Raw genomic sequence first — 144,179 nt, 5'->3', positions numbered from 1 at the left:
AGAAAGCGTCCACCTCACAACCTCATCTCCATACAAGAAAACCACAAACAAAGTAGCACAAATGTCCAGTATGTCAACAGTGGGTTCCCAAGGCCCAGCTTTAGAGCCCAAGGGTACTATGATATACAGATAAGATCTCATGGGGATCCAACTAAAAAAGCCATGCTATAGGCAAGAGACCAGGAAAGCAACCCAAGGACAAGAAGCAATATTCCAAACAAGCCCGCACTTAACTCAACATTCAAAAGCGGTGGGTCCGAAACAACTTACTAGTAACACAGAGCTACTCTCAAGGTAATACAATCATATGGGTACCCAAGAGCAACCCAGAAACCAATCCTGCAAAGCACCTTCAGGAGAACAAAAGAGGGTCATAAGCACAAAGAGGACCAATTCCTAGTTAAATCAAGTGATAAAGCAACACCCAAATTGGTATGGAGAAAGAAATTTATTCAACCAAGTAAACGGGGAAGTGCGACACCACGAGTATCATCCACCAAGGAGAAAGAGCTGAACCTAATTATGGACCAGGGTAAAGAAGCCGTGTACTCACATGCACAAGAGACAAAATAGGTTCACCAGGATTCGATGGATGTACTACTCAACTAGATGGAGGGAAAGATCAGAAGCTCTCACTCTGAACTTAAGCGGTTGTAACAACAAATACCCATAGGTTCCAAAGTACCCCAGTGGTTTACGTGCAATAAACGGAGAAGGATCATAAGAGGTACCCATCCCCAAGTAAGTGGGTACAAGGTAAAGTGGGTACAAGGTAAAGGAGTATGCCTTTCATGCCATGAAACATGTTCATTTGTTTCATGTGTGCTCTCCTCCTCCTTTGAATGCATAATGTGTGGCCTTCAGTGTTTGAGCATAGAGGAAGCCATAGGGTATCAAAATTTACGTGCATAAGGGATCAAACAGTTTCATGCTGTGAACTAGTCTGGGCCACTTCACGCCGTGAAACGGTCAGAACTGTCTCATGCCGCAAAACACTTCAAAATGGTTCACATCATGAAACGGTCACAAGCCCTCCACCAATCACAAGTGGACATGTTGCACATGCCCATTTAAAGGGGCCGTCGAGACCGATGGCTAAATCATAAATATTCCTCCTTTCCCTTTTTCATGCATTTTTTCTCGTCATGTTTTCGGAGCTTGTGCATTCATCATCTTCATCGCAGGTTGGGTTGCGTTCGCATCAGTGTTCATCCTCTTCTTATTGCTTTCGACCATCGATTCATAGGTAGGAGCTCCACTTAAACCTTCGAGTGCTTCATTTGTTTGCATATCATATTGTAGACCTCTTTAAAGATACATTGCACACATTCTGCAGATCGTAATCGACTATGTCTTTTCCCTTCATTTCATTGATTTCCTCTTGTCATCACTACACATCCATGAGAGGAGTGACCTCTTTCCCCAAATTGCCTCAAACGGGAAAAAAAAGCTATTAATTCATGAAATAGCAATCTTTTATTTCATGGAGTCCACACCAACCTCTCGTTGGCCTAACACTGCCCTAATCGCTTTACAAATCCTTGATTCATGCCATAGCTAACCACTAACACTCATTCAAACTAAAATACGTCACACACACAACTCTGCTATCTCACAAAATAAGAAACTGCTACTTCACGGGCTAAGCCTCTCACACGTTAAGCCTCTCACCGCTTAACACTTCATTGGCCAACTTAAGCCTCTCACGGCTTAAGCCTCTCACGTTAAGCCTCTCACGGCTTAACACTTCATGGGCTAAGCCTCTCATGGCTTAAGCCTTTCACGCGTTAAGTCTCTCATGGCTTAAAACTTCACGAGCTAAGCCTCTCATGTGTTAAGCCTTTCACACGGCTTAGCACCTCACGGGCTAAGCCTCTCATGTGTTAAGCCTCTCACGGCTTAACACTTCATGGGCTAAGCCTCTCACGCCTTAAGCCTTTCACGCATCAAGCCTCTCACAGCTTAACACCTCACGAGCTAAGCCTCTCACACGTTAAGCCTTTCATGGCTTGACACCTCATGACTTAACACTTCACGGGCTAACCCCCAAAAGGATGTAGGAGCCACTTTCTTCTCATTTCCCTTGAGCATGAGAGCTGGAGTCACTTGGACTGACGTGGGGGTGGAGACAAATCTCTACAAGCATGCGATATACCACTCTCAGATGGAGCGAGACGCTCGTCTTATCGATGCCATTGGAGGCGGCCTGGCCTATGGCTAGGATGGAGCTTTTGCATCTTCTTTTGAAAGGGACTTTATCTATTCATCTACTTTCACCTTACCTTTCTCACTAAGAAGGGCACATACAAGCACCTTCATTGCCCCGAGATCACCTGAGAAAGTGGGAGAAGAGGCTCTTGTGTAGTGGAGCCACCTAGAGTGGCTTCAACCACATGGGAGGACATTCACTACACCCCCTCTCCAAGCCATCCCCGAAGGTGCATGAATCCCTGAAGGTATGTAACTCTAGCCATTGCATGCCACCTCAGCTTCCCAACATGAAGATTTCCTCATGGAACATTCAAAGCCTAGGCGATGCATGTGCAGAGGATCTGATAGGTTCAGCAAGAGCCACATAGTCTGTTGGTCCCTAGCTTTTGGGCCTTTGGGGAACCATGGAGAAGTATCCATCTTTGTGAGCAAGACTCTAGTCCCCTTGGTGGAAGAGTCAAGCATGATCATCCTTTGGCCATTCCCAATGGTTAATCCACGTATTTTGAGGGACCCAACTCGGGCTCCTCAACATCTATGTCCCTTATGGGGCCGTTGAGTGCATGACCTTCTAGCTCTAGGTGTGGCAAAGAGTCCACATGGAAGACCCCTAGTGCATGGGTGGGAGAGCATGGGTGAAGACTTCAACATGCTTGAGGATTTTGAAGATCGCAGTGTGGTGGGTTTCTCATCCCAACAGTCTCTAGTGAGAATTTTAGGAACCTAGAGAGGCTTATAGTAGGTAATTAAACCATTCTTAAGAAAACTAATTTAAAATTAGGAGTAAAAACAAGACTTGTACAAAAAGAAGAAACTAATCACAAAATAGATACTACCATTGCATTGCTCTCTAATGAAAGAATCTAATTACATGATTTTATAGCTCTCAAGGAGACCTCATCCACAAGATACATGCATCCTAGTGCCATCCATATGTTAATAAATGCCCACACTCCATGTCCCTCCTTGTGCTACCCTTTACCATTTTGACCATTGACTTCATATCTTACAAGTAACCATACAAATCAACCTTTTGATCATTGACTTCACCTTTTCCAAGTAACCATACAAATCAACCTTTGAGTTAGGACCCTTAGTCTTTCTTCCTTTCTAGTGTGCATGCTCTTCCCCTTGCTCTACTCATGTTGTACCCTCACACATTTCTATTTCAACACTCCCCCTTAATGTGATGAGGGTCTATCACCTAACATACTACAATGGACCTACACTCCTGCCATATGCTGGACTAATCAGTCTCATCTTGCCATGTGGGCTATAATGTTATCTTTGACTTGACACTTTACACACAAGAGGATCGGGTTACATTTAGGAGAGTGAGAAGTCGGCTTTGATCTTGGTCTTCTTGTTTGTGAGAATGACTCAATGACTATGCTCCTAGACTTTCTCAAGAGCTCTTTCTTTCCTCTCACATACACACACTTGTTTTCATGTGTGCTTGTTTGGCCATGGAATTACAACACTCTGACTCATGGTCAATTCTATGCTTGCTCATATTGTTGACATTTACAAAGGTTACAAATTTTTGGTGAAAATGTTGTCAATGATGGTCCATTCCATAGTTATGTTATGCATGAAAAGTCCAAACTTGATATAAAGCGGGTCAAGCCCAAAAGCTAATTTACACAAAATGCATAAAGAGATAGCTGTATTGTTTACAATGGGACATGGGATTTAGTGCCTTTGCTTAAGAAGAAGGCAGAAATTGGCTTTAGATGCAAGTGAGTCTACAAAGTAAAGAATAATTCAGATGGGTCTATGAGTAGTGATATGGATTTGGTGTATTTCAGCACATAGGATTCGGTAGCTAAGACATTTATAAAGGCATTGGGTATAGATAAGCTCCGCAAGTTCAAGAACGTACTTGGAGTCCAGGGTATGGAGTTAAGCTTGAGGAGAAGTGTTGAGATATCAAGCTCAACTAGTGTGAATATGGATGACATGTTGGATGATAGCTCCGCCCTTATGCCACTGGCTTTGGACATGATGTCCAAGTATGGGATGATAGGTTGTAATATAATCTTAGTGCCATTGCAGCATAATATAAAATTGGCTGTGGATAGAGGTGATCTTTTGGAGGACCCTATTATGTACACATGTGCATTGTAGGGAGTTTGATTTATATGACTATCAAGAGGCTATATTTGAACTATGTTATTGGATCGATGAGTCAGTTTATGCAGGCCCCAAGGAAGCCACACACTTGGCTGCAACTAGGAGGATACTAAGGTACATAAAGTCCATAGTACACTATGCACTTTTCTATGAGAATAGAGTACATGTACAGATACATGGGTATATAGATGCAGATTGTGATAGGAGCCTCATAGTAATGGGGCATTGTTATGGTAGCACATGTGAGGTAGCGTGGTTGGCAGACACTACTTGTTGTACGTATGGGCGAGCCCATGGGTAGGTGTGTGTCATTTATTATTTGACAACATGAGTAGCATACAATTGGTTAGTAAACCTGTGTATCATGGTAGGACGAAGCACATTAAGGTGCATTATCATTTTTGTGAGCGAGAAGGTTCTAGCAAGTGATGTGGATTTGGTTTTACGTCAACACACAACAAGATCAGGTAGCGATATCTTCACAAATACAATGGGTATAGAGAAGCTCCACAAGTTTAGGAGCTTACTTGGAGTCTAGGGTATGAAATTGAGCTCGAGGGGGAGTGTTGAGATATCAAGCTCAACCAGTGTAAATATAGATGACATGTCAAGATAACAGCTTTGCACTTATGCCATTAACATGGTTTGTAAGATTATGGGTGATATGTTGCCATTGGTCACTAGAGTTATGGCATAGTTATAGTTCCATGTTCATACTGTGGGTCGACCTTCTATGCTTTAGTAGTAGAGTACTTTCCCTTATAGTATATACTCTCATATTTATGTTATGGTTATAGAGAGAAGAGAATAGAAGAAAAATTCAGCCATTCATCTCTCTTGTGTGCTTGTTTGTGTCGTGCTCAAGCTCGCCCTCTCCCCTCCATTCTTCTCGTTGAGGTATTGAGCTCAACTAGTGCAGATATGGATGACGGATATGGAAGACACACAAGGATGACATGTTTGCCTTATGCCACTAGCATGGTTGGTGAGATTATGGGTGATATGGAAGACAATGGTTTACACACTATGAGATAGCCACTCAAATTCACTTGAGCTATGACATAGCTAAAGCGCCAGCTTATGTAGGTGGTTCACACTATGAACCGACCTTGTATGTTTTAGTAGTAGAGTACTTTCTCTTATAGTATGTACTCTTATCTTTATGTTATGGCTATAGAGAAGAAAAGAGAATAAAATAGAAATTTAGCCATCCATCTCTCTTGTGTGCTTGTCTACTCTTGTGTATGTGTGTCTGCTTGTTGCAAGGAGCTCAGGCTCACCCTCTCTCCCACATTCTTCTCACAACTCATACTCTAGGCCACCTAGTAGAGTTACCATCAACTCCTAGAGCTAACACAACAGACCACCTGAACACCTTGAGAGGAGCCTCCATTATGATCCATGACATTGACTTTGCCATTCCACTAGATTGGCTTCCTCCTCATGAGGACCCCCCGCCCCCTATCCCCCGGATGGTTGCTTTCACTTGTAATAAGCACTCAAGGGTCGGACTCATAACCTCCTGATAGTATCCCAATGGTGGAAATCAACGATGAATTTCCCTCCCCCCCTCAAACCATGGGTCCTTGTGGTGGGCAACAATGGGAGGAAGTGGGATCCCCCTACTCTTGAGGTTTGAGGCATCACATCTTGGTGCTTATGAATTTTAAAGAATTGTACTGGTAGTGGGACACTGGAGAGTGGCAAGTGAAGACACTAATTGGTCCCAAGGAGGCAATCCCATTCTTTGATTAGTCTTCTTGGCTTGTCCCACCCGATCCTCCTCGAAACCACATATGGAACCCCAACACCGCAACATAGTTAGTAACATGTACATGGAGTCCTGACAACTTTCTTGACAAATTTCCTTGAGGATTTCTGATAGGGACTCTAGTGTGCAGCTTCCATCCCTAGATGATCTTTGTTTCTTGCTGATTTCCCTCTCAGTGGAATGGCAAGACAGTAGTCTGGGGTGATATACAAGTCAGGCAATGCCGTGGGAGACGTGCAATCACCCACCAGAGTTTTCGTGTATGAAGACCAACTCTCAAATGGTCACACGAGAACACACTGAATACCACACCACTGAGCAAACCTTCACTATTACTCTCTCAGTTCTCACTCCGCATCTCGCCACTAACTATCTCACTCACTCTCTCATGCATACACAAGATGTTTAGTAAAATAGAGATACTGCGAGTGTAACATGGAAATATAATGAAATGGCACGATTGCTCTTAGTTACAATCTGTAAGTAGTATTGCAGACTAATACAGAGAAATTTCCCAACACAGACTACCATTTCTCAAGTGCTATCACTATAACAAGCTTCATGACATAGACTGTCAACTATTAGTTCAAAGCATACAATGTCTGCACTCTTTATACATTCCTTCTATCATCTGAGTGTTTATCTCTCTTTTTTCTAACACCGTATCTCCCTTGTCCATATGTGACCAGTTTCCCTTTTACATTGAGTCTTCTTGTTCTTGGCACAACGGCTCTCTGGTGGTTACAGTTCGCCACCTCCACACGTGCGATACAGAGGTGGTGCTCACGACATGTGGAGTGGGTTGCATGTGCCTTCTGCCACCATTGAACTGCTGGGCGCAACACCTTGAGCTTCTTCTCCTGAACTAGTTTCCTTGATAAATTTTTCTCCGTGTCTTTGTTAGCACATCCCAGTGCACGGATCATGCATATCTTATCTGTCACCATGGAACACTCACATCCATTCTCATTAATGTTACAAGCGAGAATGTTGTGTTTTAGTAATGAAGTTACATACATCTTAGTCTATCAACGATATAGCTTAGAAAACTCACTTGTTAAGTCAGGCGTTCACCGACAACACCTCTCCTTCATTGTGTGTGGAAACATCCAATAGGGTAGCCTTGACAAAAAGATGTCTTGAACTGTCGTGTGTGAATGCTCCATTGAAACTGTTTCAATATGCAAAGCTATACTCATCGTCGCACGATGCCAAGCAATTATAACAACATATACCTCTTTTGATTTCTTCCATCCAAGCATGTAATTGGTGGTTTACCATCCCAAACGTAAAACACTTTTTGTGATAAAACTCCCACTCCATCGCTTTGACTTGATCCTTAAACTCTTGGTTCTTTCTCTCCCATATCTCATCACACAGACCTTTGTCGCTTTCCATTATTTCACGTGTTGAAAGCAAAGGAGTTGCGATAGAAAATATGAATGTTCCTTTTGTGCGCACGTAACCATGGTTGAAAAACTTAACACATAGCTTTGTAAAATATACCTTGACCCAACAAATGGATGGATTCGCTACCAAATGGCAAAGTGGAATCAATGGAGTAGGCGTGCTTTTTCAAATCTGAAAAAGACAATAAGATTAAATAGTCTCTTTGACTAGAGGCCTTCTGATTCATATATTCATGGGAAGAGAGCATGTGATACCGTCAGTCTATCCAAGCCCTCTTGTAGCATGTTGACATGCAATTTGCTACCATGGTTGATAACGAAAGCATCTCAATTCTCATCTTCATCTTGATCATCCTCACTCACCATTGTTTGAGTGGCACCCTTGGTGGCTTTTAGTTTGACTTCCATCTCCACTTATTCTGATTTCCCTTTTCCTCTGCCTTTTGGCTTCTGCGAATCGGCTCTATGTAATCACTGTCACTATCATCTTCATTCTTTTGCCTGTCTTGCTTTCTTAGATGATGCTGGCACTTTCACTGTGTAATCCTCATCACTCTCTTGCTTTTTCTTTCTTCTCTCTCTTGTTGGTTGTCTTGATTGCAGGGGCCTTTTGTGATTGTTGTGTGAGGACTTTCAGATGTGTTGTGTGAGTGTCAACATGAGATTTATGTACTATACTCGCATCTCCTTTAATCTGTTTACTTCCACTTAGTAGTCAAAACAAACTACACAAATCATGAAAGTGACACTAACAAAGTATACTTACCAAGTTAGCCTTTCTCCATATCACAAAGTTCACGGCGTTATGCAACATATACATGTCACCCTTCCAATTGGATATGGCAAAGGAATGTCTTGCTCCAGACAATTCTCGATCATAACTCCCACATTGCCTTCTAGAATAGGTCAAGAATGCACAATTCAACTTGTGGATGTGTGCATTATGCATCTAGAGCCAACCTTCCTTCCCACAAACATAATGGATACTTTGTCATTACGCACAAATTCCTGACGGGGGCAAGTAAAACAATTCACTACCTCATTATGCACAAACACAAGTTCTTGAAATGTACCATTGTAAGATCAAATAATACTATTGTTACCTCTACTTTGTCCGTATCATCTCGCAACCCCCATCAACGATGCCAGCCATCTAGTAAACACAGTTTGTCCAAATAAACACAAATATATCAAATTAATTATGTACATTAAATTATAACAAATAAAACACTTCAAAGTATATAAATATAAAAAAATTAAAAAACACAAAAACATTTTTATATGTTTAATTAAATAATTAATATTTTTAATATATTAAGATATTTATATTATAATATTTTTAAACACAAATATAACAAATTGCTTATGCACATCAAATTTAAACAAATAAAACATTTTAAAAATATAAATATAAATATTTATTATGTAGAAATTATTAAACAAAAATATAACAAATTAAATGTGTATATTAAATTTAAACAAATAAAACATTAAAAAAATGAATAAAAAAACGAAAGTACCTGAGAGAGGGAAGGAAGAGGAGTGCAACGTGGGAGGAGAGATGAGAAGAGGGAGAGGGGAAGTGCGAGGAGAGGAGGGGGGAGGGGGGTGCAGCGAGAGGATAAGGGGGAGAGGGATCCCCCTTTATAAGGGGGGGGAAGGGAGGCGTAGATAAAGGGGGGAGAGACGCGAGGAGAGGATAGGGGAGGGGGGAAGACATGTGAGGAGAGGATAAGGGGAGAGAGGCGTGAGCATGAGTAGAGGATAAGGGGGGGAGAGGTATGAGGAGAGGGGGGGGGAGGGAGGAGGCATGAGGAGAGGATAAGGGGGAGAGGGACCTCCCTTTATAAGGGGGGAGGGAGGCAGGAGGAGAGGATAAGGAGGGGAGAGACATGAGCGTGAGTAGAGAATAAGGGGAGGAGAGGCGCAAGGAGAGAATAAGGGGAGGGAGGAGTAGGCGCGAGGAGAGCGAGGAGATGCTAAGGGGGAGAGGGACCCCCCTTTATCAGGGGGGTCGTTAATTTTAGAGGCCCCCCCCAACGGTCCCCAAAAACGACCACGTGTTGCGGAGCGAGCTCACCACAACACATGGTTGTTAGGGACCGTTGGGGGGTTTCCCAAAAATAGGTGACCCCTTATAAAGGGGGTTCCCTCTTCCCCTTAGCCTCTCCTCGCTCTCCTCGCGCTTGCACCCACCCCCTCTGAGTGTGGCCATTGGGGACCGTTAAGAGGGGTCCCCTAAAAATAGGTGACCCCCCTTATAAAGGGGGACCCCTCCCCCCCTTAGCCTCTCCTTGTGCCTCTCTCCCCCCTTATCCTCCCCTCATGCATGTGCCTACTCCCCTATCCTCACCTCGCACCCAAAGGGGGTGGGTTGTGGTCACCTCCTTGCGCCTCCCACCTCCCACAAAGAGCTCCCTCAACCAAAGCACTATATTCTTTTTGTGCTTTATTCTTTTTCTAAAGAGCTTTATTTTTTTCAAAAAAAAAATAAACTCCGTGTTTTGGATCTTTATGCAAAATGAGAGCATTAAATGTCATTAAATGAAATTAAATATATTTTTTATTAATAATCATTATTTTTAACAAAAAAATTAGCAGAATAAAAACTAATGAGGAATAACTATTTAATACATTCCAAATACTGCTACTCATTGTTCTTACTTGCAGATTTTTTAATTTTTGTTTGATTTAAGAACTCCTACTCTTTCTCTCCCACATTTTCTAACTCTGTCTCTCCCACATTTTCTAACTCTGTCTCTCTCACATTTTCATCTCTAATATTGTGCTTTGAGTTGTCTAAGCCTTTATGTTTGCAATGGATTGCTCTGCTATATCAGTTTTCTTTGGTGCTGTCAACAATGAGGAAATGGTATGTTTTCCCTGTGCAGGTAAATATTTGGTATTAAAAGACTGGGAGTTACAATCTCCTCTCTTTAGAAATCCAAATGCTTCTCTTATTGTCTTGCCATCTGTGAGTTATAAGACAACCCAAATCACCCCCAATGTAATTGTATCTAAGTAAGACCATCTCCCTCTCTACCATGTATGTTTTTGACAAGGATTCCCAACAACAACACTGATGGATTTCTGTAGAGGCTTCCAGGAACTATACCAGCCCTTCTTATTACTGATCATGTATCAAGATGCTACACTATCCAAAATCCATGAATCATCAACAATTGGAGCCTAAGCAGATGAGCATACCACTTCAATGGAGACCCAAAGTTCAAGCTCAGTCTCAACATTGTTGATGGACTCCTTTTCCTTCCATGGAGACTTTAGGGTGTCCCATCATCAGCCTGCTTCTTTCTGCAGTCTTTGACAGCGTGAAGCTTCTTGTCTCACAGTAATAGCAAATCCCTTGAAACTTCTTCTTCTCATCACAGAAGATGTCGTGCCTTTTCCTGTAGCATTGGCTGAAAATGTAGAATCACCACCATCGTGGGTGGGTTTTCAGCCGCATCTCCTCCTCAAGTAACATAGCACTAAAATCATCAAATGATAAAGGTGGTACTCTAACCTGAGTGTTTAGTGATGTAGCCAAACCATCAAACTTCTGTGGAATATTTTGGATGCACCTCTAGGCCAACTCCTCGTCGCTAGTGTGTAATCCCTATAGTAGTCATTTGATCTAGCAGATTTTTGATCCGCAAGATAAATGCTTCAGTAGATTCTCCTTCAGTAAACTTTTCAGGCAGCAAGCTAATTCTCCAGGTTCTAACTCCTGGTTTGATTCCGAGTCTCATATTGATTTCTCAATATGATCCAAGCCTTTGCAGCCTTGGAAGTATGTTGAAGCAAAGTGAGAACAAAATCACTTACGCGCCGGTGATGATGGCATAAAGTGCGTTAGCTGGTGAAAGCATGTTTGGAGGGTTGTTGGGGTGGTCATGACTTCCCATTAGTTCTATATCCATTCCTAGAACAGCTTCCACGAGCTCATAAGAGTCTAGAATGGCATTAATTTTGAATTTCCAAATAGTGTAGTTTGTCCCATCAAGCTTGCCTTTCGTGAAGGCAGGTGGAAGAATGTGCAAGAATGGTACTCCAGCAATAGCAAAGATAGAATCCATCACTCCTAAGAAAGACTAAACTTTATGCTTTATTCTTGCTAAGAGAACCTAAGCTCTGATACCATATAAGAATATGGCACAATGGAGAGAGATAGCAAGACAAAGCACAATAGACAATGCAATAGATACATAATGGAGATAATTTAAAAATTTTGATTATTCTAAAGAGGTACAAGTGATGGTGTTGTCCACCCCCATGCACTCTCAAGTAGAGCTTAGATGGCAATCCAGACAGACTCTAGATGGAGGATGTACTAAGTGTATAAGGGGGTGGATACTCACAGGCATTGGATGCCTTAGCTCATGGTAACCATGTCCATATATAGTACTGTAGGTGGTGTGGTAGACACGTATACAACGAGGGCAGTTACACTGCATAGACACGGTCATCGCCCGTGTATCAAGAACGCAGCTCATTGACCACCAACCACTGCTGCCCAACTAATGATGGACCTAGTATCTAAGGGAATATTCCTCATACTGTCTCCCCCCAAGCCCCAGCTAACGCTCGTGCCCCTGACCATCTTCTAACCATCATCAATGGTCACAAAATAATGACCCCATCGGCGTCTAAGCCGAGGTTCCCTCTAAAGACATATGCAATGGCTACTCCTCATAATGGGGGCTTAACAAATGTGTATTATAAATCAAAGTGAGATACATGCTGAGAGGTGGGCATTGAGTGTATACTAACAGATAGCAGCCCCAAGAGGATAGACAATGCTCTCACTTTGTCAACTACAATCATTAAAGAAAATGGAGCATGAGGTGTTTGTACCAGCAGAGATTGATTCTTTGAGGATGTAAGGTGAGAGGTATGATGTCACAATTTCAAAGCTACTATGCTATACATGTCCAGATTTTTAGATGAGAGCAGCAAGTGGGGGGATGTCTATTTATTGTATGTAAGCACATGTATTTTGTCTATCTGCGTGTATTTGGTCTCAATGCAAACAATAACATGTTCATACACCAGCCACATCTCAAAAAGGAGAGATCCCTATTGAAAGTGACATGGGGAGAGGCTATAACTATATGAGGGTATGTCTTGGAGCTCATTAGATCTACCATAGATCCTATTCCCTCAACAAGCTATCCCTCTCTGTCTCTCTCTCACATCAATCCCATACCCTCTATCTCTCACCCTCTCATCCTTGCAACATGTCTAGCTGAAGCAGCACTGAGCCAAACATCAAAGATGTCATTGCTATAGTCTTGTCTAAGCAAAGAGTCAGATGAAAGACAAGAGCCAGAATGAATGTCAAGTGTTGCAATGCATGCAACAGAGTGTAGATGCACAATATCTATGGAGAAAACTAAATGAAGATGGTTTGTTTGAAGATGGAGATATATATCAATGGAATTTGAAATTGATTACTTTAATAGGGAGTTGGTGTGCATATGGCTACATAAGTGACTGTAGTGTTGCCATGAAATGAATAAAAGAGAATAATCATGGTAACTAGAAGATGTAAATAGCCTTGCTTGTGTTGGTTGCTTGTGTTGGTTGGAGATCTCTCGTTTTGGTATGGACTTTTCCATTCCTAATAAATGTGTGTTTTTGAATTATAATTTTGTGTACATGAAGTTATTTCAGAAAGTACGCTATTGTTTGGTTTTTTCCTTCATTCGTTCTCCTCTCCTTAAAGTTAAGATTTTGATTATTTGCGTGCAAAAAAAAATCTGTTTGAGAGAGAGAGAGAGAGAGAGAGAGAGAGAGAGAGAGAGAGAGCAGGGAGAAGAGAGGGAGGAGAAGTTAGAAAATGCATGGTTAGAGAGTGAGAGAAGGTGAGAGGGATAGATATAGATAGGAGGGAGAAGAGGGGGGAGAAGTTAAAAAATGCATGGTTAGAGAGTGAGAGAAGGTGAGAGGGAGAGATATAGACAGAATGATAGTGAGATAAAGAGAATGATAAAGAGGGGAGACAAGTCAGAAAATGCATGGTTAGAGAGTGAGAGATGGTGAGAGGGAGAGATGAGAGATATAGAGAGAATGATAGAGAGAGAGATATATATATAAATAAATAAATAAAGAGATGGAAATATATATGAGAGAGAGAGAGAGGGAGGGAGGGAGAGGGAGGGAGAGTAGGGAGAGGGAGAGGGAGAGCATAAGAGAGAGGGAGAGAGAGGGAGAGGGAGGGAGAGGGAGAGTGGAGGCGGCAAGAGAGAGAGAGAGAGAGAGAGAGAGAGAGAGAGAGCAGTGGAGGGGGCATGAGAGAGAGAGAGAGAGAGAGAGAGAGAGAGCATGAGAGAGAGAGAGAGAGAGGAGTGGAGGGGCCAGGCTGGGCTGGGCTGGGAGTAGGGAGAAGAGAGAGAGGACATGAGAGAGATTGTTTGTCAAAAAAATCCCTCTCCAAAGCCCACTCAGAGAAGCCCCCATCCCCCACAAGGCATCTTACATGCCGATCAAAAGAAGATGGAAAAAAACAGTTCACTACACTAAGGGAGGAGACTCCCATGTCTTTTATAATTTCCCATACTTCAAGCCCCCTAACAAATTTTAGTCCACTTAGTTGCTAAAGGAGAATTTAGACTATAAGCAAATGGAAAACCATATCAAATGGGATGATTATTTCCACTTGTAGGCTCTTTAAGCTGATAATATTACTCAAAATTTAACCAAGAGAGTACTATGAGCATGCCAGGCTCCCAAACCTTATCTTTAACCTCAATACAAGACTAGTTGAAGTTGCTATTCTCTCCTACTTTGAGCTTGTTAGACACCTCAGCACATTACTTAACAACTTTTGAAGATATTTTGTGACACTATTGTTTACACTCCATGCACTATTACTTCTATCAAGTCACAAGGAACAAGGGAGAACAAATTGAAGCATATCTAGCTTCCAAAAGAAGGAATCTACAATAAGAGGGGGGTCATGTCAATTCCATTTTGAGCCTCCAAAAGAAGGAATCCACAGTAAGAAGGGGGTTATGTCAATTCCATTTTGAGTCACCAAGGAACATCTAAAAGGGAGAATAAATTGAAGCATATCTAGCTTCGAAAGCAATAAGAAGGGGGTCATGTTAATTCCATTTTGAGTCTATATTTTGTAATTGTCTCATAAGATATTTATAATGTATTAAGTCCAAGTTTGTTGCCATGATCTATCTTATTAGTTCATGGATTCCATGAAAAGGCTAATGTTATAAAGCCACAATAGTTTGAAGTCTTTTTCATGGATGTCCAACCTAATGTGAAGATATGAAAAAAGCATATAAGTGACTTTTTACCACTTAATATATATATTTGTATAGATACTAGAGAAATCTCTTGGAAAAATCATGTTGGGGAGAGAGTGAGCTTGGAAAAATCATGTTGGAGAGAGAGAGAGAGAGAGAGAGAGAGAGAGAGAGAGAGAGAGAGCTTAAGAGATCATTCCATTGTGTGTTGTGCCTTTTATTTTTCTTTGCATTTGTGTGTCAGAGAGTGAGAATGAGAGACTAAGCCATCTTGTGTGATGTAGCAACTATGATAGTGAGTTACACACTAGTGTGCAACGCAACGAGAAGAGTGAGCAAGCATATAAAAGTAGCACTTATAGTACAACTCGATGTGGATAACATGTAAGTTCCCATGATTGTTATGCATTGTTATTCTAGCTTAGGGCGGGGGAGTATAGCTTGGTGTAGATAATCGATTAGTTCCCTTGGCTGTTATGCACTTCTTCTAGCTTAGGTTGCTGTATGCTCTTCTTCTAGCTTAGGTTGGGTGGGGAGTATAAAAGAGCACCTTGGAGTACAACCTAGTGTGGATAATCATTGGTAAGTATGCCCATTATGCACCTATTACAGCTTGGAGTATAGCTTAGTGTAGATAATTGGTAAGTTTCCACAATTGTTGTGCATTGTTATGCACCTATTCCTTGGAATACATCTTGTTGTGGATACTCAGTAAGTTCCCACAACTATTATGCACCTATTTTAGCTTGGATTATAGCTTGAAATGGAGTGTGAGTGACCAAATAAAAGCATCACCTTGGAGTACAACTTGATGTGGATAATTGGTAAGTTCCCAAGAATGTTATATGCACTATTATGTAGCTATTCTTCTATCTTAGAGAAGTATAGCTTGGTGTGGATATAATTGCTAAGTTCCCATAACCGTTGTTATGCATTGTTACTTGCATTATAGCTTTGTGTGTGAAGAGTGAGCGACCAAATGAAAGCAACACCTTGGAGTATAGCTTAGTGTGGATAATCAATAATTTTCCACGACACTGTGCACTATTCTAGCTTGAAGTATAGCTTGGTGTGGATAATCAGAAAGTTTCCACAACTATTATATGTACCTATTCTAGCTTGGAGTAGAGCTTAGTGTGGACAATCAATAATTTCCCATGACTGTTATGCACCTATTCTAGCTTGGTGTGGATATGCACTTATACTAGCTTAGGCTGGGGTGGGGAGTATAGCTTGGTGTGGATAATCAGTAAGTTTCCATGACTGTTATGCACCTATTCTAGCTTGGTGTGGATATGCACTTATACTAGCTTAGGCTGGGGTGGGGAGTATAGCTTGGTGTGGATAATCAGTAAGTTTCCATGTCTGTTATGCATCTATTCTAGCTTAGACCAGGGTGGGGAGTACATAATGTGACCATCTTTGTGCAAAATACAAAGATTTGGATTACTATACTATTATGCATCTATTCTAGCTTAGGCAAAGGTGGGGAGTACATAATGGGACCATCTTTGTGCAAAATATAAAGAATTGGATTACACTTACCTCTTATGAACCCATTCTTAAGGACATATTCATTGTTCATTAACCAAGATTTTGGAGTTTACCTTAAACCATATTAATCTTTTGCCAATTTGCATACAATATGTCCTTTCCCTTTGATCAAAAACCCACTAGTTGCTGAATATAAACTTCTTCTTCCAAACTTATTCAATTTTTTTTAAATTTAACAGTTTGAGCAAATGTTCTTTTACAACAATCAATACCTTCTTTTTAAACATATCACTTTACCTTTTACCTTGCCTTGTGTTTTTCAATGCTACCATTTGCTACCTTGCCTTGTGTTTTTCAATGCTACCATTTGATTTGTAGTTGAGCTTATAGACCCACTTGGTTCTTACTATCTTCTTTCCTAGGGAGCATCAAATGAAGGTTCAAAAATCTAGGACTTTAAACCTTTTTTTTTAATTTCTACATGTGGCGGCATTGAAATTTCTTGTAATTTTGGGGATACATGGTATTGCTGGTGGGTACATTTCATATGTTGGCCTTGCAACATGTTGTGCTAGTGTCTATGCAAAGGTAGCAAGTGGCATGGCACCACTTTGAGAAGACAAAGCTTGGGTGAGTATGTTATGGGAGGTTTAGCTATGCAAGCAAAGACTGTTACCCTCCTTTATTCAAAAATAGTTTTTGGGTTTTGTCAGTAGGAAAGAATCCCAAATGACCCTTTTATTGGCCAAAGGTTCATGTGAGTGTTGTTGTGTGGAAGGCCCAATTTTATGGAAGGATGTGTGGTCATTTATGCACAGCTATGTGACTTAATAACGTGGAGTGTTGTCCAATAATGCATAAAGCCCAAGGGTGTATGGGGGTCTTCAAATTTTAAATCATCACAACATGATGTACAAAGTGTTGGAAATTACCAACAATGGCATGGTAAAGCTATGGGAAATGCCAACCAATGGCATGGCCAGGCAAGGTTGTGTGGCCCAAGGGTGCTTGGGGATGATCAAAAGCACATGACCATCTGCACAAGTATGTAGAAAACCATGCTTCACTTATATAAACATATGTTTGGCTTCTCCTTTCTATAACCTTGGTCTTTCAATAGGATAGCCTACTCAAAGACCACATGCACGCATTCACATAAGCCATATATGCAAGACATATATGCATTGGTTTGTACTAGAGACTCCTCACAGCTACAAAGCCACATATGTATTACTCACACTTGGACTACAAAGCCACATATGCGTTAGTTGTGTGGCCGAGCATCCTTTCATTAGTTTGTACTATAGACTCCTCATAGCTACAAAGCCACATATGTATTACTCACACTTGGACTACAAAGTCACATATGCATTGGGGTTGTGTGGCTGAACATCCTTTCATTGGTAAAACGATGTAGGCCCCCCCAACATGCATGGCATGGATACAACAAGACCGCTCGCCTATATATAAGACATCTGATTGAAAGGTTTTTTCATCACTTAAACCCCTGAAGGCTTCTACTTAGGTTCCTGGTAGACCTTGCACATGCACACAAGGCCATGATATGGCAAGAGCCAAATGTATTTCAAGCTTGCCTCTAAAAACATAATCAAATGTATTCAAAAGTTTACCAGCAGGCCCAAGATGACACAACCGAATTGGGTTTTATAAGAATATCACATTAGGAAGTTTTACCATCCAGATGTATTTTTTCTTACCCACAATTTTGATCTCGCATGTTAGTGGTCCTACTCTTGTCCATGACCATAAAACCCACATCGCATACCAAGTGTAGTTATATTTCAGTTTATACCTTAGTTTCCTTAGTTGTATTAGATATCAATAGTCATAACTAAATGGGCATTACCTTTTTGTATCTTAACTGATGTAACTATGTAAGTGCAAAGCGCAATCTAATAGACATAGAGATTTACTCTCATAGATAATGCAATGTAGTGTAGTGTTCGATGATCTTTGTCTTTACCTTATTGTAAGCGTGATTGTTACTATCATAATTTTGTATATTAATAGTCATTTAATATGTTATTCTTATCGTGTTAGTCATCTGCCAAAAATTTAACCAAGCTAGAATATGCCTACATGTAGCATATCTAGATGGTTAAATTATTTTATCATTTGGGGATGAAAGATAGGACGATGAGGAAGAGAACCCAAAAAATGTTTGTAAGGGCAAGGCAAATAAAACTAAAGCACGTGACTAAGGCAAAGTAAGAGGTGCCTCAAGGTCATCTTGACAACCACTAGTAGGATTGATGATTAAAGTAAGCACAAAGACAAGGGTAAGGAGAAGGTGCAAGATGATACAACCGAGGACTAATTGGGGTGGTAATACTAGAGATGGGTATGGCATTGGTGGTAGTTTGTACATACTTGTCGGTAAAGTGTTTTGATAAATGTGCACTAGATTATGTGCCGATCGAGAAGCATTTAGTATGGGTAGTAGGGCCAGTGGTTTCTTTGGCATTGGGAGCATAGGTTTTAGTGTCAGGTTTCTGTGGTACCAACAATGGGTTGTATCGTGGTTCCCATGGCACTAGTAATGAGAACAATATTGTTGTTGTCCAAGGGCCTGAGCGATGGGCACTCTGTGCTTATATGTTTCTAGAAGCGGTAAATTGCACACCAAACCATATCTCTTTATGGAAATCAATGTGGGTTTCCTTCTTAAGGATCCCGCTTGAGGAACTGCTGTGGCTGGCATTGGCCTTGGGTTTTCCCCTTGGGGATGTCCTTGCCACCACTATTGTTGCCCTAACACATTGAGAAAAAATTTTGCCAAATCTTCCAATCTCATGTCCTTGATTGGGACTCTAGCTAGGCATTGTCCCCTATCTCTTGGTTCAGGTGCTCACCTTCTACATCCTTGTCTTGGAGATTTTCTCCTAGGTCTATTTCCTCGGTTGAACAACACTTAAAGATGTAGTGTCTAGACCTATAGAGATGTTCATGAAGCCTCTTGCTCTTGAGACTAATCTTAAATCGATCAATGAGCGATAAGCCATCTAGTCTCTCATGGGGGTTGCATCTCATGTGGAATTAATTGATTCTAGCAATATAGTTCTGCATTGTTTCATCGTCCGCTTACTTGAGGTTATAGATGTATGCAATGGGGCTCCATTTGGTTTTGTTGCCCGCAATGAATGTGTGTCTTAATACCTTATAGATCTATTCTTTAATATGGGTTTAGAGACCTAGACCAGTGGAATGCTTTACCTTCAAGTCAAAGTCTGAATGAGCAGATCTTGGTGGGATCGTCAATCCTTCCCATGGCCTCACAAATATAATCTAACTTCTCTAGATATTGAATGGAATCTCCAGCTTCACAAATTTAGTCAACATCCTTGAGATGCGGATTGGCTTGAACTCTAAGCCTTCTGATATTATGTTTATGGGCAACCCCACTTTCCAACATTTTAAACACCATCCTAAGTATGTCATGCATATTCACATGGCGATGGAATGTAAGGGATGGAACGTAAGGGAGTCGTTGCACAAAACCCTCTATTTGAGGGTTTGAGAAATTTTTTCCCCAACCATGGGGTTGGGTTGTGTGGTTTCCAATGGAAGTCATGATACATCAGCCTAGCTCGATGTGCTGAAGACACATTATGGGATTTTTTGCCCAATGTAGTTGGGTTGTGTGGTTTCTAATGGAAGCCATCCTACATCAATCTAACTTTGAGGTTAGTGGATCGATGTGCTAAAGACGCATTATGTAAATTCCCTTGTGGATCCCTTTGGTTTTAAGGTAGTCCCAGACATTAGCTCTTTACCATTTCCTATGTTCCATGTTCCTCATCCAAATGGAGAAGCACTAGAACTTGGTTCCGTGGTGAATATGCTTCTATAATGAGCTCATATGGAAAGTGGGACTCCTGCTTATACTGTGTGTGTGCTTATGTTTTGAGGAACACTCATTCCTAATGGTACAACAAAGGAGACATGTCCTGATTTCCACAATTGTTGGGTTGCTTGTTGGTCATGGTCATCAGCTTGGGATAATCCCAACTCATGATCGACACCAAATTTTTGAAACATTACAGCATCCCGACATGGTTTGACCACTTCTTGAGGGAACAAATATTGAGGTTCTTGGTCCTCCTCACACTCCTTCACTGGAGCATTGTCCAATGATAGGGAGGTCTAGTGCCCTTTTCATGAAGTTTATCATGAAGTTTATCATGTTGTTTGGTGAATTTGGGGCTTGGAGGATTGTGGTGAGTGATGACTCTTGTTTCCAGGTGCTGTATTGTTCCTTAGCTCATGTCTGCATTTTTTTGGCTCATTTTTTCCTCTAATTACAGAGCCAATTTGTTGAATTTGGGGCTTGGAGGGTTTTGGTGTGACGACTCTCGTTTTTCAAGGTGTTCTATTGCTCCTCAATTCATGTCTGCATTTTGTTGGCTCATTTTTACCTCTAATTTTCTCGCTCTAGAGGTCGATCCAAAGGAGTTTTGTCTTCTTAATAGCAAGGAAGAGCTTTGTTGTGAGTGTTGGTCATTTGTTAGGAATGAAGGCTGGGTGGGTTTCAGGAAGTGTGGTTTGATGCACTATAGTCGACTATATTGTCATTTTAAATAATTAGTCCAGATCGACATCAAGGGTTTCACTTTGCTCTGGTGAAACTATTTCTAGTGCTTCCTCAAGTAGGTTTGAAACTCATTTCAAACACGTCTATTCTACTCAAGCTATAAAAATACATTTTTTTCACATAAATATTTTTTTACGAGTTTAAATATTTTTTGGTTTTTGGTTTTTTCTAAGGTTCATGTGTCATCTCCACATGTGTTGACTCACACCTCCAAACTCTTGTATCTAGGCTCATGTGTGTTGACTCACACCTATTGACTCATGTAGATAGGCTCATGCCTTTTTTGTATGAATTACATACTCTATTTTTATTAAATAGTCCTACCTAGGTTAGGTACTTTTATGTAACATGCTTATGAAAGGGTTGGTGTGTAATTATTAGGAAACTTTAATGTAATAGGCCTATGATAGGGTTAGTGGTGTGTAATCAGGCCTATGACAGGGTTGGTGTGTAATCAGGCCTATGACAGGGTTGGTGTGTAATTATTAGGCAACTTTAATGTCCCAATAATTACAAAGGACAAGAATTTTCTTGGAAATTATAGTTGGTACATATTATATAACAAGAAAATCCTTGAAAGACATGAGTAGGTATGTCCTTACAAGTCTTTAGGGCAGTAATAATTGGTTGTTAGGTATATTTACCTCGTGACTCATGTTTGGTTAACTCATATCTGTAGACTCTCACGGCTTATGTGCTTAACACACGGCTCATGGCTCTTGTCTCGAGGCTACGACTCATGTCTCCAAGCTCATAGTTCTGTCTTGAGGTTTATCACTCACGTCTCCAAGCTCACGTCTCATGTCATCTCGAGGCTCACAACTTGTCTCCAAACTCACGTCTTTTTTCGTGGGACTGTGAGATCATGTCTTTTTTCGTGGGACTGTGAGCTCATGTCTCCCAATCCAAGAGCTCGTTTGGCCTCGTTTTTTGATTTTTTTGAGGTTTTGGCCTTGATGGGATCTTAATCCTAGTTAATGTTACCATATTATAGTAGTGATGTGTGTGAACACACTTAGGACCGCCGGGGCACTTTTTCCCTCACTAGGAGGTTTTTTCCCCCGTGCATTGTATATACGCCCATTATCTTCTAGGGCTTGTTATCTTTCATTTTTGGCACTCATAATACACTACTGTGTTGTGCTCAAGCTTCCTCATCTTCTTGAAGTTGTGTGTGCATTCCTGCAACCCTAATTCCAACAATTGGTATCAGAGCAGGCTTCCTCCTCCCGGGCAGCATCACCGGCACCTGCCGCTTCATCTCCTCCGATTGCGACGAGGTTTCACGAGCGTCTGCAGGTTAGTATATGCCGTGGGAAAGCCCATAGGGCTTGTTCGTTTCAGAATTTTGATCTGAAGTCATTTCGCCCTCCGTTTTTGCATTCCAAGTACTGCGCAGGCAAAATCGTCCTACTGTGCAGATTTTCTGTCAAGATTAAAATCTGCAGGACAGGTGCCCATTCGTCTGTTTTGGGCTGTGCTACATAGCACAGGTCAATTTTATACAGGTTTACCTCTTACAGACAGCATTTACATCTAGTAGTACAGTCATTGGCCATGGCTGACAACAATGATGTATTCCGCATGTTGGCTGCTGAGGATAAGTTGGATGGCACCAACTATCCATTGTGGGCATATATGATGCGACATGTATTGGTAGCAAAGGGGTTATGGAACATTGTGCAGGGTATTGATGCACGTCCTATTGTGGCTGGGAATGCTGCAAACACATCAGAAACAGGTACTGTTGATGATGGTGCAGGCACAAGTGCTGTAGCAGCTGTTCGAGAACCACCACTTTCAGCAGAACAGATTCGTTGGGATGGTAGAGATGCGCAGGCTCATGCCTTGATTGCGCTGTCTGTCAAACGTACCATTATCCCACATATTCGCTCCTGCAGGACTTCTAAGGATGCTTGGGATGTACTTGCCACATTGTATCAGGCAAGAAATGAGGCTCGTGTTGCTTATCTCCGAAAACAGTTGGAGAGTGAGCATATGAACGAAGGTGATTCTATGGATAGCTTTTTGACAAAGATCAAGGATTTCAAAGAGCAGCTCATCTGCAGATGAAATCCTGTCAGACAGTTCACTTGTGCAGACTGTTTTGAATGGTCTACCAGATTCTTATCAGGGTTTTGCTTCCACTCTTCGCTTGATGATGAAAGGCAATCCCAATGCCTTATCATTTGAGGAGTTAGTTTCTGTTTTGCTGCAAGAAGACCAGTCAAGGCAAAACAGGAATATTATGCGTGTCGCAGATCAAGCTTTCGTTGCTAGTCAGAGAAGCGGGAAAGGTAAAGCTGGCTTTTCTTCTAGTAAGCAGAAATCTGCAAATGCTGCGCAACCAAAGAAGGAAGACAAAGATGAGAAGAAGGGTGACAAACAGAAGACATTTTGCAAGTACTGTAAGGGAAATGATCATGTCATCAAAGCGTGTCCTAAGCTGGCTGCGAAAGAGGCTAAGAAGAAAGAGGCTGGTATGGCTGTTGCAGATGCCTCTCCTTCTAACAATGAATCTGCTAATGTTGTGCTAGATACAGAATGGGCATTCAATGCGCAGCGCAGTTATGACCCATCTTTGCATGACACATGTATGTCTGCAGTAGATTCAGATGTATGGTACTTTGACAGTGGTGCCACTAAGCATATCACCTCGCAGCGCAGTTTATTCACTTTCCTTGAGTCTGCTCCCACAGGGAATACTGTCACTTGTGCCAATAACTCCTCTTATCCCGTTGAAGGAGTTGGACAGATTGTGCTGAATGTTGCAAATGGCAACACCTTTACACTTTTTGATGCATTGTATGTGCCAGGGATCAAAAAGAATCTGCTGTCAGTATCCGCATTTGCCAAAACAGGTTTGGTTGTAAAATTTGTGGATGACAGATGTACTGTTCATGATCTCTCTTGTGGTGACATCATTGTAGCATCTGGTTCACTATGTCGAGGGCTGTATAAGCTCAATATGGATGGCAAATGTGTAGAGGATTCAGCATGTGCTATTATGGATACGCAGGCTATTTCAAATGCAAAACTGTGGCATGCACGTTTTGGTCATCTGAATTTTGCAAGTTTGCTGCGCCTGCAGAAATCTGAAATGGTGTCTTCTTTGCCTAAGCTTGAGGCACCTGTCAAGCATGTTTGTGAGGGCTACATATTGGGTAAAATGCAGCGTGCTTCCTTTCCCAAAGATGGATCAGTGAGAGCTGAACGCAGATTGCAGCTTGTTCACAGTGATGTTTGTGGTCCCATGCAAACTCCATCATTTGGAAACTACCTTTACTTCGTGACTTTCATTGATGATTTTACCAGGCATGCATGGGTATATCCTTTGAAGGCAAAGTCCGAAGTGTTTTTGTGCTTCAAACAGTTTTTGGTTATGGCTGAAAATGTGTCAGAAAGTAAGATGGGCACCCTCCGTTCAGATCGAGGGGGGGAGTATATGTCTTCAGAATTTAATGCATTTCTGGCTGAGCGTGGGATAAAACACCAATGTACAGTGCCGTATACACCACAGCAAAATGGTGTGGCTGAGAGAAAAAACAGGTCTCTCATGGAAATGGCAAGATGTATGGTTAAGAGTCAAAGTCTACCACATAGTTTTTGGCTTGAGGCTGTCATGTGTGCCACTTATGTACTAAACAGGTGTCCCACCAAAGCATTACAGGTTGTCACTCCATATGAGGCTTGGCATAGCCGCAAGCCATCTGTTGGCCATTTACGTGTTTTTGGTTGCCTGGCATATGCATTAGTGCCTGTGCAACATCGCAGAAAATTGGATGACAAAGCTGTCAAATGTATTTTTGTTGGATATAGTGCTGAGAGCAAAGGCTATCGTTTGTATCATCCACAGACAAAGCGCATTTTGGTTAGCCGTGATGTTGTATTTGTGGAAGATGCAGTTCAGCCCTTGGTTTCATGTACTAAGGAGACAGATATCAGCTCACGTGATGTCTATGATACATTGTTGCCTCTTTTCAGTGGTGCACAGTCAAGTGCAATACCTCATGAGGCAGTTTTTCAGCCTATGCAGGTTTTAAATGATGGCACAGATCAGCCTATATCTGATGCAGATGTGCATGATGCACTTGAGGATGAGAGGCAAGAGATTGAGGGCTCTAGGAACATGCCTAGATGGCTGGTGCAGACTTTGCGTGACAGCAAGTTGGATGCCCCTTTGTCTAGTCGCACTCGTTCTGGCTCTCATGGTGCCTCTTATGCGTCAGATTGTTATGCATTGGCTGTTTCTAGTATGTGCGATGAAAGTGAGCCTGTTTCATTTGATGAGGCACAAAGTTCAGAAAATTGGATGGCTGCTATGCAAGCAGAATACGATGCTATTATGAAGAATAGTACATGGTCTTTATGTGACTTGCCCCCTGGCAAGAAGGCCATTGGCACTAAGTGGGTATACAAATTGAAGCGTAAGCCTGATGGCACAGTGGATCGCCATAAGGCTAGGCTTGTTGCAAAAGGTTATGCTCAAGAGAAGGGCATTGATTTTGATGAGACTTTTGCTCCCACATGTCGTATGACCACTGTTCGTAGCATCTGTGCATTAGCAGCTCATAATGGTTGGAATGTACATCAGCTGGACATAAAGACTGCGTTCTTAAATGGAGATTTGCATGAGGAGGTGTATGTATCGCAGCCTCGTGGTTTTGTTCAAAGAGGGCAGGAAAACAAAGTGTGCAGGTTAAAAAAGGCTTTATATGGTTTAAAGCAAGCTCCACGAGCTTGGTATGAAAAAATACATGCATATTTGACTGCACATGGGTTTCAGAATAGTCCAACAGAAAGCACTTTGTATGTTAAACGTGTGGATGGTGTACATCTAATCATTGCTCTCTATGTCGATGACATGCTGCTCACAGGACCAAATGAGAGTCATATTGCTGATTTTAAGGCTGATTTGAATGCCTCTTTTGAGATGTCAGATTTGGGGCATTTGCATCATTATTTGGGGATACAATTTAAGCAGTGTGATGGAGGTATTGCTTTGTGTCAGACAAAGTATATTGAAACATTGTTGTGGAGATTTGGCCTTGAAGACTGCAAGCCTATTGCTACTCCAATGGAGACAGGTTTGAAGTTGAGTCTTCATGATGCTGGAGATCACTTTGATGTCACACTCTATCAGACAGCTGTTGGTTGCCTCATTTATGTATGCATTACGAGGCCAGACATTCAGTTTGCAGTCTCACAGGTGAGCAGATTTATGCATAGCCCAGGCATTAAGCATTGGCAGGCAGTGAAGCGTATCTTTCGCTATTTGAGTGGTACTCGGCATCTTGGGTTGTTTTATCCCAAGGGGGGATCATTGCCGCCAGATTTACATGTTTTTTCAGATTCTGACTGGGCTGGTTGTTATGACACACGCGTGTCCACGAGTGGTTTTTGCTTCATGCTTGGAAGCTCATGCATATCATGGTTGAGCAAGAAGCAGCCTACTGTGGCCACTTCTAGTTGTGAAGCTGAGTACAGGGCAGCTTTCACAGCTACGGTTGAGTGTGTGTGGCTCAGACGCCTTATGGCTGATTTGGGTGTTGGGCAGCCATCTGCCACCACCATCTTCACTGACAGTCAGAGCGCATTGGCAGTTGCGCGGAACCCAGTGTTCCATGCTCGTACGAAGCACATTGAGGTGCACTACCATTATGTCAGGGAGAGACTCTCTGCAGGAGAGATCAGTTTGGCTTATGTGCCAACACAGGATAACCTTGCAGACCTTTTCACAAAGGCTCTGCCTCGTGAGAAGTTCGAAGCTTTTCGCAAAGCTTTGGGCTTACTCCCTTTTGTGGATTCGTCCACATAGCTAGACACTTCCCTATACATGAGTGCTAGCTCTTGTTCACCGCATCACTCCAGGGGGGATTTGTTACCATATTATAGTAGTGATGTGTGTGAACACACTTAGGACCGCCGGGGCACTTTTTCCCTCACTAGGAGGTTTTTTCCCCCGTGCATTGTATATACGCCCACTATCTTCTAGGGCTTGTTATCTTTCATTTTTGGCACTCATAATACACTACTGTGTTGTGCTCAAGCTTCCTCATCTTCTTGAAGTTGTGTGTGCATTCCTGCAACCCTAATTCCAACAGTTAATTAGTTATGCAAGTATTTAAGACTTTTTTTTGTTTTTATTGGTTTTTCATACTTTAAGTTACTAATTCAAACAATGCATGAAAAACTATGAAATGCATGAATAATAATTAAATATTCCACTCTCTAATCCACACCTAATGGATCTTAATGCTCATGTTTTGGGAGTGGATTCCACTCCTAATCACAATTGCCAAACTATTCCTTGGCTTAATGCAATGAAATCTAAGCCTTGTGGACTCCAAAACCATGCAAATCACTAAGAAACCAAGGTTTTCCCCATCTAAGATATGCGAATAAACTTCAAATCAAAATTAAAAATAATAAAACTAACATATCTAAGGCTCCAAAACTGTATGTTTTTTGGAGCGTAAGCTCCTAATCAACACTGAGAAATATTGATCCCAATAACTTGGAATGGATCGATGCACGGAGCTAAGCCCTAAGCTAGTAGGTTAATCTCTCCAATAACTACATCTAGGAAAAACCTTAAGTCAAATGGAGAGAAGTTGCTTACATGTGCTAATTATGCATGTGTAAAGTATGACCCACATTAGGAATTCAAAGTCATTTTTTAATCAATTTATAAGATGGAATTAGTATTCTAGGAAAAGCAAATACCTACTTCAAGAGAGAACCAAGACATAGAGAGATAATCCTTAACTCTGGAAGCCTATGGTAGGACTATCAAGTTGCAGACTAGAGAGTATTAGCCCTTAATCAAATGAAAATTTTGAATAGAAATTGGGTAAGATATTTTGGATATTTCTTAGTAAAACAAGACTCCTAGCCTTATGATGGAAGTGCATAAAAGTAAGGCCACAAGACTCTTAAAGATTACAAACATCAAGATGATAAAATCCAAAAGAGAAATAAGTGACTAGTGATTCAAAGAAAATGCAAAAACAATGGTGTGAGGTTGTCTTCCATGCTCAAACCCTCCCAGAGAACGACAGAGCTACTTGGCACTACATGCCCCCAATGTGGCTTTTCCCTCCTCCTATAGTTGTAGCCTCCCTCTAATAGAGGAGTAACTAGCCAAGGAGGGATCCCCCCTTCTTGATCTCAAATCTATATCATTTGGGTTGCTTTTAGCAATGTATTTAATCATACCTACCAATTGGTTTTCTTTATAACTCATATAGAATGATATTTATTTGGGAAAAAAAGGTCTATATACATTAGTGATTGCTTATGTGACTAGATAATAAGCCCATCCAATGTAATAAAGGTAGTTGTTTATCTAGCTTGTTTGAGAACTAGGGGCAATCAAAATTGAGCCTACCCATAATGAATACCACACATGTTGTGGGACATGTCCAATGATTGGTCTATGGTATGGAGTTTTTATCCTAAGTTGTATCAATATGCTAGCTTGCTATCTGGCTTATGGTGACGAAGGTTTGTTATCAATTATAAAGTTTCCTCTCTTTATGATTTTGTGTGTTTGTGTGTGTGAACAATCTATGCACATGTGTCTTGCATCTCTCTCTCTCTCTCTCTCTCTCTCTCTCTCTCTCTCTCTCTCTCTCTCTCTCTCTCTCTCTCTCTCTCTCTCTCGTGCGCGCGTGCAATGATTCTACTTGATGCTTAGCTTTGTAATCTCTACTAGATGATTAGGGGGATGTTTTCTAGAATTTTTTCTTTTGCTTGATTATCATAGATTTAGCTAAAGGCCAACAAGGTCTTTATGTTGTGTATTTAGTCTTAAAAGGCTGCTTTTTGGCCATTTGTAAATGTTGATTTAGTTCTCTCTCCCCCTGTTTATATGTTTATATATGTATGCTATAAAGACAAGACATAGTAGGTAGATATAGTTACTAGGATTTAGGTTGAGGTCAATAGGTGGGCCAAGGAAACACTCTTCCTCTTGCTCCAAACAAAGTAGGATATGCCCCCCTCTAGAATGCACAGGGCATGTGCAACACTCTCTTTCACGCTCCAATAAAAACTAAGCCCCCTCTCTCGCCCCCCCCCCCCTTCCCTTCCAAGAAAAGCCCTCTAGAATGCACCAGTAGACATGTGTAACACTCTCTTTCACACTCCACGCAAAACTCAACCCCCCTCCCCCCTAACTTTTTACAACTCTCTCTCTCTCTCTCTCTCTCTCTCTCTCTCTCTCTCTCTCTCTCTCTCTCTCTCTCTCTCTCTCTCTCTCTCTCTCTCTCTCTCTCTCTCTCTCTCTCTCGGTTGCTTGCAATGTGTATCCTAATCCCTTTCTCTGTGCCAAACAATATTGATTGTATGGATCACCCCACCACCCTGTTTCCATTGTTTGATCTTTTTTCTACTTAGACCAAATTCATAGGCTCACCCCACCACCCAAATTCTAATGTTTGATCCTTTTTGTATTAAGACCAAATCCATAGGCTCACCCCACCACCCAAATTCTAGTGTTTGATCCTTTTTCTACTTAGATCAGATCCATAGGCTCAGCCTAGCCCCATCCAATCCCATGGGTCTAGTCTTCATGTTGACTCTACTAGACCTATGGAGGCGATGTGAACTCACACACCCATAATTGAAGTTATCTTTTTACTCACACAAACCACTTAAACAAAGTTCACATGGGCACTCCTCTAAAAATAATCCTTTCATTAAAAACATATCAGCATACAAATCTTCTTACATATCATACATATGTCCAATTATATAACATAAGGTAACATATTAGTGTCACACATCAACATGTATCTCCTTGTGCCATGACATATCATGCATAATTCCATGTCCAATTATAGAACATAAGGTAATGAATTAGTGTCACATTGTCAACATGTATCTCTTTGTGCCACAACATATCATGCATAATTCCATATGTCCAATCATATAACACAAGGTAACACATCAGTGTCACATCATTAACACATATCTCCTTGCGCCATGATATATCATGCAAATTTCATATGTCCAATCATATAGTAACGTAATACATAAGTGTCACATCGTTAACACATATCTCCTTGCACCATTACATATCAGGTATAATTCCATATGTCCAATCATGTAACACAAGGTAATACACAATGTCACATCATTAACACATATCTCCTTGCACCACTACATATCATGTATAATTCCATATATCCAATCATATAGCAAGGTAATACATAAGTGTCGCATCATTAACACATATCTCCTTGCACCACTACATATCATGTATAATTCCATATGTCCAATCATGTAACACAAGGTAATACAGAGTGTCACATCATTAATGTTAACAATCCTAAAATGGGATTGATCATGGTGATAGACACAAGATTAAGTAAAAAACTTAAGCTGGGTTATGCCACACTAAAAACTCCATAACTAGAGAGAGAGAGAGAGAGAGAGAGAGAGAGAGAGAGAGAGAGAGAGAGAGATTGCACACTTAACACTTGATGGGCCTCACCAGAGGAGGACAGGAAGTGGATGGAGAAACATATGGAGAAGGAGTCTCGTGGTGGTCAGCCCCGCCGACACTGGTACAACTATCCCTTATTGGTTCTCTCACAAATTGTTTTCCAGGTGAGCGAGGTCTTCTAGTATTGGTGGCTTTTGAAACATTTATAACTGAGTTATAAATCTAATGTCGTGAAATATCATACTTGTAGGATGACTACTAGGCCGGGCTACTCTCCAGCAAAAGGAGTTTTTGGATCCTGACACCTTTCAAAGTAAGTGGAGAGAGGTGTTTTACGAAGTTGATGCAAGGTGTCAGAAAGCAACTACTACGAGACTTGCCATGATGGCAACTCTAATTAATCGTGAAGACTTCTTCACGTTTGTATCTTCTCCTTGTTTATTCATCAGGCTTGTATGACCACAAAGTAGCATGTAACATGTACTGTTTGTGTAGTTTGCTAGTGCAAGTGAATTGGGATGACAAGCCGAAAGGCTTGACAAAAGACACGGTCTACTCTATTGCATGCTAGAATCTAGGGCTTGCAAATAAGTGTCATATATTGTACCTACTGCTGCTGTTGAAGGATGCAGACAAGGACACAAAGGTCGTGCATCATGTGCCTCATGGTAAGTGCAATCTTCAGTGTAGTGATGATGATCTTGGCAATCATGCTGGTCTAGGAGTGGTACTGACTTTTAGAATTTGGACAATATCATAGACACGTAAGACTTTAGGAGGTTCTTAAAAAGAGACGTGTTGTGGAGCCATATTTTAGAACAAAGCAACTCTACAATCTGGAATATAGAGATGACTTAGAAAATAAAATTGCCCGACACATTCTCTCTCACCATACTCATCAAAACAAAAAGGAAGTACTTCAGTAGCATGTTCGAAGAGCTAATCGAGAGAGTGAAGTCTTCCTTCATAATTGATAGATAGCCCATATTGAAGCAAGCATCTAAGAGATGCTTGCTTCAATCTAAGAGATACCTAATGCGCATCTAAGAGATGCGTATTCAGGTACTTTCGTGTTGACCAAGCTTCCGACTTCTAGTACGGGAGCGTATGCACTATACAAAGCCTATAATTTGTAAACTTTTTTTGTTGTTTGCAGGTGGCTAAGAGAATACACTTCACCTCGAGAAATACTTGCGATGTCCCCAATCGTCAAGTCTTGGATGGATAGTTCCTCCAACGACACAATGTACACAAATTTGCAGGCCAACGATTTTACGGAGGAGGATGTCCTTGGAGGTTGGGATTCCCTCGTGGATGTATTTTGGGAGGAGGATGTATTTCAAACTTGTCCTTGGAGGTTGGGCTTCCCTCGTGGAAAGTATCCTATAGAGGAGCAAGCATAATTTGCAACCCAATGATTTTTGGGAGGAGGATGTATTTCAAACTTGCCTTGGTTGGGCTTCCCTCGTGGAAAGTATCCTATAGAGGAGCAAGCATAATTTGTACTGCAACAGAAGAAAAGGATAGTCAACCAAGCTACCAAAGTAAGTTATCGTGTTCTAGAAAAGGATGATTGATGTAGGACCCACTCAATGTAAAAATACACAACCATTGGTTTTATTACATAGGGAAGAAAAATGAGAAGCCCTCAAGAAAAGAAAACTGGTTTACATGACAATGAGGATTCACCGCTTCGTTTAAACGAATCAGGAGGTCCTCCTTCTCAATGCACGACTAACACACTTGACCCTGGTTTGGTGAGTGTTTACTATGCACACGCAAGCGAACCTCCAACATATGAATAGCGATGAGTAGAAGTGATGGAGTGTTGTATGTGGTTTGAAGATTACAAGTGCACACTGTTGAAATGTCAAGCTCGTATACAGCTGGAGGATAGCACATGGGTGCTGACAGAGTGACAGTATGGTAGATAGATATCGTGTGGTGTGTTTATGACCGCGTCCAGCTGGTCATGTGTGGTGTGGACATTACATTAGGTTTATCTTGTAGTGTGGACATAACACTATGTTGTGTTCTCCTTTGTGTGTGTGAGAGAGATGGTGACTATGGCTTCTCTCCTTCTGTATGGTTGATGATTATGGATTAGGGTTTGCTTCCCTTGTGTGTGCTGTCTACTACTTCTGTTTTTTTATCATGGTATCAGAGCCAAGAGCTCATTAGCTGAGTTGTGAGTGTGTGTGAGAGAGATGGTGACTATGGCTTCTCTCCTTCTGTATGGTTGATGATTATGGATTAGGGTTTGCTTCCCTTGTGTGTGCTGTCTACTACTTCTGTTTTTTTATCATGGTATCAGAGCAACAGATTCACAGTGTAACACGAAGGAATCGGAGTATACATGAGTATGTACAGGAAATCAAGGGTTATGCTTATTCCTTGTCATCAATCCATGCCCCAATGGATGATGATGATTTGGTTGCTCTCACATTGCGTGGTTTAGGCAAAGAATACAAATCTTTTGACACTTCCATCTCAGTAAGGTTGGGAGGAATGCCAGATTTTAATGAGCTTGTGTCATTGCTCATTGTGGAAGAATTGAAGCTTGGCCTTGGTGGTATGAGTCTTACAGGTGGTGCATCCTCGTCAAGCAATGATGAGCATGCAAGGAATCAGGCTTTTTACTCATCTAGAGGCTCTCGAGGCAGGGGGAGATTTACCCCTCGAGGCCGTGGAGGACGTGGTTGGAATGACAGGTCTACTCAACCACAATCAAATCAGAATTTTCAGAATTCACAGTCATCATTTGGATCACGTGGAGGTCGTGGATTTCAATCCCATAGGGGGAGATTTGGAACAGGTGCTCGTGGTAGAGGACGATGGCAAGGTCCTCAACAAAATTTGAATGGGATTGAATGTTACTATTGTGGCAAACTTGGACATTTGGCAAAAGATTGTTACAAAAAGCAGAATGATGTGAGGAATGGAAGACCACAACATGGAAATTATGCATCTACCAGTAACAATGATGGGAGTTCGAATCATCTTTTTGCAATGAAGCATGTTATGGGGACAATGGATTCTCAGAATGCAGGAGATGTCATGGTATATGGATTCAGGTGCCTCAAACCACATGACATGTCATGGTGAGTGGTTTGAGAAGATACAACCATTGGATACAAATGGTTATGTGGTCACAGGAGATGATACTCAGCATCTTATAACACATGTTGGCAGTGTGCCTTTGAAGATGCATAATGGAAATGTGAAAAATATGTCAGAAGTGTTATATGTACCATCCATCACAAAGAGTTTGGCATCAGTAGGACAAATGGTTGAGCAGGGACTACAAGTCAGATTCAATGAGAAAGGCTGTTTTGTGGAAGATTTTAAGCATGGCTGTAGATTGGTTGCCAAGGGCAAGAAGGAAGTGGGATTTGAAACTCAAGGAGGATGGAAGAAACAAGGGTGTTTCTCTAGAGTGACAAAAAATATTATAGGCTACCACACCTCCCGAGAAGGAACTCTAAGCATTCATCGTTTGGAAGAAGTAATAGATCACAACCGTCATATTGAACTTACCAATGCTTCGAGCTCATGTCCCTTGAAGTCTCCAAGCTCACTTCGAGGATTAACAATTATGCTCCTCCATTTGAGGACATTAATAAGTGTCATGCAAAGGATTGGAGCTTCTCGAAGTGAGCTTGGAGATCTTCTATAGTTCATCGAGGATTAGTAACTTCTATAGTCCATCCAATTAAAATCAAAACTAGATGACAATCTCGATCAAACTTATGGCCATTTGGATTAGAGAAATCTTATAAACATTGAAGGCATATTATAATCGATCTGAATTGGTATTGCCTTTGTGAGAAAACTCATCTCCATGATCTCTCTTATGATAGCATGGGCTACTAATGTTTCATCTCTTGGTAGCTTAATCCAATATTCTTCTAAATTATGTTTAACTTTGTGAAACTATATGTAGCTCAAGTGTTTATTCTTCTAAATTATTTTTAACTTTGCAAAACTATAAGTATCTCGGGTGTCTATTAAAGTAGATAATAGAACTATCTTCTTAGTAACTAAGAAAATGCCTCTACTATCTACATAAGAACACCAACAATTGTTGAGAGGATGTTTACTTTGTGTTTAACTTCTTCTTGAATGGTAAAGTTTATGGATCGATCTCCTCTAGTTTCCCTATTTCTCCTTTTGGTAATACCTCCACCACTTCATTTATAAAATGTGTGCCATGATCTATTTCTAGTGGGTAACCAAAATGAAAAATCACATTTTCATATAGGATCTTGGTGATAGATCTCACGTTAGCTTTCTGTGTAGCTTTGGTCATAGCTTACTTGATGAAGTAGTCAGTTTAAGTGCACCTGGGTTCCCATAGTAGTTGGGCTAATGGGTACGACCCATAAAGTATAAGCCTCACTTTTCAAATGGTTATCTAAAATTATGGGGGCTAGGGGCATACAATCCGTCTCTTAGACTATTTGGCAAACCTTTGGCATTCATCACATCATTAAAGCGAATTCAACTGCATCTCCAAAGTGTGTAGGACACCATAGTTTGGCTTGGAGAACCTTCCTAGATGTCATGTCCTCGACAAAGTTTCCTCTGCCTATGCCTAAATGGGATTTCTCAAGGATGACAACAACAAAGTTATCTTCATGAATACATTTCATCTCATGATGTTGACTTGACCCTTCTTGTAAAGTATTCTCGCTATCAATTTATAGGGTTTATCTTTATGATGAGGCATTTGGCTCTGTCCTTCTTGATGGGATTGTTTATCTTTATGATGAGGCATTTGGCTCTATCCTTCTTGATAGGATTGTTTATTAAAAATCCATTATCCAAGAAATGAGTGATGTATTCACTCCATTTTGGTATGTGGTCAATGTGGAACAATGAAGCGTTGGGAAGAGCATCTTCCACTTCTAGAAGGGGTTCCCCATTTGAAATTTTGAAAAGGTGATTGGTATAAAAATGCACATATCCCTTTCTCATGGTGATGGAAAAGTCAAATTCCAAGAGAATTAGCAACCATTTGGTGATGGTGGAAAAGTCAAATTCCTAGAGAGTTAGCAACCATTAGGAGAAATACAGACTCTCCACTTTGCCCCTTAAGGGGTTTCTCTCACTTCTCTTTCTCTAGAAAAAGATTCTAAAATAATGTTATAATATTAGTGCTTGTAGAATCAAGGAGATCTCTTTATATTGTTTTTAAAAGAGATTCACCTATTATTTTATTGTAGTATTGTCCCATCTTCAAAGTTATGACCACCTGTCCTCAAAATTCTCAAATATGTAATAATAATATTCTATTTAATCTAAAAATGTGAAGCATCTAAGATGTGACACTCTTAACCTTTTAAGTTGATTTTTAGTTTCCATTGAAGATAGAATAAATTTATACCTAGGATGGGATATGAAATGATAATTACAATGAATATTATCATAATTTTTTGAGTTTAAAATAATATATTAGCTAATTAATTTCTAGAGAGATTGTAATGTAGGAAATTATGTGCTTGGATGTATTGCACATGTATATGTGGGATGAGGGCCTAGGCACATAATTTGGAACATACAACTTGGGTTTCTGGGCAGCCCATGTGTGAATAGTCCTAAGAGTAAATGACTATATAAGTCACTTCTGGGATAACTTTTATACCTTTTTGACATCTTTTGATATAGAACGTTCACTTGAAGCTTATGTCTCAAGAATCCATGGTGGTTGTCCACCCTTATATGTATTCCGTGTGATGAGTGCTAGGGTGTGTCCATTTTATCCCTATTGAGTGCAACATTAGGGAAAATTTGGACTCAAATTGGCCCCTTTAAGGATTTGTAAGGATTTGTAAACATTCTCTCTCTACAAAAATGGGCTCATAGTGAAATTTTTACAAATCAACTCATAAGTAAGCGAAGTTTGGACCTGGCATGTTAGATAGCAGCATGTGTAAGACATAAATGACCGCGTCTAGCTGGTCATAGTGTGTGGACATTAGCTAGGGTTAGATGTGTGTGGACACAACACATAGTGTGAGTTGTGTATTATCGATTATGGCTTTATGCATTGTGTGAGAAGGGAGATGGCTTCCGTCTATGGTTAGGGTTTGTAATATATATTAGGGTTTGCTCTTGTCTGTGTGTCTCCTCTCCCTCTACCTGTTTTTCAACAGTTTACAATATAATGTAGGAAATTATGTGCTTGGATGTATTGCACATGTATATGTGGGATGAGGGCCTAGGCATATAATTTGTGACATAGGACTTGGGTTTATGGGCAGTCCATGTGTGGATAATCCTAGGAGTAAGTGATTATATAAGTCACTTATGGGACAACTTTTGTACCTTTTTGACATCTTTGGATATAGAACCTATGCTTGAGGCTTATGGATCAAGGATCCGTGGTGGTTGTCCTGTGTGCATTCCAGGTGATGAGTGCTAGGATGTGTGTACTCCATCCCTATTAAGTGCAATCCCTTTCTTATAGAGAGAATATTTAAATATGCATGAATTAAATAAATAATTGGACTTAGATGACCATAGAGAATCTAGAAATATTGAATTATGCATATGGCTAGATTGTGAGATAGAGTGTATAAAATCTTTAGAGAGAGAAATTGCGATTAGGTGCAAATTGTAGAGAGGAGAGAGTCTAGTTAAATGATCAGGTTATGGGTATAAATGGTGCATAGGTTCCCTAATTCAATACTAATAAGCTTAAATATTCAGGGTTCAAATCTAGTTAAATATTCAGGGTTCAAATCTAGTTAAATAATCAACTCATGAGTATAAATGGTGCATAGGATTCCTATTCAATACTAATAGGCTTAAACATTAAGGGTTCAAATCTGTTTAATTTTTTGAACAACAGATGTGACTATTTCCAGAGAGTGAGAATGAGTAAATTATGCAAGTTATAGAGAGTGTGTAATATACATGACCTACATACATATAGAGAGGTGGATATTGCAATAAAGTGATGAAAATTAAGCAAAGTGGGAGTAATCAATTAAGGAGAGCCTATCGAATACCACTTCTAGTGAGAGAAGGTATAAATATAGAGAGAGGATGACCACATATGTAGAGACTAGCATAGCAATTTACACAAGGTTGATTTTGAAAAACAATTCGATTAAGATATGAGTAAACATAGGGAAAAAGTAGAAAAAGTACTTAGAAAGAAAAATGGTGAAGAATCTAGAAAGACAAAGTAGAAGAATGAGGAAAATTTACATCCAAAGTTATAATAACATGGAAGGATTGAGGGTTGTGATGGTTGACTTATTAAGAGGAAGTTGATTTAGATTGGTTTAGTTTTCAAGACCATTATGTATGCACATGATCACCATTTAATCTTAGATCAAACAAGATGTTTAGAGACATAAGATTGCTCAATAATTAGTGAATATAGATCAATTAATTATTCTAAGATTGATTCGAGGATATATAGTTATGAGACTTAATCGGACATACAAACCCTAGAGATGGGATAAAGTATGGGATTGAATGTTAAGGTTGAATGTGGATTTTCCTGACTAAGATAACAAGTAAGACTAAACCTTGAATGGATACCAAAAGGATAGATATGGAAAAGTTGAACCAATTGGTCAACTCCAATGTATGTAAATGATTTTCAATATTTATATACCTTTTCCTGAATTTAATAAATTTTTGAATTGATCAGTAGCATGATGTGAACCCTGCATTGGAGAATGTGGAGAGCCTATGGAGCTAGCAAAGCTCCTGCAAAGGTTGTTATTCCATATGAGTCACACGTAAGCCACCCATAGGCTGGCTCCTATCGTGATAGCAATCAACCTGGACCTTGACCCCTTATAGTTGAGCATGGGTGAGCTTTAGGTATGTCTAGGGGAAGGATAGGATAGGTAGTCTCTGTGTAGAACTCTGTGTAGAAAAGGAGAGGAGTGTCATGGGGAATCTATCCTCCCATAGCATTGTGGTAATAATAAGTGAATCTGGCCATAGGCATGAGAGTGGTACGATTGCAGCTACCAACCCTTCACTCCTAACTATGGGCCTCACTAATGATAGGCTCTTAGCTACTAGTGAACCTAGGGCATACGACTCAGAAGATATGATCATGGCAAGTCGTTGGTGATAAAATTGAGGATAAAATCCATGGTGGTTATACCAAGGGTTAATAAGATGAGACCATGGCAGGCCAACCACAGTTATTGCTCGACGAATTTAGAAAAAGAGAAATTTGTTTTGACATTTTACGTGATAGAGATACTTCTATATCACTTTTATATGGATTGTTTTCTTAATTCATAATTTTGGGTGTTATGATTACATGTGTGTGTCTCTTTATTATGGCATGCCTGATTTTTGTTTGCTAAAGTGCTAAGCAAGATGGCTTGGGTGAGGAAGCCTTTGTACCCAAGCATAACCCACATTTAAATTGAATCAAATCTCTGTTTATGTGGTCGAGTGGTGGGCTAACCCATAGGTTAGTTAGATGGGGCCAAGCATGGCCATTGGATCTAATAAATATTTTTTGTAAGGAAGTTAAAGGTTTGACTAGATTAGTTAAGTCGAGAATATCTTAGACTTTAGTAAGTCTTGGAGATTGTTGGAAAGAGTTGTAGGAATGCACTCGCATGCACACATAGTGGTGGAGAAGCTCAAGGGAGCACACAATGAGATGATAGATAGATAATGAATGTGTGCTATACAAAGATGGTAAGTATACCCCAAGATGGGTGTATACTAGCACAAGGGGAAAAACCTCCTAAATAGAAAAAAAGTGCTCCAATTGTTCCTCGTGTGTTCACACACATCAATAACAAATATGGATATAAATCCCCCCTGAGAGGGATTATGTGAGAACAAGGGGTAAGCTGGCACTAAAATTATAGAGATGTGCCAGCCTCTTTGGATTGTGAGAGGAAGCCCAGACTAATCCCTGAAGGGAAGTAAGTTCAAAGCTTTGCAAAAAGCTTTCAACTTATCTCATAAGAGAGCCTTCATGATGAATAAATCTACCATGTTGTGTGTTGGCATATAAGCCAAGCTGATTTTTCCTATAGAGTATCTCTCCCTAACATAATGATAATGCACCTCAATGTGCTTAGTGCAAGCATGAAAAACTAGATTCCTCGCAATAGCACTTTGACTACTATTAGTAAAGATAGTAGTGGGGGCTAAGGACTTACCAAGGCATCTGAGCCAAACATACTCAACTAAACACTGCCCTATACTCAGCTTCACAGCTAGAAGTAGCCATAGTGGGTTTCTTCTTGCTAAGCCATGATATACATGAATCACCAAGGTGAAAGCAAAAATCACTTGTGTGTCATAACATCCAGCCCATTTTGAGTCTATAAATGCATACAACTATGATTTACCCCCCTTGGGATAAAATAACCCAAAGTTCTTAGTGCCCTTTAGGTAACGGAATACTCATTTGACAGACTACCAATGCTTTGTGCCTGCGATACTAAGACCCCATACTGATTGTCAATTCTTGTGTTACATAAGAAGATAAGGCATCCAATAGCTTCTTGATACACACCAACATCAAAAGGGTCAGTTGCATCTTCAAGACTAAGTTGAAACTAGGTTCCACAGGTGCAACAACAGGTTTGCAATCTCCAAGATTGAACCTCTTCAACAATGTCTCTATGTATTGTGTCTGTACAACATAATAATGCCATCATTAAGCTACCAAAACCCAATGCCCAAATAATAGTGCAACGGGCCAAGATTTGACATTTCAAAAGACTTCTATAAATCAAGAATAAAAGTTAAAATATGATCATCATCAGGGTCTATGAGCAACATGTCATCAACGTATAGCACGATGACCAAGAATTCATCTTCAGTCCTCTTAATGTAAAGGGTACGATCAGTAGGACTATTGCAAAAACCTTGTGAAAACAAGTATACATGTATCTTCTTATACCATGCTTTGGGAGCTTGCTTAAGACCATACAAAGCTTTTTTCAATCTGTATACTTTTGATTCCTAACCCAGTTTATGAACAAAACTACGAGGCTGATATACATAGACCTCCTCATGTAAATCTCCATTCAAAAAAGCACTTTTGATGTCTAACGTACATTCCAACCTTTATGTGCTGCAAATGCAATGATACTCCGCATGGTAGTCATACGGCATGTGGGTGCAAAGGTCTCACCATAGTCAATGCCTTTTTCCTATGCATAACCCTTTCCAACAAGCCTTGCTTTGTATCGCTTTGACACTACCATCAACTTTATGTTTAAGCTTGTAAACCCATTTTGTGCTAATGGCCTTCTTATCATGAGGCAAATCAAACAACTCCCAAGTACCATTTATTAGTAAAGCATCATATTCAACTTGCATAGGACTCATCCATTGTTCTGATTCCTTTGCTTCATCAAAGACAGGTTTCTCTTCATTACAAAAACTGGCAATAATAGCATGACCTATGTTAACATGAAATGCATGATGAGAACCTACACATGTTCTACTAGGAAAAGGAGTGTCCTATTTGCTATCACATAGAGTTTGCACTAGCCATTTTGGCATACTTTGTGACTCTTTAATTTCTCTTCTTTCCTCATCAATTGCATCATCCACATTTGCCTCATCAATAGGTTAATCTGTGGGTTGAAAAACAAGGTGATTTGTAACCTGTGTAGGCTGATTTTTAGCATTCCTTTGAGAACCTACATCAATGTGCCTTGCCTTGAATAATGAAAAGAGAGTGTCGAATATATCATGTGAACATAAATTTTTCTATTTTTTACACGAAAGAAAGGGCTGAATTGTATCTTCCACAAATACAACATCTCTACTCACAAGAATCTATTTGGTAGCAGGATGATAGAGACAGTAACCTTTACTTTTCGAGTTGTACCCATTTAATAGCCTTATCATCAAGCTTGCTGTGAATTTTCTCAGGCACAAGTACATAAGAAAGACAATAAAAAATGCATAAGTGAGCCATGCAGAGTGTTCTGCCATTTTAAGATTCAAAAGGCATAATTGTATGCAAAGCCTTGTAGGACATCTTTTCAAAACATATGTTGCACATATTAGTGCTTCTAACCAGAAACCATGAGGTAACTCCTGAATTTTGACCATACAATATGCCATCTCCATGAGAGACCTATTTTTGCATTCAAGTACACCATTTTGTTAAGGTGTATAGGGAATAGTACATTGGTGTTTTATTCCATGAGATCAACCGTGTATGCATGAAACTCCTTAGACATATTCTCCCCCCTTGGATCAGTACGTAGGGTACCAATGTTACATGTAGAAACATTTCCAACCATAGAAAAAAAGTTCTTAAAGCACATAAAAAACCTATTATCTCTATTTCAATAGATATACCCATGTATGTGTGGAATAATCATCAATTGATGTTACAAAATAGAGGTAGTCCCCAATAGATGGTGTCCTCATAGGACCACATACATCACTGTGTACAAGCTGCAAGTTTTGGATAGCTCTAACTAAACCATCTTTGGGAAATGATTCCCATTGCATTTTTCCAAGAATATAGCCCTCATAAACATGTTTGGTAGGGGCTTCAAGATGTGGCAGTTTAAACACCATGTTATGTTTATGCAAACACAATAAACTGCCAAAGTTCAAGTGACCAAAGCGTGCATGCCATTGCTTAGCATCACCCATTGTCTTAGTGGTAGAAATTATAAATACATCATGCTTTTATCTTTGATATCACCTAGCTTGTAAAGTTCATGAGACAAGGTACCAAAAGCAACAATTGTATTGACATCACATGTAACAGTGTTTTCCTATGGATCAGATTCAAGTGATGAGAATAAATTGTGATGAGAAGTAATGTGCTAATTAGCACTAGTGTCAAAATACCAGACATGTACATTTGTAATAGCTGTGTATACATCCTTATGTGAAGGGTCGAAATTGCATTGCACACTGAAAGCCCAATCATCATGTGCATAGTTTGCAGATTCTTTGTTTTCTACATTAGATGTTGACGCATCAGCTTAGCCATCCTGGTTCTTTCTTTTTCTCCTCCTGCACTCATTAATGTAGTGATCAGGTTTCCTACGATAGTCGCATTTGCCCTTTTTCTTTGGCTTGTCACCTTCCTTGTCTATAGGCTCGACTGATGACTTTGATTTCGGCTTGTAACTACCCTGAGGAAAGGATTTACCTTTGCCTCTTTGTTGAGGACTGGTAGCAAAATCTTAATCTCCTATACGCATGATAGATCTATTGTTCTTGGATTGATCTTCTTATAAGAGCACCAAAATCAACTCCTCAAACTTCAAGGCATTTGGATTGCCTTTCATCATGAGTCTGATAGAAGCAAAACTTTGATACGAGTCTGGAAACACATTCAAGATAGTAGGCACCAATGAACTGTCATGATATTGCATCCCAAGCATGTTTAGCAGTCTTGCTGCATGATCGAATGTGAGGAATGATACTCCTCTTGTGACTGACAAAGCAAGAAACTCGTGTGCTTGTGCATCTCTTCCATCCCACTTTATTTGTTCCTGTATAAGAGGTATGCTATCACGTGGTAATGTACCATGTGAATCTGAGTCCATGTCTACAGATGTGCCTTCTGCATCATGTTCATCAGATAAAGCAGGATGTTTCTCATACGAACCACAACATTTCGTAGCCCTCCTGGCTACCAATATATGCCGCATCAATGATCATATAGGACCATAACGGGTAGTTGGTCCTATCAAGCTTATCCTCCTTAGGCAGCGGGGGATAACATCTAAAATATATCATTGTCTACCATTTTTGATAATACCCAAGCAAGTAATCATGCAACCTGCAAGTGTTAAGTAATCCTTTTATGCAACCATGGTGACTACTAATAAGGCGGCGGGGATAACATCTGAAATATATCATTGTCTACCATTTCTAATAATATACAAGCAAGTAATCATGTAACATGTAAGTGTTAAGTGATCCTTTTATGGAACCATGGTGGACTGACAATGGAGACTTGCAAGGTGTATTAAAGAAATGCATAGTAAAGTGAGTAAAAATTTTACTTGTAAGATGTACAGGTCGATGTCGCTGAAGTGTAGCTTGTAGAGTGTCTAATGATGCTTTCACGTGTATTTCCACACCCTCTATAGTAGATCTAACAATACTACTTCATAATCCGATGAAGAAAAGTGCAAATTTGGACCCCAAAGATGTTTGTAAAAAGTTGAAAACCAAACAGCCCTCAAAATGCACATGGAATGAAAATCTAACCAAGATACTTTCAGTACAAAGTACTCCACACTTCATGGTCCTATTTCTTCTCCTAGAAGAAATAGGACCGTGAAATCTAACCAAGATACTTTCAGTACAAAGTACTCCACACTTCACGGTCCTATTTCTTCTCCTAGAAGGGCTCCTTCATCCAATTCAAGAAGACATGTGACTCAGGGTGAAGGGTACGGAGAAGCACAAGGGGGAGGAGCATATGCTCTAATACCAAATGTTGGAAATAGGGTTGTGGGAATGCACATGCACACACACACAATGGAGAAGCTAAAGGGAGCACATAATGCGATGATAGATAGATAGATAATGAATGTGTGATGTACAAAGATGATAAGCATACAACAAGATGGGTGTATAGTAGCGCACAGGGAAAAAACCTCCTAAAGAGGGAAAAAGCGCCCCGACTAGTCCTAGTGTGCTCACACACTAGTTAGGACTAAAATATAGCTACAGAGTGTTGTTCACACACACATTAGTGATGTCACTAATAAATATGGCTACAAAGATTTCCTCTCCAATTTTTATGTTAGTGGGGAGTAACGAGCCTTCAAGAGATTGTTGCTCGCTTGTTGAGCCTCGAGGAGTAACCAGCCTTCACAGAGATTATAGAGGAAAACCTTAGGATTGGTGATAATCCAAAGGAATCTCCCTCTTTTCTTAGAGAAGGGTGTTTCCTAGTTAAGTATGCAAAACTACTTGGATAACCTTTACCTAGAATGTCATATGGAGAGGCCCCAGTAGGTTACGAAAGGTGTTAATAAATGATCTTGTCTGTATGTAGATTATTTTCAATATTTTTATACTTGTTCTTGAATTTAATAAATTGTTGAATTGATCAGTGTCACGGGGTGAACCTCGCACTAGATAATGTGGACCTTGTGGAGGTACCATATGTGTTGTTATTCCATGTGAATCACACTCGTGGGATGGCTCATGTGACGTTGGTTTTTACTGGGACCTTGACCCCTCATAGGCATCAAGATTGTGGGTAAGCTTTCGGTATGTTTAGGGGAAGGAAGTGGCAAGCACTCTCTATAGAAAAGGTGGGGAGTGTCGTGGGGAATCTATCCTCCATAGCATCATGGTAGTAAATGAATCCAGCCATAGGTGAGCTCTCTTTATTGATGGTGTGCTTGATTTATATCTTTGTTAAAGTGCAACGGGTAGTACCTGAGAGGATGGAAAGAAAGTAAGGGAAACTATTCAGAGATATGAGTCGGAGAAGAGAGTAGAGAGGGTAACTATGGGGACTATTGCATTGTACTTGGTGCTAGGCTTTCACTCTGATGAGATAGTGATTGTTGGGGTAATTCTCCATTCTTTGTACTGTGCAATTCTATTTGATTTCTAGGTTGTGTTAGTAGTTTCTATTTGGATATCTTCTAACTGGAATCTGGGTCCAATGTCATTCATGTCCGAACGTGACTCCTATCTAGAAATAGAATCAGGAGCCACGTTAGGAATCTCATGATATGTAGGAGCTAGCCTCTACATTATCACGACTAACTCCCTTAGCTTAGGCAGATCGGTGGCGCAACGCGCTAGCATTGTCTTATCATGTTGGGCACAGTTGCATTAGTCGTGTCTCCTTCGGAGCTGACTAGGTGGTTTGGAACCACGCAAGTGTCAGGTCTCAACCGGATGCCGACACCATTTATGTTTGCAAAAACCATAGTGTGAGCATTGATGATCCAAGATTTTAGAGCTTTAGTACATAAGAAGGTTATGATCCAAATTATTTATTTGACCGTCTTAGTATATAAGAAAGCTATGATCCAAATTATTTATTTAAAAGCTTCAATACATAAAGAAGGCTATGATCCAAAGTACTTATTTAGGTTACGGCATTGATAGCTCTACAGTTGAAGCGGATCTCTCCTGTGCTATTGGAAGGAGGAGCAATATTGCTCATTTTGAACATAGACTTGGAAAAGTCTGCAAAGAATATGGATTGGAGGGCTGCATAGGATGCTACCCAAGATTTTGCAATTAGGGAGGTTGGAGATGAATTAGAGCTAATTCCAGTGTAGAGCTCTTGGTCTGAGGTCAATAACCCATAGCCCCTTTGCAAATTTGAGAAGTATTTGTTGTCAAAGGTGTTGTTTGTTTCTGGGTCTAAATTGGCTAGCCCGTTTGGGCCACCCTTTGGGCATATGGCTTGTAATTGTGCAACATACTTTGTATTCATAGATGGATCTTGCTTGCCTGTCCCACTATAATTGTATAAACGGTTCTCAAAGACAGCACAATGTGCTCTCCCAAAAGTATGACCACCTGCCATTCATATCAACATTGCAAAATAACATCAAGGATTTAATCAATTCATTGCAACTCGCATTTCAATCTACCACCATAGATCATCCATGGTTATAAAATCATTGCAATCACCATATCGATCCACCATACATATCAACATTACAAAATAATGTCAAGGATTTAATCAATTCATTGCTACATATCAATATTGCAAATGCAATATCAAGGATTTAACCAATTCATTGCAATTAGAATCTCAATCCACCATACATAAATGATGTTTTCCTTTTCAAGAAACATTATGTGTTCTTCTATTAAATCTATAAAAGAAAAAATATGCACATAATATCAAGGGCTGATTTGTCGGGTTGTTATAATAGGAAAAATGCTATTTGTAAACATTGTTTTTCTTTTTTGGGATATTTTTCTATATCTATTATTTAAATTTGAATAAGATTTCATTATTATTTGGGGGTAAAAACAGTATTTCTCTATAAATGTTGCACATATGATCTAGGATTTGATTGACTTATTAACATTAGCTAATCAATCCACCATGTAGAAACAATTTGTGATTTATGTATTTCTTTTTGAGGAACAAAATGATACTTTTCTATTATTATGATTGAAAATTGCATATGAAGGATTAAATCAACTTGAACAGCAACAAGTAAAGCCTCTATATATGTGGATAAAAGCTGTAAATAAATTTTAATTCTTGTTAAAGAAAAGTGCATGCATAACTTTCTAGTATAGGATAGAAAATTGCATGTAGTCAATCGACTACTAATATATCAAGGATTCAATTACCCTGTTTCAACACTAATCCTTGATATGTTTAAACAAATGCAATGTTTAAATACATTTCTCTTTTGGGGGAAAATTGATATTATTGCAGAGTATTTAAGCATAATTAGTCAATTTTAAAGATGATTAAGGTGCATTATACTTGACAAAGCATAATTGATCAATTTTAAAGATGATTAAGGTGCATTATACCTCGCAAAGCATAATTGATCAATTTTAAAGACGATTAAGGTGCATTGTACCTGACAAAGCATAATTAATCAATATTAAAGATGATTAAGGTGCATTATACCTGACAAAGCAACAACATCCCGGATGTCTGCGAGACCCACTTTTGCAAATTTTGCGACGATGGAGTCCAGGGACTCCTGTGGGGAAGGAAGAGCTGTATTAGCCAGCGCTTGATAAGCTGCTGTGCTATCATTTCTTCCCAAATTCACAGTCCACCCTGGGCCTCCAGCCTGCAACATTACACAGATTAAGCCACATTAATCATAGCCATGATCATAAGCCCATGCTTGATTTCCCTTCAATGGGTGATCAGTACTTAAGTAAACAGGACCATGTTATATTAACACTCTACGTATCGCTTAATTGTATCATTTCAATGGGTGATCAGTACTTAAGTAAACAGGACCAAGTTGTGATCAGCGCGATTAAAGTAGTTTAATGGATCAGATTAGTGACAAGAGGATGGCTTAATAAGATATTGAGATCAGTAAAGTGGTTTGGACTATTGGAGAATTATTGTTGAGACTATAATCAGCAGAGAAATTTTGATTAGAGAGGGCGATTAGAGATAATTACGATTTTAACAGCCGCCCGGGCAGCTAATGCGAGGATGTCTGCACAGGAAACCGTGTTGCCACATGCCTGCAGCACTGCAGTTTTGATTTGATCTATAACTTCGAATCCCCGCAGAGAGTTTATGTTTGGAAAAGCGAACTTTTCGCCATCTGCCCCGTCTAGCAAAACTGATCCATCGCAACCCTGGAGTCTTAATCATCACAATTATCAAGCTTAATTATCAGAAAAGTCATAACTAATGCTTCATATCCTGCGTAATCAAATCGTCAATCAAGCAGATAATTAGTACGCTTGCAATATTCTAAGCAATCCGGCTTAATAGAATCAACGAGTAATTATTATCATGCAGCATAATCAACTCGTTCAATCCTGCAACAGTGAACTACATTGTGAATGTTAATCCCAAAACCCATTATTTAATTAGTGCAAAATAATGGAAGCAAGCAGCCAGTATTAAAGAGATTATGGTAGCTAATAATATGACAACCACAAGTTATAGTGCTAATCCTGAACGTAATGAGTACATGATCACCCAAAATCTGTAGTTCTAATCCTGATATTTAATACGATACGCCCACAAATTCAACTTCTAATCCTTGTGATAACGACATAATTATCAACTACAATTTCTTAGGAATGATCCTAATCAACTACAATTATTTGTTACTAATGATGCTGATCCCAACGACATGCTAACGAACACTACTAAAATTATCCTGCTGATACGCCAATAAATATAGGTTTGATCCTAGTAATTAATCCTACTAATACGCCAATAATTAAAGCTTTAATCCTAGTAATGGCATGATAATTCATTATATACTCATTCGCAGCACCAAAACAATGATATCAAGGGATGAAGTTGCAATTAATTGAATGATGATGATGATCAAAACAAAACACACCTTTAATGAAGTGTAATTAACTATGATCACGTGCTTTAATGAAATGTAATTAAGTATGATCACATGCTTTGGATGTTTGCTAATTAGGATTGCAAATTGCTGAGAAATCACTTAAAAAAACAAAAAACTTACGTGGACAAAGCAATCATGGAAGTGCAAACGTAGGAGGGATGCACTCATTCTTGGGTCCTGGCTGGTTGCATTAGCCACCTCTTTGAAGACAATATCATCCAAATCATGACAGTGAGGATGTTTCTCATTAATTTGAGAGAGAGTGCACCCACATGAGATAAGCAAAATCATTAGCATGCACTTAAACTCCATCAAAAACTTGTAATTGTGCATCTTAAGCTAGCTTCTTGTGCTTGCTAATCACTTCCAAAATATAACTAAGCCAAATGGGTGTGTGTATCAGAGATGGCCTTGTGGGTGTGTGTATCACAGATGGCACTAGAGAGAGTATCACACACATATATATAGCTTTGTGGCTTTTGTGCATCATCATTCCCACATTTCTATGTAATTTGTTGCTGTTGTGCCTTCGGAATTGCATAAATCAATGAATTTGTGCTACATATGTGCCTTCAAAAGTTGCACAAACTCAAAAGAAAAAACAATTTCTTATTCGTAGAGATGATAGGAGCCTTGGTTTTCATACATTACTAAGGGTAAATTTACTCATGTGCTAGCACATATAATGTCAATTCATAGGAATCTAGATCAAGGTAAGCTTATGTAGATTTGTTAATCACAACATGGGTTGCTTCAAACTCTTAATTATTGGTAGATTGGTTAATTACAAAGAATGGGTTGCTGGTTGCTCCTAGATTGCTACTATTTTGGCTACACACATACATTGATTTTTTTTAAACAACAAAGTATGTATATGAAAAAGATAGGCTAATAAGTGGATATTCGTATGGTTAGGTTAAGGCTAGTAAATTATGGTTACCTTAATGATGCACATGAAAAAGAAAAAGATGATCATATAAATATAGTTAGTATATGAAGGAGGATATAGTACTTAAAAGATTCTAAGTCTGTGAAGGAATAGAGCAAGTCTATAAAGGAATATAAATAGAATAAGTCTATAAAGGAATATAAATAGAATAAGTCTATGAAGGAATATACTGTACTTAAAAGATTCTAAAAATTAATTTCGCATGTGCAATCTTTAAAAGCTTCATGCTCCTATGCCAAAAAAGCAGCCCATTCCGTTTCAGTGACTAGAAAGCTAATATTTTTTAACAATCAAATTATACATGGATCAATAATTGATATTATTTTAGAGTTGAAAGTCAAAGGCAAAGGTGCACCAATCATGGAATTCAATAGCCTTTGACTTTAGCATTACCTAAGCACAATGCTAAATTTAATCTATAAAGATGCTTTGGAGTGAGTTTCCACCTCTTTGCATGACTCCTTTTATCAAATAATAAGAACATAAAGTCCAAGACTCCTTTCCATCTAGACGCTTGTGCTAGATTTAGTTAGATTGCTTTTTTTAACTTTAGAACACCCCCCACCGCCCATGATTTTGGCTTATTTTTTCTAATGATTCTTTTTCTAGCTAAACACCACCAACTTTCATGGCTCAAACTTCACCAATACCCCACTTCTATCTTTCAAGTTCCAATTTATGTCTTTCATTCACAATCCAAGTTCTAAATTTCAAATTCCCCCCATATTACCAATACCCCACACTATCAACCTCGAGTTCCAATTTCTATATTTCATTCACACTCCATGTCGCCCGCCGAGAAACCCAAGAAACCACATGCATTATTAGATCTCAATCCCTCCCTTTTTTCATCCCCCAAGGCTCAATATAACATTTATTACCATTTTTAAATACTATAAGGATACTTACACACACACGCACACATGCATGCAAATTTCTCCTCAAAAGGATAGCTAAACAATCATGGTTTGTTTTACTTTGCATCTTAATTCACACTTTCAAAAAAGTTTTACATGAAATACATAGGAGAAATTGCAAACTTTCAGTAGACATTGTAGTCAAACCATGTGGCAAACATGGTTTTTTAATGTCTTATCTAGCACAATATGCGGAGTGAATGTTATATGTGTACATTGCACATTCAAAGGGATCTTTCATGAATATGTGCACATGTAAACTCAACAAACCAAAGAGCATACATACATAATGGGGAAAAGGGCAATGTGTCAAAGAATTAAGCTCATATAGCACCAATGCAAACGTACAAACATACCTTCTTACATACACTACATACAACATGCACGCACGCACACACACACACACACACACACACACATGTTTCAATGTAAGCACTTACAAATGTCTTCTTTTACATATCATAAGAAATAATTGAAGCTCATGTTCAAATGAGAGAGAGATGTAAACACTTACATATGTCTTCTTTTACATAATTAAAGCTCATTTGAGGAAGCATAAGCTAGAATCAACTCACCTAGATTTAAGGGGGGGGGTCTTTACATTTTTTTCACTTTGATACTCATTAATTTTTACACTTTTTATGCTTTTTACTTCAAGCAACAAAACAAGAAGGTATTTGGCTAGAGGCTAAATGAATCAAAACAATATTAAAATAGAGATTTAAGTGAAAAAGTGTACAAGGATTGAAGTGAAATGGAGAGATCGTGTGAGATATCCTTATTTGAATGATCCGTTATTCAAAAGGCTACATATAAGTGTACACAAATTGAAATGAAATGGACAGCTAATGTGAGACGTCCTTATTTTTTTTTGAAGGAACCCTTATTCAAAAGGTTGCACACCTACTCTATATTCAAAAGGTTGCATTGCACACCTACTCTATATAAATTGAAGGAGAGCTAATGTGAGACATCCTTATTTGAAGGATCCCTTATTCAAAAGGTTGCATTGCACATCACTTGAGTTGTGACACCTACTCTATATAAATTGCATTGCACATCACTTGAGTTATGAAACCTACTCTATATTCATGCTACATCTCCTTTGCTTACTCATTTAATATGTTTCCTCTTTTGTGTGGTAGTTTTGGGATTCAAAGTGGCTAGGTTTGAGATAAGATTTGAGTAATGCTAATGTCTACAGCAAGATGAACAAACTACCCTTATATATGGATCTACATATGGTAGAATCTTACTTGAATTTCACCTTATTTTAAGCTTTGATGTATGGTAGAATCTTACTTAAGTTTCACCTTCTTTTAAGCTTTGATGTACGGCAAAAGATAGAGATAGATATATATATATATATATATATATATATATATATATATATATAAAGCGTCTACTAAAGACCTAATGGGCCTATGAGACCAAAGTGATACAATGATGTCCATGGCATATCTCATCATGGAATGGAAAATAAAATAGAAAGAAAACATAAATATAGCTATCTCACTGGGGTGATACAAAACTGTCCATGGAAACTCGTCATGGAATACTAAGAACATAAAAACATGGGAGCAACATCAGCTCCAAGTAGATGGTATACCACTCTCCAAAATGTCAAGCATGGGGAAGAGAGTATGGCCGAAAGGTCTCCCTCAGCTATGCCACATGGAAAGGTAGCTCGATGGCGGCGGAGCATGTCCTGGATATGGAGCTGATAATGTGATCGTGGCCGATGGGGGGTGCTAGAGTGCAGAGGCTCGGTCCGAGGTTTAATGTCTTCTTAATACCCAATGTGTCTATCATACCAAAAAGTGTTACATATTTTCTATGATCATATCGTAGAAATCATAAACATGGAAACAAAAAAAAAGGCCAAAAGAAAAAAGGCCCATGTACTATGTAGGCCCTAAATATACATTGAAAGTTGGGTTTCATCATCTTCCATCCTTTTCTAATAAAATATACATGGAATCAATTCCACCATGTCCACTTTATGGTGTTGAAGTATATCCCAGATTTGGAGCTCGCAAGTGGATGGGATCGAGCTTGAAGAGTAAGGATGTCTAGCTCTTTAAAGGGAGCATGCCTTATCCTTGATGAATCCACATGTGCATTAGTAGATCTTGGGCCCCACAATCTCAAGTGCCCCCTATCTATGATCTCTCTACCTTGGTTGGGTCTAATGGTGATGTTTGTAGCCTCAATGAAGCCTTTTTGTGATGCTTCTAAACTTACGTAGAAGACCAAGCATCTATAATCTTGGTAATGCATCACTTGTTTGAGGGGGACAAACCCCTTCATTGAAGAAAGAATTCATGTCCTATGTATCTCATAGGGCAACACTTGGCATCTAAAATTTTAGTGCTCTTCAACCTCCTTGGTCCTACATTTGTCACATAACTATGTCTCCCATGATGTGACCTTTTCTTTCCTAGTCTTTATTCAAATGTGGTGAGAAGACACTCTTACCTAACCAATGGTGATCCTCATGGCATGGGACATATGTCTATATAGGTAGCTAGGTTTCCTTATGAAATCACCCTCCATTATCAAACTTAAGGAGGAAATCCATCTAGAGACCTGCATGTAAGAGGAAATCCATCTAGAGACCATGTAAGTTAAACCCACTGGCCATGTGTCTATATAGGTAGCTAGGTTTCCTTATGAAGTCACCCTCCATTATCAAACTAGATGAGGCAATCCATTTAGAGACCATGTAAGTCAAACCCACTAACAATGTGAGTATACCAACATGTATGATGTCACTCCTATGCAAGATGCCTAAAAGGCTTCAGTGTCAACAACCAAAGGAGGTGGTCTCTATCTACTTTGTAAATATATGTGATGGTCCAGAAAAGAGCATTAATGATTTATGGGCAATTTCACGTGGCATGCAAGACAATATTATGACCTACACTCTATCCCACCTAAATTTGGTCACACCAAAACAAGGCACCATACGTTAAGATGGGTATAACCAATGTGCCAACTCTTAATGTTGGCTCTTGGAAGTGTGCTTAGAAGTGGGCTTGAAAGCTCTCTCTCTAGATCTCTCTCTCTCTCTCTCTCTCTCTCTCTCTCTCTCTCTCTCTCTCTCTCTCTCACACACACACACACACACACACACACTTTCTCTCTCTATTAGCTAGGATGGCATATGATCCCTCACTAAACAACTTGGGTAGCTCGCCACATGGAGAAGATGAGACATATGAAGTGAGCACCAAGCTGAACCACATTGTCTCTATACATGAAATACTTTATAGATGCAACTTGATGCAAAATTTTATGTCATCTACATATAGGACAATGGAAGCCACTATTTTGAGCTAGCCAAGAATCTATGCCCCCCCAATCTATCAAGAATGTTTCAGAGCTATACGACGTAGTCTAAAGAGTGTATTAGATAATGGGTAGGGCCCTGTTTGACCCAGTTTATGCTATGTCTCTCCTCGGATGAATTTCTTAGTGCTTGTCATTAGCTCATGAAATGTCATCACACCCACCATCATCTCTAATAAAAATTGGAGCTCCTATAAGGGTCCAAGGGCAAAGATATTGATACTAAGTCAAAATCCATTTGGAAGACAATAAACCTATTTTCTATGTGACTTGGCCTCCTCCTTAATAATATAGCTAACGTGCATGAGTACCATGTGAGAGGATCTACGATCGGTATAAGAAGTATCTTTTCCTCAAGAATATGCCAAGCATCTAGGCTATTCATAGTTAAGAAAATAATGTATTATTCCTCTTTGCACCCAACCAAGCACACTTGCTTCTTCCTATGTGTAAGGAAACACAAGGATTTCTACATTTTGCCTATATAGATCCTTCCACAATCCCATTCCTATAAGAGGTGAATCCATTATTGTAAGAGGTGAAGCTACTTTGTCTTTACAATTATCATTATACCATTAATTTTGAGGTTGTGAGACAAGTGTGGGTTTAGCTACGGAGCAAATGGTATGGAAAAAACTACCATGTGTAGAGTCTTAAATAATTTTAGTGAGCTACATGCTAAATGAGATCAATGGTAGCTATCTGGCAAAATTGGTTGTTGTTGTTAACTTAAACAAAATCAAAAGTGAATATGGGTCAAAGTGAAAATGGAAGGATTAGGGATGATGGTGAGTTTCAAGATATAATGAATGCTAGATATGTATGAGGTGAAGGGGAGAGAGATACACACTCAAAATGGCTATGATAGGGGTTGGATTAGGAGACTTAATCCTTACTTAATTAGTAAATGATCATGAAATGGCAAGGCTACAAATAGCTCACTAAAGAGACCCACAAATTTCACACATCCTTTGTGGATATTTCTTCACATAGAAAAAACTATGGATATCTCTTCACACAGTCATTTGTATATACTTGGACATTAATCAATAGAGACATTCATTACCTTATAATAGAATATTTGTGAGTCTCCCTCTTCTCTAGTCTTGTTTTCTTATGTTCTATTGGATTCTTACATGTAGATTCTTGATGGTTTTCTTGCTTGAACAGGTTTAGTTATAGGCTAGAGTCTACAAACATGAGCCCACAATCCCATGAAAAAGATGTCTGGCAAACATGAGCTAAGCCATGAGTGTGTAGATGTGAGCTATTAGCCTATAGACGTGAGTCTAGAGGTAGGTAAAAGCTACTACCAATATGAGGAAGAGAGGAAGAGGAAGAGGGAGTTAGGGTTCTTTTTTAAGAAATATACCTACCAAAGGACTAGTCTCACACACCACCTAGACATGCAAGCCTTCTACTTAACACCATCTATATTGTGCTACACTATCTTGCACTACATTACCCTTCAAGTTGGCCACACTCTCTCGCTCACATTTTCACTCCTCTAACAACCACACTACTCTAATAACTAATAATAAAATAGACAAGATAAGAGCCAATAACATATTCATTCTTCATAAGCTTATCTAATACATGGACTATCTTCCTCTCAGTACATAGAGGAGATGTAGCCTACATAATATGTTACTCGCTCAAGGGTGGAGAGACCTTACAATACACACATTATGCACTAAATAAATAGGTAACAATCTCTACTAGGGGGCTACCTCAATATCCACATTGTCATGATATCTATTACAAGCAAGATCTTCCGATCTAGATTTTATTGGGAAAGGAGAGAGAGTTCTCAATAAAGGTCTCCTCTTGTCACCTTGGGAAAGGGAGGGGAAGGTAGTGCTTAAGAGAGATACCTTCTCACCTTGGGAAAGGGAGATCAAGAGAGATCTCTGCTCACCTTGGGAAAGGGAGGGAGATGTGTGAGCCATGTGTAGCCTAGCTTAGGGTGACCATGCACATCATGAGAGTGCACATGCTCACGTCGGTGGACTTGGCAATCAGAGAAGTATGAGGGCACTAGTGGTGACGGCAGAGCAGAGGCAAGGAATGGAGATATCAAAGAGAATTGGTGATGTAGAGCAACCGGTAAGGCCAAGGAGATTAGTGAAGATGGCGAGGATAGATGTGGATGACCTAGCTAGCCAGCTACAATTGAAGGTAAGGTTGTTACATTTGGTATCAAAGCATTAGGTTAAGTAAGAGTGAGGAATTAATATTTAAAATGTTATCATATATTACTAGATGGTCAAGAGACAATAAATGTTGGAGAGACCCAGTTCGTCCGAGGTTCCTAGAATTACAATGGAGTATGATATGATGGCCTTTTTCTTTTAACCACTTCACTTCAAAAACCCTAAAGAGCGAATTCTATGGGCTAAGAATTTAGATGAACACCTCTTTCCAACTCTAGAGGAGAAGAACTTTCCAAATGGTCGAGTGGTAAAACCACGTCCACATCCATCCCAATAAAATTGATCACATCAAGGATAACTTCCTTCTTGCGATGATCTATGAGAAGCTAGGAGTAGGTGCTTTACAACCCAGTAATCCATCTTCCCTCCAATTATAGAAGTATGTATAAGCTCCTTTGCTATTTATAGTCCACTGATAGTATTCCCCCGCTGATAATATTCCTCCTTCACTTATTGCCATTTTTGGGTTTAGGAATCCCCAAGTAAAATTATAATGTAGCCCCGTTAAAATCAATAAAATAATAAAGAAGACTTATACTTTTAGTGAATTATATTTTTTTTCTTTCTTTACATTTTCTTAAGGAATATGTGATTGGTAGATGGATAGGAGTGCACCTTGATCTCTTGAAAATCATGCGTTTATGATTTCCTTTAAACCATATTTCCCAATATTGTTAAAATACCTATTAGAAGTTGGTTCCTATACTAAAGACTTTGGATACCTCAAAGGGCATATTTGGACGCCAAAATCCTATAGTTATATGACCCATCTTTATCTAGATCATCCTCCTTGCTTTAGGAAAAACCTGATCTTAGCAATAATTAAGGAAAAGTTTGATCTTACACTTTATTGTGTAGGAGTTAGGGATTCCATGAGTCATAGAAGTAGAGTAAAACTGTTAATCCTCTACTTCCTTAATGGAAATTTTTAACTATTAATGGGGATCCTTTGTAAGCTCAATTAGTTATGTACCTTTTCATAGAAATCTTTTACCAGAGTTGTTCAACATATTGGTATTTTTTCTCATGCAAAAATGATCCATGCTCGAGATCAAGTAGGTTCCAATGCCACCCACAAAGAGGGCCTCGATGACAACCTTAAGAGGAGGACCTTAAGCAACCCCTAAGCAGGCCCTTCTCTAAGCTCAGCATGGACAACTCACAGGTGAACTTGGGTGACACAATGGAGGCCTGGATAGAAGCAATTGATAATTATTTCAACATTTCATGATTCAACAACCGTATTAAGATGGCATTAGCTTGTCTTAATTTGAAAGGTGTCGGAAAGATATGGTGAAAAAATGTATGCTATACTCAACATCATCTAGTCAAAAAAATCAACTACCGTGGGATGACTTGAAGGAGCACTTGCATGAGAGAGAGAGAGAGAGAGAGAGAGAGAGAGAGGGAGGGAGAAAGACAACAAAGAAGACCATCAAAGATGAAGTGGTCAAAAAACAACTATAAAAAGTAAAAGTAACCAAATAAGAACAAAAGGAAAGGGGATCGAAAGAAAACAATGAAGAAGTAGAGCAAAAGAGTAGCAAAACCAAGTAGCTCAAAAAAGAAAAAAAGATGTAAAAAGAAGGCCAAGTCAAAGGCAAGGAAGAAGCAATAAGATAGAAGTCAAGAAGACAAGAAGTAGAGAAGGGGTGAAGGGGAAGTAAAGAAGAAACAAGAAAGAAAGCAAGCCAACAACCTCCCAACAACTGACACTGAAAAGGCAAGATTGCAAGCTGTAAAAAGAAGGCAATTGATAAGATGCTGAAAGCAAACATAATAGTAGAAGACCGAGGACACTTGAGAAGAGGAAAGATAGAAGACCAAGGACACAAGAGAAGAGGAAAAGAGAAGACCCGCGACACAGAAGAATAGGAAAAGTAGAAGACCAAGGACATAGGAGAAGAGGAAAAGTAGAAGACTAGGGACCTCGGGGGGGTCACTCATAAATATGTAAGTGTAGCACCTGGGTTCAACAAAAGGGATTTTTAAAATCCTTTTTTAACACATTTTTTACATACATAAGGGTACCATTTAAAGGGGGTATTCACAGATTGAATAGAAAAAGGGTATGTTTTATTCATGAAAATTTCACAGAAGTAGGCCTTGAACGCACATGATACATAGGGTTTACATATAGTGAACCCCCTAAGCTAGGGACACAGGAGAAGAGGAAGAAGAAGCAAAAGAAGGAAGGAATTTAAAAAAAGCATCACCAACAAATCTAGAGGAAAGTAAGAGCTCATGGCACAATCTAGTGCATATCCCCGATGGTGGCAGATGCACCATCAGAAAAAAGCATTCACGATGTCCACAACCACAATAGGCACCACTACCATAAGCAGTAAGCCCAACCTCCTACACAAAATCCCCTTCCGATACTCCTAGATTTAAAGTTTATTTTCTTTGTCAACCATCAAGCATCACTTTATTTGGCAAATAAATCCTTATAGGGTGCATCACCAAATGCTTGCTAATCTCTTGGAATTTGGCGTTGCCATCACCATGCGAAAGGTAACTATGCATGTTTATACCGATCACCTTTTCAAAATTTCAAATGGGAAACCCCTTCTAGAAGTGGAAGATGCTCTTCTCGATGCTTCATTGTTCCACATTGACCATGTATTGGAATACTTTACAAGAAGGGTCAAAGTCAACATCATGATAAAATGTATTCATGAAGATGAATTTGTCATCGTCATCCTTGAGAAAGCCCATTTAGGCATAGACAGAGGACACTTTGTCAGGGACACAACATCTAGAAAGGTTCTCCTGGAAAAACTATGGTGGCCTACACACTTTGGAGATGTAGTTAAATATTTTGTTAAATGATGTGATGAATGCCAAAGTTTTGCCAAATAGTCTAAGAGATGGATTGTATGCCCCTAGCCCCCATAATTGTAGATAACCATTTGAAAATTAGTGCTTACACTTTATGGGCCATCCCCATTAGCCTAGCTACTAAGGGAATCCAGCACTTTAACTGACTACTTCACCAAGTGAGATGAGGCCGAAGCTACACAAAAAGCTGACATGAGATTTATCACCAAGATCCTATATAAAGATGTAATTACTCGTTTTGGTTACCAACTAGAAATAGATCGTGGCACATATTTTATAAATGAAGTGGAGGAGGTATTACCAAAAGGGGAAATAGGGAAACTGGAAGAGATCAATCCCCAAACTTTATTTGGATATCATGCAAGAAGAAGTTAAACACGAAGTAAGTTTACATCCTCTCAATAGTTGGTGTTTTTATGTAGATAGCAGACTCATTTTATTAGTTAGTAAGAAGATAGTTCTATTATCTAATTTAACAGACACTTGAGCTACATATGGTTTCGCAAAGTTGAAAATAACTTAGAAGAAGAATAGACACCTAAGCTACATATAGTTTCACAAAGTTAAACATAATTTAGAAAAAAATTGGATAAAGCTACCAAGACATGAATCATTAGTAGCCATGTAGTCATAGGAGAGATCATGGAGATGCATTTTCTCACAAATGCAATACCAATTCAGGTTAATTATAATATGCCTTCAATGTTTATAAGCTTTCTCTAATCCAAATGGCCATAAACTTGGTCAAGCTTGTTATCTAGTTTTGATTTTGATTGGATGGACTATAGAAGGAATGATATATTTCATTGATCCTCTTAGGAAAGGAGAAATTTTCTTTTACAAAAATGAAGAGTTTAAGAAGAATTAGAGATTGTTAAATTCCAAAAGGAAATAGGACTACAAGATGAAAAATAAAAAGAAAATGACACAAATGTAGCTAATTATTACAAAAGGAAGTAAGAAAAACAAAGTTATGATCATCTAGTCTAAGCAAATAGACTTTGAACAAATCAAGAAAAAATTGTCACATACTATTTCAAAGGATCGCCCCTTGCTTTTGCAAACATGTTCAAGTACAAGGTGAGATAATAATAAAAGCTAATGTGAAACCTCATAAGAGTTATGTAGTCACAATAAATCAAATAGATAGAGAAAAATGTGAGAGAAATTCAAGAACTACTCAAACAAATGATCATTAGATCTTATAAATATGATAATGGGCATGCATGGAATTTAAGATTAATAAATGCATTTAGATAAATAGAAAAATAAGGTTTGTAATGATTGATTATAAATCTCTTGGAAACTATTTTGGTGGATATTCAATACCAATTCTTTAAATGCTAATATATTTTTAAGGTTTGATCTAAAGTTTGTGAGGCCCTTCCCAACTCCCCCTTCTTGGGACCACCCTCAAAGGTAGCTAGGGTGCCTCCTGCTTGGGATCCGAATGGATGCTCCTCCGAACCCAAGGGGGTTTCAATAAAGTATTATCTAGATTTTTAACCATTTTTAAAACTTTTCTAAATAAGCAACGGGGAAGAAATGGGGGAGAGGACTCAAGCCTATTGGATCCAACCTTGGTCATAAACCCCATGATCGAGCTACCACCACCCTACCACTTCCATCGAGGTAGAAACAAGGGAAGGGACTCAATCCATGGTGGTAAACCCCATGATTCAGCCACCACCCTACCACTTACATTGGGGAAGAAATGGGGGAGGGGACTCGAGCCTGGATCCAACCTTGGTCATAAACCCCATGATCTAGCCACCACCATGGTCCTTAGGGATGTATTTAAATTGATTTCCTTTAAGTTCATCTTTCTATTCAAGAGTCAACAAAAAATTTGCAATTCCAATTCCAATCCAAATTTCTTCATGATAAGATTTCCTACACTTGAGTCCTATCCACATAATTGTGCAAGTTCATTGGTTGCCCAACATTGGAGTTCTACTCTGGATACCTTAGTTCATAACCTTGGTATATCCCTGGATCCAATACTTGTTTGGATCCTTGGGATTTCTAATTACTCTCTTTTTGAACTCTTCTAGGAGTCGTGGGTCACCGTATCACTAGATCTCACCTAATGGGACCTGAGGAGGTGGTTGGATCATGGCCCCTCTACTCCTCATCGTTCCTTCACTAATCAATCTCCTCTATTATCTCCTCTATTAAGCGAGAAGTCGGTGGCATAATTCGATCACTATCTACTATGTGAAGACTAGTGACATCTCTTGGATAGGAGGACATCCCCATCTAAAAAAAATCAAGTAAAAACAATTAATACAAATTCCAATTCAACAAACTAAATCTTGGGCTTATTTCCACATCTTTGCATTTTTGTAAGTGTGGTTCCATCCCTTGGGACTTGAGTCTCTGCTAAAAATCAATGGGGGGGACAAGGAATTCCCTAATCTAACCTTATGGTTTACATGTTAAAATTTATCATTGGCTCCTTCAAAGCCCTTGCACACTTTGGGTTAAGTCTTGTTGTCCATATTTCTTTACATGTTATTCACCCTACAAGGAGAGTACATAAGATATATCACTAGTTCCATGCCTAAACATGATAATCTTTAACCTACCTTTCTTACTTTGTATGCAATGACATATATCTAGCCATATTCTCATCAAGTTTTTCTACCCATGTGAATTACATCTAGAGCCCAGACTTAGGATTTAGCGTACTACAAATCAACTAATGTATACAACCTTACCCTCATTTCTCTATGAGTAAGAGATGAGATACCTAGGTCAACCCCTTAATAGATCATTGACTTCTAAATTCATATCTCTTTACCTAGTTTATTAACAAGCATCCCAGTTATGTGTCAAGGGCATGCAACACAATTTGCATCACCTCTACCAAGTCATTAATGCATCCTCTACTTATAATCAAGTATCATTTATTTATAATCTTATTTAAACCCTTCTGAAAATCTACCCATAAAAACATGATAAGAAGATGTGGAGCCCAATTTTCATCAAATTTAGTTAGCTTCCATCGCACATACATGATCTTTTAACATACTCTCTCACTCCTCATAAAATCATGTATGAACTTAGTAATCTCTCTCTCTCCTCATATGATTACATTTATGATATCGAAAGCAAGAGAGAAACCATGGTTGATCTATGCCCTAGTACAAAGCTTTCTATACCTCATAAACCTATCCTAGATTGCCACTACAAACTAGATTATCTAGCATGCCTTGTAATATGTATGCTTTGACCAAACAGGTTTCACTTTGTGCAATAAAATCCAACTCATTACCTTTTCACGTAAGATTCATTCCAATATCCTTATGCATATACCAAGGAACTAAGTACCTATGCTCAAGCATCCATATATTCTTTTGAAGATCTCTATGCAAAAGCATTCTCTCACCTTTCCTAGATATTTACATTTTTGTTTTTCTTTCTTTCTTTTTTTTCAACTAGCCTTAGGCCCTAGATTCTCCCATAGCTCCATAGTAGGTGCCCGCCTATAGGCACTTAATTATATGCCCATAGGCGATGCTGGCCAAGGAAGCACCAAGGGGGATTTTGAACCCATGACTTCTTGGTCCTAGGCAAACACCTTCACCACTTCAACTATCACCTCATTGGCAGATATTTACATTTTTTATCCTTAAAGATAAGGGGAAATCATGGGTGATCACTCCCATCCCCCTTCGTATATAAGATGATACAGACATTCAAATGGATTTGACCACACTCATACATCCCCTACACTTGGGAAGAAACTCACTTAGAATTTTGAAGTTTAAAATCCTATGTCAGTTATGCATAAGCTTACATGTTCATGGGTTCATTCATTTATAGTTGTCTACTCCTAAACATGAATGCATAATACCATAAGGGCCAAGTTTCTTTAATATCTTAACAAGATCATGCTTAAACAAAAGCTAATCTAAGTTTTTTTTCTAATCATGATTACCCATAAAACTTAGTCTTAACCATGTAAGATATTAAATCCTACCTCTTAGGATCTAGAGTTTCACTCCTGTTGAACCTTTGCACAGAGACTATAAAAGGTGAGAGAGAAGAGGTTAATACGTTGAGGGACTTCAACCTCTCCTATATACCCATCTCAACGTGTTGTATTACTTTTTCTAGATCTATGAACTTTGAAGAAGAAGAAGGAGGAGGAGGAGGAGGAGGAGGAGCTCCACCAACCTTTCCACATCAGGACATTCTTGTCACCTTCCTTGGGTACATGTAGCTGGCCTCTACATTTCATCTCCATAGTATGTGGATCCAAGTACAGCTCTCATGATATCTTTGGCAATTCTATGCACTTGAATGGTCTAATTAGGGTGGAAGGGTGGAAGGATCAATGGTTTCCACTGGTGGGCGCAGTTATACAGCTACTGCTAGTGATGAGTGGTAGAGTGAGGATGAAGAGGCTCTGAATTCTCTGCCATAAACCTTAATTATGGATGTACTAGCTTTTGGGTTATGCTGCCATCGCCCCTTTTTATCATTATCAAGAACCCCTGAAAGTATGAAGGCTGCTTGGAAGATGAGTCTACTACATGGGCTGCCCCTAAGTGCTAATAAATAGAACATGTGGGCTTTTGCAAGACATACATCTATGGGCTTCCATGGGCTAGTCATTGGATATCATGGGCTACACAAGAACCTCATCATCATCATTGTCTCCTCGCTCCTTGTTTCGGTGTTCAATGGAGTATAATCTGCTATAATAACATTCTCTCAGGGTAGTGAGGACCACATTAAGTTCTTGCATTGTTGCTTTGCCACCCTTACCCCTCATTGCTCTTAGTACAGCTTCTTCTGATTCCATCTCCTTGGTTAATTTCTCGATGGTCTTGTCATCCTTCATTTGTTGTTGCTTTGCCACCCTTACCCCTCATTGCTCTTAGTATAGCTTCTTCTGATTCCATCTCCTTGGTTAATTTCTCGATGGTCTTGTCATCCTTCATTTGTTGTTCCTTATATTCTTATATCACTACTTCCATTTCATCGGATTCCTTGGTTAATTTCTCGATGGTCTTTCCATTCTTCATTTGTTGTTCCTTGTATTCTTTTATCCCTACTTCCATTTCATCCAACTATATTTTAAAGCAACTTCATCATTTCTCTTCTCTTCAAATTCATCGGTTGTGGCTAGCACATGCCCTCTGAGATTGTTTAGTGGTATGCTATCAATAGGTGTGCCAATCCACAATACTATCTCCTTAACTTTTCTTTTCAGATCTGGTAGTTCAACTACTCTCTTGCCTTTAGCCTTTAGTTCCATGAACTTGCTTTTCCACGCTTCAACATCTTGTGCCAACTTAACGTTTTCTTCCCTTAATTCCTCTACTTCCTTACTTTCATTGCCTACTGGGCTCTCTTGTTCTAGGTAGGCTTTCCAGTTTCTTCTCTCTAGCCAAGTTTGACAATCCAGCGTCATCCAAATTCCTATCTTGCTCTTGGTGTGGGATTATTTGTTTGCAAGTGGGTGTGGGGGATTCCATGATTGCTTGTAATTTCTTCGGATATTCATCTTACCTTTGCTTTTCGGATCTATTAGTTCAACTACTCTCTTTGCCTTTAGCCTTTAGTGTCGTGAACTTGCTTTTCCATGCTTCAACTTCTTGTGCCAACTTAATGAGATTTCCATAGATGATAGTAAGGTAAAATTCATACTAGAGTTGCCACCACCCACCAACTACAAGGGAGCACAACGGTTTATGGATCATGTATGCTATTATCGAAGGTTCACTGTGTTTTATGCTAATATTTCCAAGCCATTGTATAAGCTTTTGATTGCCTTTGAGTGGTCTGAGGAATGTTAGCACATTTACGATGAATTAAAGAGGGCATTAGCTAGTGCACCTATCTTGAGACCACCAAATTGGGATCTCCAGTGTTCCATGTGCATGTTGATGAATCAAACTTTGCAATTGGGTGTTTTTTGGCACATGAGAGCATAGATTGGATTACCCAATCTTCTTTGCAAGTCGACAAGTCAACAGCTCAATGAAGCTGAGATCAATTATACCACAACAAGAAGGAAGGATTAGCCATGGTGTATGCAGTGAAAAAGCATAGACACTATCTATTGGCTAATAAGTTCATTATCTTTGTAGATCATGAAGCTTCGTTATATCTTGTCAATAAACCTTGCATTACTGAGCAAATTACCCGATGTGTTGGTTTTGTTACTATTGATAGAGTTTGGCTTTACTATCATAGTAAGGAAAGGTTTACATGTATGGGAGGATCACATGTCGAGAATACCTAATGGAGAACCACTAGTGTTGATGACAAATTATTAGACACTATGCTACTCAAATCATATTTAGTACCAAAGTGAAGTGAAGAAATATCCAAGTATTTCATTTATAATAATCATCTCCAAGAAAGAGGGTAATGCGATCTCGACAGATTATTTAAATGTGAGGTACATATAATTTCACATTTACAAATAGTTTCATATTTTTTATTGTACTTTGGTCATATTGTATTGTATAGGATTTAGATTGAAAGCCATAGTGGACAATAGTCATCGATATAGTAACTTTAGTTAGCCTGAGATAATAGGAAGATTATATCATCATCTACCACCACCATGAGCTAATAAGAAAGAATTAGCTAATTATTAAGTTAAGCTAATATTAAGATCATCACATTAAGAACAAAATTTATGTGTAAGCTGTCATGACAAAATTGATAGCTAGTTAGTCAACAATATAAGCTAGGCAAAGATCACGTGTTGAGATGGTGTGTGAGGAACGACGAGTTTGTGACCATTTTAGAAGAAGCTCATAGTGGGATCATCGGTGGACATTTTGTAAGGAAAGTAACAGTGAGAAAGATCTTACAAGCATGGTTATGATGTTCCAACTATGTTTGGTGATGCCATGAAATTTGTCAAACACTATGTTGAATTCCAACTCTTTAACATTCTGCATGGACAAGATAGAATCCCTTTGGTCCCAATCATTGTGCAACAACCTTTTGAGAAATGGAGAATAGACTTTGTTGGAACTATTAGACCAACTGCATGACAAACGCAAGCCTGGTATATAATCGTTTGCCCCCACTGACTACTTCATGAAATCGGCAAAAGATGAAGGCTTGTACAATTGCTAAATTCTTATACAAGCATATTATATCAAGATTTGTGTGCCCCCTAGAGCTGGTTAGCAGTAAGGGCTCCCATTTTACTAAAGAGGTCATTGATGATGATTGGATTTTTGGTGGTGCGCACTGAAAGTCATCACCATATTATTCTTAAGCTAATGGGCATGCAAAAAGTACTAATAAAGTCCTTTATGGTATCCTGACCAAGCCTGTAGATGCTAGTCGTAAAAAATGATAGGAAGCATAAGATAACAATAGTAATGTGGGCCTATAGGACTTCCTATAAGGACAAACTCCTTTTTGGCTCGCCTTTGGGATTGAGGTAGTGATGCCTATGCAATATTTAGTGTCCAATTTGAGTATAACAGTAAAAGAATATCTTAGGGAGATGCTCTAGCTCTAAGAGATTGATTAAATTAGAAAAGCTTAATGAAACTAGAGTAATTTCTCTCCATGGGATGATAGTGGAGAAGCTTAGGCACAATGGTTTGATCAAAATATTAAATTGAAAGAGCTGCAGGAGGGATACCTAGGTGTTGATGTACAAATTTTATTCTTCTAGGAGGAAAAAACTAAAATATTGAGGGTTAGGGCCATTTAGGATCGTAGAGCTCACCTCCCAAGGTGCATCTTGCATTGGAGCCATTGATGGACTTGAGATGTAGGGCTACATAAATGGCAGCAAACTCAAAAAATAACTCGACATGTTGGAACAATCATGTAAAAAGAAACAAGAAAAGCTAAAACAAGAGAGGCTCAGGGGAAAGAGGCACAAGAAGAGGCTAAGTCAAGGGTAGCCAAAGCTTACTCTAACCTTGATTGAAGAAGAGGGCCTTAAGATAGATCCTACTCATCTCAAAGTTGAAATCCCTATGGAGGGGAAAACAATGGTTCTCCTTGTTGCAATGACTAATTCAGGAGAAAGTCACAACTTACTCTCGTACAAAACATGGGTGAAGCTGAAGAAGCCAGAGTTAAAGTCAACATCAACCAAAGTTAAATGTGTGCATGCAAGAATAATAGGAGCTTTGGTAAGTTTAAAGGTTAATATTTCCACCAAAAATAACCCTTGGTTGTGTAAGGTTTTTATCATGCCTACAAGTACCTTGGAAGAAGAAATGTTGCTTCGACGAAGATGGACATCAACTATGAGCCGCAAAGTGAATTGGGAGTAAATGACATCACACTTGTCATCCAGGGGATGCAGATATACATTGCCATTATGGAGTGGCTTAGACTCAAGCAATAATCTAAATTTTGAATAATCAAAGCCACCTAAGATGTTATTATGTGTTCTTGCAACAAAAGCACCGCAGGCACCCCAGTAAAAGGAGGGCAATGTGTCAAGCAAAGGTAAGATTCACACCTCACAATGAACCTTTAAGAACCAGTAGCCTTATATTCATCAATGTTGGGTTCCCAAACGGTTTTTGAAGGGAATAGAAAGATATGGTTACCCAAACAACGAACTAATGAAGCGAAGCCATCCATTTGAAAACCTCACCACCATCACAACCACAAAACACTGGAACTAATGGAGTGAAGCCATCCATGCAAAAACCTCGCCATCAACAACCACCAAACACCAAAACTACCACATCAAACCAATTAAGGAGGGTTGGAAAAGAAAAAGAATATCTAAGAATGGGTCCCTGTCAAAAACACCACCCTACCAAGCCAAGTAACAAAGAAGGTGTGGGTGCCCAAAAAGAAACCAAGTCAAAAACCTGACCTCACTACTTCCACAAGGTCGAGATTAGGTGGGAATGGTGATGAAAATCAATGCCCATTAAAGATGTGACTGGGAAGCCACACAAAACTAAAGTAGACACACAAGAACACATGTCTAAACACGATATGTTCACACAAGACCCTACTATACAGATTCTATGGACTGACTGATTTAATGGATGGAGCAAGAGTTATTGTGTTCCACAAAAGAACTACATCAAGAACTTTATCCAGATATACTTGAACCTAAACCATGGAATATCAAGCCAATAAATGCATGATAATCCTATATAACATGAATTATTGACTTGGTAATTGGGTTCTAACATTATAACAAACCCTTTGGAAGCACTTCCCTTACAACTCCATCAAATTCTCCACTGTGATTCTCCAGAATCACGGCCATGATTTTTGATCCCCAAAATCACGTCACACAACATTTGTCCAAATTCATCTTGGAATCCATGAATGATTCCTTCAATGCATCATGATCCACTTTGGACCCTAAACATAGTCATAACCTCATAGTTCTATCACTGTGATTCTGAAATTTACAAAATCACGCCACAAAGAATGAGCTAAATCTGATCTATACTGTGAGCCCTCAGAATGTGTTGTGACTGGGAGGGTTGGAATTATTTTTATGCTTATCTGACGTAAATGCACTGTGATTTATGGTCATGATTACAATAATTATTAATGTGATCACGGTAACAAATTGGTGTGATTACAGCCGCATTCCAAGGCCGATGTGATGATGCCATGTGTCACCTCCATTAAATCACTCATTGTGACCACCTTGGCTATAAACAGGTGTGTTCTCCTCCTATTTCCATCATTCTTTCTATTTTCAAAGCTTTTGTCTTCCATTTCTTTTGATTTCACCTGTGCTTGCTATTTGGACACAATCTGTTTACATCGGCCACAAACTTTATCAGGTAGCCCCACAAGCTTCATAAGGTAGGACATCGTGCCTTGTCTGTATTCTTTTTCAATGATATTTCTTGCATATATGTTGTAATCATTCGGGTTAGTAAGGTTCGTCAAATTCTCTCCTCTTAGCCTTCTCCCCTCCCATAATTCTTAATGGGACGAAAAGTACTATGATTGGCATCTCTAACCACACTCTCCTCTTAGCCTTCTCCCCTCCCATAATTCTTAATGGGACGAAAAGTACTATGATTGGCATCTCTAACCACACTCTCCTCATCCCTCAATCTTAGTGACTATGGTTCCCCAAACCGTGATTATGCAATCTACACAATCATGGCCCCTCACTAAATGTGACTATATAATCATGGTATATGAAACATGACAAAAACAAACATTAGCCCTTCTAGTGACATTCGAGGTGCGAATGAAACATGAAAAAAATAAAAATTAGCCCTTCTATATAATCATGGTATATGAAACATGACAAAAACAAAAATTAGCCCTTCTATAGTGACATTTGAGGCGTGAATGGCTCTCACTCATTAAATCAATTTGCCACTGTGATTCTATAGTCTATAGAATCGTGCCCCATGACTACCACATCACCAATCACAGTGCCACATCATCAATCACGTCCCCTTAAGGAATCACAGTGTGACTAATGTCACCAATCACGGTACCACATCACTAATCATGCCCCCTTAATCATGCTGACACGTCATATTCACGCTACCCAATCATGGTTGTATCTTCTCCTGCACATTCAAGGTACCAACCTGTTTATATGCCTCTACTCTACTGATAGGAACATGAAAATCTACACAGTGTTTTTTACCATGATTCTATAGTCTACACAATCACAATAGTGATCACTGCATCATCACTAATCACAAAAATAGAATGACCCCACCACATCATCAATTAGCATCTCCAACACTCTAGGAGCTGCCTAGGGGTCTTTTTTGAATGTCACCTCACTGTAATGCTTCCACTGTGATTCTGTAGTTTGTGGAATCACGACAGTTTGCATAATCATAGCACGTGATTCCGCGGACTTGGCAATCACACGTCACATGATTTCCACATCAACAATGACACTGCTACGTCACCAATATCACAATTGCTCGATCACGAGCGTGATTCTTGCCACATCATCTTTGCACAATCACATGACACCAACCCGATGACCGCACAATCATGAAAATTTATTCTTCATGCACAACTCCAATTCTTAACCCTTGATCTTGTTGCACTATTCTGCTAAAAGAAGGTAAAAACATGAAAGTTGTCAGGTCGTGATTTTTTAGTCCAATGAATTATGACCGTGATTACACTTCTAGAAAGCTGGATTTTATTCCCCAATACCCTGATAGTTTTATGCAAACACAAAATTCTAATCAATAAACTCTAACAATGGAACATGGTGCTCCTACCAGTCAGTGTATAATAATATTCTTTGTTTTAGTATCATGCAGGTAAGGATATCAACCCCGACCCACTGTATGAAGACCTGCCGAGGTCACCATTGTAGCACAAATACTGATAATTATACCAACCCTAGCTTTACCACTAGCACCATCGACCCCCCATATCTACCAATCATTGGTAGATATGATGCTTAGCACAGATACTGATATTTATACCAACCCTAGCTTTACTAGCACCATCAACCCCCCATAATGGTAATACTTAATCCTCACCCACACCTAGGGTAGTTGGCATGCCCTCATCTGACGTGCCCTTACCACCACGTCCTACCACCATAATTGTTTCTACTAAAGATTATCTTGAGTTTTGGTCAAAGAGCTAGTGAAAGAAAGTGAATATCCTCATGAATCTGAACTAAATCATGACTATTATAAGGAGCCATAGGATATTACACCCAATTTTTCTACATAATGCAAGGAGCAATGCTAGTACTACCCGTGTTTCAAACCAAGTTTTGGTCGAAGAGCCACTAGAAGAAAGTTAATATCCTCATGAGCCTGAATTAGATCATGACTATTATTATAGCCATAAGATATTGCACCCAATTTTTACATTATGCAAGGGGCACACCAGTACCTATGTTCCAAACCTCTATCCAATGGAAGGGGAGAGACATGAATGCAACAACTTGGAGGGCCCCGTTGTAATGCTATCATTGTTAGGACCTCATCATGTAATAGAGTGCCCACACAAAATGGTTTCTCTTACTCAATAGAGAAACAAGCTCCTCACATTACTCAACAAGCATTAAAGGCTCCAACATTTACCTGTACAAAGTGTGGAGTATACCGTCTAATTAAACACTATCCATATACAAGTCAAGCAAGGAAGTGACGACTTCTACCAATCCTGCAATAAGCCTCTGCTTGATAAGTATACAACTAGAATGGATTATAGCCCCACTTAATGTTCTAACTCAAGCTCAAGCCCACCAATTGAACAAAGACAAGGTGTATGTCACCAATCATTTCCAACAGTCATTAGCTTCTACCTCTAAAAAAGCTAGGAGAAGGCAACTAAAGAGGGTAGGCAAGGGTAGGATGCATTATTGCCACACTCTCAACATGCTAACTCAAGCTTAAGCCCACCAATTAAACAAAGACAAGGTGGATGTCACCAATCATTGCAAGTCATTGGCTTCTACCTCTTAAAAATCTAGGAGAAGGTAACCACAGAGGATGCATTATAGACCCACTCAACATGCTAACTCAAGCTAAGGCCCATCAATTGAACAAATACAAGGTGGATGTCACCAGTCATTGGCTTCTACCTCTAAAAAAGCTAGGAGAAGGTAACCAAAGAGGGTAGGCAAGGGTAAGTCAATGGTCCACGATAGTTTAGATGAGGGAACCATAGAAACAGGGTAAATGGGATTGTTGCATGAACGTATTCTTTACATCCATCTGGATGTAAAGACTAACCAATCCCATTGCATCCATAGCAATGACAGTTCTAGTTGCTATTCTTGTAACCAGGTTGAACCATTCTTGCCTTATACCTATTTACAAATCCATCTAAGTTATGCTTGACCTTATATGCCCACTTACATGTAATTGCCTTCTTATCCTTAAGCAAAGGCACTAATTCCCATGTCGCATTTCTCCTTATCTTTCCATTTTTTATTTCCAAGGGCCTACTTAAACAAGTAGACTCTATCTCTTGTACTGCTTTAACCATGTAAGCATAGGGAAGGATTCTATATCCATCATATATTAACCTGTCAAAACAATGTATCTAACTCGACTATGCATAGGGAAGGATTCTATATCCATCATATATTAACCTGTCAAAACAATGTATCTAACTCGACTATGCATGTGTACACCTAGATCATTCTCAGGTGTCCTCAAAGCAGCCTTGGTCCTTCATGCACCACGAGCAACCATTAACAAAATGCCAAGCTCCTCATCAAAAGGCTCTGCTTGGAGCCACTAAAGTCACCAGCCAAATAAGAAAGGATTGCTAACATATAATCAGGCAAAATGCCAAGCTCCTCATCAAGGCTTTGCTTAGAGCCACTAGACTCACCATCCACACAAAAGTGGATTGATGTATCAGGCACAAAAGGTTGATCTACCTTTTCCTCCCTTTATGTTATACATGTGTACTAGTACTACCTGTAGTACCACGAGATATACATCTACATTCCTTGCATCTGTCCTCAACCTGCCTAACACTAGATCCACTACTAGAAGACTCTCTAGGTCCACTAAACGCATGTGATTGTTGCTCTGATCACCAAGCACTATTGTATCTTGCCAATATGCCTTGTACCATGGGATAGACGACACAATGGTTTCTCTTACTCTTAGAGTTTGACTTTGCAGTCACTGTAAGAAAAGGAATGTAACATGTTCTAGTTGATCATATGTCACAAATCCATACTAATGGCAAACCCAACACTAGAATCGATGTGATCTACCAAATGCTTTCTTGTTTAAAAGAGACATGGTGTGCTTGATTAAAGTGATGAAATATCTCGATACTTTGCCTATGGTTTTTTGCAAGATCGACCATTGAATAAATATTTAAGTTGCGGTGGCTTATCAAGCTAGTGGCACCCTCTCAACTGATAGAGCAAGGCAACAATATAAGCTAGGTAAAGATGATTTTTTGTGGAGGTGTCTATGAGGATAAATTTATACATGTGTTAGAGGATACACACTTGGGGGTTATAGGGGGACATGTCACTCGGGAAGTGAGCATGAGCGACATGTTCTCCAAGCAGAAAAAATATATATCAAGGGTTATGGTGAGTGTCAACAATTTGTTGTACCACAACAGAGGGATAGGATGTTCCTCACCCCAATTATAGCCCAACAACCTTTTGAGAAAAAGGGAATTGACTTCGTAGGACTCCTTAGTCCTATCGCATATAAAACTCAAGCTCGCTACATCATAGTAGCAACATATTATTTCACCAAGTGGATAGATGCTAATGCCTACCAGAAAAAGGCTGATACTCATACCACTGCTAAATTCCTATACAACTAGGTCACTTCTAGGTTTGGATTCCCTTTAGAGCTTGTAATAAGTGAGGTGATTATTGCCTCATAAAAGGCTTCATGATAGTTCACAGACAAGTCCATCTATTATCCACAAGCCAATGGCCAGGTAGATAGCACAAATAAAGCGTTGTGTGGCATTTTAACAAAGACCATTCAGGCAAGTGGAATGGATTAGGAACATAAGCTTACAGGTCCGTTATGGTCTTATTGAACATCATACAAAGATACCCCATTTCGATTAACCTACTGGGTTGGTGCTATGAATGCCCATGGAAAACACAGTTCCCAATTTGAGAATTGTAATCAATGAGAAATGTTATGGTCTTACTGAACATCATACAAAGATACCCCATTTCAGTTAACCTAATGGGTTGGTGCTGTGAATGCCCATGGAATACATAGTTCCCAATTTGAGAATTATAATCAATGAGAAATGTTAGCCATGCATGAGCTAATGGTAGAAAATCCCCAATGGAAAAAATGGGTTGACCAAAATGTAATAGCCAAGGAGCTTAAAGAGGGAAACTTAGTGTTGTTGCCTAGAACAAGAAATGAAAAAAATTAAAACTACAGGGCATGGGTCCATTCAAGATCACCAAAATTATTCCACAAACATCTATTAGAATCCAAACCCTTGGCATTAAGACCAATGGGTATATCAATGTTAGTAAGCTAAAAAACTATTATGGACCCCTAAGATAAGACATACCTACTCAAACCCATAAGAAGAAGAGGAGAAAAAAGAGTAAGGCAAGGTGAAAATACTTGCCCAAGAGGAGGCTATGGCCATGATCAACAAAGCTAAACAATGGATGGGAAAGACACCGTATCATCTACCATCAAGGACACACCATTAAGGATGAAGACCTAGATATTGAGTCTACAAGGGTCAACATTCAAGTGTCTATGGTCGGAAACAACACAAGCATAGCTCTAATTGACACGGGAGCAAGTCACAATGTGAATCAGTCTAATGAAACATGGGAAGCTCTAGTAAACCAAACTTGGAATCGATAAATATAAGTGGTGGTAGTTCCAGTCTAGTATGGTAAATGTTAAAGGATGTTTAAAATTCCAAATCCTCAAGTCAACAATAGCCCTGTGGGGCCAAAATGGTATATGTTATGCCTATAGGTGTTGTGGTAGAGCAAATATTACTGGGAAGAGCATGGGTTGCAATTGACTTCTCCATACAATGGAAGGAATGAACCATTCGACTATAGACAAAGAAAGGTAGAGAAATGTTACCCACTTTCATTCCCAAGTTTTGAGAAATGCTACTTCAAAGAGAATCAAAAGCTACTGGGTAATACTAAAGGTTGTTTTAACATCACGAGGGTATTATAAGGGAGCCACCACATGGAGAATGAGTTTCAAGAACTTTTGTGTGTAGTCGACCTTACTAAAACCTTGCTCTCTAAGTCATCCCACTCACCAATCAACTTATTATTTCTTCACTTGGAAGTGAAGGTATTTTACATTGCACCCTTAAAATCACCCCCTGTGGGGTAATTTCATAACTATTGTCATGCAAATGTCACCACCAAGTGTGTGCATACCCCTCCATCTGGAGTGAGGAAAATTACACCTTAGCATGATCACTTCTTGGGTTCATTTCAAAATACATATCCAATTTGTCAACCCATTCACATCAACTCTTCATTGCTTGATCTTTCCCCTTTGAACTTTGAGAAAACCACTTTGTATTTGATGCCCTTAAAGTCATCTTCATTTTCTTTGGCATTACCCATGTGTAGCCTTGTAGTAGGTGGATCATCATAATTCCACGAACTATCTACATGTGTAAAGTCAAAAGCTACACACTTCCCTTTGGCATCTTCTAGTGATGTAGATGGAATGTTTGTAGGAAAAATCCCAAAATAAAATGAACCCGGTGGTAAGTTTTCCTTGTTGCCCACTTGCACATGCGCATTGCCACCTAAATTCTTGTGTTGACTCATGAAGTCTTCAAGTTTCTGAGAGAGGGACCCCTCTTTGAATGCTTTTAGCAAAGATGTGTAGTTATGATTCATGCTCTCAACCAAAATAACTTGGTTCTTGTTCATGCTTCCCAACAAATTAGTTTGTTGAGATTGATTCTCCATCAAACTAACTTGACCTTTTATTGATGGTTTGAAGCATTGAAGCATCATTTCCACCATAGTTTTCATGTCATTGCTCGTCAATGCCACTTGTATGATCGGTCCCATTAATGTCGGGTCTTCACAAGCATCAATGTGTGAATCCAATGCATTCTATATGCAATCAAACCCATTCACATTGCCACCGATTCATTCTCAAGCCCTTCATTAACAATCTTGCATGATTCCCCATGGCTTCAACCAAGAGTTTCCAAGCTAACTTTCATTGCCAATAGCCCAAATTGCATACATGTCCTTGCCAAGGTTGTTACTTCTCATGGAAAATATGCATGGAATCAAAGGAATATGATCAAAATGGGAAAGGTTTATTGCATTCGTGATGCATGGTAATTAAGATTGACCAAGATTAGTGCATTCATCATGGAAAATATCTAAAGCATGTACGAATAATGAAAACTTGCAAAACAAGAAATCTTACATTTTCACCAATGTAATCAAGAAAACACATATGGCAACCATTCCGATGAACATTTTTACAAAAAATGTTGAGAAAAGGCATGATTAAGGCTTTAATTAGTGCAAAAGTTGAAGAGAGTCCCCAATTTTAAAGGAAATGCCCCAATTTTATGCATTTTGGCAATGATACAAAGAAGGCATGCTATGCATCATAATCAAGAAATCATGTATGAAGAGGCTTCATTAAGCAAGATTTTCCATCAATGAATCCTAGATTTTAAAGAAACCCTAAACCTTAAGCATGGTTTAGATTTTTGTAAGCTTTTGAATAGGAATCAAGGTACGCATCAAGCAAGAGCTTATCGTGAGAAGCTTTATTCAATCACGACATGGAGTCCAAAAACCCTAAAAATAGGCTAGTGCTTCTCATTTTGTAGTTGTGGCTAGAAATCATGCAAATCATGTAAAGCTTGAAGCATTGGGAGCATAGTATGCACTAACAGAGGCTTAAGACACTTGCAATGGCTATTAATGAGAATTAGGGCTTGAAGAATTAGCATAGAGGCAAGGCGACTAGTCAAGCAGTCGACACATGATGCGAAACGGTCCGTTTTCAATGATCTTGCATCCCACAACTCACTTTACTTACATACTCCTTACATAACGTCTTCCCAAATTCCCTTCAAGCTCTAATGGTGTTGAATTATTGCTCCAAAGTTTCCATTTTTCAAAAACATGAAGAGAAAATTTGGGAAAGAAGAAGTGCAAGTCCATACCTTCAAGATTTGTCCATAGCACACCAAAAATGTGTCATCCACTCAAAGTTGCCCTAAAACGAGCCCAAATCTCTGCAAAATGTGCCCAAACTTTGTCCCAAAATTATAACCACCATATCCATTAATCTAAGCTTTATTATGCACAAATGAAGACCTAAGTACAACCACTAAGAGAAATTGGGGTTTGACTGGAAATTTTTGTATAAGAAATTTAGCAAAATTTTGGCATGAAATTGTATGGATCAAAGCAAAGCTCTAATACCAATGAAAGGAAGGGAGAGGAGAGGAGACTTGTTTACATGGAGTCTAGAGACATGTAAACACCGTTTACATGGAGTCTAAGACAAGGGAGGAGGTCTCCATGAAAGCTTGCTAGGAAAGACATGATTAGTATTGATCATAAGTGATTATGAGTTATTTACAATTAGGGCTTATCATTGTCTTATATACCTATACTCCATGTTCACCCTCACTTATGCCTTGGCCTCCACATTAGACCATGCCCATGGCCCCTTTATTGGCCCATTTCCCTTTACAAGATCCCATTTAGCCAATTAATGATTTAGCCTTAGCGCTTTCTTACATGGGTGGTAGTGTGGATCCAAATAAGCGGGTGCTTTCCAAATGAAACCAAAATTATGTTTGAAAAAGCTTAGAAAAATGGTAAAAACAAAAAAAAAAGACTCTATGACGATGGAGTCAATCCAAAGGTGTATGTCTGACAATGCCTTAATTGTCAAAAGATTAAAGCCAAAAGGATCAAATTACCTGGGAAATTGCATCCTTCCAACAATGAAATGGGAGTGCATTGGTATGGATTTGATCATCACCAAATTGCCTTCTAGTTCCAAATATGACTCCATATTCATAGTGGTTGATAGACTTACCAAAGTTACACATCTTATACCAGTAAAGCAGACCTACACTACCTTACATATTGCCAAGATATTCTTGCGAGAGATCTTTTGTTTACATGGATTACCTCGCATAATTGTGAGTGATAATGCGAAGTTTACTTCATGATTCTAAACATCATTTTTCAAAGTAGTTGGACTTCTCTTTATCTTAGCACAGTGTATCATCTCGAGTTTGATGGTGGTCAAACTAAAAGGGTTAATCAAGTTATCGAAGATGCAATTAGAACTTTCTATGGACATGAGCTAAAAAGAGGTTGATATCTAGTATAATTTGCCTATAATGGAAGTATTGGTATGAGTCCTTTCAAAGCCTTGCAAGAGGCAAAGACTGTCTTGCTCACTTGACTTGGTCTGACCCTCTAATAAGGGTAGAAGTTTTGAGGTAAATGCAATAAAATGGAGAGCCAGACGCAATCCATAAGAAGAGATATCAAAGCTACTCAAAGATAAACAGAAGCATTATGCAGATCTTGTTGGAATAGTTGAAGTCTCCATAGTGTGAAAGGGTTATTGAGTCTTTTGGTGTGCACTTTAGGTGTGAACCATCTCTTAGTAAGAGTCAAAAGATAAGGCCTTAGTACCTTAAAATACATTGTACATGGTGTGAGTATTATCATTATAATATAATCATTGTGTTCATGTGCAAACTCTCTCTCTCACCTGAGTTCTATTATATCCCTCTCTCTCTCTCTCTCTCTCTCTCTCTCTCTTATATACATGTATATGCTTCCACACACAATGGCTTGATCTCTCCACCTCTCCTTGTTCTAACATGGTATCAAAGCTAGGCTCCATTCCACCATCATGCTTCACCTTCTCCCCTCTTCTGCATTTTTTAGGATTTGTGTTTTTTAGGGTTTTTAGGTTTTTTTGGGTTTTCCATTTTGAGCCTTCCATGAGCATTTGTGCGTTTTTCTCTTCATGAGCCACCCCCTTCATATGTTGCATTTTTTTTCTTCTTCACACATGCACTTTTCTAATTCGATTCACCCCCATCTACTGTGTGTTTGACACACTTTTCTAATTCGATATGCCTCCATCTTTTGTGTGTCTTTTGGCATCATAAACCTTGTGTTTGATGCACTTAATTCGTGGGTACCCTATTGTGTGAAGAGAATGCCAAAGAGAACCTTGGAGGCGTTCTTCATCAACATCATCTACAATATGTGTAGTACCTTTTAGATGGATCTTAAGTAAGAGATTCAATGGATCAATCTTTCCTTCAATGTTTTGCTTCCTTCAAGGAGGGGACAAGGGATGCACCAACAGGTGCTTCAATCTATGATGTTGAGACCACCACATGGTCTACATCCTATGCTTCCTTCATGGAGCTATCGGATCTTTCAATATTGATGCCTGTCTCAAGGCATATGTATTCAGCATCAACATTCACATCTTCATTGCAAACACATTTACATTTGATTGCTTAGCCGTGGCCCATGAGCCTAAAAGGATGACCCAAGCATCCATTGCTTTAAAACGTCACTAAAAAAAGGATCTTTACCCAATTTTTAATCTATTTTCTCTTCTATGAGTTAAGGGTTCTCTGCTCGGGTTGTCCCCCAAAATCTAAAATTTTGGATATGTTTTGTAATTCCTTGATTCTATAAAAGGTAAAGATGTTTTTCTTATCCTAATTAGGAGTTGGGAGGGGTGACTAAGTAATAATCTCAAGTTGGGTCATAAGCTGATCGAGGGAATATTTATGGCACGGCAGGTGCACATGGCTAGTTTGCCTCTCTACAATGATGTGATGGAGTTGGAGATTGGTTTCTTCTTTTGCATTTGGGTCTCACCAACTTGACTTCAAGGGGGGGGGGGATGTTGGAATAGTCAAAGTCTCCATAGTGTGAAAGGGTTATTGAGTCTTTTGGTGTGAACCACTCTTAGTAAATGTCGAAAGATAAGGCCTTACATTGTAAATGGTGTGAGTATTATCATTCATAATATAATCATTGTTTTCATGTGCAATCTTGCTCTCACTTAAGTTCTATTGCATCTCTCTCTCTCTCTCACACTCTCTCTCTCTCTCTCTCTCTCTCTCTTCCATATCCATGTCTATGCTTCCACACACCATAGCTTGATCTCTCCACTTCTCCATCCACTCCCACTCCCTCCTGGACCTGGTCATGTTTCTAATAGATCCAAAGAGGTTAAGTCATGATGTTGAAGAAGGCAACATCATTTTTCTTTGTGTATAACCCAAGAGGAGTTCTTTATCCTTGGGGAAGTAAAATAAGTTATCACCAAGATACTATGGGCCTTATGTTATCACAAAGGCTTATGAGTTGCTTCTTCTTCCACATCTTAAAGTTCACACAGTGACTTTCATGTCAGCTTACTGAAGAAGTATCAGCTGAACCCTGAGCACTTTAGGGAATGATCACATCATCATGCTACCACAAGGACATATAGAGTTAGAACCTAAAGAGATCCTCATGACCTCTACGAGATAGGATTCTAAGAGAATGCTTGGTTAAATGAAAGTTTTTCCTTGTTAAAGATGTAACTTGGAAAAAAGAGGAGGATCTAGCCAAAGATTATCCCCATTTTGTGATATGAGGGCATCTCAATGTTTTAAGTGGGGGAGGATATAAGATCCCTCCTATTTGTGCAAAGAGAAAATGGTAAATAAAAGAAAATTGGTCCAAAAATAATAAAATGGTGTATTGTTAGATGAAGGTAAAGTGTAATGGAATGTGCACATGGGAAAATTACTTAAAGATGAGTAAAAGCCATGAAATTTTATTTTTTTACGAGAACGTTGATTTTTATAAGATTCTTATGCCCAAAAAAATGATAAAGGTGCACATGTACACATACATGTGTGTGTGTGTGTGTGTGTGTGTGTGTGTGTGTTCCCCCTTATGTGAAAGCACTTAAATGCCAAAATAATTTGAAAGATCTGAGTTCGTAATTAAATCCAAAATATGGGTTTTACGTATAGGTAGAAATATTATTAGCACATTGGAGAAAATAAATTAAAATGGGTTAGCCTAAGTGTGTCTAAAGTTTGGGAAAATTCTAATTAAATGATAGATTTGGGTGAAAACCATGCTTTGGGGAAACCAATTGGAATTAAGGAAATGGTAAGTTGAATTGTACACATCGTCTTTTATTAGATGATTTTGGTAAACCATGCGTTGGCTAGTGGTTTCTTACATGCGTGGTGTCGAGCTCCTCAACTCTAGTTGCATTAGTGCATGGTGGGCTCTTACTTTAGTAAGCCTTAGTCTAGCCTCTTTTCCTTGTAGTTAACTCATCTAATGTGAAGTGCATGGTGGCTGGAAATCATACATGCCAAAATAGGTGAATCCCATGTATGTGAAGAGCCATCATCTATATAAGGGGGTCCCCCTCTCATTTTTCTCCATGCCTATTTATTGCTCATCATTTGCTTTGAAAAGTATTCTTTTTACACCCCCTGGAGTACTTATATGACACACTTACACCTTGTAGTACCATCCAAGCTAGTCAAATAAGGCATTTAAGCCAACTTGAGAAAATCTAGGGCACTTAAAACTATGCTTCAAGAAGGCATGGAATTTTGAAGAACTTAGGAGTGGTTTTCTTCGTCCTGCAGCACCTATACATCAAGCTTTGGTCATATTTCAAGTAGGTTATCAATTCCCTTGTTCATAAATTTGAATTTGTGAAGCTACATAGTCCTTTTTAAGCTTAAAATCCTTGCTTTTCATTTTTAAGTTCTTAGTTAAATAAAACATAAAATCGAGACTTATAAAGACCTATTATTAGAGGTGCAACTTATGTGTAGATTCTATTAAATTAAATAAATTAAAACCTTGTAAAGTATGCACAATCAACTTTAGAGTAGGGTTTCAAATTAAATCTTGGGGAAAAAAACATTAGAAAATAGTGTTTCCTTGCAAAGAAATTAATCACAGTGAAACCATAGGGTAAAAGCTAGCAAAGTGGGTTTTGGAAAATTCTTTCTTGGTGATAATAGAAGAAGCCTTATAGTTTATTATAAATATTTTTTTCTTGTCTTAGATCACATTGGAATAAAATAAAGGGGAATCAAGGGTTAAAAGACTCAAGTAGAGGTTAGCTTCATAAATAAATTGTGTACCCTCAAGGTGTACTTAAATGCAGTTCTTGTTTTTCCCCTCATATATAGAATCTTGGCTTTTTCTTAGATTAGTAAGGGTAAACTTTAGGATAAAGGTATCTCAAAATTAGCCTTAAAATCTAGCAAGAGTTTGTGTGAAAAAAGAAGGTTAAGCCAAGCTTGGGGACTAGCTCTAAATGTGTCCAAGTTGTGTAACCATTGTGCACCCCTTGTACATAGGAACCTGCACATTTTACACCCATAGGGAACCCTTAAAGTTTGAGAGGAAGCATGATCAAATCTTATGATTTTATAATTTTTTGTCCTAGATATACATTAATAACCCTGATGATAAAAAAGTGGTGTTATGACCCTAGAGTTCCTTTTTTAGAGAGAGATTGTTTCTCCCTTCTTCACATAGGAATAGATAGAAATGTTTTAGGGAATAAACTGGCCAAGTCCTCAAAGCAAAGACTAAAAGTCTATCTCTAAATAGATGAATTAATGAGTATATATAAAATCAAAGGTTATCTTTTTAATAAATAAGACCTCTAGAGAGTGAAAATTTCCCATTAGGAAGAAGGGAAGACTTCATCAATTGGAGTTATCTCTTAAAGCTAGAAAAGAATCAAGATAGAACACTTAAAAGTGCACTATAAAGAAGAATAAGTAGTCAAAATTCTCCAAGAAAATAATAAATATACCTAGATTTTGCCATGAATCGAGAAATTCATTAGGACTTTGAATAAGAACTTAGGACAAGAGAGAACAAGGAGCTCAACTCCAAGGATTAGTAACACCCATGAAAATGCTTAGAGATGGCTTAAAAAACAACGGAAGGGTTTAAAAAAAAGATCCTCGCAGATATGGCCTTAGAGACCTTATGGCTTAAAGGATGGATTCAACTATTGCTCAAGGATTGTGAAGGTTTGGACCAAGGATATTGGATTGGGAAAAGCGTTTAGAGATTCGATGGAGGACCAAGACTGTCATGCATGATGTAGGTTGCTCGATCATGTTTGATATTGTTGTTGAAATATTGGTTATTGTGTGGAGCTTATGAAGGTACCTCACAAGTTGATGTGATGTCGAGTGGTTGTTATCCAAGTGGTGAGTCCTACCATGAAGATGGTCATCTGAGACCTTGACCCATCTCAGTGGATGTGGGTGTGCTCCTGGCATTCTTAGTGTGAGGATAGAGGCAGCTCCAAAGTATACTATGCTAGGCAAGTTTGGGTTGGATGCATGCATCGTGGGGTCACAAGACTCTAGTGCAAACATAACATGGAGTGCTCATTCCTTGGGAAGGATATGGCCATTAAAAGTGGCTCCTACTGATCTGGGATGCGAGACTTGTGGGCTCGAACAGTAGCACAATTGGAGTGCTTGGGCTCAGTGGTGCATATCTTTCTAGTTCAAGGAACAAAGGCATGGTGCAAAGAGATATGTTTTGATACATGAGATATTATTTTAATTACTAGTTGGATGATATTCTAGAATTTCGTATAATCTTCAATATGTATGTTTTTAATACTTTTTAATGTATAAAAGCTTTAAGTTTAAATGTCAGTTTTCAAAAGAAATGTATGACGTCGTGGAGTGTGTGTGTGAACTATTTTTCGTTGCTCCAATTGGGTGTGTGAGTAATGAACTAGGAATATCAATGTGTGAGTTCATGATGGCTCCATAGGCCTAGTGGTGGTAAGGCGGTTGGCTAGACCTAGGGCATTGGATGGGATCTAGGTTGTGCCTATGGATGTAGCTGAAGTAGAAATTGGATACATCACTAGAAAGCAGGTGGTAGGGTGGATCTAAATAAGTGGGGGTGCTTTCTAAACAAAACCAAAATTCTGTTTGAAAAAACTTAGAAAAATGGAAAAAATTGGGAAATTAGACTCTAGGACGATGGATTCAATCCAAAGGTGTAGACCATGTCTACCTCATGATCGAGGAGTAATATGTTGGAGAGTGTTGTGTATGCATTTTATAAAGCCACCAATTGTTTCTTTATTTTGAGAATCGTGAAAGGACCTCACAAGAGGATTCTATGCATTTCCTAGTGTAAGCTTTTTTGGGCAGATAGGGGATGTATGCTACTAGCTAGCCACACTAGACTAGTGTGTGTATGACACTCCCACGTGGGGCTCTCTACCCACCAGTACATGTGTATGCCATTACCATGCCTTGGGAAGACGTATTGTGTAGTGTATAGGGGGTAGGTGTCCTCACAAGAAATCAAGAAAGAGATTAACGCTACTGATAAAAATGAAGCATAATGATAAGGCAAGAGGTTTAGCTCAAAAGCTCATACATTTTATCCATTACTCAAAGTGCCTTTATCTAGGCTTAAGTACAGCTCCATTAGCCATTAAACATGGCCTTTAAACTTACTTAAGCATCTCCTAATCTTTTCTAGATTTGAGCACCATCTCCCTTGAAGTCAGCACTCATTTGGCATCCTTCTAGGTGCCTACTTTTCCTTTGGCCTCCACATGGGCTGGCCATTCCATATTTTTCACATCCTTTGGGCTCCCTTTGACCCTTTAAACCATAGAATATGACTTATGCAACTCTTACAAATGTTTGAGTGTCACTTACTGCTTCCCCTTGCTCCAAACATTTACCCCACATCACTTGCTATTTCAACATTCCCCCCCAAGTGATGAACTACTACCACCATACATACACTAGACCTACACTCTTAGTCATTTGCTAAAGTGGTATAACACTATTGCCTCATAGGCTACAATGTTGGATTAAAGCCTATAGTTCTCACAAGGGTTGGAATATAATGACTAGGTATAAACACAAGGTGAGAGGGGTGCCCTCTTCCATTGACTACAAGATTTTTTTGATGATTGGCCTCGTTCCTAGGAAGCCCCTTCATTTGGATCTTCTTTCACCATGATGTTTGCTTGATTGTTGTTTGGAGTTTTCTTCTTGCTTCAAAAATCTCTCTCTATTTGGCTTGGCTTGCCAAAAAGTTGCACTTTACTCTGGCTCTTGGTCCTTTGGTGAAGAAAGCTTTCTCTTCATATTGCGAGGATCCCCCCCCCCCAAACTTTGGCTTTGAGTCTCCTTTCTTCCTCGATCAAGGCTCGTCCTTCAATGTCAGGGTGAAGGTCAGATTAGGTAGGTTCTTCAAGGTAGCTAGCAAGCTAAATGCTTCCAAGGTCATGCTCTTGAATGGCATGTTCCTCTTCTACTAGAGACCCAACATGTGCAAGTTGTTGCATAACACTTTTCATTTTATTTATATGTGCTTTTACAATGACTCACTCTCTTTGTTGTCCAACCCAAAAAAAACTGATTTTTAACTTTTATTTTGGAGTTTATTTGTTTAGCACCAAATAGCTTCTCTAGTTCATTCAATCTTCCTTTAGAGTTATCTTCCGATGGAATGTGATGGATGAAACTATCATGTAGCCCTAATGCAATGATGGTTAGAGCTTTCTCATCTCTTCCTATCCAAAACCTTTGTTTTATCTTCCCCTTCTAATCCTTAATATTCTCTCTTCCACTTACTATCCCCTAAAGCCCACCTTTTATGAGAACAAACTTGAGTTTTACTTACCATGTATAGAAATATTCACCATTAAATTTATCAACTATGAGTGGATTTGACATGGTTTCCTTATGTGGATGGGAAGGTTTTTGCCAATGTGGTTACCCAAAGCCAATGTCTAGTCCCTCACAAAAGTGGAGATGTGATTTAATGAGATTAACACTTTCCAAATTTAAAAACTTTAAAACTACAAAATACCATGATTTGGGAGAGTGATTTAGAGTACTAAACTAAGGGAAAATTTGGTTTTGATTATGCACGTGTTTAGTAGCGCCCCAATGGCTCTAGAAATTGATTGTATAATACTAATTATCCTATTAATGTAGACAATTTTCTACTAATAGAGTAGAGAATGATTTGACAATTAAAGCTTCAATGAGTGTTGTTTCTGCTCATCAAATCAATGTATACGTCCTCTACATCATGTGAGTTGAACCCATGAGCCAAGAACTATCAAGAATGATGAAAAATTCTAAGATTTTTCCCTTCTAGGCTGGAAGTTTGCCACAACTGCTCCCTCTTTTGATGCCTTTGATTTGATCAATAATTCCCTCTGATGTGTTTCAGCTCTTTGAATTGATGTACTAGCTCCCAAGTGTGCCTTCTTGAATTAATGATTTGGAGCTTGGCAAAAGAGGGGAAAATTTGCTTAAAAGATAATTAAGAAAAAGTTATTATTTCCTAATCTAAGTAATCTTGCCTAAGCATCTCCTAATCTTTTCTAGATTTGAGCACTATCTCCCTTGAAGTGAGGACCCATTTGGCCTTTCCCACTTCTTATAGGTGCCTAGTTTTGGCCTCCACATGGGCTAGCCATCCCAAATTTTCCTCATTATTTGGGCTCCCTTTGACCCTTTGAACAATTGTCTATGACTTATGAAACTCTTGCAAATGTTTGAGGGTCACATGCCACTCCCCCTTCCTCCAAACATTTATCCCACATCACTTGCTATTCAACATTTGAGGCAAAAAAATCTTGATGTATTACTATTTTTTGAGAAATTTTTATATTTGTGGTGTAACTTCACTTGATCGCCCTTACTTATCTCATGTGCCAGTGCCCTAATTAAATTAATGAGACAAAAAGTAGCATTTTATCTCTGCGTATAATAATTCTAGCATGTATAAGAACTACATATACTCAAGTGGCAATAAACTAGGGGCAAAGGAATAGCCTAGCACCATGAGTTTGAATTAACTCACCCACCCTCCCTCCACTAAGGTTTGTTTGATGAAAAAGAAGCTCTCTCAACCCAAAAGAATGTGCTAATAAAGTCCTTAAATTCATTTGGATAAGTTTTTGGCCCATGAAAGATCCATGCATGAGTGCCCAACAATGAACTTATGTTTATGGGCTTACATGCACATAACTAGTCTACCTAGTGGAGCAATCTAGGACCACCTCTTCCTTTGGTTGCTTACCTTCAAATGTCTAATTTTTCTCACAACTTATGTGTGAACTATTGTTTCCTCTCCTAATGACATTAGTATTATTCTCGTTCAAACATCTTTTCCTTGAACAATCTTGGTTTTTAATACCTCGATACACACATCCTTTCCAAAACACTTGGGTGTTTCCTCTTTCTAAGATTCATTATCATTGATGACAAACTCAAGATAATGTTCTCAAACTTAGGTTTGGCTTCCCAATTTGCATTTATTATAATAAGGAAGACCTCTCCAACAAACTAGAATAGTACAATTTCCTAATCGCTTCTCTCTATAGTCCAAAATTTGTGGTGGGTTGTCATTACCCTCATGAAGATACATGGGTGATAACTTGGTACACTTTCCATTTAAAGTGGCTTTGATTTAGGTGCAATACTTAATCACCCTCTTTCAAAGGATTGGAATGTCCTTATCTTGTTTGTAAACTTGGTTGTTGTACGTATAGCTTCATGAATATTACCTCAAGCATAAGTTGCATCTTAGACAAGGATTCCACGATGTTGGGATTCTGATGAGTAATTCTATGTTGAAAGGAAACACAAGAACCATACTCATATCATAATTCATTTCAAACAAAGAAAAGTTAGCAAAAGAATGCTTGTGGTGAGCCATTTTAGTTAGGTGATCTATTATGACTAAAATAACAGTTACTCTCCTCCTTTTGTTTTGAGCAAACCCATGATGAAGTCCATGGATATAATTTTTCATTTTCTTTCAAGTATAAATAAAGGAAAGATATCTAAGATAGTAAAATTTTCTAACTTTAATAAAGGAAAGCTATCTAGGATATGTAACTTTTTTTGATTGACATGGCTACAGTCTCACATACTGATGTACATCTCTTTTTAACTCAAGCACCAATGACTCACATACTAATGTACATCTCTCTTTAACTCAAGCACCAATGTCTCACATACTTCTGTACATCTGTCTTTAACTCAAACACCAACAAAATTATTTGACATTGACAACAATGTCTCACATACAGATGTACATCTCTCTTTAACTTAGGTACTAAATAAAACCATTTAATGAGCCTTGAAGGTTTCTTACAAAAAACCCATCATGACTATAGGCTTGCACCCCAGGAGAAAAGCACACATGTAGAGAGAGAGAGAGAGAGAGAGAGAGAGAGAGAGAGAGAGAGAGAGAGAGAGAGAGAGAGAGAGAGAGAGAGAGAGAGAGAACAAAAAACTTCATCTCTATTAATGTCAGTTGGGCGAGCTTCTTTCAATTACATGACTAAGAGCATATATGAATTTACAAAGCAACTTTGCCAAAAACAATGTGCCTTGCTCCAATAATATGGTTATAATAAATAGGGAAAGAGGTATTGATAGCATTAGCTCCTTCAGTCCCCTCTTTGCTAGAAATATATAGGATGAGAGATATTGATAGCAGTAATAAAAGATACGTTGTGAGAGGGGGTCCCCCTAAGGTAGTAGACCTTAATTTAATTATATGGCTGCTATGTACATACTAGAAACAATGTGTGTAGGAGCGTTTCTCATATAAATAAACAATCGAGGAGCATGAGGAGGTGAATTTTAAACTTAGCAAGGCGAGAAAACAAGCTACAAATATTAGGGTTAGCATGTACTCTCGTGCAGTGGAGGATAGCACAAACAGTGATGGCGGGGAAAGGCCCCTAAAAAGACATGTTGACATTGATGCTGATTGTCCCCTTACACTTGACATGGAAAAGTTGACATGGAAAGTGGGAACAAGTTGTCTTATGCTGACACTGGAGCCCGGGGAGGCATACCAGAGCATGTTAAGTCCTCGCTTCAAAAGGAGGTTTACCAAGAGGTGGGTAGGATGGCATCCAAAAATCACAGAAGGCAAAAAGTCTTCAAAACTGGCACAGAGCTCTCTCTGGGAAAACTCTTTTTGATGTGCACAAAGCCCTCACCTGAGGGCTCTTCTTTTACTTCACAGGGAAACCTCCATCTGAAGAGACCTTCCTCAAATGGTTCTAGGAGGTGTATGGAGCCAAGGCCAAACTCGCTAGGTATCACTTTGCAGGCAAAGGTTTCTTGCCATGGTTGACTTAGAGTAGCAAAGGGACTACATTCTCAACATTGTGGCTGCCTTCAAAGTAAATGTGGTCTTTGCCCTCTCTTGGACCCCAACCTTTAAGCCAGAGGAGGTCCTACAATTCCAATGTCCATTTTAGGTGGATTTCCCAGGTTTGCCATACTTCTTCTGGGATCAAATCAGGGACATTGCAGGAGCTTTGGGGAGGATACATGCGCTTAGATATAGCATACATGAAGGCAAAGCCTCCAAGAAAACATGCATCCTCTGGGATGGGAGATAAGAAATTCCAAAATTCATGGAGTTTGATTTGCATGGCTGCCCTGTGGTTATTGAGGTCCATTTCCACCCTTTCCCTGACACATGTTACAAGTGTAGGGCTCTTGGGCATTTTGCAAAAGACTGTCATGTGGACTGTTTTGAGACTAAGCAGCAGATTGAGAAATCCACAGGAGAAGACCCTAATTCCAATGTCCAAACCCGTGGTCATAACACTAAGCAAAACCCTAAGGATAACATCTCACAGAAGGCTTCTGATGTTCAGGCAGAGAAAGCTAAGGTTGATGGAGCTGGAGAGGGTACAAGCAAGGCTGCTAAATAGAAGGACAAAAAAAAATGATGATTGGAGAATAATCACTCAGAAGAAGAATGAGAAAGGTAAGAGCCTGCTCCAAAGGAACCCTCTGTAGGAAATCACCAATAAGCAGGGCACAAAAGAAGGCTTCTGATGTTTAGGATAACATCTCACAGAAGGCTTCTGATGTTCAGGCAGAACTCAGAAGAAGAATGAGAAAGGTAAGAGCCTGCTCCAAAGGAACCCTCTGTAGGAAATCACCAATAAGCAGGGCACAAGGAGCAACATTAAAAGGGATATTTGAAACAGGGCGAAGGAATTTGGTGTCCTTTGGGAGGGAGGAAGTCAAGAGATTATCAGCATTTTGGATGGGAACAACTGATGCCTTCTCACAGGTCATTAGGATGGCCTCATGGAATGTAAGAGGACTCTGCTCTCATAGAAGGTAGAGTTATGTAAGGAATTTTGTTAAGAAGGAAGGACTAGACATCTTAATGCTCCAGGAGACCAAGATGGGGGAAGAACGTTCAATCAGAGTTCTCTGAATTGGGGAGTTGTAAGAATGCAGTAGCACGCTATGGACTTAGTAAAGGCCCTTCTCTCACCCTAGAGGGGATAAAGGACCTTATTGTCCAAGCCTATAAGCTGGCCATTAATAATCGAGGATCCATCAGGCCAAAACAGTCCTGAGGAGGCTGTTAAAGCTTAAAGGGTGATGTATCTCTCATTGATACTAATATAATAACCTCTTTTGCATTAAAAAAAGAACATTTCTCGGCCCCCGCATGGGTTTGGCATTGGAATTAGTGCGCCTTACCTAGTGGTCTGTGTGTTGTCTTAACAAGCGGAGCAACATGGTGGACGTGGAGATGGGGGAGGCAGCGATGCCTTCTGCTGCTGAGATCTTTAAAGCTGCTGAGACGGGCCAAACCGAGCTGTTTGAGGGCCTCTCCCCTCACCAGCTCCTCCAACTCTGCTCCCTCCGAAACGAGGATTCTCGCTCGCCCCTGCACGTGGCCGCATCTGCTGGCCAGGCACAGGTAAAATCTTCTCTCAGTGGCCTTTCACTCTTTTTTCATTATGCAAATCTAGCATCAATGCATCATGACAACCGGCACGCGCCACACACACACACACACACACACACACACACACACACACATGTGGGATACGGGACTTGAACCTGGGCTCTCCCTCCCTTAGGAAGTCAGGGGGACTTCGATATTAGAAAGGGCTTTGCTTCCATATATGGGGGCGTACCCATTAAGTTGATTGATCTCCATAATTTCACTGGGAAGGCACATGGGAGTGTACACAGCAAGTGGGGCTCATCATCACCACGTAGATTTGGTTTAGTTTAAAGATGCTTGCTAGCTTACCTTGTTTCTTGCTACCTGGTCTCTGTATGCTCCGGCTAGATAGGAATGAGGTTAATGTTGGTTGTGTGGGTTTAGAGATTACCGGCCCAGTATTTGGTCATGAATGATGATCGGGTTCATGCACGGTTGCTCTTGTTGCATTACCTGGTCTTTGTTTCATTCTTCAGTGTCTTTTTGATTGCGTTAATGGTGGGTTTGTGGGTTTCAAGGCTTTTATAAAATTTCAGAATGACGTTTTTTTTTTGCAGATTGTGAGGGTTTTGTGTGGAGTTTCTGATTCATCTCAAAGCATTGTAAATATTGGAGATGAAGAGGGATGGACAGCGCTTCACTCAGCTGTAAGCAGTGGCCATGTTTCGGTTATGGAAATTCTCCTGGAGGCAGGTAAGACACACTTTTTTTTTTGGGTTCAATGTTAAGTAGCATCAATGCCAAGTCTGGGCACTTTGTATGGTTGATTTTATGCATTTCTGCTTATAAGAAAGAGAGGCATCCTGGGCAGCCATGGCTTGGGTGCCAACGTTGCAGACAGGGTAGGAGTGTGTTCAGATTCATGTCCTTCTAGGGCCAATCAACAGCAGCAAGCTGGCCAGCTGTCAACTGTGTAGAGGCCTTCAGCCTGCAGGGACTAGAAACTGTGGGCACTTCTGCTTCTCACAAAGCATTTCCGGGCAGCACATCAGATTTGTTCGGGCCTATTTTTGGTTGATTTCTTGCCCATTTACACCAGTTTTCACTTCTCAAAGTACTGCTGATCTCTCTTGCTCCTAATTTGCTGTTCATACTTTGCTTTTTTGTTCCTGACATTCATATTCACATTTGCCTTTTCTTCTGGCCCACTAAAATCTCCCAGGTAAGAACCCTACTAGTAGGGGGTTGATATCGACCTTCTCATTTGCTGAGGATTTCAAGGCATTGAAGGGTCTATTGCAGTATTTCTGGAATGCTCTCAAACACAATAGAGGCAGAAGCAGGCTCCCCAAGAGGAGTCTTCACAAAGTTGGCTATAGCAATAGAGGTGATTTCTACAACTATGGCACCACATGAGGATATGTTAGTGGATGTAGCTTCACCACTAGAGGTCATGCCAGAAGATGTTGTGTCATCGGAGACAGCTTTATAGGATGGAGTGTTTTCTTCATTGTATCACAGGGTATATGTTCCACAAGGAGGTGTCCACAGGAAGGACCAGGCATTGGCGCTCAACAGACAGGGAAATGTAGGTCTCAACATAATAGTGCCCAGAGGTACTGGCGGTTATAGTGTTGATACAACATCTATGGGAAGTCTTAGTCCTTGGTTAATCATCATTTAAGTCAGCATGTAGGTCATCATCAGTAGCATCAGCATCAAACCAGTACCATCAGTAAGCATCAACATCAACAGCAGCATCATTAGCATCATCACCAGCATCAAGGAGGGTTTGGGACCCTGTCGGCAGCCTCTAGACATGGGTCGGTAGGCAGCAGCAGGTCCCTCAGGTAGCGGGCGCCAGAAACCAGAAGGAAGACGAGTTTGTGTGGGCAGCAGGGGAGAGAAGCGCAGCAAATAAAGGGGATTTATTATGATAATTTGTCCACAGAACATGCCGACTGCCTCTAGAGCTGGCCAACCTGTACCTCTCAGCATATATATAAGCATTTCTCATAATTCAGCAAAAGGCATCAAGTTCATTCATTCATCTAAGTCAGTAGATATCATGAAAAGGGGCCGAAGGTCATCCCTATGGGGTTGACCAAGGCTCAACCGCGTACAGCATTAAAGTCACCTTTTTGTACGATATGAAATATAGAAAACCTTGACACAAATTTCTCTCTTCTTCTCTCTCCTCTGTCTTAAATTAGTATCTTGTTCTTAATCTGGCTTAGGGCTTTGGATCAGTATAGCAAGGGCATTTTGTTGTTACAGTGGCTGTATGGCTTAGACATGTTGTCCAAGTAAGGTATGATAGGCTGCAAGCCAATGTCAGTGCCATTGGAGTAGAACACTAAGCTTTCTATAGATAGAGGTGAGCTTTTGGGAGATCCCACTGCGCATGTGGGAGCTTGATCTACATGACCATTACTGGGCGAGATTTTGAGCTATTCTGTTGGACTTGTGAGTCACTTTATGCAGGTCCCAGAAAGCCACACTTGAATGTGGCTATTCTGTTAGACTTGTGAGTTCGTTTATGCAGGCCCCAAGAAAGCCACACTTGGATGTGGCTAGTTGAATTCTCAAATACATAAAGTCTATTGTTGGTTATGGACTTTTCTAGGAGGTTGGTAGAGAGTTACAGCTAAATGGATATACAGCTAAATGGGTATATAGATAATGCTTGGGCTGGTAGTATCTTAGACAAGAGATCGACTTGTCACGTCCACGCCCGTGCCATGGCTAATCATCAGCATGATCAATCTAATCCCTAATTAATTCATTAGTTAGGACTTCAGTTAAATCTTCAACATCATCTCCATCAGAATCATCATTAGTAGTAGCATCATTATCATTAGTAGCATTAGCATAGGCATCAGTATGAGATCATTATCATTAATCTCAGCATCATCCTCAGCCTCAGCATCATTAGCAGCATGAGCATCTTCATCATCATCAACGTCACCATGGAAGGTAGGGATGACCTGTCTCGGCAGCCAGCAGGTGTCCATGCAGTAGGCGGCCAGGTCATAGGTAGTGGCCAACATAGTATAAGCAAGCCACTAAAGGAGCGCTGCATTTTATGCAACATCCCATGAATATTATTTGTCCAAAACAGGCCAACAATCCTTGTAGCTAGCCGACCAGCTTCCTTCCACGTATATATAAGCCAATAAGTCATCAGTTTTTCCAGGTCATTCATCGGTCTAGAAGCATAGAAACAATGTAGAAGGGGCTAGAGATAACCCCTCCGGGGCTAACCAAGGGCCTAATCGTGTACATCCATTTTAGTAACCTTTTTGTATCATATTAATACAAGAAAACCTGACACCAACTATCTCTCTCTTCTCTCTCTCGTCTTAAGCATGTTTAAATCAACATCTTGTTCTTAATCAAACTTAGGATTGTGGATCAGTACAGCAAGGCTTCCGCACATGCAACATTGATATTAGAGCTTAGCCACTAGCATAAGTCCCAAGGCGGTGTACAGATCCAACAGAAGAATGCAGCAGGGTAGCAGATAGAGTGGTCTGCAAGTGAAGCTAGAGGAAGCATTTCTGGAGGGTATGTACGTAGAACCAGTACATCATTAAGCTCTTAGATTAGCTCCAAAGGCCTAGCAAAATGCATGATCAATTCTGGCAGGTGACCCGCCGCTGTGTTAGAGTAAGAGATAGCAGGCATGGGGACAACAGTGGAACAGATGCTCAATTCTTCAGCAACATTTGGAAGTAGATATCAAAAGTGAAAGGAGTTTAGACAAAAAATCCAAAGTTAGTGTCAAAGTTAGAAGTAGAAGTTTAAGGTCATTAGTCTAGGGAGGAAGGATGACAGAGTGCCCACTTTGTTATCAAGTTGAGTAGGAGGGGATGTCACGTGCACGTCCATGCCATGGCAGTTAGGTCATCAACATCATCTCCACTAGAATCATCATGAGCAGTAGTAGCATTACCATCAGTAGTATTATTAGCATCATCATAAGCATCAATATCTTATCATCATCATGAACCTTAGCATCAGCGTGAGTATCATCATCAGCATCTTCATCACCATCAACATCACCATGGAAGGTAGGGATGACCTGTCGGCAGCAGCCAGTCAGGTTGTGTTACAGCTGTCGGTAGTTAGCAGGTGTCCATGCAGTAGTCGGCTAGGTCATAGGCAGTGGCCAACATAGTATGGGCAAGCTTGTAGCTGGCAGACCAGCTCCCTTCCACCTATATATATATATGTATATATATGTATATGTATATATGTATATATATGTATATGTATATGTATATATATGTATATGTATATGTATATATATGTATATATATGTATATGTATATATGTATATATATGTATATGTATATGTATAAGCCAATAAGTCATCATTCATAAGTCATGAGTTTATTCAAGTCATTCATCAGTCTAGAAGCATAGAAGTCATGTAGAAGGGGCTAGAGGTCACTCCTCTGGGACTGACCAAAGGACGTAGTTATGTACATCCATTTCGGTAACCTTTTTGTACCATATTAATGCAAGAAAATGTGACACCAACTATCTCTTTCTTCTTCTCTCTCCTCTATCTTAATCATGTTTCAATCAACATCTTGTTCTTAATTAGGCTTGGATTAGTACAACAACGCTTCCACACATGCAACACTACTAGCAGCTTTATGTTTTCTTTTAGGAGTGCTGTTGTGAGATGGAGGAGTAAGATACAGCCGACTGTTGCCGTGTCGCATACGGCTTGGTTTCAGAAGTTACTTCATGATATGGGTGAGTCTGTAGCATAGTTACCATGGAACGTCGTTCCGCCTTCCTGGAACGCCGGAACGCCGTTCCGGGCGAAGGCACGTTCCCGGAACGCCGGAACGTTCCGCAAAATTTTTTTTTTTTTTTGCGGAACGTTTGTTTTGCTTGCAGAAATGTATGTTCATGTCTTGGGGGAGCAAATATTAGGAAGCATATTTGGCTATCCGTATACAAAAAGTCACATTTTTTTGTGTCATATGCTGACATGTCATATGACGTGGCGTTCCGCGACGTTCCCGATCCGCTCCCGTTCCCGTTCCCGCTCCCGTTCTAGCATCCGACGTTCCCGGAACGTTACCGTTCCGTGGTAACTATGGTCTGTAGATAGGGCCGTTGTCATTTATTGTGACAACATGAGTAGCATACAGTTGGCTACTAATCCAATCTATCATGCTAAGATAAAGTACATTGAGGTGCACTATCATTTTGTGAGGGAGAAGGTTCTAGCAGGTGATGTGGATCTGGTATATGTCAATCAGGTGGATGACATCTTCGCAAAGGCATTGGGTGAAGAGAAGCTCCGCAAGTTTAGGAGCTACTTGGAGTGCGGTGTGTGGAGTTGAGCTTGAGGGAGAGTGTTGAGATATGGAGCTCAACTAGTTCTCAAACATTGATGACCCGCTTGGGTGATAGCTTCCGTACTTACGCCATCGGCATGGTTGGTGAGATTATCAACAATATGCCACTAATGGTTTACAGGTTGTTTGACAACCACTTTGGTATACTACAGCTCATGTAGTTGGGTTCACACCATGGACCGACCATTGTATGCTATAGTAGGAGAGTATTTTCCCTTAATAGTATGTACTCTTATCTCTTTAGTTTATGGTTGTAGAGAGGAGAAGGGAATAGAAGAAAATTCAGTCTTCCATCTCTCTTGTGTGTTTGTCTACCCTTGTGTGTGTGTGTTTGCTTGCAAGGAACTCAAGCTCATCCTCTCCCCCACCTTCTTCTCTTTCTCGTCCACAACATTTAATGTTGCATGTAGTTCTTGCTGCCCACACTATTGTTGGCCGACTGCTCCACAGTGTATCTTGCTGCCTAGGGACAAATAGATATTAGCCGATAGGGATCATGAGGCTTTCTCATGCTGTCGGCTGTCTCAAGAAGAGGTTCAGGGTTGTAAAACAGTCCCTAACTTGATTGTCCAATGAAACACCAGCCATGGGCTGGTCAGATATGCTATTTACATGCTTCTAGTGCAAACCTAGGCTAAGGTTGACTCTCCATGCACTTATTTGATGAATTCTTGAAGTGGGTTAAGAGGACTTACTCTCGATTGACCTCTAAGGCTGCCTCAAGAAGAGGTTCAGGGTTGTAAAACAGCCCTTAACTTGATTGTCCAATGAAACACCAGCCATGGGCTGGTCAGATATGCTATTTACGTGCTTCTGGTGCAAACCTAGGCTAAGGGTGATTCTCCATGCATTTATTTGATGAATTCTCGAAGTGGGTTAAGAGGACTTACTCTCGATTGACCTCTAAGGCTCGGAGACTGACCTACGTAGCTCGTGCCTAGTTGTCCTTGGACTGAGGGCTCACGAGTCACAATGGGGTCACGCCGTATGGCAAATATTCCTACAAAAGTGTCACATGCACTCTGCACTCATCAGTGCATGGTGACAAGATGGCTCATCATCAGAAGTGCAACAGTTGTACAGTATTAGAACCCAGTAGGATGATATTTGTCGTACGCCGTGACCCCATTGTACATCCTCAGTCCAGGATAAGTCAGGCAGGAGCTACGTAGGTCATTCCTCGACCTTAGCGGGTCAGTCAGTCAGTCAAGTCCCTTAACCCACTTGGAGAGAATCATTCATGCATGTAGAGTCAGTAGAAGCCTTAGGGAATTTACTAGGATTCTTGCTTCTTGCTTCTTCTTCTCCAAGCTTTGTGTGCTTTTCTGCAACCCTAATTCCAACAGGGTTTGCATCAGAAAGCAACCTGCATCTTGCATAATATGCATTCATATGCTTGTGCATCATTTAGAACATCCCAGAAGCCTTAGGGAATTTACTAGGATTTATCTGGTATTTTTTTTCATATTTTTTGGTATTTATTTAGCATTTATTGTCATTTATAAATATAAACTTTATTAAATGACCAGCCAACTTGACGAACCTCCCGTTAGTATAAATAGGCTTGCATAGGGCTTAGTTTATCATTCAGTCTTCAGTGTGCTAAGAGCTTTCCTCCTCAGCCCTAGGAGTTCCCTTGCCTTCAGCACTAGACTAGTCTCATCCAGCCCTTGGAGTGCTTGAGTTTGCTTCAGCCAGCCCTGTTCATCCAACTCCTGCAGTTCAGCAGTCCCTATAGCCATAGGCGCCTGCATTCAGCATCAAATCAGCCCCTGATTCAGCATACAGCCCAGCCTCAGTTCAACGCCAGAATTCAGTCAGCATTTTTTGCATGTGAACCAGTCGCCTGCAGACAACCTGCGTTTCTGTCCAGCAGCAGCCGTACACATGCGTTTCTGTCCAGCAGCAGTACAGCCTGCGTTTCAGTCTTGCATCAGTTCTACAGCAGTACCCCGCCTTCGTTCATACATGCAACAGTCATCTGGTGAAGGTAACACAGCATTCATAAGCATTTACAGCATTCTAACATAGCTTAGAACAGTCCACCTTCTCCTCTCTCAGCCTCAGGTGTGCAGCCCTTCCTCATGCACTTGGGAAGAGTGCATAGGCTCGAGATCAGGTCATCGAGGTGTTTCTACAGCCGTGTACAGTTCAGCCAATCTCCGATCCTCCGAGATCTTGCGTTTGGCTTATCTACAGTCCACAGTCATTCTCTCTAAAGAAATAAAGCAAATACTATCTCGTTATCGGGATAGGGGGGCCCTTCAGTGGGTAATTCGGGACCCAATCTGGTGTATAGTTCTCATATCTCTCTCTCATATCTCTTTAAAGTTTGAAGTATTAAAGTGGATTGCTAAACTCACGAAACTCAGGATACAGAAGACGGTGTGAGCATCTCTGTGACAGGATCTTTCAATACAAAGACTTCCACTGCATATCACATTGGTATCAGATTCAGATTGTCCACACACACCGTATCCTAGTGTGGGGGCATCCTTGGATGGTTAGATTGCGTTCCGGCACGACCACCGACTTCAGCATCATGTCTATAGAAGAGAGTACTCATTAGCCGGAAGACGCCTCCCCCGAAGGAGACCGCCTACAGCAGACACCATAGCTCTTCTTAGAGCTCAGAACCAGCTGCTCATGGAGCATCTCCAACTCTTGGAGGTAGCAGCAGCACGTCCTTCTCCACCTCCAGCAGCACCCGACTACATCTCCCTCTTCTTTCAGATGGAACAACAAAGGAGAGAGGACGAGGCCCGAAGGAAAAGAGAAAAAGCAGAAAGACGGGACTATGAGGAAGCCCAACGCAGGATCGACAAAGACTGGCGTCAGGCTGAACTCGCCGCTCGGGAACACCAACATGAGCTTGATCGAGAACGTATGTTACTCGGCCTAGGTACTCATCCAATGCATTCCGAAAGATAGAGCACCAACAGGAAAAGGAGGCCATACACTTGAGGTATCAGCAGCTCTCCTCAGTCTCCCCAGTCATAGGTGTCACCAGCTAGCAGTCCGCAGCAGCATCAATTACCATCATTCGTAGTCAACCAAACTTCAAGTGTGATCATTCATCAGTTAATCAATTTATTCATCAGTTTAATGCTCATTTTCCATTAGCTAGGATCACAGACCCTCAAGACAAAGTCCACTTAGCGGCTCCCCATCTTACTGGTGAGGCAGTCACTAGGTGGCAGCATTGGTCTAGTATTCATACAGACTAGGCCACGAGTGTCACAGCCTTTGACTGGGACATCTTTGTCCATGACCTGAAGACCAGATTTCTCCCGCCCTAGTACATGACCGGTCTGAAAGACGAGTTCTATGGACTCAGACATAACGGATCCCTAGTGCTTCAGTTTTCCGGTAAGGTTATTACTTTAGTACAACAGTCAGGGTTATCTGAGCAAGCTAAGATGGAGCAATTCATTCGTGGATTGGACTAACATTCGGTTCACAGTTCGTAACTTTGAACCAAGTACATATGATCGGGCTTTGACTCTCGCTCAGAATGAAGAAATGAGCTTAACGGGGGCAAGCCTAAGCAGTCATCTCAGTCCAGTACCAAACCCCAGCAGCAGCAATCAGCTGCACAGATAGAGAAAAGTAACGCATCTTCTAAAGATGCTAAGAAGGACAACAGTAATAGCTCTAGTTCAGGGGGTAAGAAAGATAAAGAACCTAAGAAAACCCCTGATGAAAAGGCTAAAGCAGGCATTACTGGAGGTTATCTTCCTCCAGAGGAGCAAAGGAAGTACCAGTCAAAAAATAGATGTTTTTTTCGTCATATTATAGGGCATGGTAAGAAGGATTGCCACAAATGGCAAGCGGCACAAGCCGCCAAAGCTCCTTCTGCCACAGTTGCCACAGCCTCCCCAGCTCCTTCAGCCCCACCTACTACCTCAAATGCAGTTCAACTTTGACCTTCCATGCATCCTATGCCATCCGTGGTATTTGATGCTAAGCAGGAGGGTGAGAGCGATGTTGCTCAGAAGAGCCTCATCCGAGCTTATGGCTCTGCCCAGGGCCGCCAGTTTGTAGTCCTTTTCGATATGGGTAGTTCTGAAGACGCCATCTCTCCCCAGTTGGCTAATAAATTGAACTGCACATTAGTCCCATATCATCTGGATGTGGACGGGTTTACACCTGGTCTTCACATCCACATTTCCCAGAGGGCACAACAATTTGCATTTCAAGTTTAGAAGGCCTCATTTCAACGAGATTTCATCGTCTCACCTCTGTTAGGGTGTGACATGATCTTAGGAATTCAGTGGTTCCGTCAGTATGAGACTATTCCCGATTGGGGCCAGGACACTTTTACTATTTGTAAAGGTTTTCCTAAGCCTGTCATGATTCGTGGGGATGAAAGCATTCTTGGCATCCCATTGATTTCGCATCTCCAGGCCAAACGAGCTATCCGAAAGGGAGCAGAAGGAGCACTCCTTTATGTTCGTGCTCAGACAGCCCCTCCTTCATTAGTAGCATCCGTTACATCTTCAGTCCCTCAGTTAGCAGACCTCCTATCCAGACACCAGGACATTATGCTCAGGGACGATCTCCCGCCCAGTCTCCCACCCTCTCGCCTTGAGGGCCATCACATTGATTTGGTCCGTGGATCAGATCCTCCTAGCAGGTTTTCCTATCGTCTTTCCAAGACTTTAGAGGGCGAGTTAGAAAAGCAATTATCTGAGCTTCTCCGAGCGTACATGTCTAAAGAGTTTGATGCATTTCTGGCTAGTCGTGGGATAAAACACTAATGTACAGTGCCGTATACCCTTGAGCAAAATGGTGTTGTTGAGAGAAAAAACAGGTCACTTATGGAGATGGCACGATGTATGGTCAAGAGCCAAGCTTTGCCACATGCGTTTTGGCTTGAGGCTGTCATGTGTGCTGCATATGTACTCAACAGGTGTCCCACTAAGGCCTTGCAGTCTGTTACTCCATACGAAGCTTAGCATGGCAGGAAGCCTTCTATTGGTCACTTGCGTGTCTTTGGTTGCTTGGCCTATGTTTTAGTGCCTGTGCAACAACGTAGAAAATTGGATGTTAAGATTGTCAAATGCATTTTTGTTGGTTACAGTGTTTAGAGCAAGGGTTACAGATTGTATCATCCGCAGTCAAAGCGTATCTTGATTAGTCGAGATGTTGTTTTTGTGAAAGATGTTGTGCAGCCTTTGTTATCACGCACCAAAGAGACAGGTGTGAGCTCACAGGATGTATTTGATACGTTGTTGCCTCTGCTTAGAGATGGGAATTCAAATGTAAGTCTTAATGAGGCAAATATTCAGTCTATGCAAATTTCAAACGACATCATAGATCAGCCTATTTCTGATGCAGATTTACAGGATGTAACTTACGAAGATAGGGCTGAAAATGAGCAGGCTAGAGGTATGCCTAAATGGCTGGTGCAAACCTTGCGTGATAGTAAAATTGATGCATCTATTTCTAGTCGTACTCGTTCAGGTTTTCAGCATGCCTCTTATGCATCAGATTGTTATGCTTTGGCTGTGTCTAGTATGTGTGAAGAGGAAGAACCTCTTTCATTTGATGAGGCACAAAAATCAGAAAATTGGTCGGCTGCAATGCAAAGTGAATATGATGCTATAATGAAGAATGGTACATGGTCTTTGTGTGATTTGCCTATTGGTAAAAAGGTCATTGGATGTAAGTGGGTTTTTAAGTTGAAACAAAAGCCAGATGGCAGTGTTGATCGCTATAAGGCTAGACTTGTTGGAAAGGGTTATGCTCAAGAAAAAGGCATTGATTTTGATGAGACCTTTGCTCCCACTTATCGTATGACTACCATTCGTAGCATTTGTGCATTGGTAGCTTATAATGGTTGGAATGTACATCAGTTGGACATAAAGACTGCGTTCTTGAATGGAGATTTGCATGAGGAGGTGTATGTATCGCAGCCTCGTGGTTTTGTTCAAAGAGCGCAAGAAAACAAAGTGTGCAGGTTGAAAAAGGCTTTGTATGGTTTAAAGCAAGCTCCATGAGCTTGGTATAAAAAGATACATGCATATTTGACTGCACATGGTTTTCAAAATAGTCCAACAAAAAGCACTTTGTATGTTAAACGTATGGATGATGTACATCTAATAATTGCTCTCTATGTCGATGACATGCTGCTCACAGGACCAAATGAGAGTCATATTGCTGATTTTAAGGTTGATTTGAATGCCTCTTTTGAGATGTTAGATTTGGGGCATTTGCATCATTATTTGGGGATATAATTTAAGTAGTGTGATGGAGGTATTGCTTTGTGTCAAACAAAGTATATTGAGACATTGTTGCGGAGATTTGGCCTTGAAGACTGCAAGCCTATTGCTACTCCAATGGAGACAGGTTTGAAGTTGAGTCTTCATGATGCTGGAGATCACTTTGATGTCACACTCTATCAGACAGCTGTTGGTTGCCTCATTTATGTATGCATTACGAGGCCGGACATTCAGTTTGCAGTCTCACAGGTGAGCAGGTTTATGCATAGCCCAAGGTCTCAGCATTGGAAGGCAGTTAAACGCATCTTTCGTTACTTGAGTGGCACCATATATCTTGGGTTGTTTTATCCCAAGGGGGGATCGTTGCCGCCAGATTTATATGCTTTTTCGAACTCAGATTGGGCTGGTTGCTATGACACAGGAGTGTCCACAAGTGGTTTTTGTTTCATGCTCGGTAGCTTATGCATATCTTGGTTGAGCAAGAAGCAACCTAGTGTGGCCACTTCTAGTTGTGAAGCTGAGTACAGGGCAGCTTTCACAGCTACGGTTGAGTGTGTGTGGCTCAGATGGCTTATGGCCGACTTGGGTATTGGACAGGAGTCTGCCACCTCTATCTACACTGACAGTCAGAGCGCATTGGCAGTTGCGAGAAACCCAGTTTTTCATGCTCGCACAAAGCACATTGAGGTGCATTATCACTATGTCAGGGAGAGACTCCCAGCAGGAGAGATCAGCTTGGCATATGTGTCAACACAAGACAACCTCGCCGATCTTTTCACAAAGGCGCTTCCTCGTGAGAAGTTTGAAGCTTTCCGCAAAGCTTTGGGCTTGCTCCCCTTTGTGGACTGATCTACTTTGGGCATGGCACTTCCCTATACATGAGTGTCAGCTCTCGTTCACACCATCACTCCCACGGGGGATTTGTTGCCATATATATAGGCAGTGATGTGTGTGAACACACGTAGGACCGCCGGGGCACTTTTTTCCTCCTTAGGAGGTTTTTTTCCCCGGCTTGTATATACGCCTATCATTCTAGGGCTAACTTATCTTTGTACATTGACACAATCTAATACACTGTGTGTTGTGTGCATTCTTGCTTCTTCTTCTCTAAGTTGTGTGCTTTTTTGCAATCCTAATTCCAATAGGGTTTGCATCAGAAAGCACTCTGCATCCTGCATAATATGCATTTATATGCATGTGCATCATTTAGAACATCCCAGAAGCCTTAGGAAATTTACTAGGATTTATTTGGTATTTTTTTCATATTTTTTAAAATTTATTTAGCATTTATTGTCATTTACACCTGGTGAAGGTAACACAGCATTCATAAGCATTTACAGCATTCTAACATAGCTTAGAACAGTCCACCATCTCCTTTCTCAGCCTCAGGTGTGCAGCCCTTCCTCATGCCCTTGGGAAGAGTGCATAGGCTCGAGGTGTTTCTACAGCAGTGTACAGTTCAGCCAATCTCCGATCCTCCGAGATCTTGCGTTTGGCTTATCTACAGCCCACAGTCATTCTCTCTAAAGAAATAAAGCAAATACTATCTCGTTATCGGGATAGGGGGCCCTTCAGTGGGTAATTCGGGACGCAATCTGGTGTACAGTTCTCATATCTCTCTCTCATATCTCTTTAAAGTTTGAAGTATTAAAGTGGATTGCTAAACTCACGAAACTCGGGATACAGAAGACGGTGTGAGCATCTGTGTGACAGGATCTTCCAATACAAAGACTTCCGCTGCATATCACAAAAAGGTACTACTTTTGTACAAAATGTTGCACTGATGATCATGCCAGTGTGTCACTGTGTACCCTAGTGTAGGGTGCACGTGACATCTTGCACCATCATACGTGGAGGTCCAATTTGCTTCCAGAGTAGAGGTACATGAAAGCTGTTATGCATGGTCTATTTGTGCTGTAACTCCCGTCTCTATGTTCCCATTGTTGATCACCTTTGTAATTGGAAGGGGACCAAAATTTCTGAAAGAAAGTATTGGATCTCTCTCCATACGGTGTTTGAATTTCTGGTTTGTCATTCTAAGGTGCACCCAGTCACCAGCCTTGTACTTACTTAGCATCTCGTGTTTGTAACTGGCACATGCCTCATTTATACTGACTCGAAAATCTGCTCAAAAGTCTTAGTCACTCTACATATGACCAAGGGCATAGACGGATGACTAAATGCAACCTCGTAATGGAGTCATGATGGTTAAAGTGGCTTGCACCAAAGGTCCAAACTATTTTACACTTTGGTGGCTGGATCATTCACAGAATACTCCAATACATCAGTAGAGCGCCAGACAACTTGAATGGTCCTGTTACTAAGTTATGGGTGAAAATGTCTTTTTATTGAACCTTTTAGCCTCTGAGTAAGTGACAAGTCACTATGTTAGAACATTATATCTATTTATCACCAGTAAATAATGTAATGGATCCTGGCAATTATTGTGCTCCCTCCCTTTCAGAGGCCTGCTTTTGTTATGTAATAAATTCTAGGTTTGGCCATGAGCTTATAGCCAAGGGTTCTGATCTGTTGCAGGGGCTAATGTTTCTGCCGTAAACAATGGAGGTCGAACTGCTCTCCACTATGCTGCAAGTAAAGGCCGGACAAAACTAGCGGAGGTTTTGATTGAACACGGTGCAAATGTGAATCAGAAGGACAACGTAAGTCCACAATTTGATCCCCTTATAAGACTAACTAATGGTAGAAAGCCACTGCTTAAGCTGTGGAAAACCCATGCAGTTTGTTTGGACCACCGTGAGACCCATCTTTTAGTTTGCTAGCTCTTGTTTTATATCACATTGGAAGTAACTACTTTGTGTTCTGTTCCAGCACAGTTTGGTTGTACTCCATTGCATCGTGCTGCTAGTGCCGGCCATCCAGAAGTATGTGAGTTGCTGCTAGAGGAAGGTGCAGATGTAGACGCAGATGACAAAACGGGGCAAAGTCCTCTCATGTATGCAACTATATGCAATGATAAGCAGGTACTTTATCTTAATTCATAACATGGGTCTGCCTTTTAACAAGCGGTGTTTCAGAGTACTTGTAGCTTGATCATGAGCTTCTGGTGCTTCTCAGGTTGCATTGCTGCTCATTAGACATGGAGCAGATGTGGATGCTGAAGATAAAGAAGGTTACACGGTTCTTGGACGTGCATCTGATGAGTTAAGGCCTGCTCTCATTGATGCTGCCAAAATGATGCTTGAGGGTTGAGATTGTGCATCCAATTTAAGTTACTGCAACGTACTCACTAAGTCTGCATGAAAAACTCTCCTGCAGGATCAGACACCCATTGGTGGGTGGAATTTTGATAACAGAAATGGTCCAGTTAGTAATAAAGACTGTATGTAGCTGCTTGATCTTTTGCAGTAACGCTTTTGTGTTTTTTGATAATTGAGCTGTGTTTGTTGTAGAGGCTTTCTATGTGGCATTTGCTTTCCTTAGAGGAGGTTCTATCCAATCATTCTTTTCTAAAGAAATATTAGATTAGAGAGGAGGCAAGGAGTCATATTGAAGAGCTTGATTGGCATTAATTATAAACTCGCTTGGGCCACATCCATATCCCGTCCACATATTAACAGGGTTCGAGAAAAAATAGTTGGACTTAGCTGAGAACTGTTCAGCTTTAGGAAAAACTTTTTCAAAATTATGGGAGAAGGAAAAAAACCTCTTTTAAACCTCTTAATTTTTTTAAGATTTAGTTATATGAAAATATAAAGAAAATGCTTTCTCAAAATGATAATTTCTTCCTCAACCATGGGCAAAAAAGATCCATGTAAGGTTCAGTAAAAAGAGTTTCTTGAACACTGCCACATAACCAGACACCTTGTAGGCAGCCAGTCCAAAATTACTTGCCATTTTATTACTCCATTTGTTTAGGAGAGTGCAGACATCGAGCTACATGCACATCCCACACAATTATTAAACATATGCTTACATCGCCTTAATATTATGCTAAGCTTAAGCAAACAATCAAATCCTTGGCCCTTTTCATACATTATAGCAGTGAAGGGTCCCTTATAGTGTACCTCTCCCTTGCATACAGTATAGCACTTAAAGCCCCCTTAATACTATCTCTCTTTCTCCATAATGTGATGCACTAGAGAAAAGTCAAGGTCTACTAAGACTTAGACAAAACTTGAGTCCCACTAGGTAAGTCAAAAACCACCACCTCCTCCAATGTTGTAAGGGCTTGCAAACTCAAAAGCATCAAGATTGAAAGTGGAACAAATATGTCACCTTTCAAAAGTGGTATGTACAAAACACTCTAGAAGATAGACTATTATGAGGCTCTGATATTTTCCTAATCTTGTTTCTTACATCCAAAGTGAGATGTCAATCTCAAACTAGCTGTGTGAAGGTTTATAAGTGAGTTTTAGTAATCAACACATATATTACCTTGCAAGGAAAATGATGTGTGAGAATATCAAGCTCTTCTAGAATAATATGCAGTGATCTAGTGGTCCACTCAAGCCATTAATGATGAAACTAGAACACACATCTACTTGAATTGAAATGGTCTCCATTAACCACCTCAGTTGTCTACTTAGCTTAGGCAAACAATCAAGGCCTTGGACACCGATATACATACTTATATTATAATACTCAACCTTTTGTCTCTCTCGTCTATTTTTTGACAAGGATGATGTGCCTTTAAGAAAAGAAATCCTTAAAAAATAATTAGTCTTACCGAAAAGAACCCTCAACCCATTGCATAGAGCACGTTGTGGTTTGTATGCAATCCAAAAATGAGTCAACACTTGACCATCTTAATAGTGGTTTACATTAGATCATGAAAGAGAGAGAGTGACAATAAACTAGAACAATATGAAACCAATAACACTACTTTGAACATAGTTAACAAGACACAAAAATTGCTAGATTTTAAGACTATAAAAAATTTTCTTTCCACTATGCACCTTAGATCACAAGAAAAATAAAATTTTCATCTTATACAATTTTTATGTTCCATTACTAAATGTTTATTAATCAAATGACTTGATAAAGGGAAAAGTGAAAAGCATTACCTTACCACATCACACCTCCCGATTTGAAATCAAGAGAAAGTCCTACAGTAGCCCAGTCCATTAAGCAATGTGCTAAACCACCAAAAAACTAAAATAATCAATGCTTTGTTAACTCATAAGCATTGATTCCAAATTACTTTTGATAAAGGGAAAAGTGAAAAGCATTACCTTACCACATTATATTCATTGGAAGCACACCTCTTGGTTTGAAATCAAGAGAAAGTTCTACAATAGCCCAGTCCATTAAGCAATGTGCTAAATCACAAAAAAGTTAAAATAATCAAGGTTTTGTTAACTCATAAGAATTTAATCCAAAAAGGACATGGTCATTGGTCACCCACCATTCTTAATCCAATCAAACCTTTTAGCATATGCATCACTATTGAAACTTTCATAAAGCTCTCATGTCTCCCCAATCTAAGCTTGTTTTTACATCAAGTGTGACATACGTCAATCTTAATTTAACAAAATAACTAAACACTATGTGATGGTTTGGTTCTTGTAATCATTAGTTCCTATACTATTTTGGATCATGAGAGAACCAAACCATCAAATAACTAAACACTATGTGATGGTTTGGTTCTTGTAATCATTAGTTCCTATACCATTTTGGATTATGAGAGAAATGATGCTGTTATAATCAAGTGTGGCTTTAAATCTCTTCTATAAAAGGGTACTTCAAAACTTATGCCCATTCAGGCCTTTTTTTTTTCATCCACTTATTATTTCAGCAAATGCATAGTGGGGGCTAGTAGGCGGCCAAGTGCGAGAATCCTCCCATTTCCCTCCCTTTTCCCTCCCTTATAGAACAACTCATGCAATCCAACTAATGAATTTCAAAGAAAAGAAGTCCCTCGTCATCTTTTGATAGGGAGGGAGCATCTTGTTTCAATGCTTATGTGCTTTTCTTACTCCAAACCTCACCACCCTTCTTTTGGTCCCTTCTATACATAGTTTAAATTTGCAAGCCATCTCAAGGTTTTGTTGGGTGAGGAAAAATTGGAGTAGTCAATGATCGGTCCTTACTTTGAAATGCCCACCATACAAATAGTGATGCCACTTCTTTATGGTATGCAAAATGGCCAACATTTCTTGATTATAAACATGAAGCTCCCTCTCCTTCTTGGTGAGCTTTGTACTCTCATAAGCAACTACCCCATGTTCTTGATATAGCGCGGCACCAATTCCTCTCCCTTGCATCAGCCCTTTTAGTGAAAGGCTTAGAAAAATCAGGGTAAACCAATATTGGAGATGAAATGAGTGCTTGCTTGAACTCTTGAAAGCTCTTATCGGCACGACATCCCAAAAAAATGCTTCCTTCTTAAGCCTATCGGTAAGTGGGGCTACCATGTGAGCATAATGGCATATGAACTTCCTATAAAAGGATGATAATCCCAAAAATCCCCTTAATTAAGTAGTGTTGGATGCTGTAGGCCACTCTTTCACACATTATACCATCTTAGGATCCATCTAAATACCATCGTTGCTCATAATGTGACCCAAGAATTCCACTTCTTGTGACATAAAGATGCACTTGCTTTGCTTGGCAAATAACTTGTGCTCTCTCAATACCTTGAACACTTGCTCCACAAGAATTCCACTTCTTGTGACATAAAGATGCACTTGCTTTGCTTGGCAAATAACTTATGCTCTCTCAATACCTTCAACACTTGCTCCACATGTATCAAGTGCTCTTCCCTTGACTTGCTATACACAAGTATGTCATCAAAGAAGACCAAAACTGATTTGTAGAGGAATGGCTTCAAAACTTTATTCATGAGAGCTTGAAATGTGGATGGGGCATTTGATAATCCAAAAGGCATAACCATGAATTGAAATAGACCCCATTCAGTCCAGAATGCCGTCTTAAACTCATCACCATCTTTCATCCTTATTTGATGATACCTGGACTTGAGATCTATCTTGGAGAACTATTTTGCTCTTTTCAATTCATCAAGTAAATCATCAATCCTTGGAATGGGATATCAATTCTTTATAGTGATCTTGTTGAGATCCCTATAATCGATGCACATTCTATAAGATCCATCCTTCTACTTTACCAACAAAACCGGTGAGGCGAAATGTGATTGGCTTGGTTGTATGAATCCCATTTCCAAAAGCTCTTCCACTTGCTTTCCAGCTCTTCCCAGTCAACCTTCAAAAGCCTATAAGGAGGCTTATTGACTGGTTTTGCATCCTTCTCAAGCTCTATGGCCTGATCAACTTCTCTAGTAGGTGGCAAGCATTTAGGTTCCTCAAACACATCTTTGTACTCTTGTAACAAGGCATCCATCTCTTTATCATGTATTTGTAGCCCATTGTCCTCTTCTTGATGAGTGAGTTGTAGCATGTAAACAAGGCATAAACTCTTCAACTCTCTCTTCATTTGCTTCATGGACACCAAGGTTAAAGCATGGCTGCAAATTCCATCCAAGCATAGCTCTTTGCCTTCATGCACAAACCACATTTTCATGTGCTTCAAATCCATTGAGAACCTCCCAAAGTGTGCAACCAATCACATCCAAGCACCACATCAATGGGGCCCATATCAAGCAGAATCAAATGGGCATCATAGGCATAATCGAAAGACAAAGAAATCCTTGTTGCAACCCAACTCTTGCTACTCAGCTCATACTGTCCATTTTCAACCTCCACTTTTAGAGGCTTCATCATCTCTATTGGGCATAGTTTCAAAGAATTTATTGATTTAGAGTTCACAAAACTATGTGTGCTCCTCGAATTAACAAGTATATGAATGGATCTGCCCCTAATCTTCCCCACAAGTCTCAAAGTGTTGGAACCTTTGCATCCTTGCTCTTTAGCTTCTTGTGAAATGGCACAAAGCATGGTTGTCCTTTCTTTTGTTTCAACTTCTACCCAATCCTCTCCACCCAAATCAAAACGAAACTCTTGAGAAGGGTCAAGAGTAGGCTCTTCTATCACCTCATTTGCACAATCTTGAAATTCAGCCTCATCCACATAATCCAATGGTGCCTCTTCATCTTCAACCATCTCGAAGATCATGTTAGCTCTCACCTCCTTTGCCTTGTAAACACTTTTATGCACGAGACTCCATTTCTCATTGCAAAGGAAACAAACCCTTTCTTCCTCTTCTCCTCCATCTCCGCTTGTGACAATTGCTTAATCACTTTGCCTTGAAGGGAAGAAGATTTGGCATCACTCTTGAGAGGAGGTTTGGTTGTAGAACCACTCCATTTCACATTCCTTGGCTATCCATACACACTAAGATATCGTTGTATTGGAGTAGAAGTTGGAGTGAAGCTTGCACAAGGTACATAAGAAGGTGTTGAAGAGGTAGACGTTGGCCATTTTACTACTGCATTTGGGTTGAAAGCAGATGGCTTAGTTGATCTTGCATTCCATCTATTTGCAACACCCCCCTTATACTTAGATTCAAAGATCTCTGCATAATACATGGCATCTTGCAAAGTTTGAGGTCTTTAAGCCTTCACAACATCAGCTTCAAGTAAGGATTGCAATCCATGTATGTACTTCACCATTTTGTTATAATCATTTATTCCTCCAACAAACATGGAAAGCTTCCTAAATTGGTTGCTATATTCCTTGACGGAACTTCCCTTTTGCTCTAAGTCATACCATTGTCCCACTAATCGAGCCTGTTCCCAATGGAGATGTGAAGTTTTGAAACATGGCATCTTTGAATGCCTCCCAAGTGGCAAAATGCAAACCCGCATGTTGAGTAAACCACCACCATGAATGGACATAATCTTCAAAATACAAAATGGCAAATTGTACTTTGTCTTCTTCCTCACGGGGATACAATGCAAAGTACATCGCCATCTTTCTTATCCATTCCTCCAATTCCTCGGTGGTTGTGTTCACCTCTTTGAACTTGGGAAGTGTAATCTTGTCTTTCATATCTTTGGCTCTTGATGATTCTAATGTAGAACGTCCATGGGTATTGTGTGGTATATTCCATCTTCCACTAACATTGTAAACACCTCTTGAAGGGCCTTCCATGGGATCCAAAACTATGGGCTACTTTCCAAACCTAGAACCCAGAACATATCCACTTTGATGGTCGCTTGAAGGCATATTTGACTTTCCTTGCATACCACCAAGATTCCCATGTGGATTTAGTGTATGATCAAACCTATTCACACCCATTTGTACACCTAAAATCCGGTATTCAAGAATTGCAAACCTTTCATCCAACTTGTCCACCATTTGATGCATCAACTTGGCATTCTCATTGCCTTGATGCACAATCTCACTACTAATGTAGAGCACCTTTTTTTTGGGTATCCTTGATTGCATCGGTGAGAGCAATCCTTAACATATCTAAAGTAATGTTGCCCAATGAGATTTGATCATGTCCACTAGTGTGCACCGACATTCCTTCATTCACTATTTGCCCACTAATGTCATGTAGAGGTACTCTATCTTGTTGCATAGCCCTTGAACTTTGCTCATGTTCAACAATGGAATGTGGATTCTGACCCAATGGAGTATCACCCACATGTACCATGTCATCATGAATCACCTCATTGGCATTATCATCATGAGCTTGGTTGTCTTCCACAGGCACGTGCTTGAGATCTCGATAGCCTTTCCCCATTTCCCATGCTACCAAGCGGTTAGTTTGTCGTGTTCATCTTGACGAGATGAATACTTCTATCACCCTGGATCACCACTTTGAGTACCCCTATACCTCTCTATTTTGACTTTTAGCTAAAAGTCTGGCTCATTTGGAAACTCTTAGGTAGTGCTCTTAGGCTATGTAAACACCCAATTCAGTCTGCACAGTTTTTGACTGAATTAGGATTTTTAGTGTCCCCGACAAAACTGTCTCCTTTGCACCCTAAGATGGTGTCCAAATAAACCACTTGATGGCTTGTCCAAATAAACCACTTGATGTCTTGTTAGGTTTTGCCTTAAGACTTCCTTTTAAGGCTTCCAAAGACCCTTGAGAGATCTTGAACGGATTGGGACTGAATTGCACTTTTATATACACTACAGAGTGTAAGGAATTCACAAAAAATTTGCCATAATCTCCCCGCAATTTGGACCAAATCTCAATCAAAATCCATAAGCACTTGCCCAATGTCCAATCATGATATAATTCCCCAAGTAATCACTATCAAAAGCATACACTTGATCATGAAACTCTTATGCATCGCGACCACTATCAAGTATCCATGGCATGCCCACTCATGTGACATTTGGCTTCCATAGCCTCGGCATGCTTGCCATATAGTTGAGTGTGTGTCGAGTGTGTCGAAGGAGTGCTTTATGCTTGCTAATCTCCCGACCAAGCCTTCCTACCCTCGTACCTAGTCCGAATCTAGGCACAAGTTGGGGCCAAGTCTTCACATCCAAGTACCTAATCCCCCTCCTTGCCGCTTTACCAAAAGCACTCATGATAAGGAGAGTTCATGCCATGCTCCCCCTGGGCCTCTCCTCCAATGCTTGAGGTACCCTCACAAGCATACTAGACAATCAAACTTCAATCCGTGGTATTCACGTAGCTTGAAGAGTAGTTTTTAAACATGCTTGAAACCTTAGTAATCAATTAGCTTGAAAGGGCATTCTACAATGCTTAAATCCATGGCATTCAAAGGCATAGATGAAACCTTACTGGCAAGCATAGTTGCTCAATGGTTGAAGCTTGAAGAAGATGATCATATTCATTGAAATCATAGCTTGATAAATGCAGCTTCTTCATGACCTCTTCCATGTCCACTATCATCCATGCCCATAGTCCTTCAGCCCAAGGAAAAAAACACAGTTCCTCTTACTTTGCCAAGCTTAAGCTTGTTAAGCCAAGCTTAAGCAAGATTTTGCTTGCTCCCACGAACCACTTGGGGTGAAACGGCAACTTGCTTAGTTCCTCATGAACAAGAAAACGTGCAAAGTGCTGCAGGAGAAGAAAATGTTGTATGCAATATTAATGAGACCTAAATGCTTGCATTAAGCTTGTATTACCTTGGCCTAAGCTTGAGCAGACATACGACGACTATGTAAACTCTGATTCGCACAAAAGGACATCATAACCCTCTCAAAACGGTGCTGAGACATACTCAAATTCCTCCATGAAAAAATCGTGAATCACTAAATTGACAAGATCATTTGAAAGCTCATGAAATGCTCCCTCAAAACCCTAAAACAATATTGCTCAATGGCAAGAAGATGAAAGCCTATTTTCCATCAGAATCAAGCATGTGGAGAAGAAGGGAAGATCATAAATATTTTGGATTAAGGCCTTAATCATTTCCCCCAAATTTGGTCTTGTCCCTCAAATTTTCGAGTGGTTGCCCCAATTTTTGGTCCACGGTGACCCATAGCCCCCCAAAACATTAATCAATTCAAAAATCAAGGAGAATTCAAGCATTTCACACTCCCCATGTCCCATTTATTGATCAAGAAACCAATCAAAATCAATAAAATTTCCAAGAAACTCCAAGAAGATTAAAAAAAAGCAAGAAAATGCAGAAATTTTGAAAAATTACAAAAAGTTTGGATCAAAGACAAGGCTTTGATGCCACTGTAATGATGGAGAGAGAAAGAAAGAAAGTGCACTCATGATGGAGTACCACATGCACTCAAGGGAGTACCACCATAGCCATAGAAGCATAGGGCTCCAAGAAAGTATGATTTGATTAGTTAAAAGTGATTAATGCCCCTAGTTATAATATTCACTTATATACTTGCCCACCTTTTCACACTCATTAATGTTGGGCCTCATACTTGCCCGGCCATATCCATGCCTGTGAGCCTCTCCTTATGTGTAAACTCAAGCCCCTTTCATTACACTTGAATTATCTAAGAGGGTAGAATAATATTTTTAAGAGAGCTTAAAATACATTCTTATAACATTCCCTTTTTCTTGAGTTTGCAATTGCCCTCAATTGTGGGTTTGAAAGAACAGAGAATATCAGGGAAGGCACGAAAATATTTCTTAGACACCCATCTTGCATCTTCATGAAGATGATATTGAAAAGTCACCAATTATTTGATATATTGATTTCCAATAGAAGTCAATGTAATATATTGGTCAATGATAGTATCTAGGATCAAAACTTCTTCCTCACCCTCAAGAGATGGATCCTTATACACATGATGAGTGGGAAGGGATCCCCTGAAAGGTTTAACAAAACTTACATGAAATGAGTTATGAATCTGCTAATGAGAAGATAATTCTAGTCTGTAAGCAACATCATTGATTTTGTGAATCACCTTAAAAGGTTCATAAAATCTTGGGACGAGCTTAATATCTGTTGCAAATTTATCAACACTCATAAGTTTACGTTTCTCAATTCTCAAAAGTACATAATATCCAATTTAAAAAGAGATAGCTTTACATTTGTGGTTTGCTTTCTTAACATATTGCTCTTGAGCATGTGCAATAAAATATCTTATATAATTTAAAATGCTACTAAAATCGATAGTAGTGAATTAATCAACAGCTTCGATTTTGTGAGAAAGTCTAGTAGCCGGAATAGGCAAAGCTTTTCCATACACAATTTTGAAAGGTGCTCGACTAGTAGTAGCCAAATGCGGATAATTATTATATGCAAACTGTAGAAGAAGCTGTAGAAGAAGATGAATGTACTTATCCCATGAATTATGTCGTCGGGCAACATAGGCTTTAAGTAAATCTAAGATAGTACTATTGGCAACTTTTGTTTGTCCATTTGTTTCTGGATGGAAAGTGGTATAGAAATCTATCTTAGTGTCTAAGTTGGAGAAAAGAGTGATCCAAAAATTAATACAAAATCTAGTCTTTGTTAGAAATAATGACTTTTGGAAATTCGTGATGCACAAAGAATTTCTTGATAAATATAATCATAGCTTCCTAAGAAGTCAATGTTTTCTTACAAGGTAAGAAATAATCTTGCTTACTTAAATGCTCCACTATAGTCAAAATCATGTCATTATGACTGGATGTAGTAGGTAAGCCTATGATGAAGTCCATTGATATCTATTTCCATGTATCATTAGGGATAGGTAGAGGTATGAGAAGTCCTTGGGTCACCTTTATAGCTTTTAATTTTTTGACAAATATAACATTCAGCCACAAATTTTGCTACATCTTATTTGAGATAAGGCCAAAATAATAGTTTAGACACTAATTGTAAAGTAGTAGAAACACCTCGATGCCCCATGTATGGTGGCGGTTGATGCATTTCCTCCAATATAAACTATCTGAAAGGTTGTGTAATACACAACCTCTTTTAAATGAAAAAGTAACCATCATGGCACGAGTAATCACCAATAGGGTTCCAATTGTTGTCTCTAAGCTTCATCCAAACTTGAGAGAAATTAGGGTTATTCTCATAGGACTCAAAGGTTCACTGCTGTCAATTCATAGAGATGTTGTGGACATTGGGATGTCTAATTAGAGCATGTTCCGCAACATTTTCTTTCCCTAATTGATATTGGATCATGGGTTGTAAAATCTAGATAAATGAAGCCCATTTGATATGACAATCAAAAACCAAGGGTTGGGTCAACAAATGATGAATGCTCTATTGGGTCATATTTGATTAAAAATTCAGATCCCATTAAAAGATGTTTCCAAAGTCTCAAGGTATGTACTACAACAACTAATATCTTGTCATTAGTATTGTAATTTCTTTCTGCTTTAAGCTTATGACTTTCATAGGCAATGGGATGTCCATCTTGCATGAGAACAGCTCTAAAACCTTGTCCACTTGCATGAGTATAACTACCATAAAGAATGGTTGTTGAAAATCTTGCAGTGTAAGAACTGGTGCATATGTCAAAGCTTTCTTAAGCTCAAAAAAGGAATGGTCCTATCTACTAGCCAAGTCAAAGTGTCTAGCTTTCTTAAGGAGTTTGGTTAAAGGATGTGCAATATATGCAAAATTTCTATCGAACTTCCTATAGTAGCTATACAAGCCAAGAAAAGATCAAAGTTTGTGTGAATATCACGCAGTTTGAGCAATATTTTTAATCTTTTTGGGGTCTACTCGAATACCATCAATAGAGATAATATGTCCTAAGTATTCAGTTTCCTCTTAAGAGAATTTTCTCTTATCAGGATTGATATAGAGCTGATTCTCTTGAAGAAGTGAGAACACTTTTTCTAAATGTTGTTTGTGCTCTTGAACGATTCTTATTGTTGAAAACTAAGATATCATCAAAAAACACCGCAACAAATTTTGATGTTTCAAGAATATTTTATCCATCATTCTGGTGAAAGTAATTGGGGCATTAGTCAAACCAAATGGCATACTAAAAACTCATAATAGCAATTGGTTTGGGTTCTCAATATAGTCTTAAAATATCTCCTTCATCCATTCAAATCGGATGTTAACTAGACGAGGTCAATTTTGCTAAAGACTTATGCTCCCTTGATCTTGTCTAGCAATTCATCCACTCGTGATATTAGATATTGATTCTTGATAGTAATCTCTTTTAAAGTATAATAATTAATACACATGTGATATATCCCATTTTTCTTTTTAACGAGAAGAACTAGAGCACCAAATGGAGAATTGCTGGGTCTAAGCAGTCCTTTCTCTAATAATTCTTCAACTTGTCTTTAAATCTCTTTCTTCTCAAGCATGTTAACTCGATAAAAGGAGCTTTACATGGCGAAGAGATTCTAAGGATTATCTCAATTTTATGCTCTTTTGGATGAGGTTTAGGTAAAACCAGAGGTGGGTCATTTATAAAGCAATTAGAGGACTTAGAAATAAAATGATCATGAGACACATTTAGTTTAGAGTCAACCTGAGCACTAAACCGGTTTTTGACAATAATAAAAAATATATTCTCCTTCCTCTATATGGCTCTTTTGTCCTGGGTATAAGTTAAAAGAGGACCTAGGTTACCCTGACACTGGTGGAATAAATAAAAAAAAATGTCTTCTCCTTCTTCCTTATGGCTCTTTTAGCTTGGGTAAGAGTTAAAAGAGGACCCAAGTCACCCTTAGTCTCACACTTAAGATAAATTTCTTTGTCATCTTTCATTAACCATATTGTATGGGTGTCATAATCAATTCTAGGATTATGTTCATATCTCTATGGCATTCCTAAAATGACATCAACAGCTTGTAAAGGAGTAACTAAAAATGTTATCCTTTCTTTTAACGAGTCCATTTCCAATTCTAGATCCTTAACCTCTTTAGTGCCTTGAAATGTAGCCTTCACTTTATAGCTAGAGTATGATACATCTAGATTAAGTGCTTTCAATGCCTTTTCAAAAATGAAATCATGAGAGCTACCGTCATCATGCAAAATAGAAATTTGTTTTCCTTTTATTTTTCCTTAAATTCTCAACAACGCATGAATAAGAATCTTACTTTCATGCAAATAGTCAGGATCGGATTACCTTCTTACTTGAATGAATCATCTCGTCATCTTCTTAAATCACGTTGACACGAGCCACATGTGTAGAGTTAGATAGTCTAGTACAAGGTGCCCCTCCTTATGACTTTTGAAACACCTGACAATATGATTCTTTAGCTAGTCATTTAAGAGTTTGTTGTTATTTTCTTTTCAAACATCTCCTTTAGCTACATTTTTACCCTTATACATCCTCGATTTATCAAAATTAATCGAGGAAAAAGATGGTTTAGAACCTCTATCTTTTGACCTTCTCGATCACTTAAACTTGCAATAGAATATCCCAAAATTTATCAATGTAAGCTTGGACATTCTCTTTCTCAACCTGGCGTAAAGTATCCCATTGTTAATAAGCTTTAGCCTTAAGGAAGAAAATGTTTCTTTAAAAGTTTCTAGAATTCCTTCCATGTAGTATGTCGATTTCGCCCTGTCGAATCACATTCCACCATAAAGTAGCACTTTGCAAGCACATTTAATCTTGTCCTTTTTTCAAGAAATTTTTATCTGAAAAATAATAATCCAGCTAACAGCCATGCAATAAACCCTCGTGCGTCTTTCTTCCCATCATAATTCTGGAAAGTGAATGCCTTTTGATTAATCTTTGAGTCTTTCCTAGAGCTCTGGGCATGTAACGTAGCCTTATTAGTGCACCTAGCATGGACACTTTTATCCTCATCATAGTTCTGTAAAAGTGAATGCCTTTTGGCTAATCCATGAGTTTTTCCTAGAACTTTGGAGATGCAAATTAGCCTTAACAGTGCACCTAACATGATCACTTTTCTTCCTATCATAGTTATAGAAAGTGAATGCCTTTCGACTAATCCAAAGTCTTTCCTAGAACTTTGGGCATGCAAAGTAGCCTTAACAATGCGCCTAACATGATAAGTTCTCTCCTTGTTAGAATTGAAAGAGTCACGCTTGTGCTTAGAATTCATATGCCATTCTAGCTTGCGTTGGTATTCACGCTCACTTACAATTCGCTCTTGAAGTACGATAATTTTTCTCCTTTGTTAGAATTGAAAGAGTCACGCTTGTGCTTAGAATTCATATGCCATTCTAGCTTGCGTTGGTATTCACGCTCACTTACAATTCGCTCTTGAAGTACGATAATTTGCTCTTGCATAATGGGTTATGCAGTAAATTGGCCATTGCAACTGAGCTCTTGATACGCCTTGAATCGTGTGTTAAATTCGGGCTTAAAATTTGTCAAAATGTTGATCTTAGCACCATCCTTTACTCCAATTTCAAATGAATCCTGAGTGTGGTCAAGAGTCTTAAGTGTTCGATTGACTTCGATAAGATTTTTAAGCCACTTCGAATCTGTAGAGCATCGAAGAATCTAACCGAAAGCTTAATTTAATAAGGAACTTACAAAGAGGACCTCCAATAATTTTGTTTTAACCCCTTTGTTATTGCCCAAAAATCACTTGCAAAAGGCTTGCCAATTCTTCAAAAGATATATATATATGATAAATAGGCTGGAATTGTAGAACTCTTTCTTCTTCTTTTTGTAGTTTATGAGAGATTTTGAAGCTTATAGAAGTTATAAGCTTTATTTTTAAAATATTATAAAATTAATAAGATTTAAAGCTTATAAAGCTTAAATACTTAAGCTTTTAAAAGCTTCTCCATGATTGTGAAGCCCATTGGCAGCACGATTGAGAGAGAAAACATAGAATTCGCCTACGCTTGAATTTTGTGATTGTGTTAGAGGGAAGAGAGGGAAAAATATAAAGCTTTAATTTATCCTTTTGAGAAAAGCTTGGAATTAACCTTTAATCCAAAGATTAATAGCCTACAAAAAAAAACAATTTCCCTTGTTTTCTTTCAATTTTACTTGAGAGCCCACCAAAGCCATCCATTATATATTTTTGACAGTGCCATGGGTTTAGCAATATGAAAATTGAGCTTAAGCGTCCTTCAATTTGCTGATTCCATCCTTATGACTGGATCATGGAGAGATTAAGAGTTATGAAAAACCACTTTTCATGAAAGTGGGTGGTTTTTAGTTTTTGTAGAGTGGTTTACCACCTTCTTTACCTTGTAGACTTTGCCCTTTGGATAAAAGCTTGCAACTCTTCAAACATTTTATTTAATCCTTTGAGCTTTTAAATCTTGACTCCATCTTCCTAGACCCATAGCTCTGATACCACTGACATGGATCTAAAAAGATGCAGGGGGAAGAGAGCTTGAGCTCTTGCAAGCACACACACACTCACAAAACCCTAATAGAGAACACACAAGGTGAGAGGCTGAAAATCTTCTTCTTCTTCACTCAACACTCAACACACCATATACAAGATAAGAGTACACATATATGAAAAGGTACTCAACAACCAAAAACATACAAGGGTTCTCTATAGTGTGAACCCAACAAAGTGAGATGGCGCTATAACTATGCCAGTCTCTAGAGTGGCTATCACACAGCCTGTCATCCCACTGGCCGCATATCACCCAAGATCTCACCAACCATGCCAATGGTGTAAGTGTGGGGCCTATCCCCCAGGCGGGTCATCAGTGTGTCCACCGCCTCACTAGATGAGCTCAATATCTCAACACTCCCCCTCGAGCTCAATATCTCAACACTCCCCCTCGAGCTCAACTCCATCTCATGTACACTAAGCGAAGCCCTGAATTTGCGGAGCTTCTCTATACCCAATGCTTTGGTGAAAATGTCAGCTACCTGATCCTCTCTGCTGATATAAACAAGGTCAAGATCTCCTGCCAAGATCTTCTCTCTGACGAAATGGTATTGGACCTCTATATGCTTCATACGAGCATGAAAAACAGGGTTCCTGGCCAACTGTATACTGCTAATGTTGTCACAAAAAATGACAACTTGTCTATCACTGATAGACCCAAATCTGCAACAAGTAGCTTTCTCAACCAAGCTACCTTACATGCTGCCATAGCAGCTCCTCTGTACTCGGCCTCTGTAGTACTGGATAGAGCAACCGTAGGCTGCTTCTTGCTGCTCCACTCCCCAAAGAAAACATGAAGTCACTGGTAGATCTTCTATCTGAGATACTACCAGCCCTATCAGCATCCGAGTACAGAGGAGCTGCCATAGCAGCTCCTCTGTACTCGGCCTCTGTAGTACTGGATAGAGCAACCGTAGGCTGCTTCTTGCTGCTCCACTCCCCAAAGAAAACATGAAGCCACTGGTAGATCTTCTATCTGAGATACTACCAGCCCTATCAGCATCCGTGTACCCATGTACACATATCTCTGTCCCAGTCTCATAGAATAGTCCACAATGCAAAGTAGACCTCACATACCTCAGTATGCGTCTCAATGCATCCAAATGCAGTTTCAGTGGAACCTACATAAACTGACTCACCAACCTAACATCATAGCTCAAATCTGGTCTGGTGATCGTCATATAGATCAAGCTTCCTACTATGCACCTATACATAGTAGGGTCCTCCAAAATCTCTCCTGAATCTGCACTCAACTTGCCATTCTCATCCAATGGCACTGAGATAGGCTTACAGCCTATCATACCATACTTGGACAACATGTCCAAGCCATACTCTCTGCAGTAATCCAATACCATGTGGTGACCTAATCACCTCAATGCCCAAGAAATATCTGAGCTCCCCCAGATCCTTCATCTCAAACTACTGTCTAAGCAAGATCTTTACATCAAAGATCTCTGCATCATGGTCCCCCGTAATGATCAAATCATCTACATAGATGACAACAAGCACAACCCCTCTATCACCGTGTCTCACATACAGCGAGAAATCTGCATTAGCAACATGAAAGCCAATAGTGACAAGATATTCAGAAATCTTGTCAGACCATGCTCTTGGTGCTTGTTTTAAGCCATACAAGGCTTTCTTCAACCTGCAAACATGCTCAAGGTGACCCACATCCTCATAACCAGGTGACCCACATCCTCAAGGTGACCCACATCCTCATAACCAGGTGGCTGCAACTTATACACCTCTTCTTGCAAATCCCCATGCAAGAATGCATTCTTTACATCCATCTGATGTAAAGACCATTGCTTTGATGCAACCACTGCTATCACAACTCTCACTGTTGCCATCTTGGCAACTGGACTGAAAGTTTCCTCATAATCAATGTCATATGTCTGCACATATCCTTTGGCTACCAATCTAGCCTTGTACCTGTTTATGCTTCCATCATTGTTATGTTTTACTTTGTACACCCACTTGCATCCAATGGCTTTCTTGCCTTCAAGCAATTGCACTAAATCCCAAGTCTCATTTCCATATAGTGCATTCATCTCCTCATCCATAGCTTTCTCCCAACACACATTTCCAACAGCCTCATCAATGCATGTGGGCTCAACAACCTGCACAACTTTTGCCATATATGCATAGTGATATGCCACATAACCATCATAGGTAAATCTCTGCACAGGATTTTTCACTCTCCCAGATCTTCATAGCTTTTCATTCATGGCTGCCATAGCCTTCTTTACACCAGGTGTTCTCATAGCTGGGATCCCAAGCTCCTCATCAAGGCTCATCTCTAAGCCACTAGACTCTCCATCAACATGAGAATGCCCTGCAGAAATGTCAGGCATACCAAGGGGCTCAACCACTTTCTCTTTTCCTTTATGTGATGTACTAACCACATTTACAGGACTGGTATTATGACGCAGCCTGCCACTCCATGGTTTATCAAAACAGACCCACTAGAAGAGGACTCTTTTGGTCCACTCAAAGATGGTGATTGCTGACTTGTATTCTATGTAACCACAATTACACTCACATCAGCCCCAATAGCTTCTTTTTCAGCAGCATACCAGGTGCTCATCTCATAAAAAACAACATCCATGCTTACCCTCAACTCACGTGTAGTAGGGTTATAACACCTGTATCCCTTTTGCTCAAGGGAATATCCAATAAACACACATTTTTTAGCTTTTGGATCCAGCTTAGTTCTTAGCTCATCTGGCACATGCACATATGCAATGCATCCAAAAACTTTCAGATGAGACAAATCAGGTTTTCTGCCAGTAAACCTCTCCTCTGGAGTTACATCATGTATGGCTGCATGGTATCCTGTTCATGATGTAAACTGCTGTAGAAACAGCCTCAGCCCAATAGCTATGCGACATATTCTTCTCTTCCATCAATGCTCGTGCAATCTCAGCAATGTGCCTGTTTTTCCGCTCCAGCAACTCCATTTTGCTGCGGAGTGTATCTACATGTGAACTGTCTCCAAATACCATTCTTTTTCAAAAATTCAGAGAACTCATTGGAGAAGTACTCTTCCCCTCCATCTGACCTTAGGCACTTTACATATTTTCCTGTTTGCTTTTCAACCATAACTCTGAAATTCTGAAAGTGAGTGAACACCTCACTCTTCTCCTTCATGAAGTATACCCACACTTTCCTTGTGTGGTCATCAATAAACGTCACGTATAATACCTGCAGCCTCCCATAGATATGGTCTTCGTAGGACCCCATACATCTAAATGCACAACATCTAGTGCATTTTCGCTCACATATCTATTACGTGGAAACACATGCTTTGTTTACTTCCCAAATTGGCATGCTTCACATATTTTCTGCATACCTTCCACTTTAAATTTTGGCAGCCCTGTCACAATTCCTTTAGTCTGCATAGACTTTAATCTCTGCACATTCACATGTTCAATCCTTTTATGCCAAATGTCTGTGTCCGCAACAATTCCTGAACCATTTGCAAACATTACAGCACTCACTTCAGGCATGTTTACATTCAATGTAAACATTCTGCCCACTCTGTTGCCTTTTGCAACCAACCTGCACTTGTCTTTAAAGTCTTCAACATAACAACCATCAGGGTTAAACCGAACCTGCAAACCCTGCTCAATCATCTGGCCAACTAAAACCAGATTCTTTGTTATGTTTGGTACATGAGGTACATTTGCAAGGTACTTCACTTTGCCATCCTGCATAGACAATGGCATATCTCCAACATGGGCAATTGGATGAGCAGTGTCATCCCCTGTTTCCACAAAACCTGGTCTTTCTGGGGTTTTCATCTCCTTGAACCACTCCCCATGACTTGTCGTGTGGTTCGAAGCACCTGAATCAACATACCATACATCATCTTTTTGTGCTGCTTCAACATTTTCAGACATGGCATTCATGACATGTTGCATAACAAACAACCTTTCATTATCCTCATTGTTTTTGCTCGAGGATGCATAGTTGTTTTGCTGTAATTTCCCATTTTGCATGTCAACCTGCTTCTTATAACACTCTGCCTGCACATGTCCAGGCTTACCACAATAAAAGCATCCACGTGCATCATTATACTGCCTTTGCCAATTTCCACGGCCTCTTTGACTCCCCCTGCCTCTGAATTTGGCCTCTTCCACCTGTGTGTTGTTGTGAATTCTGGGACTGTTGTTGTTGCTGCTGCTGGCCATAATTCTGGTTACCTATTCGGCCACCTCCTTGACCGTGTCCACAGTCTCCTCTACCTCGTCCTCTTCCCGAACTTGTGTAGAAGGCATGTTGCTCTGAACTGTTTTGATTTAGGCGGAAGCACACAAATTATTTTATTAGGAAGGCATTCATAATTTTGGACAAGCTTTGTATAAATGTGTTAGCTTGTGCACATCCATTTGTTTTTTTTCTGCTGCAAGCTTAGAAATGAAGCATAGACTTGCTAATATTTATTTTGTAAAGCATAGACTTGAAGCCTAGACTTGCTAATATTTATTTTATAAAGCTTACACTTGCATACTTATTTTATAAAGCTTAGACTTGCTAATATTTATTTTGTAAAGCTTAGACTTGAAGCATAAACTTGCTAATATTTATTTTTTAAAGATTAAAAGATTTCCCCTAGCCCCATTTCATATTTAGGACCTCTTTGTTTTGGGAAAAGAGAGAGTGTCATGCAAGAAAAGGCACAACTTCTATATTTTTGGAGGCTATGGACTATTGTTAGCAATTGAATACTCAAAATACTAATGTGTGGGAAATAGGCCACACAACAGAGGGGGGAAGATTGCACACGATGTTTGTGTCATACAAGAGCTAAGTATTTTCATGTGTTAATTTTTAAAGCTTGGTTTATGTTGAATTTGTTGCATTAGCTTAAGCTGAATGGTTGAATAATTATTTTGCTTGAAAATTTGTTTCTACAAATTCTTAGATGGGGAGCCTTGTGCCAAAAACAAAGCTACAATGCAATAAAACATTAAGATTAAGAACTTTTTAGTGAAGATCACATATTTATTTAATGATTGGCTAAGTAACAATTATTTCAATAAGTACACATACGTAAAATACACGTTATAAAACAAATCATTTATATGTTTATAAAACAATGAATGTATAACATGCTTCAATACAAATCAAATTTTTACCAAGTTATAAATACTTCACTAAACATTTTGACAAATATCTTGCACCCTTAAACACATGAAATTTTGTAATAAAAAAACTTTGATTGCTACTCAATATTTAAATAATGCAAAGAGTTTACTGAAGCATGTATACCAATTTCTTTGTGAACAAGTTTATAGCACTTCATTAGAAATTGTCAAATGCAAAGTAACCTTACATACATCTCAACTTTCATATCAAAGTTCTGAGAATTTTGAAAAATGCAAAGCTTCAATATACAAGTCAATTTCTTAGAAAAGTTATAATTGTTTTACTAAAATGCAATAAATGCAATATCAAACATAGAAAAACAAACTTCACAAAGTGAATTAATAATGTAACACCAACTCAAGCACATGTTCATCCCTTTCATTTATACTTAGTAATTGAATTACCCAAAGTGTCTAAATTGGTCTTTTAAAAATTTAAAGCCAAAAGGCGAAGGAGAACAGAAGACATGAAATAAGTTGTGAATTGATAGATGTAACACCAACTCTAGCACATGTTGATCCCTTTCATTTATACTTAGTAATTGAATTACCCAAAGGATAAAATGTAAGGGAAGAAATAAATAATGCAAAATATGTGAATTGATAGATGTAACACCAACTCTAGCACATGTTGATCCCTTTCATTTATACTTAGTAATTGAATTACCCAAAGGATAAAATGTAAGGGAAGAAATAAATAATGCAAAATATGTGACATTTTAATATAGGTAAAATTTTATTACAAAAAGTTGTTGGATAAAATGTAAGGGCAAAAACACATAATGCAAAATATGTGACATGTTAATGAATGATTTGTTTAAATAATATCGTCAAATGTATAATTTGGTCATTATTTGAATTATAAAATATAAATAATGTAATTTAGATAGTGCATCCTATAAAATCCATCTAAATAAAGACTATTTAGCTGACTTAAAGGGAAGGATTTAAGGCACGTAAATTCACAATATAATGCATATTAGTTAGACTTGGTGATTAAGTTTTTAAAAAGTGCAAAACATGTGCATTTTAAAGGAAGAATATTTACCCATTCTTGAATATTATGTGAGAAGAATAATTGTGCTCTATAACTATGTGCTTTTCACCTCAACCAACATAAATAGTAAGAACAACAATTAATTGTGATCCATAACTATATGTTATATTCACCTCAACCTGAAAAAGTAGTAAGAACAACAAGTAATTGTGCTCCATAACTATGTGTTATTCACCTCAACAAGTAATTGTGCTTCATAACTATGTGCTCTTCACCTCAATAAGTAATTGTTCTTCATAACTATGTGCTCTTCACCTCAACCAAAACAAATAGTAATAGTAAGAACATTAGAGTAGTTATATATAAACACCCTTATGTTGTTTTAAGATTTTGACATGGTTGAAGCCAATATTTCAGCCCCTTATGTTCTTTTAAAATTTTGACATGATTGAACCCAATATTTCACCTATTAGCGTTCATTAGTTAACAAGTAATTTTGCTCCATACCTATGTGCTATTCACCTCAACCAAAACAAATAGTAATAGAAAGAACATTAGAGTTACATATGAGCATTAAGGCCCCTTATGCTCTTTTACAATTTTGACATGGTTGAAGCCAATATTTCACCCATTAGCATTCATTGATCAAACAATGATGGACCTCTTGGACTAATAATAATACTTCTAAGTAAAGTAGAAGTTAAAAGATTATAGGGGAAAAAAGAAAGACCATGGTCTAGCTTATGCTATTTTCTTGATGTTTGATTATCACAAGACAATATATAAACATTTTTTTAGTTTTTTCTTTACGTGTATTTAAGGGGGAAATCTTGGTCATATATCATGTGTAGATTAATTATTCATGGAAAAAAGATTATTTATTGTAGTTTTTGAAATGTTATGTCATTAAAAAATTTATATCAAGCACATGTGTTGGTCCATCAAGATGACCTTTTATTAAAGATTGCAAGAATCTTTTGGGACAATCTTTCTTACAGAGAAAGGAAAGCTTGCTTATAGAGCATCTCTTTACTATCCTTGTCATGCCACTAAGAGAGACCTTTAAAAATGTAAAAGATGCAAACTTTACAAGAGTATTAACAGTGGATATGAACAAAAAAAACTAGGTTTATGAAGATTGACCTTTCTAAAAAAATGAACCCTCTTTTTATCTTCTCAAAAGTATCCCTACACAATATTGTAAGGCTTAAATATGGTTTGAATAGTTTGCAATATTTTTTGGGTGAACTGCATTGAAGAATGTTTTAAATGTAATTTGCATAAAAGAAGCTTTGTTTTGGCATACATTGTGTTATGGACTATGAGAATATTATATTATTTTTTAAGTTCCTTTTGCTACTTGTGAGCCTTTTTTTAATTGTATAAATTCTTTTATTTTATATTATTTTTACAATTCATTTTGCTACTTGTGAACCTTTTTTATTGCATAAACTTTATGAAATCATCTTACCACACTATGAAGCTTTCTAAGGGAGCATGTATCCATAGCTTGTTGAGTTTGAAATCTAGTAGTCATACCACTGAATGACAAATAAAAAAATTAAAGGAATAAAGGAAAGAGAAAAATCACTTGAAAAACATAATGTCATACTTTATTTATAGATATGTGCTCATATCTTGGCATTTCTCTTAAACTACTTGTTCTCTTTTTGACACTTTAGCATGAACTTGCACACAATAAAACTTTAAAATACAATGAGTTGTATAATGTTTTGAAGTTTGAAGTGAAAATCTACCTCCCAATTTGTCGTTTTTATACAAATTCTTGCTTTAATTTAGGTAGCATGAAAAGATCATGATTAATATGAGCATCTTAAACTAGCTTATTTAGGTAGCATGATAACATCATGATTAATATGGGCATACTAAACTAGCTTATTTAGTTGTTGCATAATTTTTAAAGAAGATGTAAGCTTATAAAACTTGCAAAATCATCTCTCAAGATATAAAAAATATTGTAAATCTATTGGAATTTTTAATTTTAACATATTTGAATATAGTTTAATGTAAGAACCACCCTCATTTAAACACTTTCTCTCACCATGCTATCAAAGTCATCAAGATTTTGCACTGGAATTTTTAATTTTAACATATTTGAATATAGTTTAATGTAAGAACCACCCTCATTTAAACACTTTCTCTCACCATGCTACTCTCACCATGCTATCAAAGTCATCGAGATTTTGCACATTAATCTAACCATACTACACACACAAGATCGCCATTGATATTACTCACATGTAAGAAGTATTTTCTTCGATTTGCCACACATTAATGATGCCCTTTCTTCTACTCTACTAGATATGCATCACTGTACACTTTCTTTTCTCTCTAAAAAGTTTTGCATCTAGTGGTAGGTTTAACACTTATTTTGTTAAGCTACAAAGCAAGAAAGGCTTATTGTTGCTAGATCACTTTACCTCAAAACAAACTTCATTGGTTTTTTCAATGTTGCTTTTTCTTTATTAGGTATACATGGAGACACTTTGTTTTCTCATTAGAAAGTTTTGTATCTAGTGGTGGTAGGTTTGTTAATCTACAAAGTAAGAGGGGCTTATTGCTAGACCATATCACCTCACAACAACAAACTTCATTGGGATTTCTCAACTTTTCTTAGAGTCGATCATTCTCCCATACATATCACTTGCAAGTAGATTGAGTCTGATTGCTCATGTACATGATGCATAATGATCGATTTTCTAAAAAAGAGCACAACTTCTTGGTCAAACATAGTTTTAGTCTGTAGGGTCTTCTATTGTGGTTATGTAGGGAACACAACTTCTTGGTCAAACATAGTTTTAGTATGTAGGGTCTTGTATTGTGATTATGTGCACAAGAAGGTGCAAAAAACCTGGAGAGTTTAGATAGCATTTTGCCCATTATGCTAATTATTTCATGACATTATGAATATCACATTTTGTACAAGTGGCATGTTTCTTCATGACATGATATGCATGCAAGCATATTGATTATAAACAATGATCCTATGTGAAACCATTTTTCATGTAAGAGGGTGTTTATATACACTTATCATAACTCAAGAAAGGAAACTTTTTCTAGGTAACACAATTAGTTGTGATAGATATGTTTCAAAGATACACACATCACATATCCTCTCATGAAAAAGGAAAGTTTAAAGAATCTCTACATGAGAGGAGGCCTAGTTCTGAAATTCTTTGACAGTGATGACTCAACTTTTCTACTAATAGATGTTCATATGTAGGTGGACTTGTAACTTTTGGTTGAAGGGTTGATCACGCAAGGCCAATCACATAACTAGATAAGGGTTTTATGAGTTTCAAAAATTTCTCCAATAAGCAAATTTTTACCCTCATTTATTGATCCTTGCAAATAGCTTCTCCATACTAGTATTTAAAGGGGTACACAAATCTATGATGCATCCACCTCACGAGTATCTAATAGCACAACTCCATATTGCTAACTTCCATAACTTTGGTTTAACCTTGTGGTTCACTTTGCTGCATACTACTTGATAAGTATGCATTATTTTACTGCTAAAATAGCTCCCTTGTGGTGGTGGAGCTTGATCCCTCCTCCCCAAACCATTTGGGGCCAAGGTTGAGGCTAGAGACGGCCTTCGACATCCTTTAAAAGAGTTTTTAAAACTAACCAATTTTCACCACTCCAAACGATGTAAATTGTTCGGTTGATGACTAAAGATGTGATATAGGTTATAAGTTGTTGCACTTTGAAGGCAAAGTAAATCGTCAAGTCAAGCCCATCCAGCCTTGGTCAAGAACGCACCCAACCAACGAGCAAATGTGTGGCACTTGTAGGCACATTTTCAAATCAAAGCGTCAAAGTCACGCCCATCCAACCTTGGTCAAGGCCGCAACCAACCAACAACGAGCAAATGTACTTGCCACGTCTGTCACGTCATAATTGCATCTCCACAGTTCTCATAATTGCATCTCCACAGTTTTCATCGTGCATACGAAAAATAGCCTGGAGGCATTGTTTTGAGAATAACTGCACAATGATCGTGTCATTCTCTGATCTTTCTATAGAATATAATCTATTATGTCATTCGCGAGACTAGTGTTTGAAAGTCGAGCCTTTATTTCCACTACACGTGACACTTTGGGGTCCATCTGAGGTCGCCATTGTTACACTCTAGGGTCCATCCCGAATTGCCGAGTTGTAGAGTTGAAGCGTGTGAAAAGCTCCTGATTTGGGTGAGAACCCAACATCATGGCCCTAATTTTGGTGAGTAGAACACACCATCAGAGCTCAAACTTCAAAGGATATGGGCCTACCTAAGGTAGGCGCTAGGCAAGACCAAATTATTGTGGAAAAGGTGACAGGGTGGCGGACGTAAGGGAGCAATGCAAAAGGCTTAAATAAAGCATAATTTATATAATGTGCGCGTGTGTGTGTGTGTGTGTGTGTGTGTGTGTGGGTGAGCTACCTTCTTACAGAGCCTGTTTTGCAAAGCGCGTCCTTGCAGCGCCCTTTGCAAAGGAGAGCAATTGTTCTTTTCGCCCTAAATTGTTTTCTTCATATTTTGTGTGCATTTTCTGTGCATTTTTATCGAATTTTTTCCTTCACACCATGAGAGAGATCATCAGCATACACATCGGCCAAGCCGGCATCCAGGTGGGTAACGCTTGCTGGGAGCTCTTCTGCCTTGAACATGGGATCCTTCCCGATGGCATCATGCCCAGGTATGCGCAAATTTTCCTGGTTTTTCCCTCTCCAGAACAGTCAGATAAAGCTTAGTTTTGCTATTTTTTCCACTTTGGTGGCTCCCTTTGTCAAAAGAGGATTAGGGTTTTTCTCATAGCAGAATCAGCTGAAGGGGGAATCTGAATATGGGATAATATGTTGGTGGAGATCTCAGCTATGGGATTGTGTTTGTGTTGTGCTGTGATGTGAATTGGAAATCAAATCTTTAAAGTAAATGATGTATAGAATTCAGGGGAAGGAGGGGGTTGTGGTTTAAGCGATCTGGTAATCAAAGGCATATAATAATTGTTGTATGGAAAATCTCATTAATGAGAGTTAGGAATCTAATCCAATATTTCCTATGGAACAATTTGGATGGTTTTGGTCAAAACGCAGTCAATGGCCTCCAAATTTAGGGAGTCAATGGGGGGGTTTTGAGGAGGGCATTAAAGTCAATGGCCTTGCCCAGGGAGAATAAAAAGTTTATGGACACCAAAAAGTTCTCAAAATTACCTAAATTTGCCTCCAATATAGATATATGCCTCAGCATCATCTTGAAAAAATGTATGTAAAACCTTTTACTCTTGATCCATCTTCCATTTTGACAGTGACAAAACTGTCGGAGTGGCCGCAGACGCATTCAACACGTTCTTCAGTGAAACGGGGGCAGGAAAGCATGTCCCAAGAGCTGTCTTTGTTGATCTGGAGCCCACAGTTATCGACGAAGTTCGCACTGGGCCCTACAGGCAGCTCTTTCATCCTGAGCAACTGATATCCGGGAAGGAAGATGCAGCCAACAATTTCGCCCGTGGCCATTATACGGGTCAGTATCCATGTCGTTGCCTGCCCTACAAGTAGAAGAAAACTTAGGCAAACACCAATGTGTATGATTGTCTGTAGTTCATGGAGCCTTTTATATATTCCACAACTTGTACATCAGTCTCGTTCTAGCCAGCATGCTGGTTCGCCAGGTATATTTACTTTGTATCTTTTTGAGCCTTGCAGTAGGAAAGGAGATTGTTGATCTTTGCCTCGACCGAGTGAGAAAACTATCGGACAATTGCACTGGTCTGCAAGGCTTTTTAGTCTTTAATGCAGTTGGTGGTGGGACTGGATCCGGTTTAGGATCGCTCTTACTCGAGCGTCTTTCGGTTGATTATGGGAAGAAGTCCAAGCTTGGGTTTACAATCTATCCGTCTCCTCAGGTATTTTTTTGGTTTCTTGCTTAATCATACAATGGTATTGAGTTGCAAACCTGTGAAGTTGCCTCATCACAGCCAAAATCCGATGTGAAATTGGGGAGGCTTCAGAAAGGGTGCCTGCTGCCCCTACCTCCTAAATTTTCTGCTGACAAACTCTAAGGGGTCTTAGAGGAGGGGTGCCCCTTGGGAGCCACCCCATGGTGGGAACCAGGGACATGACACGCCTCTCTGAAGCCATCCTTGTCACCACCAACTTAACGTTGTTTTACTCCAATTGTGCTGTCCAGGTGTCCACAGCAGTTGTAGAGCCATATAACAGTGTACTTTCGACCCACTCTCTACTAGAGCACACGGATGTAGCCGTGCTTTTGGATAATGAGGCCATCTACGACATTTGCAGACGATCTTTGGATATCGAAAGGCCTACTTACACCAATTTGAATAGATTAGTGTCTCAAATCATATCTTCTCTCACAACATCCCTTCGATTCGAAGGGGCCTTAAATGTGGACGTGACAGAATTTCAGACAAACCTTGTGCCGTATCCACGCATTCATTTCATGCTCTCATCATATGCGCCCGTTATTTCAGCTGAGAAAGCTTACCATGAGCAGCTCTCTGTCCCCGAAATAACCAATTCTGTATTCGAGCCCTCTAGTATGATGGCTAAGTGTGACCCAAGGCATGGCAAGTACATGGCATGTTGCTTGATGTATCGTGGTGATGTGGTGCCAAAAGATGTGAATGCGGCGATTGCTACCATCAAGACAAAGAGGACGGTACAATTTGTTGACTGGTATGCTGACTTATCCTTAGATCCTTAGTTAATGATGCATCGTGCCAACATGGTTTCAGGCTGGTTACTCATAAGAATGTGCCCACTGTCAAGAGGTTGCCACCTTAATCACCTAGTCCATGATGGTTTCTGGGACTGGTTACACACAAGGGTGCACTTGCATCCAACTAGACTGCCAAGTCAATGATGGATGGGCAACCTTGCCCATCCAACTTCCTGCAAATGCCTTGGGTGTGGAGATTGTGTAACCACTTTAGTGTGTATCAATTGTTGGAATTTAAGTGTTACCCATAGAAGTATGGTCTTCTAGCATGCAGTGAAAATTTTGAGATTTATTAGTCTTTTTTTCATCCATGTGCAGGTGTCCCACCGGCTTCAAGTGTGGAATCAATTATCAGGCACCTTCGGTAGTGCCAGGAGGAGACCTTGCCAAAGTCCAGCGTGCAGTATGCATGATAAGCAATAACACTGCTGTCTCTGAGGTCTTTTCGAGGATTGATCACAAGTTTGATTTGATGTATGCCAAGCGTGCATTTGTGCACTGGTATGTGGGTGAAGGGATGGAAGAAGGCGAATTTTCAGAGGCTCGCGAAGACCTTGCTGCATTGGAGAAAGACTATGAAGAAGTTGCAGCAGAAGTCACAGACGAAGCTGATGAAGAAGACTATTGAGTGCTTTTGCCAGTCAGTGAAATTTTTTAATTTGCTAATTGCTGTGTTGTTACTATATATTACAGCTCAAATTTTCTGTCCGTATTATTTCATACTATTTAAATGCAACATTTTTTTCCAATAATTAGAGATATGTTTCTCTCTCCCTGTATATAATGAAGGGTTGCTGTTGAGTATGCTTGAGCTTTGGACCCACAAGGGCCCTCTCTTTCACTTTGGTATTTGGATTAGTATGTGCTTGTAAAGAGCATTAGAATTTAGTAAAGCAATCTGCAAAATAGAGTCGGCTTTGCCATAAAAGAGAGAGGAGGGTTTTATTTGAAGGTGAAGATGAACACCAGGCTGTTGGAGCTTTCAGCCAGCCTAAGGGGGATTGTTGATAATTTTTTATGCAAGGCAGCATTGAAAAGGATTTTTATTAGTGTCCTCAAAGCACACCATTAACATGTTTAAATTAATCCTGTGAGTTTTGTGTTTTTTAGTGGCTTGTTTTTCATCAAAAGAGGCCTTCTGGTTTAATGTCCTTGCCAGCAACAGCTAACAAACTTTTCCCAGTAGACCAAGTGATGATGGGGTTTTAGTGACCAGTTAAGCATTTTCAATGAGTATCTCATGCACACTTTTGGCCCTTTACTTTACATTTGTCTGATGGGAATGTCACTCACTTGGTTGTTTTGAGCATGAAATGGTTTTTGGGAGGCTAATTTTTAAGCAATGACAACCGGCAGCAACCAGGAGCTGTTTTTTAAATAGGGAAAATGGTTAACCAGGGGCATTCCAGGCCATCATGGACACAATTTATGACACATCGGCTATCGGAAGACCCGAATTGTCTGTACGTAACCTGGTTCCAACATGTCAGCAGCCGGGAAAACATGATGGTGATGGGCAATGGTCACCCTTTAACTGGTTCAGCTGGGCAGATACATGAACGGTATCACATCATCTCGACATTGGGAGATCACAGTATCACATCATGTTGGCATGATGAGAGTTGAAAAGTTGATGGTCAACCTTCCTCTTTAGGAATTGAGAGAGTGACCTTTCTCGTTTGATGTCTCTGATTGAGGAATCTATTCCAAAGGATCAATGCAAACACCAGAGCAACAACATTTTGTAGAGATCTGCTTTTGTGTATGATTGAAATTTTGGCCATATGTTGACCATGAACTCCAATGGCTTGTCATGCTCAAAGTTTAGTTATTATTGTTTAATTTTGGGAAAATATTTTTGATATCAATAATGAAGATGATCTCTATGTCAAACCACTAAAATATTTAAGATTCATATCTTAACATTTAGAAAATTCATCAAAGGACTTACCTAGTTTCATTCCAGGTGGCAAGTTGTGAGAGAACAATCAAATTAATAAAGTGGGAAAATTGGAAATATGCTTTCTCTAACTTATGGTAGAATATAAAAACCATGGATGTTACCTTTTCTTGCAATGATGCATAATTTCACCCTCATTTTGAAGCAGAGGAAAGCATTATATATATATATAAAAGCCAACAGGTAGTGTCACTATACTTTTAGTGCTTTTGTTTGGAAAAAACATTACATTGTCCTTGGTGTTAGTTTAGAGGCCTTCATGTAGATAGAGTTGTCATATTAGTGTGTGATACCATGTACATTCATTGATTGAACCTACAATACAAAGATAAAATTAAGTCACAAATAAATTGTAAGATGAAATGAAACTTATAATCACAATCACTAATTGATAAACGATTAAAGCTAAATTAGCAACTAAAGTATAAAGGAATTGCAAGCAAAGATTCACATGCACTTTTGCTTAGTTCTTTACCAATTGTATGACCATGTCTAGTCTTTGTTTTTATTCTAATGGGTGAAGGTATTTGCCTAGGCTTTTGGGTGTTTGAGAAGATATTTGTGGTACTCCACCTACAATGACAAGCTTGTTGAAGATCTCATTCATACTAGGTAATGCTTGTTTAGGTGATCTAATCTACCTATATTGCACAATGGTGTTAAGAGTTAGGGTTTAAAGTTTTGGGTGTGCTTGATTGGACAAGCGTGGCCTTGATAGGGGAAGAACTATAGTGGTAGCCTTCTAGAAACACTGTTCATATTATCTTTCCTTGGTTGTGAAGTAGTCTAAAATAGTGGAATAGGCACCAACTCTTCTCTTATGTCCTTAGGGGGGTTGTGACAAGCCGCCCCTATTGTACAGCCTCCACCACTCTACAAACCACTAGTTTCTCTAGTTCCCCAAGGCGAGACAACTGCGTTTATGTGGCTACCCCCTCTGTTGCATGCCACCCAAGATGCTTGGGTTCTCCCCATATCTAGCAAGCTTCCCCACCTAGCATAACTCTAGAGCATGCAGCTCGACACCTGCCCAAGCACATTCTAGTAGGTAAGGATACATCTATATGTAGTGGAACTCCCGAGAACGTGCTCATTCCTTGGCTAGGTGTCGCTCTTTTTAAAAGAGACATCCCTATGTCTGGGTCACTTTCTTATGCTCACACTCTGTCCTTTTGGCACTCTGAATGTTAACTCCATGCACAACCTCTGAGTTGGTGGTTGCAAATCTCAAGGCCACGAAAGAGAGAACTACACAAACAACATTTCTCCTGACATGTCTACATACCGTGGCCAAATCGCCTACTCCAGCAAACAAGTCAAGGATAACATCCCTTGGTCTTGTCATGGAATCCAATATGTGTTCCCATGTCTGTCAAGCGCGTTGCAAGCCTCCTACACATAAACAATTAAAAAATGCCTACTTTGGGACTCGTGAATGGGGTCTATTTTAGAAATTTCTCTTACCTCTCCATGGCTTGTTGCTGCTGTTGTGTCATATCCATTCACTTTCTTCACAGTCATCAAAAATATAGTCAACTTGAAGAGCATCATACTGCGATGCAGCGCCTGCTCTCATCAAAGCCATCATCACAAGTTTCCATGTCTGTAAACAAACTCAAAACAAATGAAAATCATTACACATGCCAACCATACATTGCACATATTCCTAGATGCCACCAATCTCAAAGATAATTAAACTTACATGTGCACCGCATATCGTTCCAACCTCGGTCTTGCCTGATGGTTTCTATGAATTGCAACTGCCAATCCCTTTCCATAGCAACGTTGGACAAATGAACTACACTATACATAATGCCTATACTAACTAGTGTCCCACTATCACATAAGATTGTCCTAGCAATGTCAAAACAAGTACTCCTCATCCCAAGGAGTATATTGATTCCAATCTTTCATCCCAACCCTCATTCCAAACACATCACCTCTAGTGGGTAGTCTTGCCACGATCAAGTCAGATGCTGCTGGTAGCCTTTCTCCTCCCATGAGATACCCTATTTTTGATTGGTGGAGTGACCCCAACGCTCCTATAATACGTTGAAAGTTCAAGGTTCTCCTATTATCCATTAATTTAGCAACTATGTCTATTGGATCAACGACCATAAGCAAGGCTTTACTACTGAGGGTTGTCAACTCTGTTCACATCATGGTTCCTTTAATAAATTTATGATTCATACAACATGTTTCTCGTGCACCTCATATGTTTTATAAGACAAAATCACCATTACATAATATCTTTTGATTTTGGTTTCACTACCAATTTGATGTGTCCACCACTAGAAGAACCAGCTTCTCTCCTACTCTGTCAAACCTAAAAATATGTTGCTATATCCATGAGACTTCTCATAAACAGTTAATGTTACATTTGCACTTACTTTTTCCCTAGGAATCGTCATCGTCATCGCTCCCACTATGCTCCTCTAATATTGGAGTAGGCATACTCTACTCATCATAGCATTTTACATTATATCACATTGTTCCATAATTGTGAATCAAACATTATCAACAAACCGTACCTTACGTTTTTTGTTTCGGAATGCATGTTGTCTTTCTTCATCCATGTGTGCACTTGTAATCTTCGAACCACATACAACACTCCATCACTTCTACTCATCGCTATTCATATGTTGGAGGTTCGCTTGCGTGTGCATAGTAAACACTCACCAAACCAGGGTCAAGTGTGTCAGTTGTCTTTCTTCATCCATGTGTGTGATAAAAAAACAGAAGTAGTAGACAGCACACACAAGGGAAGCAAACCCTAATCCATAATCATCAACCATACAGAAGGAGAGAAGCCATAGTCACCATCTCTCTCACACACACAAAGGAGAACACAACATAGTGTTATGTCCACACTACAAGATAAACCTAATGTAATGTCCACACCACACATGACCAGCTGGACGCGGTCATAAACACACCACACGATATCTATCTACCATACTGTCACTCTGTCAGCACCCATGTGCTATCCTCCAGCTGTATACGAGCTTGACATTTCAACACTCCCCCTCAAGCTTGACATGTCCATCTCTAGGACTCCCAATCTAGTACGGAAATACTCGAACTTATCCTTACCAAGTGCTTTGGTAAAGATATCTGCAACCTGCTCATCTGTCTGCACATATGTCAAATCAACATGCCCATCTAGCACTTTCTCTGATGAAGTGATAGTGGACCTCAATATGTTTGGTCCTGGCATGATAAACTGGGTTGCTAGCAAGCTGAATACTACTCATGTTGTCACAATGAATGACAACTCTCATATCACTCTGTATCCTGACATCATCTAGCAACTTTTTCAACCACATAGCCTCACATGCAGCTATGGCTGCTCCACGATACTCTGTCTCTGTGGTAGATAAAGCAACTGTAGGTTGCTTTTTACTGCTCCAACTCACAGCTCCACTACCAAGGCTGAAAACATAGCCACTGGTAGATCTCCTGTCATATGCACTACCAGCCCAATCTGCATCTGTATATCCATAGACATGCATGTCTTTTCCTGCCTCATAGAAAAGACCATAATGCGCAGTAGTTTTGACATATCTCAGAATCCGTCTCACAGCATCCAAGTGAGGTTTACGAGGACTCTGCATAAACTGACTCACCAAACCAACTGCATAACTGAGATCTGGCCTCGTAATGGTCATGTAGATAAGGCTACCAACCATTTTCCTGTACATGGTGATATCATCAAGCTCATCACCCAAATCAGCCCTAAGCTTCATGTTTTGCTCTAATGGTGTCAACATTGGTTTGCATGCTGTCATACCATACTTTGCCAGCATGTCAAGTGCATATTGCCTTTGCACCAACCATATACCCTTGCCTGTTCTAATCACCTCAATGCCAAGAAAGAACCTCAAATCACCAAGGTCTTTCATATCAAACTCTTTGCATAAAGAGGCCTTAACCTCATCAATGCCTTTCCCACAATCACCTGTGATAATCAAATCATCAACATAAATGACTATCATCACGATACCATCATGTGTCTTCTTCACATAAAGTGAAGAGTCTGCATTTCCAACCACAAATCCAATACTGACAAGATATCTGCTGATCTTGTCACTCCAAGCACGAGGTGCTTGCTTCAAACCATAGAGTGCTTTCTTTAACCTGCAAACGAAAGTAGGATATTTTGGATGTACATATCCTTCTGGCTGTTCCATGTACACCTCTTCTTGTAGATCACCATTCAAGAAAGCATTTTTTACATCCATTTGATGTAAAGCCCAACCTTTTTGTGCTGCTAATGCAATGATAGACCTCACTGTAGCCATCTTAGCCACTGGGCTGAAAGTTTCATCATAATCAAGACCATAAGTTTGTGCATATCCTTTAGCGACCAGCCTTGCCTTATGTCTCTCTAGGCTGCCATCTGACTTGCACTTTACCTTATACACCCATTTGCATCCAATTGCATTCTTTCCTTGAGGTAACTCAGCCAATTCCCATGTATCATTTTTGTCCAAAGCATTCATCTCTTCATCCATGGCTTTCTCCCATACAGGCTCTCCAACAGCCTCTGTATAGCATGTAGGTTCCACATGCTTTACCATAGATGTCATGTATGCATAGTGCATAGCAAAATCTCTATATGTCAATCTCTCCACTGGATATCTGACTCTCTGGGATCTCCGCAATGCATGCGGGTCACTCTGTACACCTGTAACACGAGCATGTGGTGGCACATATCTGTCCTGCCTAACACTAGGTGTGCGTACAACAGGTATCCCTAGTTCCTCATCCAAACTCTCTGAGCTAGAGGACTCATAACCTGTGATCCCAATTCCCTCGACTTTCTTCTTGCCTTTATCCATAGCACTACTCCCAGTGCTCACACTCTCATGTCTCAGACGTCCTGACCATGGACGTACACTGCTACTACTCTCAGCTTCTGCTGCTGGCCCAGACATAGTAGTAGAGCTAGAACTTGCTTGTGATGGCAAGTTCACAGGTACATTAGCCTCAAGTGTGTCAATGACTCCCTCATCTCTTGCTTTGTACCAACTAGCAAGCTCATCAAACACTACATCACGTGAGATGACTACTTGTCTAGTTTGAGGGTTATAGCATTTGTAGGCCTTTCGATCCTGTGCATATCCAACAAATACACATTTCTCTGCCTTAGGATCCAACTTCCGTCTTCTTTCATCAGGCACATGAACATAAGCTACACATCCAAAGACTTTGAGATGTCCAATGTCTGGCCTGTAACCTGTTAGCCGCATCTCAGGCGTGCTTCCATGAATGGCTGCTGTAGGTGATTTGTTCAGGATATACACTGCAGTAGCACATGCTTCTGCCCAATAGTAATCTGGCATGCTCTTTTCATTGAGCATTGCCCTTGCCACTTCACATATGACACGATTCTTTCTCTCAGCCACACCATTCTGCTGAGGTGTATACCTGCATGTCAACTATCTTCTTATCCCATGCTTCCGCAAGAAATGCTCAAAAGCTTTTGAGGTGTATTCACCACCTCCATCTGTTCTCAGACACTTAATCCAACAGCCATATTGTTTTTCTACAAGAGCTTTGAAATCCATGAATTTTTCCAGCACTTCACTCTTCTCTCTCAAAAAATATATCCATGTCATCCTGCTGAAGTCATCTATAAATGTCACATAGTATAGACTTCCTTTGATAGATGGGTTTTGTGCTGGGCCCCATACATCACTGTGCACTATCTCAAGTGGTCTATTACTCATGTTTCCTTCTCTAGGAAACCTCAACCTTGCCTGCTTTCCAAACTGACAGGCTTCACAAACATGCATATGTCCATCATATTTAAATCGAGGCAATCCACTGACAATGCCTCTTGTTTGCATGTTCTTTAATCTCTGTATATTGACATGTCCAATCCTCTTGTGCCACATGTCAATGTCCTACACAATCCCATTGCTTTTTGAAAACATGGCTGAGCTCAATTCTGGTATGCCTGCATCCAATTTGAACAACCTTCCCACAGGCAAATGGTCAAGAGGAGAGTATAAATAATATTTGTGAACTATCTTGACAAAAACATTAGAAGCAAGTCACACGGATTGGGAACATAAGTTGATTGTAGCTTTATGGGCATATTGAACATCGTATAAGGTAGCGATGGGGTATACTTCCTTTCATCTAGCTTATGGCGTTGAGGTAGTCATGCCTATAGAATACTTAGTTCCAAGCCTGCGAATTGTGGTGCAGGAGAGATTAACGAAAAATGCATTAGCTGAAAGGTTGATTGACTTAGAGAAACTTGATGAAACCCGGCTAATTGCATCACATGGGCTTATGGTCAAGAAACTGTGAAGGAAGTGTTGGTTTGACCGTAACCTGAAACAAAAAGAAATGAAAACGGGGGACCTCGTCCTCATGTATGGTGTCAAAAGCACCAGAAAAAAGAAACTCACGTACAAAGGATTAGGACCATTTTGAGTGTCTGAAATCATACCTCAAGGGTCAATCGAAATTGAAACTATTGAGGGTGTACAAATGGAGGGTTATGGCAATGGAAGCAAGCTTAAAAAGTATTATGGACCACTGACCCAAGAGATGCTCATGCAAGAGCATCTACTAAAACAGCAGAAAGAGCTAGCCAAGGAAAAAATCAAGCAAGATCAGGAAGAATCCAAGGCAAGAGAGGCCAAGGTCAAATAGAGGCTCTAGGAGAGAGTATTGCACATGAACATGGCTTCATTAACCCTCCTTGAATTGGATGACATGGACATTGAACCAACACGTCTCAGTGTGGAAGTCTCTACGGCTAAAAGTCATGCAATGAGCATTGTATTAATTGATACAGGATCAAGTTATAACCTGATCTCTTATGAAACATGGGAAGCTTTAGACAAACCTCACCTTGAGGCCACCAATGCACAAGTACGAAGTGTACATCTATCAACTACCAAAGCTGTGGGATTCTTAAGTGTACATCTATCAACTACCAAAGCTGTGGGATTCTTAAGTGTTAATATTTCCATCAGAAGTAATTCCTTGGTTGGAAAGGTATTTGTTATGCCTGCAGGATCTATGGAGGAAGAAATGATCCTTGGACAATCCTGGATTTGTGCCAATTGTAATATCCAGTGGAAAAAGAGGGTTGCATAACTTAATGAGGGCAAGGATATCATTATTGCCATTATGGCACCTATTAAACAAGGGAAAGTAGGCAATGATGGATGACACAAAAACGCCAATGCTAAATAAAGCAACTATCATACCAGAGAAGGCATCAACATCACAGTCCCTACACAAAAAACAACTAAAATCTCCAGTAATTTAGCAGTGGGATCCCAAGGACCAACTTCAAGCCCAGGGATACTATGACGCAAAAGGAGTAATTGGGGTATCAAAGCAAAAAGTTCACGCCACAGGTAAAGGAAACAAAAGGCCATCCAAAGTCAACCAGTAGTATTCCAAACAAAGCCACCATCCACAAAGGATTTGCTAGTTGCACAAGGGTATTACCATGACAATACAACAATATGGGTGCCGAAGTCCTACCCAAGGTACAATATCAAAAATACCTACAGAAATATAGGGAAGCACAATGAAAATAAACAGGACCAATTTCCAGCTAAAGCAAAGGCTGAGAAGGTACAAAAATTAGTTTGGAGAAAGAAACCCATTCAACATAGCGAACAGAAGATAGTAGTACCGCCAACTGCAACAACCAAGATAAAAGGGATAGAAAAACTTCAGAAGAAGAAAAGAGAAATCATGCAACCACATGTAAAAGAAACATAACTCAATCAACAGGATTCAGTGGAGGCACTTTCCAATCAGATGGAGGGTAAGATCAAGCACTCCCACTCTGAACTAAAGTGGTTGCAACAACATATGCCCACAAGGGCCAAGGTACCTAATTGGTTTCTGTGGCAATAACAAGAGATGAAGTACGAAAGGTATCCAATTCTCAACAGTGGGTGCAAGGTAAAAATGTTTGATCTTCATACCATGAAACATGTTCATTTATTTCATGTGTATTCAACCATTCTCTGAATGCATTATATTGTGAATTGAGTGTTTGAGCATGTAAAGAGCATAGGGTATCAACCTTGCACGCACTAGATCAGAAATGGTTCACGTCGTGAGACTATTAGTGCTTCACGTCATGAACTAATCCAAAATGGTTCACGTCATGAGACTGTTAATGCTTCACGTCATGAACTAATCCAAAATGGTTCACATCGTGAGACCGCTAATGCTTCACATTGTGAAATGGTGCCAATCATAGAATGTCACGTGACATACCTCATTAAGATGGCACCACCAAGGCCGACGGCCGCTCCATAAAATTGACTTCTTTCCTTTTATGTGTATTTTGCTAGCACAAATCCTTTGATGATTGCATCACTCTCGAGTGGCTATTCATCGCTCACAAAATTCCCAAGTTATCTTCGACCTGCATTGTGTGCATCATCGACTTGAGGTGGGAGCTTGTTCCTTCACCTTGTTTTCTTTCTTTTTCTTTCTTTATCTTGCTTTCTTTCCTTTGTGATTCGATAGCACGCAAAATGCATGTCATGTTAAGTCTTATGATGGGTGAAACTATTTTGCAAGTGCTCTATCTTAGGCTGATTGCTGCATGTGTGCATACATTCATTTATGAAATGTGCATGAAATGCTCCCACTGATTTTCCTATAAACTAGCCACGTGATAACTATTTAGAAAGAAGCCACACAATCTGACTCATAAAATGCTAACCCATCTAAACTTTTTAAAATCAAACACGGGATTAGGACCCTGCTAACTCACGGGTCCAGAACCTGCAATTTCACGGGATTAGGACCCTGCTAACTCACGGATCTGGAACCTACAATTTCACAGGATTAGGACCCTGCTAACTCACGGGTCCAGAACCTAAAATTTCACAGGATTAGAACCCTGCTATCTCACGGATTAAGCCTTGTCATGGCTGAACCATCTCACATGCTATATGTCTCATAGTTTAAGGCATCTCACAGCGGTTGAACCATCTCACGTATTAACTGCCTCACAGCTTAACCATCTCACGGTTTAATCCATCTCATGGCTGAACGATCTCACGTATTAAATGCCTCACGGCTTAACCATCTCTCACAGTTTAAGCCATCTCACAACTGTGAACCATCTCACGGTTTAAGCCATCTCATGGCTGAACCATCTCATGTATTAGCTACCTCATGGCTTAGCCATCTCATGGTGTAAAACCCTACTATCTCATGGGCAAAATCTTGCACCCACTTTTTGCACCTTCCTGCCTATATACGCGCACCTTGTTATTGCTCACCCCACTAACACCCTTCTCATCAAACATAACACACACACATACTCATTTACATTTAAAAAAAAGGGAGGGGCAATGACCACATGCTCTCACCACCACAGTCAGTATGACTTACTCTCTTATCATTGTTACAGATGTCGACCTCCACAACCCCAGAACTAGAAGTCAAGGAGACTTCGGCTGTCACACAAGCTAGTGCTACAGGATCACCTATAGACAAGAAGAATAGACCATCACGTGGTCCAAAATTGAGCTATTTCGGACAACATGCATAGATGTTCCATGGCTCAATCATTAGCAAGGACATCCAAACTACCCATGGGAAGATAGCTCTGCAGTACCATAGCCCAAAATGTTTGCAAATTTTGAAAGAATCAAAAGTCAAGGACAAGCTGGAGAAGGTAGGCCTCTGACGAATGGAAGAGTGTCTCCCCCGCACTATCAATACAGAATTGTGTGCGAAGTATCTAAAGTCCTATGATGACAAGGCCACTAAGAGAGGGAAAGTAACCAAAACAGATGGAACCACTGAACAAGTCTTACTCTCAGAGGACTTAACAGAATTGCCAAGGTGCATGAAGAAAAGGAAGATGATTGGGCCTGGTATATACATAGGGAGATAGAAAACTACTTGAAGGCACACCAGTCAAAGGTTTGCAACCCCTACTTACTTACCAAGGTGCTAAGTCATGCAACACATCTTCCTATTCCAAATCCAGTGCAAGAAGAATAGGAATAGCAAGTAGTGCAGGTAGACCAATAGCACTTACCTCTGGAGAGTTGCAAGAAGGGCAGGCATTATTAAAAGACATAAAGGAAATCATGAAGGAGCTCAAGAAGAGTAGAAGAAAGAAGATGGATAAGAAGATGAGGGGCATAATTCTTGGAGTCACTGAGGAGTCCGAAAGAATAGAAGCTGAAAGAGGAAATTTCTTCCTTCAAGTGGTGGAGTAGCAGGAAGCATGAGGTATTGGCTCATCTGAAGCCCTAGAAAGTGCAACAACTGAATTGACC

General features: G+C 39.6%; 3 protein-coding genes across 4 annotated transcripts; 2 read left to right on the top strand and 1 right to left on the bottom strand.

Annotated features, from left to right (window-relative positions):
• Positions 1-45,323: 45,323 nt before the first annotated feature.
• On the bottom strand, positions 45,324-49,104 carry LOC147618918 (peroxidase A2-like). The gene is made up of 4 exons (XM_086774501.1): positions 48,472-49,104; positions 47,435-47,617; positions 46,920-47,088; positions 45,324-45,838 (listed from the first exon to the last, which is right to left on the bottom strand). The coding sequence occupies exons 1-4, from the start codon at positions 48,682-48,684 to the stop codon at positions 45,399-45,401; spliced, it is 1,005 nt and encodes a 334-aa protein (XP_086630627.1). The 5' UTR covers positions 48,685-49,104; the 3' UTR covers positions 45,324-45,398.
• A 40,494-nt stretch (positions 49,105-89,598) lies between these two features.
• Positions 89,599-104,855, top strand: LOC147618917 (uncharacterized). The gene is made up of 5 exons (XM_086774052.1): positions 89,599-89,868; positions 90,456-90,591; positions 103,982-104,106; positions 104,281-104,427; positions 104,522-104,855. Exons 1-5 carry the CDS (start codon positions 89,683-89,685, stop codon positions 104,654-104,656), a joined length of 729 nt encoding a protein of 242 aa, XP_086630178.1. The 5' UTR covers positions 89,599-89,682; the 3' UTR covers positions 104,657-104,855.
• A 24,730-nt stretch (positions 104,856-129,585) lies between these two features.
• Positions 129,586-132,695, top strand: LOC147618916 (tubulin alpha-3 chain-like). Of its 2 annotated transcripts, none has more exons than XM_086774050.1 (5): positions 129,586-129,882; positions 130,518-130,706; positions 130,889-131,088; positions 131,373-131,881; positions 132,243-132,695. In XM_086774050.1, exons 1-5 carry the CDS (start codon positions 129,852-129,854, stop codon positions 132,550-132,552), a joined length of 1,239 nt encoding a protein of 412 aa, XP_086630176.1. In that variant the 5' UTR covers positions 129,586-129,851; the 3' UTR covers positions 132,553-132,695. The 2 variants fall into 2 exon arrangements, with proteins under 2 accessions (XP_086630176.1, XP_086630177.1); XM_086774051.1 differs by having other exon boundaries at positions 129,591-129,882; positions 130,492-130,706.
• Positions 132,696-144,179: the final 11,484 nt, after the last annotated feature.

The sequence above is a fragment of the Cibotium barometz genome, chromosome 34 (assembly GCF_041138505.1).
Source record: "Cibotium barometz isolate CiBa-2024 chromosome 34, ASM4113850v1, whole genome shotgun sequence".
NCBI lineage: Eukaryota > Viridiplantae > Streptophyta > Polypodiopsida > Cyatheales > Cibotiaceae > Cibotium > Cibotium barometz.
This window is presented reverse-complemented; position numbering and strand designations above follow the sequence as displayed.

Excerpts from the sequence above, each read along its gene's own strand:
- LOC147618918 (XM_086774501.1), bottom strand. The coding sequence starts at position 48,684 with ATGCACAATTACAAGTTTTTGATGGAGTTTAAGTGCATGCTAATGATT. Across the intron at positions 47,089-47,434 it reads CCCGGGCGGCTGTTAAAATC|GCTGGAGGCCCAGGGTGGAC; the intron begins GTAATTATCTCT and ends GTAATGTTGCAG. Across the intron at positions 45,839-46,919 it reads GGATGTTGTTGCTTTGTCAG|GTGGTCATACTTTTGGGAGA; the intron begins GTATAATGCACC and ends TATGAATGGCAG.
- LOC147618917 (XM_086774052.1), top strand. The coding sequence starts at position 89,683 with ATGGTGGACGTGGAGATGGGGGAGGCAGCGATGCCTTCTGCTGCTGAG. Across the intron at positions 89,869-90,455 it reads CATCTGCTGGCCAGGCACAG|ATTGTGAGGGTTTTGTGTGG; the intron begins GTAAAATCTTCT and ends TTTTTTTTGCAG. Across the intron at positions 104,428-104,521 it reads CTATATGCAATGATAAGCAG|GTTGCATTGCTGCTCATTAG; the intron begins GTACTTTATCTT and ends GGTGCTTCTCAG.
- LOC147618916 (XM_086774051.1), top strand. The coding sequence starts at position 129,770 with ATGAGAGAGATCATCAGCATACACATCGGCCAAGCCGGCATCCAGGTG. Across the intron at positions 129,883-130,491 it reads CCCGATGGCATCATGCCCAG|TGACAAAACTGTCGGAGTGG; the intron begins GTATGCGCAAAT and ends CCATTTTGACAG. Across the intron at positions 131,089-131,372 it reads CAATCTATCCGTCTCCTCAG|GTGTCCACAGCAGTTGTAGA; the intron begins GTATTTTTTTGG and ends TGTGCTGTCCAG.